The 144,179-nt window shown below is 41.9% G+C and overlaps 6 protein-coding genes and 2 long non-coding RNA genes across 11 annotated transcripts; 4 read left to right on the plus strand and 4 right to left on the minus strand.

The window, feature by feature from the left end:
• Window positions 1-4,441: 4,441 nt before the first annotated feature.
• On the plus strand, window positions 4,442-21,210 carry LOC124151165. Its single transcript, XM_046523523.2, has 9 exons — window positions 4,442-4,528; window positions 6,180-6,234; window positions 12,361-12,441; window positions 13,455-13,517; window positions 13,686-13,754; window positions 14,779-14,850; window positions 15,067-15,368; window positions 18,760-18,864; window positions 20,209-21,210. The coding sequence occupies exons 2-9, from the start codon at window positions 6,210-6,212 to the stop codon at window positions 20,731-20,733; spliced, it is 1,242 nt and encodes a 413-aa protein (XP_046379479.2). The 5' UTR covers window positions 4,442-4,528; window positions 6,180-6,209; the 3' UTR covers window positions 20,734-21,210.
• A 2,180-nt stretch (window positions 21,211-23,390) lies between these two features.
• LOC125371605 lies at window positions 23,391-54,121 on the plus strand. Its single transcript, XM_048382989.1, has 10 exons — window positions 23,391-23,513; window positions 27,093-27,145; window positions 38,679-38,753; window positions 39,884-39,940; window positions 41,280-41,357; window positions 41,863-41,934; window positions 42,491-42,792; window positions 43,449-43,553; window positions 52,691-53,061; window positions 53,815-54,121. Exons 2-10 carry the CDS (start codon window positions 27,121-27,123, stop codon window positions 54,119-54,121), a joined length of 1,392 nt encoding a protein of 463 aa, XP_048238946.1. The 5' UTR covers window positions 23,391-23,513; window positions 27,093-27,120.
• A 1,951-nt stretch (window positions 54,122-56,072) lies between these two features.
• On the plus strand, window positions 56,073-66,411 carry LOC125372566. The gene is made up of 5 exons (XR_007218195.1): window positions 56,073-56,140; window positions 57,728-57,790; window positions 64,475-64,549; window positions 65,532-65,600; window positions 66,359-66,411. It is a non-coding gene; the product is annotated as an uncharacterized LOC125372566 (long non-coding RNA).
• A 1,211-nt stretch (window positions 66,412-67,622) lies between these two features.
• LOC125372574 lies at window positions 67,623-71,836 on the plus strand. The gene is made up of 6 exons (XM_048382990.1): window positions 67,623-67,683; window positions 68,024-68,092; window positions 68,795-68,866; window positions 68,984-69,285; window positions 70,524-70,628; window positions 71,321-71,836. Exons 1-6 carry the CDS (start codon window positions 67,623-67,625, stop codon window positions 71,834-71,836), a joined length of 1,125 nt encoding a protein of 374 aa, XP_048238947.1.
• Window positions 71,837-76,996: 5,160 nt separating this feature from the next.
• On the minus strand, window positions 76,997-90,446 carry LOC124151164. 4 transcript variants are annotated; one of them, XM_048382973.1, is made up of 9 exons: window positions 90,042-90,446; window positions 86,315-86,374; window positions 84,965-85,058; window positions 83,332-83,391; window positions 82,319-82,396; window positions 81,433-81,504; window positions 78,727-79,028; window positions 78,277-78,381; window positions 76,997-77,525 (listed from the first exon to the last, which is right to left on the minus strand). In XM_048382973.1, the coding sequence occupies exons 2-9, from the start codon at window positions 86,348-86,350 to the stop codon at window positions 77,007-77,009; spliced, it is 1,266 nt and encodes a 421-aa protein (XP_048238930.1). In that variant the 5' UTR covers window positions 86,351-86,374; window positions 90,042-90,446; the 3' UTR covers window positions 76,997-77,006. The 4 variants fall into 4 exon arrangements, with proteins under 4 accessions (XP_048238930.1, XP_048238931.1, XP_048238929.1 ...); XM_048382974.1 differs by having other exon boundaries at window positions 84,965-85,051; window positions 90,042-90,444; XM_048382972.1 differs by lacking the exon at window positions 90,042-90,446 and having other exon boundaries at window positions 86,315-86,546.
• A 15,314-nt stretch (window positions 90,447-105,760) lies between these two features.
• Window positions 105,761-107,877, minus strand: LOC125372565. The gene is made up of 2 exons (XR_007218194.1): window positions 107,147-107,877; window positions 105,761-106,816 (listed from the first exon to the last, which is right to left on the minus strand). It is a non-coding gene; the product is annotated as an uncharacterized LOC125372565 (long non-coding RNA).
• A 3,886-nt stretch (window positions 107,878-111,763) lies between these two features.
• Window positions 111,764-113,353, minus strand: LOC124151142. Its single transcript, XM_046523487.2, has 3 exons — window positions 113,205-113,353; window positions 112,645-112,792; window positions 111,764-111,858 (listed from the first exon to the last, which is right to left on the minus strand). Exons 1-3 carry the CDS (start codon window positions 113,275-113,277, stop codon window positions 111,804-111,806), a joined length of 276 nt encoding a protein of 91 aa, XP_046379443.2. The 5' UTR covers window positions 113,278-113,353; the 3' UTR covers window positions 111,764-111,803.
• Window positions 113,354-122,062: 8,709 nt separating this feature from the next.
• On the minus strand, window positions 122,063-128,789 carry LOC124151186. Its single transcript, XM_048382992.1, has 4 exons — window positions 128,503-128,789; window positions 128,028-128,115; window positions 127,551-127,698; window positions 122,063-122,099 (listed from the first exon to the last, which is right to left on the minus strand). The coding sequence occupies exons 1-4, from the start codon at window positions 128,683-128,685 to the stop codon at window positions 122,063-122,065; spliced, it is 456 nt and encodes a 151-aa protein (XP_048238949.1). The 5' UTR covers window positions 128,686-128,789.
• Between the last annotated feature and the right edge of the window lie 15,390 nt (window positions 128,790-144,179).

The following is a 144,179-nucleotide window of genomic DNA, read 5'->3' on the forward strand; positions in this document are numbered from 1 at the left end:
TTTGAGTGACTTTTGAGTGAGTTTTTGAGTGTGTTTGAGTGAGTGTTTGATTTAGTGTTTGGGTGAGTATTTTAGCGATTGTTTGAGTGAGTTTTTGAGTTAGTGTTTGAGTGAGTGTTTGAGTGAGTGTTTGAGCGAATGTTTGAGTGTTTGAGTTAGTGTTTGAGTGAGTGTTTGAGTGAGTGGTTGAGTGTGAGTTTGAATAAGTGTCTGTGAGAGTTGTTGAGTGAGTGAGAGCTTGAGTGAGTGTTTGTGAGAGTGTTTGAGTGAGAGCTTGAGTTGGTGTTTGAGAGAGTGTTTGAGTGAGTGTTTGAGTGAGTGTTTGAGTGAGTGAGAGCTTGAGTGAGTGTTTGAGAGAGTGTTTGAGTGAGTGTTTTAGAGAGTGTTTGAGTGAGCTTTTGAGTTAGTGTTTGAGTGAGTGTTTGAGCGAATGTTTGAGTGGTTGAGTCAGTATTTGAGCGAGTGTTTGAGTGAGTGTTTGAGTGAGTGGTTGAGTGAGAGTTTGAATAAGTGTCTGTGAGAGTGTTTGAGTGAGTGAGTGAGAGCTTGAGTGAGTGTTTGAGTGAGTGTTTGAGTGAGTGAGAGCTTGAGTGAGTGTTCGAGAGAGTGTTTGAGTGAGTGTTTGAGAGAGTGTTTGGGTGAGTGTTTGAGTGAGTGTTTGAGTGAGTGTTTGAGTGAGTGTTTGAGAGAGAAATGCACTCTTCAAACAGTAACGAAATAGGTAGTTTCCAGTTAGTAGTGTGCTATGTTCATTTCGTAACTTGGGGTGTGATAAGCGTGACATACTTCTGATATGTACTGATATTCTTCATTCCTCCGCTTTCAAAAGGGACCTCAATTATCTAAGGCGCCACAGTTGCCTCTGCAGATCTAGAGTTGCGTTCCTTAGGCATGCCAGGAACCAATGACCGTGGGTCTCGTAATACCAGACTGGCCCTGATTATGCTTCTAGATATAGGTTTGTTAGTGGTAAACGTCTAAGACAGGAACACTCTATACTTTCCTCCAACATAAAGCTGACCCACCTTGACATGACTGACATACTGTTCAAAGCGGATTTAAACCAAACTCACTGTCTCTTTCAAAATTCTCGATCCAACTATGGTTGAACTGGTTTCACGTTATATAGAAACAAGAAGAGACCCACGGTAAAACACCAACCTGCAGGTCATACAAGCCGGCTACAATTTCGTAAAATTATATTCGGATGCCATTCACGACCCTGCAACGCCACTCATTGAAATACATGCAAGGTGCCACCTTCATATAACTGAAATATTGGAGTTCAAGAAACAACTTGTGAACTGAACAGTAAACATGAGTCCTTTAAACAATTAGTTTTTGTGACATGTTCCACATTGGCGCTGAAAATGGTGAGAGCAAATGTCCGTTTCGCTGACAACAACCTGTTTTTGGTAGATTAAGTGGAATTCGTATGCCGTAAGGAACTTGCCGACACGGCCTCAAAACACACTTGCTGACACGACCTTCAAAGCTGTTCGCCGCGATTACCCGCAAGATGTATGGTGGGGCGTTAAGCAATAATCTCACACCCTCTCTCTCGGATAGGTTTAGTGAAAGATTTCGATCTCTATACTTTCATAACTACGAAAACATTTTTTTGCCAAATCTTATTTAATTTTTTTTTATTATGTTGTGTATCTTGGAGCTAATGTGAGATACATAATCTTGACAGTGACAGCATGACAGCTACTACTAAATGTCATTGGTAACAGGTATTTTATGTTGCCCGGAGCCACCAGACTGATTTGCCAAACAGTAAATATAAACATAAAAATAATACACTGCTGTTTTTGAAATTGTAAAATTTGTAAATACCAGGAAGAGGGCAATCTAACTTCTTGTGAATAAATATGTTTAAATATAATCAGAACCTGGACCTTAGGCGTGACCAGGGAACGCTTTAACCACTAGGCTACTCTACGCTACAGTCCCGTATGGTAATCAAAATTCGTTGTCATGGGGGACGTTGAAGAACGAATACTGACCTTGATACAACGCCGAAAACGTTTTCTGAACGTCGACAGTGAATGCAATCTCATTAAAATCAGATCTTAGTTCTCGCTACCGCTAAACAAAGATCAGAGGACATCCCATTGCGGGTCATGTCAGAACGACCTTTCATCTGACCAATCAGAGCATCGCTTATCAGAGCATGAAAGTGACAGTTGGAATGTGATTTGTGATCTTGCAACCTCGAAAAAAACCACACAGTGTATTCCGTACGACCGTTATGGCCTTTATGTCTGTATTCATACAATCTAGACCATCTATTAGCCATTCCAGAATGTTCTTTTGTTCAGGTTTTAATTTTGTAATCGAGTATATGTCAAAATATGTTTCGAAGCGTAGTCGCCAGATTGAAACTCGTGTCATAAAGCTCGATTAAGCTGCCTTCTGATTGGCTATTGTCGATTTCTTGTTAGTCATTCCATTGGTCGGTCAAAGTTCGCCAAAGGTCGGTCTGACGTGACCCGTAAGGGGGTGTCCTCAGATCCATGTTAAGCGGTAGCGAGAACTAAGATCTGATTTTAATGAGATTGTAGTGAATGTTAACAGTTAACATTTAAATAGTCATTGGTAATTGATAGAAAGTAGGACTAACGCTAACCGTTACGGCCTTGCTTACTTCCTGTTTCGCTTGACGATGGTTCGGACTTCGGGTATCCACTGTGATAACACCATTGCGTCGAGGAGAATATTTAAAAAAACAAACGCCAATTTAGGAAACATTTACTGATGTGAAGACGCTAAGGGGTAACTAGTAATATGATCATTATTCCTAACTGAAATAATAGGTATTGATGGATGTATATAGTGCCAGGATAGGCTCATGTAGGCCTCTTTTAATGTTATTGCAGGGTAATGGTACACCGTGCTTTGGCGGAATTATAGCTCATATGGGATACCAACAACCACGAGACGGCAATACTAGGCTCACCTAGTGTATATTCAACAGACCCGTAAAGATCCGGGGTAGAATAGGTCTTCAGCAACCCATGATTGCCGTAAAAGGGGACTACGCTTGTCGTAAGAGGCGACTAACGGGATCGGGGGGTCAGGCTTGATGACTTGGGTTGATGAATGCCATCGTATCCCAACTGCGTGGATCGATGCTCATGATGTCAATCACTTGATTGTCTGGTCCAGACTTGATTATTTACAGACCGCCGTCATATAACTGGAATGTTGTTGAGTGCGGCGTTAAGCAACAAACAAACAAACAAACTGTATAAACATGCTCAATTGTTACACTGGGCTGAATGAATCAAACCGATTCGCGGTAGATGAAATCGATCTGGAATAACATGGAAATACATTCAAGATGTGTTGCTCTCTGCAACTCTACAAACATGCAAAGCAACTGACGTCTGGACTATGTAAAGGTTGTCTGTTTGATAACGTTATTACCCCAACACCTGTAACAAGACAAGAACGTATATCACGGTACATTGACAAGGTCTGGAGAGATCTCAATGTGGAGCATGTTATCATACATTTCGATGAATTTGATAAATACTAGATTGTGTTTGGTCAATCAGAGGTATCAAATCACAATAAAAACCCTCTGACTGAAACAGCCGATTTGACAGCCGCATCCACGTAGAAGCTAATATTTTTAGAATAGTACTTCTTTCACAATCATTGTCGATAGGCATATTTAAATAATTATATGTACAATTATATGCTACAAAATGCAATCAGAAAACATGATTGAAATCTGCAAAGAGAATGTATTTCAAGCTTTGAGGACATCAGAGAGCTTGTTATTTGTTGCTTTTCTTTGTACGACGGTGACATCATATTTTTTGCGTCGCACCCAGCGATATGACGTCATAATAGTGACGTGAAGTGTAGAATTAAAACTTTGCAAGGCTTGCTTAGTTTTCTTTAGGGGTGTCCGCCTCATGTTAACTTACGAAATTGTCGTGCTCCATGCTTTCAGTGCCTGTCATAAGTTAGTGTGAAGTATAACGGTGTAAACAAACTGCTTGAGTATATAGAGCGCTATGTTCTGTTTACAGGCTGTTGTCGGTGATTCCGTAATTCAGATCGACAACCCACTCAAAAAACTGGACTCAACCCATTCGCTTCACTCAATATATTTTCTAACACCAAAGAGTTCGCGTTTTATTAAGTCTCGATAGAATGGAGATTAGCAAATGTACATTTCACATTTCACATTAAATTCTCATGCCGCGCGTTCAGTTCAAAATTCAATATAGCGCGGTTAAATATACAGGTAACCTAGCTCTTCATTGTACACACAGTATGTTTAGCTTCAAAGTGGCACGAACCTATTTAAGTACACCCAGGTTGTGTTAGGGAGTAACCCTTTGATGAAAAGAAGACATAAAGGAATAGCGTTATCCTTTGTGTTGACCAAGTTGCCGGGTATCCGACCAAGTCACCTGGAACAAGACGGTGTCGTGAAGGCCTCGCCTCCAGTCAGGGAAAGATCGTGCTGGTGCGACGATGTCGTCCATGGAAGGATATATTAACAGAAGTAAGTAATTGTTTTATGATTCCTCCCCTCCTCTTGATGCAGAAGAGGGTAAAAGTTTTCAAGTGTCATATAGTTCATGAACATCAAGTTTCATGGTTCTTGGTACATAGCGTTTTCCCGCCACCTCACCCATTGCCAGTATCCATTCATATGATAATATCTTCAATATGTCGCCCTTTATGCCCTATGGAAGGTAGAAAACGACATTTGGAATTAGGTTACATATTAGGTTATAGTTACATGTTCTTTCATCGGCATATCACATATCAGTAAATTATTTGGAATAGATGAACTTTCTCAGCCTAAAACGTAGTTTGATACCATTAATCTGCTTCCACATATCATTTATACCAACGATCGTCGTATAGGGAGAAGCCCAGCTATGATACAAAGCTCCTTATTCACAACAGAAAGGGGAAAAAATGGAATTCTTTTCCAAAAAACAACGAATAGATAGACAGACGAGCAGAGAAACAGTTTTATTCAGTATAAAGGTCTTTGCCCGAAATATATTCATGTACTGCAAAACATTGACCCGTGCAATATACTATGATTAATATATACAATTAATCATATGTAGGTATACACAATGAGAAAAATGTTAGCAACTATTAACATGTTGCTGTACTTTAAGGAGACATACATTGGTGTTGTGCAATATTTCATAGTTTTTATAAGTAATATTTTTTCTAAACAATGCCTAGATGTAGATGTCATGAACAGGGTGGAACGGTAATCACGTGATGTCCAGTTGCCTACAGCTGATTGCGTATGGTTGGTTAGGGGATGTGGACACTGCGATGAGAAACTTGGAGGAGGAGAATCTGATAATAGTTACATCATTCTATGTATATCCGTCACTCGTTAGACACTTGGGACATAAGTTATCCCAAACAAATCATATCCAGCTGTCAGTTTCTTTGTCATGTCAACAAATATGAAAGAAGTGCCAAAATTGATATTGTGAAGGTGTCAATATAGTTAAGATAATATCCATTGATGCTCAGCGACCCATGGCTTGGTCACTCGGTTCATTGCGTGTCTGCGTACCCCGAGGTTCACAATTTCAATCACTGCATTGTCTGATCCAGATTACAAATGTATTTACAGGCCTCCGTCGTCAAGCTGGAATATTGCTGGGTGCGGCGTTAAACAACAAACAAACACACATACCTTACTTATTGTGAGATATGAAGACAAAAGTTTGCAAAGGTTTAACATTAACAATTAACATTGGCAGTCCTATTAAGCTGACTTTAAAACAATTAGCAAACATAAAAGACATAAGGTCACGTTCAGGTGCAGATACTGACATATACAATACGCAGGCTCGATTACCATTCATCATACATCTGGGATTTTGCTGAGTGTGACGTTAAACAACAAAATACACGCACACAAACAAACAAACAAACAAACAAACACACACACACACACACACATTAAGCGTTACGTCAACTGTTAAAGTCCTTAGGTTCAGGTGCAGAAAGACATACGGAACTGTTTGCACACTCAGATGACAGTAATCATGACAAACAGCAAAACATATACATTAAAACAACACTAATATATTTCTGCTTCCAGGTATTTTGTTCATACATAACTATAGTGGTAGAAATGTTTGAGATTTTCATTGCTCTCATTTTCACAGGTTTTTGAAAGGAGAAGACCCTAGATCACAATGGGACGTCTCAGGATTGCCTATGGTATGTTACACATTTGGTTATTCAAACCAGTTCCATATTCATAAGAAATCTCTGCTAAAAGCTGAGTTCATTGTACGATTCTGAAGATGTTTTGCGAAGCGCGGTTAAATAACGATTATTCCAGGAGTTGTAATCAAGGTGAGCGTATCATGCCCCACTGATGGCACCCGTCACAAACACATGCACAGGCAAGTCACTTGTTCATCTGAAAAACGCAGGAACATACAGAACGAGTCAAAATAGGGAATTGCATCGAACATTATTTGTGTCACTGATGTGTCAAGTTTTAAAATGTCAATAACATTAATAAACAATAACCTTATATCCGAAGTTAAAACACCCTCTATATAATATTGTGGGTGTGTGGTTTGTGTCTCTATGTTTGGTCTCACAACACATTATTTTAGAACATGTTTACGAAACAACTGGGTTAGGAGGGCATACCAGGAGGAAAACGTACTATTTTTTAAGCATGGTCGGAAACAGATTATTTTCTTACAAAGATAATCCTATCAAATAGTCTGTCCCATGTATTAGCAATCCCTACACTTACACTGCCTAAAGCACATGTAATATATCTGCATATACCCTACCTAAAGCACATGTCATATATCTATATATACCCTGCCTAAAGCACATGTAATATATCCACATATACCCTGCCTAAAGCACATGTCATATATCTACATATAGAACAGATTTCATATCCCTACACTTACACTGCCTAATGCACCTGTCATATATCTGCATATACCCTGCCTAAAGCACATGTCATATATCTACATATACCCTGCCTAAAGCACATGTCATATCCCTACACTTACACTGCCTAAAGCAGATGTCAGATATCTACATATACCCTGTCTAAAGCAGATGTCATATATCTACACTTACCCTGCCTAAGGCACATGTCATATATCTACACATACCCTGCCTAAAGCAGATGTCATATATCTACACGTACTTGCCTAAAGCACATTTCATATATCTTCATATACCCTGCCTAAAGCAGATGTCATATATCTACACGTACTTGCCTAAAGCACATGTCATATATCTACACATACCCTGCCTAAAGCACATGTCATATATCTACACATACTTGCCTAAAGCACATGTCATATATCTACATTCACTTTGCCTAAAGCAGATGTCATATATCTACATATACCCTGCCTAAAGCACATTTCATATCTCTACACTTACCCTGCCTAAAGCAGATGTCATATATCTACATATACCCTGCCTAAAGCACATTTCATATCTCTACACTTACCCTGCCTAAAGCAGATGTCATATATCTTCACTCACCCTGCCTAAAGCACGTCATATATCTACATATACCCTGCCTAAAGCACATGTCATATATCTACACTCACCCTGCCTAAAGCATATGTCATATATCTACATATACTAGCCTAAAGCACATGTCATATATCTACACTCACCCTGCCTAAAGCACATTTCATATCTCTACACTCACTCTGCCTAAAGCACATTTTATATCTCTACACTCACCCTGCCTAAAGCACATGCCATATATCTACACTTACATTGCCTAAAACGCAGTTAAATTGATCTTAGATATAATTTAACGTCAACGCCAGAGAATAACCACTCTCACTTATCCGCCGAAACAGATTCCATATGGCGTAAAAGGCACAATGTAGGTGAAATAATATGAATGGATTGCTGAAAATCAGAAATGACACCAGGTGTTGGCGAAAGGGTAATCATGTCATAAGCTACCGGTAGCACCTGCCACTCACACAACTCACACAACTCACACAATTTACATAAAAGGCGCTTGCTGCTAGACGCGGCACAACAGTACTCCGGCCATACGGTGGTGGCCAGTGAAGAAAACACACCATCAGGTGATGGAACAGAATATCCAGCGATATTGATAGCCTTTTTACTGATATCGTTGAAGCTAAAAACCTTACGTGAATTTTGAATTACGTTGTGTAGAAACGAGATTCTTCTGTATATAAGTAAATGGAAACGTTTATGAAATATTTCCGTTTTGCAACACATTGGAGGGCAGTGTTAATGTTTTGACCCAAATATTTAGTTGATTGAGCATCGAAGGTTTGAAGATTGCCGACTCGATAATGAATGAATGAATGAATGAATGAATTTCTATATTTCCTCCAGAGTTGAATCCGAAGATTTTACATAGGCAATTTATTATTTACAATAAATCAATGAAATTACTTGACTATAAACAATGAAATCATGTTATACAGCGCTATGAATAAACATTGTACATTTTGAGAGCAGTAAGGTATCTAGTAGATATACAAATGGTATTTCTTCAAAATTCCATATAAAGTGGCAGAAAGACAGTATGATGCTTTGCCAAGTATCGTAATCAAATTCGTTAGTCAAGTCATGGACATCTGCACCGAGAAAGAATGAAAGCATATTTTATAGTACCGTGAAAGATTTAGTCTGCGTGCTAGTCTCTCTCTCCAAATGTACTGTTCATTCTCTGATAGACGTCTGATTGCAAGAGCTCGCCAAGCCGATTTAGTTGAGAATGAACCACTATCAGTATATTCTTTGATATAGTTATCTAAATTATATGTTTTAGCAGAAGGATGTTGCATATGCTTACAGAACAGCTAATATTGACAGTGGCGTTGGTAGCATTTGGGCACAAAATAGATCTTTTGTTATTGAGCATTGAAGGTTTGAAGATTGCCGACTCGACAATGAATGAATGAATGAATGAATAAATGAATGAATGAATGAATGAATGAATGAATGAATGAATGAAGGTTTGAAGATTGCCGACTCGATATATTCTTTTCAATTCTGTAAATAAAATGTAGCCATGAGGTCCACTTCATGCTTGAATTGCTGTATCAGGAATTACACAAAGGTGGCCGTTGAGTGCACCACTGACGCCCTTTTCACGAGTGGGTGTGGAGTTCATGGTTGAATGGAGACAAGGATAAGGACAGTTCAGTGGGCAGATTGTGCCCTGTTGACGTCTCTATGTCGTGACTATGTTACCTTTGAATATACACCACCGGGAACCGTTTGAAAAACCTTTGGCAACATGTGTCACTCCTTCCGTTCGATTTCGAAACCATAGGCGACGCAGGTGAACACACGTCATACTTCGATTGGCCTCAGACCACAGATACCACAAGTTTTAACATAAACCCGAAGGAAAATAGTGCCCTGTTTAAATTAGCTGTTCAGTCCACGCCAATTATCTTAGAGTGACTTGTGATAGCTTAAATGAAAGATAAGACATAGATGTTGTTACATTTGTTTTTATCCACAATCTGTACATAGTATTGACTCCAGCTTCCCATGATTTGACCCCAAGTTCAAGGCCGTTTAATGTGTTTTGTCTCAGAAATTTCGTAACCATTGTTGACAGTGGTTACTGTGAAATCTAGACTGTGGATTCGAACCGAGAAGTGGCAGGTTGGTCAAAATGCAACAGGGGAACTGACTTCGACCGATAATATTAATTAAGGCTGTCATGTCACTGTATATATCAAAGTAGGAAGATGATTGTCATCTGAGGCCACCTAAAGAGTCCCTGGAGTGCAGTACTCTTGTAAGTTTCATTCATTGACTCTTTCATGGATAAAAACATTTTCATGAATATAATTAACTAGGTGTAGATGGTATGTATATATTCTGTATGCATCTTTCGATTGTTGATATAAATATAATACTGCCACTTTGGTGATAATTTTATATGTCGTTTGATATTATAAGCAAAACTGTTAACCTTCCTGTGGTTTTATATGCATTAAAAAGAAAAGGCACAATAACAACTTTGTCAAGCAATGAAACACTTTCATAGTTGCATGTTGTAGACCATGGCTGTTGAGTTTCTCCGTCTCCGGGTAGCTATCATAATATTATCTAAGGCTGCAGTTTAAGCGTTTTGTCTGATCCTTGCTTAACACTGCTTAACACAGGCTGAATCTCGTCACCCCTGTTTGTCAGACTGTTATATATATCAAGTAATGATTCTAGATCCGTATATGGGATTACGCGGATGAGAGATCCATTACATGGTATATACTAACGGAAAAAAGTAACTGTGCTTCGTGTTAAGTTCAATGAAAATAGATTTATTCTAAAATAAAAATATGCATCTCAATATATATTCATGACGACTCCCCTCGACTATATGGTCCTGATACACAATTGGCACTCACCCGCTCTTTCCCATGTCCTTCTTCCCCCCTGGTGTCCTACAGGGAGAACACCCTCGCCTGTTTTCTGTCGGGTGGGATGCGTGGTTCGTGGAGTGGATAACGAATCAAGCCTCTGTCAATTTGACGTATAACCTATTGGCATAGTGGTGTACAAAAACATGAAAAAGTAAATGTTTTGACATTAATAAAGTCCTTCCTTCATTGTACTAAGGATGATGGTTAATCGTTCAGACGGATTTGACGGTACATTTGCTAGACGCAGCAATAAATCTCTCTTTGAACGGATTTGTAAGGAGCTTTGGAATCCAGTTCAAAAGAGGAATGGACGTGGCTTCTGGTTTTGGAGTCATGTCAGAACCGATGCGTGGTTTTGTCAGATTCCTTCCTCAGTTAAAAGATACTGGTCTTACATCTGGCAATACTTGATGTGTCATTCATCCCAAGTTCTTTGATCAAACAATTAATTTAGATATCCTTACACTTGTTTTGAGGCCTTGTCGGTGGAAACAACTACAAACTGTTCATGTGGGGCAGCCAGACTTTGGATGGCAGCTGGCTGGATCAGAATTGGTTAATTCCAAGTATGTTTCCATGTTTTCTGTTTCTGCATTTTTCCAATGACAACATCACTCAGTGGCAAGTTCATCTTCTGTTTTGGCCCATGTTTTTTGCGTATGCTTCCACAGCATCCATTAAAGTTGTGATCCCAATTTGTAGCAGGCTGCTCACAATATGTTGGTCCATATTTGAATAAGTGATGAATGTTGTTATTGTCAATAGTAGAAAAGTCACCTGTGATTATATGGCTGGCTGTACAAAACAACCTTAGCGCTAAGACTGTCGTAAGTCTATGTTATTGCATGGGTGTTACGATCACCTTAGCCCTAAGACTGTCGTAAGTCTATGTTATTGCATGGGTGTTACGATCACCTTAGCCCTAAGACTGTCGTAAGTCTATGTTATTGCATGGGTGTTACGATCACCTTAGCCCTAAGACTGTCGTAAGTCTATGTTATTGCATAGGTGTTACGATCACCTTAGCCCTAAGACTGTCGTAAGTCTATGTTATTGCATGGGTGTTACGATCACCTTAGCCCTAAGACTGTCGTAAGTCTATGTTATTGCATGGGTGTTACGATCACCTTAGCTCTAAGACTGTCGTAAGTCTATGTTATTGCATGGGTGTTACGATCACCTTAGCTCTAAGACTGTCGTAAGTCTTTGTTAATGCATGGGTGTTACGATCACCTTAGCGCTCATATCGCTGTGTACAACGACACCATCATCTACAGGTTGAGAGCAGTATGATGAATCTTTACAGCCTCACGCAGTTGAATTAACATCAAGAGCTGCCAAGTCCACGTTCTGAAACACGTTCCTATAATTGAACAGCTTTTGTGAAATGGTGCTCGTTGTGGAAAATAAAAATGTAAGTGGTTCCTGAAATTGGAAAATTGCGGGCATTTCGGGAAATTGATTTTCGTCTGAAATGTTTGTATCAATTCCCATGTTTGCTAATGTCAAATACAGTAACATGCGTCTTTTATTTTAGTGGAGTCCGCATCCACCTCAAAGGGACAACAGACAAAAAAAAACAATGACAAATGACCGCGCCCGAATGTATTATTTTAGCGAACACCTGGTGTTAACACTTTTGTGCCTTTTACACACTGTGGAATTTACCGTCGTTGCATGGCAGCAGTGCAGCTGTGCGGCGTCAGGCAACAGACAAACTTGGTGTTAGTGGTGGTTTGGGGTGCGACCAGTAGGGCAGGACATGCTTAGCCTTTCCCCGAACACTTTGTGGCATCACAGCTTTCACCGATCCATTCATATATTTTTCCCTTTACGCCTTTGGAATCTGTTTTGATTATTCATTTGCGTTGAGGTGTTATATTTACATCCACCTCACACATAATCTGTTGAATGTCAGTTTCAGTGATATTTCTTGGCACGTTGTATTCCTTGGGCCTGCTGCTGGTGGTTGATATCACAAGAAAATCGAATGTGTTGAGTAAGTGATGTAATGACTAGTACTTTTATGAAGGTTGGAGTAGTTGCGTCCCGTAGTCGAGTCAGGATCCGCTGTTCGAATCACAGATTCGCACTGACTGTGATCCTTCAAGCCAATGGTTTGTGTAGTTCACCAAACGTCTGTGATATACTTCTAATTAAGCGGGGCGGTCGGGTAGCCTAGTGGTTAAAGCGTTAGCTCGTCACGCCGAAGACCCGGGTTCGAATCCCGACATGGGTACAATGTGTGAAGCCCATTTCTGGTGTCCCCCGCCGTGATATTGCTGGAATATTGCTAAAAGCGGCGTAAAACCATGCTCACTCACTCACTCTAATTAAGCTTTCCTCCACATCAAGGTAACACGCCATGAAGTAACTGAAATACTGTTGAAAGTGGCGTAAAATCACTCAATGTTCTTTACAAACACTTTACTATTTGTTGAAAATATGTATTTTATTGCAATACATTCGCCAATGTTCATGAAAGTATTATGACTAAGAAAATTCCAGGGTATAATTATCAGTAGTGTATCCATGTGTACTGCTGAATGTTATCAGCGTGTCATTGGTCAAACGGCGTTTATTCCCAGTAACCATGCATGGAGCTTCATCCTGTTTGACAATTACAGAAATAAACCACATTTTAAAAGTCCATTTTAAAAACACGAACAACGTGAGATCACAAATACAAGCATGTTTCTTATCATCGACAGACCCTAAATAAAATAATTGGCACTTGAAATTCCGTTCCGGTTACGCATTTTGTTTGTTATTTTCAGTGCACATTTTAATGTAAACGTATCTGATAATATAATTGTTTTCATTAAGCAAAAGGAAGTTTAGCTTTGTGTGGTTAGGAAATCGAAATTTGAAATAAAATTTAATAATATACCTATGAATGTCTTAAGACAGTGATGAGAACCAAGCCAAACAATTATGTGCGGCTTGAAGAACATAGTATGTTAGGTTCATGAACGATATACATTACTGAGTTTTTGTCAAATGCATTTTCAGATACTGAGCACTTGTGTCTTCAAACAAGAACTAAACATACAGAGGATATACAGAAATTAAATGGTAAGGGTTTATAAACATTGAAATTCACAGTCCGATCCTTCCTCGTGGTAAGAGATCACCGTCTACTGATATTTTATGCATTTATTTACATGTAGTGGTGTTCACTCATTCCTACCGCCTGAAAAAGAAAATAAATGTCAACATATGTTTATTCGTCCTTGATTTCAGACAACCAGCTTGTCCATTCCAGAGACGAGGTCACACTCTTGGTGGACATGTTTCGTCAGAAAGTAGCAAGTAAGATTTCGTGAGCTAATCGAATTCATAAAAGAAACGGTTAATTTAATAACGGAAATTCAAAATATCCACAACATGTTCATTTGTAGACAGAAAGAAGTGTATAAACATGCCCATATACATATTGTGTTCTAATCCCACACATTGTACCTTTTAATTATTTGCAATTTGGCCAAAACATTCTGAGGTATTCCTAAAGGTAAGAGGTGTGAACCAATCTGCAAACCTGACCAACCATCGATCCATGAAGTCGTCTCGTACCTCAAAAATAGTTGCTTTGGCCCATTCCAATCCAGAAGCCCCAAAGTCTGAATAATTAATTAAATAAAGCGACAAAACCCTTTCCATATTCTCTGCATAAAGCAGGGTCGATTTTCCGATTCCGACTATATCATGAGCATGTGTTTATGAATCAATATCAAATAGTAATGATACCAGGTGTTCGCGAAAAGTTGAGCGTATCCTGCCCCACAGGTGGCACCCGTCACAAACACATGCAAAGGCAAGTCAATTTTTCACCTGTAATAACACGGGAACATATAAGTCAAAATAGGGAATTGCATCGGACATTGAAACTAACTTGGAAATGATGGTCTGCCTTTCCGTTGTTTCAAACAGATTTTCAGAGGAATGTAAGCCTGTATTCTACTTACGGCAACTATTTTGCTTTAATCGGCCCCCTGCTTTAACCGTCGCCTGAACAGCATTAACTTAATCTTTTGCATATTACTCCGTGGCACTGTTTCAACTTATCTGTGATCCGATGAACTTTTCACTTAATGAAATCTGAAAATCAAGAGATATTTCAGAAACATTCTGTATCACTACCATTTTCCTCTGAGTTGTTGGGCAGTCGGGTAGCCTAGTGGTAAAAGCGTCCGCTCTTCACGCGGAAGACCCGGGTTCGATTCCCGACATGGGTACAATGTGTGAAGCCCATTTCTGGTGTCCCCCGCCGTGGTATTGCTGGAATATTACTAAAAGCGGCGTAAAATCAATCTCACTCACTCACTATGAATTGCAGCTCTGAAGCAGAAGAAGATTTGGTCAGAGTTGCCTCCCTTTCCACGGTGTACAGGCAAGGAAAAGAAAGCATGTAAGGTTCAAATTATTATGAATCCATAATTAAATACAGCCACGAAAGGCACAATACACATCACTAAACACTTGTGTATTTAAAAAAAAAATCCTTTTGTTTATGTGTTTGTTTTGTTGAACTTGTTGCACTCCACAATATTCAAGCTATATTAATGAGCCTTGACCAGGCAATCAAAACTGCAAATAATCTTTCTAATTTTTATAAACTTTTCAGTGGACATGTGCAATGATACAGCTGCCTGCAAACACCCGCTTCCGGCGGCTGACAGTCTAGAAAACATCCGCAATATTCTTACACCTGTAACCAAACTACAAGAGGGGGCACTGGGAAGGATAAAGGATGTTTTCAACATACAGGAGAGGAGGAAATATGCTTTTGTCACGGCAGCGTCAGCGGATCACTTTGATGAATCCCAGGAGATGATCATGACTCTGGACAAATACATTTTCCCTCATTTGAGCAACTACTCCTTCTATTATTACGACATGGGGCTGAACAGAAGTCAGGTCAAACTGGTAAGCAACCTTTCATTATAAGAGAATCGAAGGTAGAAAATGCAACTAAGTAAGCTAAAACGAAGCCGATTGAACCAGTAGTTATAGTTTAAGGAAGTTGTAGTATGTATAGAAGTAGACGTGTTTCAAATGTAGTAACAGTAGTGCTATAAATCGTAGTATGTAGAAGTAACTAGTGGTAATAGATTAGAAAGGTAGTGGTGGTTGCAACAGCATTTTATTCGTACAATTCACGCTTTTCTGCGGCAGCTATTTTTTTGTTTTTCGTGATAGCTTGTCTCACCTTTTTTATTTGGCATCGTGTTCGTTTCATCACGTGTCTAGGGGGCACGGGTGGCCCAGTTGTCTAAGGCGCCAAGATACGCTGTGCTGAGTTGCGTCCCTTGGGCACGCCAGAACTTTATGATTGTGGGTTCGAATGTTTCTTATGTTTCTAGGTTTGTCAGCACCATACCCGTGCTCGTGGGTTTCACCGAAGTGGTAAACGTCTAAGACCTGCATCACTTCGGGCTTTCCTCCCACATTAAGCTGACACGCCGTGATATAACTGGAATATTGTTAAAAGCGGCGTTAAACCCAACACACTCACTCACTCATCACGTATCTATCACGTGATGTCATAGAGGATATCTTCTGCCCTTCATTTGATACTGAATGTTCAAGGACTGAAGTTGGGTCGAAAATCAAGCGAATAGAGTATATTTATGAAATTACAAGAAGGTTATAGATCGAAGTCATACTTAAGTCAACAGTGAATAGGATGTTGCACAATTTCGTCGCGCAGAATCAGTGGTGATGAACTCGGGAAACGCAAGGAGGTAATCGTTGACAGACCGCGATCGGTTGTCCAGTATGGCCAAGAAAAACAGAAGGAGGTCTTTGAGATACATTACACGTGGAACAAAAAGTGAAACAAGACGTCATCTATATCCAACGTCCATTGTCCAATCCTAAAGACAATGTTATGTGCAAACAAATGTGACATTGGTTGGTCCACCTGCTTGTGGAAGAGGTTCAATACAAGAGCTGATGTATATGACTCTCCATAAACATTGTACAGATATCTGCTGTAATGATAAACACAGGTTATAACCATCTACCAGTATATGAAGGCTAAGAATAGTTTGTATCCATGAGCACTGCACAATTCACTCATTTAGATATCGTGGATTGTAGAACATTGTTATACAGGATGGTATTGTTGCAGATATACCTTTACGGGAGTTACTATGAATCTTTTCTGTTGTTGTTGCAGTGTCTGCTGGTGTGTTATTTAATGGAAATAAGAAAATAAAACATAACTTTCAAATATTAACAGACTTTAACAGTCTTAGACTGATATTGTACAAAGTGTCATGGAGACGTACACACCAGAAGTGAGGTAAAATTGTTAAGATTGCTTCTATTCAAGTCTAAATTTATTACAAAAATATAACAACAAAATAATTGGGGGAATCATAAATACCAAAGGCACATCGACATAATATTGTGAATGTGTGTACTATGTTTCATAAGGTAATCTTAATGGGAAAAAAAACCCCAAAAAACATTTCAAGTTTTGCTCCGGAAATGAAACCCACTGCTTTCATTCATATCAGTGCTATGTCCAAACTAATAAAATTCATGTAAAATAAAAGAAATATTCGGGGGAATCATAAAAAGTAAGAGGCACATATTTACAATATAGTGAATGTGTGTACCAAATTTCATAAAGTCTTTAATAGTTTCCGACTTCTTTTCCGGACATGAAATCCACTGAAAATTTTCAAAAAATAAATAAAATAAAAAACATTCAAAATGCAGGGAAAACCTAAATGGCAAAAGACACATATACACCATATGGTGAATGTGTGTACCAAGATTTGTAAAGTTATATCCTATGGTTTCCGAGTTCTGCTCCGGAATGGAACGTGTCAGACGGACGGAAGGACAGACGGAGCCCGTTTCTATATCCCCCGCGAACTGCGTTGGGACGGGGGATAATTAATTCGGGGAGGAACCAATCTGACTCTTAGAGGACTGTTCGGCGAGTATTGCATTTTGAAGGATTTTACCGGCGCATTCTTAAAGGAAAATGGTCGTCATTGAGGTGAAGAGAGAAAAGACTGTGGTGTCGATGGATGACACGAACTACAGTTGGTAAAGTCAGGTGATGATACAATAACGTGTTTCTATATTGCGGAAAGATAACGACTCATTGTGTCCTCCTCGAACACAAAAGTAAAGGTTGATGGCGTTCCGAAGCAAACGTTTCCATGGTATTGTCATCCCAATGCCTGTTGTCAGCAACATATACGCTCAAAAGTACATCCACATCATTGACAGTAATGTGTTGCCTGTAATAGCAAGACATTGCCCACAAATGACTATGTATTCCAAGACGACAATGCTCCGCTTCGTAGGGACAATATTGTGGAATCTTTTATTGCTGACAATGACTTATAAATGCCATCGACAGGGCATGTGTGGCTAAACTGTAAAGAAAAGTACAGGACTCCGCTGATGACATATCCACCAGTTATCCAATGTGACCCACACCACTTGACAAGACATCAAGTCGGACTACATTCGAGAACTGAACAATTCAAGTCCACGTAGCATAACTGAAGCCTTGCTTTTGAGGGGACATTCACCAAAGTGAGTGGGTGAGTGAGTGAGTTGGGTTTAACGCCGCCTTTAACATTATTCCAGTTATATCACGGCGTGTCAGCTTAATGTGGGAAGAAAGCCCGAAGTGATGCATGTCTTAGACGTTTACCACTTCGGTGAAACCCACGAGCACGGGTATGGTGCTGACAAACCTAGAAACATAATCTGGGCGAACTGTGATTCGAACCCACAATCATAGGTTTCTGGCGTGTCCAAGGGACGCAACTCTGCACAGCGAATCGCGGCGCCTTAGACAACTGGGCCACCCGTGCCCCCCTCACCAAAGTGAGGTGAGGTGGAATGGGGTTTAACGTCAGGTTCAAGATTATTGCACTTATATGAATTAAATAATTGAAGTAGTAGTGTTGTTGGTAGGTCTAACAGTTGTAGAAATAGTAGAAGTAGTATTAGTTGTAGCAGTTGTAGCTACAGCAAATGTGATTTTTGTTATAACAGTTATATTATCTGCAAAGAGGAAACTACCATGTTAATCAATACAGTGAAATACATATTTATCTTCTGTCCCCATATGTCTAAATGGAAAATCCAAAGCAAAAAGTAAATTGTGACCGATTTTTTTCATTTCTCTATAGTAATCAAACTTTAATCTTTGATCATTTTGTATTTGTTTTGAATAAAGCCAATTATAGAAAATATACTCACACAGAAACGAGTTGGACACCTATTTACAAATTATTAATTCAAGCAAATTGATGTTGATTTTTATATGAAATATTTTCAGCTGGAGAAATATGGAAGGGCTGAAATAAAACGATACCCGTTTAATTTGCTGCCTGATCGGTTTTCCTACTTGAAGTGTTACACGTGGAAGCCAATCGTTATGCAGGTAAAGTCATAGACATAAATCTCTCCCAGGCACACACTGGGTTATTCCTCTGATGGTATTGGTATTTACAGCTTTGATAAAAGGCAGAATACTTTCCGAGATTTCGCGGAGATTTCGCCCCTTTTCGCGAACAATGGGTGTCATCACTGATTTTCAGTGGACCGTTCATAAAATTTTCATAGCTATTTTGCTCTTTATGCCAAATGGAATCTGTACCATCGGATAATCAAGACTGCCCATTCTCTTGCATTGACGCTTTAAATATACTTTATTAAAGTCTATATGATAACATACATATGTAAATGTGACATGTCTGTCGTTGGGGCCTTCCGCCTTGACAGAGATTCACCTATTATTTACGTTATTTTATAAGAATTACAATTCAGTCTCGATCTTCTACAGTTACATTGCAGTACATTGCCACTCGTAGACGTCGTGTTGCTTTCTGACAGACGAAGTCAAATATTGTTTACCTGACAGGTCAATTAGTGATCATGTGTCCACTGAGTTTTCGAGTTCAGTGTTAAGTCACGTTATTTGAACAAACCATTTCGTATCAGTTTCTGTTGCTTCGTCAGTGTTTAGTTTATTGTTTCATCACGTGATAAAGATTAACCAATAAAACCAGAGCTTCTTCCCAGGAATTTAACAAACTGTAATGAAACATATGTCAACACCTACATTATCCTAGAAATGAATATCTGACATTTCAATGAAAATTGTGGTAGTGGCGGGTGCTACAAGTAGAGTAGGACATGCCTACCCTGTTTTGCCAACACCAATTTTGACTATTTTGCCTTTCACTCCCATTGGAATCTATTTCGTTAGCTATTCGAGAATGATTCTTCTCTGGCAATGACCTCTGATTCCTTACTCTGGTGTTTGATACCCTGCTTCGAAGCTTTGAAAGTCATATGGCATAGCAAAAGTTAACTTCATCTCAACAGAACAGCTGTTTTCTGTCGATATTAATTGTGTTTTAATTCTCTGGAAGTGTCATTCTAAAACATGTCGGTAAGATAAATTCGTTGCAGCAGGATAACTCGGGGTACACAGGGTTATCTAAACCCTAACGCGGGACCCATAGAACCCTATGTACCCCTCGTGATCCTGCTACAACTTATATTATTCTTTGCAAGCATTTACTGGGACCATTTATTATTACTACAAGCCAGTGACAACAATAGCAAGGCCTGACCAGCGCTCTAACTACAAGCATAATGAGCTGGGGACTTGTTACCCTGTGGTGGTGTTGTCGAGGGTACATTTATTAAGAAATATGAAATCTCCGCGTTATATAATAATATCAGTAGATAAGTAAGTTTTATGTAATTATATTTTCAGGCTCATTTTGACAATGCTGAGTACACAGTTTGGTTGGACGCCTCTTCACGATTCGACAAAGGAAATCCCCGAGAAATGTTCAACTTGCTGAAGGAAACAGGTGTGCTTATGTCACCATGGCCATACCCATTTGCACAACATTGTTCAAAGCACATGTTTTCCTACTTCAACACTGAACCATGCCACTTTTCAGTTTACCACGAATCTGAAAGCGGTTTTATAATGTTACACAACCAGCCATTTACAAGACGTCTAATAATGGACCCGTGGGTGGCGTGCGCCGTGGACCCAAACTGTATGTGTCATCCAGGGGCACAACAACTATATTGGTGTTCATTTCGCACCAGGAAGTATGGGAAATGTCACCGGTATGATCAGTCAGCCATAAATTTGATTCTTCTACAGATGTTCAGAAGGAATATAGATTCTGTGCAAATCCCGAAAAAGAAATATGCACATGTGTCCAGGAAGAAAGGACTTTTGTACCTTAAAGACCTCCACAGGACCACGCCCAGTAACAAGTAAACCGTCAACACAAAAGTACTACACGGCTTCAAAGCTGTAGTTAGACATTGCAAACGAGGAAAAGGTCAAATGCCCGTTGCTGGAGACAGAACAAGCACTTCTAGCACTACAATATACTGGAAGGAGCGGTGGAGTAGCCTAGTGGGTAAAGCGTTCGCTCGTCACGCCGAAGACCTGGGTTCGATTCCCCACATGGGTACATATGTGAAGCCCATTTCTGGTGTTTCTTGCTGGGATATTGCTGGATTATTTCTAAAAGCGGCGTAAAACCATACTCACTATACTGGACGACAAGGCTTTCCCTTTACATTGGGAAAGAACAGGGTACAAATACTTTTTCCATATGTGGAGTGATTGCTGATTCAAGAAATTGTAAAGGTCTCAACAGATGTGGATCTCTTTTTATTGTTTTTATCATTGTTTAACGTCACATTCAGAAATATTCAACCCATATGACGGCTGTAAATAATCGAGTCCCGGCCAGATACGATTGATGTAGCATGTTTATAAGGGGGAGAGTGGGGTGTGGGTGTGGGTGTGTGTAGGTAAGGGGAGAGAGAGAGGGGGGAGAGGGAAAGCTGTCCGGCCGAAAACCCTTTGACGACTCTGCCCCCCTCCCCCCCCCCCCCCCCCCCCCCTCCCCCCGTGTTCGACGCCCAGGCTATCGATCAGGCGATCTAGCCATCGAGCCTGACCACCCGATCCATTCAGTTGCCTTTTTGCGATTCGTGGTCGACCTCGACCTAAAGTAGTAAGTTTAATAACGATCATACATTACATTACTACCACCCTAGCCAACCACCCCCAAAATAGAAGAAGACACTGAGTTTTATTTGACGGATTCTACCCAGGTCTCAAGAGGACAATTGCGTTACGCTGCCTCAACCCCCTTCACAGGAACAGCCACGAACAATATCAGTTACACATGCATTCTACCAATCATTTACTAGTATTTATATACAAAATATTTCAATCTAAACGTAGCAATCAATTCAATGTCCTTAAAAACGATTAATTTAATGAATGCTAACATTTTTTTAAAGATCTCTTGTCAGGATGATGTCAGACCAAAGGACACATACAACTTTGATAAAGACTCTGACAAGAGCCACAGTGAACAGAAAAGATTACATTCACCAAAAACCTCATACAAAATAAATTGTTACATATCCATATACCTGGGTGGTGCACCGATCCATAACCGACTATAAGGCAACGCCTACTCCTGTGAAAGGCACGTGAACTAGGGAAACATGGTGGTCGACATGACCTATTGGATTGGTGTGAGTCACGATTCACGCAGCCAGCTGTTCACAGGTGAGACATGGGACATGGTGTAGGGTAAACCACCTAACCAGGCAGCACATCCCAGCTATATGAGACATGAGACATGGTGTAGGATAAACCACCTAGCCAGACAGGACATCCCAGCTATATGAGACATGAGACATGGTGTAGGGTAAACCACCTAGCCAGACAGGACATCCCAGCTATATGAGACATGAGACATGGTGTAGGGTAAACCACCTAACCAGGCAACACATCCCAGCTATATGAGACATGAGACATGGTGTAGGGTAAACCACCTAACCAGGCAGCACATCCCAGCTATATGAGACATGAGACATGGTGTAGGATAAACCACCTAGCCAGACAGGACATCCCAGCTATATGAGACATGAGACATGGTGTAGGGTAAACCACCTAGCCAGACAGGACATCCCAGCTATATGAGACATGAGACATGGTGTAGAGTAAACCACCTAGCCAGACAGGACATCCCAGCTATAAGAGACATGAGACATGGTGTAGGATAAACCACCTAACCAGACAGGACATCCCAGCTATATGAGACATGAGACATGGTGTTGGGTAAACCACCTAACCAGACAGGACATCCCAGCTAAATGAGACATGAGACATGGTGTAGGGTAAACCACCTAACCAGGCAGCACATCCCAGCTATATGAGACATGAGACATGGTGTAGGGTAAACCACCTAACCAGGCAACACATCCCAGCTATATGAGACATGAGACATGGTGTAGGGTAAACCACCTAACCAGGCAGCACATCCCAGCTATATGAGACATGAGACATGGTGTAGGGTAAACCACCTAACCAGGCAGCACATCCCAGCTATATGAGACATGAGACATGGTGTAGGGTAAACCACCTAACCAGGCAGCACATCCCAGCTATATGAGACATGAGACATGGTGTAGGGTAAACCACCTAACCAGGCAGCACATCCCAGCTATATGAGACATGAGACATGGTGTAGGGTAAACCACCTAACCAGGCAGCACATCCCAGCTATATGAGACATGAGACATGGTGTAGGGTAAACCACCTAACCAGGCAGCACATCCCAGCTATATGAGACATGAGACATGGTGTAGGGTCAGCACCTAACCAGGCAGCACATCCCTGCTATATGAGACATGAGACATGGTGTAGGGTAAAGCACCTAACCAGGCAGCACTATATGAGATAAGTTGCATGAGACATGCAACTATATTTCGGTACTTGAAGGCCAGGGTCCCATGGTACAATAGACATACCAATTCTTCTTGGGACGGTGAGATTACATGATTTACACACGTTATACATACATTACATACATAACGGTTGACTACCCAATCCATTTGTGCGACTCAGCAGTCCATACAGACTCCCTGCTGGGACGGTAGTCGGTTATCTTCATACGTTCACACACAGTAACTCCTCCCTCCACTCAACACGTCCACACTGCGTAGTTGGTGAGTGTTTTCAGACTGGTGAGTGTTGATACGTATTACATTTTGATTTGATTGTTGTTTAACGCCGCTCTCGGCAATATTCCAGCTATATGACGGTAGTAATCGAATCTGGTCCAATGATAAACATGATGCGCATCGATCTATGCCTCAACTTAGTCAACAATGACATGCCTCAACTTAGTCAGCAACACAGACACCCAATTCCGTTAGTCGCCTCTTACGACAAGCCTGGGTTGCTAAAGATGTATGCTTACCCGGATCTGCACGGGGCGTGGAGTCATTGAACACAGACGTTCTATGGAACGTTTCTCTAAAACATTTATCAAGGAGGTTTACATTCTTTGTTGATCCCAGTATCCATGAAATCGTCAACACATTATCCAGGTTTGTCTTGCCAAGTGATTTGTTTGGATGTCCGTTTTAGGATTGTATATCTGTAGTTGTACAAGCACGTATATACAACAAGTAACTCACCCGCGATTGCCGTGTTATGAAGTACGGCTGGCTTTGTGAACGTTACATTCGGATACATTTGAAATTCATTTTAAGTTTTTAATAACTACTAAAATATGCCTTTGCGCCCCTTCCGCCATGTTGGTTACAGTACAGAGACCACCTAAACTGAGGGGTGTTGCTACCGAGCCGGGTATAAGCCGGGTATACGCCGGGTACTCGACGTCCTCACGTCCCGACCGCCTGCAGCATAACACAGAGGCCCAGGATTGTCAATTAATTGTTCTTCCGTCACAATGTTATTGTCGAATCACATGTATATATCATTCAGTAAGTAGCCTCGACATGGCTGGAGTTAGGATGACGTCAGGAGTAACATAGACATCTTTCTTTGAATGTTAAATACACTCTTTTCACTGACAACGTTTTATAGAGCTACATAGACGGCAGCCTGTTATTGTTTGCTCTACACGCACTGCTGAACTGCAGGGGCTTGTCAGCCACGCACACAAAGACGTTACTGAACTGGAGAGACGCTCGTGGCTACGATAACGCTACATATACTCTTAAAAAAACAACAACTTGACACTGACTTTCAAAATGTAATATAAAGCGATTGTTTCAAAACAGGACACCATAATTGAAACACTGTTTGAAGATCAATGTACACAATGTTCAAAACATTAATCGTGTCACCTAGACAGACACACGTACACGATACAGTTAATGTCACAGGGGTACAGAAAATGTCAGTATCGGTTGTGCCCATAACGTGCATCAATCACCGCTTGACACCGACGACCCATAGATGCAATCAAGTTGTCAATAACACGCTGTTGGATGTGTTGCCATTCATGCTGAAGGGCATCAAGAAGCGCCGGAAGTGTTTGGGGCGGTGGATTCCTTCTGCGAACGCGTCGAACTCGTCCCACAGATAATCAATCGGGGACAAATCTGGTGACCGGTCTGGCCAAGGTAATGTCTGGATGTTGTTGTGCTGTAAGAAGTCCTGACAAACACGTGCAATATGCGGTCGAGCGTTGTCCTGCTGGAACTGTCCGCCATGAACGTTGACGTGAGGAAGAACGAAAGGCCTTAGGATCAAGTCTCTGTAACGCACACCTGTCAATGCACCTGCCATATGCACGAGAGGCGTCCTACCACCGTGATGAATACCGGCCCATACCATGACACTCCCGCCGCCAAATGGGACAACCTGCTGCACACAGTTGGGGGCGTAACGTTCACCCCGACGTTTTTAGACACGTGCGCGCCCATCAGCACGTGTGAGTTGGAAACGGGACTCGTCAGTAAACAGTACATTTCTCCACCTTGCACGTGCCCATCTAACCCTCTGTTGGCACCAAAGCAGACGGTCCGCCAGATGACGTGGGGTCAATACATGACGTCGAACAGGTCTTCGTGCAAAAAGTCCCGCCTCCCTCAGTCTGTTGCGTACCGTTTGATCTGATATTCTGCGTACCCCAGGGATCTGTGTGGTTGTAGACGTGGCTGTGGTAGTGCGGGCTCGGAGGTGTCGCAGCCGGATGTATCGATCTTGTGCTTGGGTTGTCACCCTTGGTCTTTCTGACCTTGGTCTGTTGTTGTATCGGGTCCACAGTGCGGAGATTGTCTGTCTGGATACGCCAAACTGCCTGGCCACTTCTTGCTGGGTTGCTCCAGCTTGTAATCTCCCAATGGCGTTGTTCCGTTGAGCTGCATTCAGTCTTGGCATTCTGTCACCGCCTCTACTGCCGTTATAAGGACTGTAGGAACAGCCGTTGATATGGATTTTTATACCCATTCAGCAGGGGGGCCTGCATGCCTAAATGCAGGATCCCGTGCTGCATGTTTTTTACAGGCGGTTGCGTTTGGATGAAGCTGTTAAATTGATCCCCAAACGCTACGTTTATGTTTTTTGCATGTGTTTTCGCGAATTATAGACACATCATCTTTCTGTTTGACTTATTTGGTTCTCATTTAATGTAAACAATTTAGATATTTGGCAAAAAGTGGTTTTACATCTATGTCAAGTTTTTTTTTGAAGAGTATATAATGAGACATATCACTTAAATGTATCATTGCTTTGTGTATGTGTAGGTAAGAGAGAGAGAGAGAGGGAGGGAGAAAGTAGGTCAGAGAGAGGGAGGGGGGAGAAAGAAGGTCAGAGAGAGGGAGGGGGAGGGAGAGAGAGGGGTGGGGGAGAGGTGACAAAACATGAACAAAATTAAATAATTTAGGACATTCATGTCTTGAAAATTGTACAGGCCATCGTAATTCTTTACATGTGGCAGGAGGAAGTATTACAGCACAGTTTACAGTTTATCACTGCAGAATCAGAATCGTAAATGGATTCCGGGTGAGACAACGTCCCTAAGAGCCTATGCTGGTCGCACGAGGCGACCAAATGGATAGGTGAGGTGAGGTGAAATGGGGTTTAACGTCGCGTCCAAGATTATTGCACTTATATAGCGACGGGCATGTACGTGTGTGTTTGTGTGGCTGCCTGTACTAGTCCGGACTGATGCCGATTTATAGTGCTAGCTCACTGAGATACCATGCCGCAGTTTAACATGAATACCCCACTCAGACACAGTATACTGACTCCGAGCCGACCAGTCCTTGTTTTAGCCCCTTATTACCGAGCGCCAGACAGGGTAACAACAAGTACCATCTTTTAACGTCTTTTGGTATGACGCGGCCGGGGATCGAACCCCGGACCTTCCGCTCTCCGGGCGGACGCTCTACCATTAGACCACGGAGGCGGTCCCAAACGGATAGGGTGGTCAGGCTCAGTGAATGAGCCTGTCATAGTATCATGCTCACAATATTGATCACTGGATTGTCTCGATTTTTTAAAGGCCGTCTTCATATGGCTGGAACATTTCTGAGTGTGACATTAAACAACAAAATAAACACATGCCAAAATAATGTACTGTGGAACGCGGTTGGAGAATCAAGTATGAATGCCATAATATATATTTATGATGATCGTAATGACACGAAGCATACATAATAATATAATGTTAATCTACACTTTGATGTTGAAAGACCAGTATGAAAAAAAATAAGTATGAAGTTGTCTTGAATGTCTTTAAAGAATTGTTTCCTGTTTCATGTTTACGATCAAAATGCGTTTTTCAGACTCATCTCATAAAATAGCAAACTCCGGATGAAGCTTCATAGGATTGTAATTGGTATGTAAAAATACTAGAAAAAAAGTACTAGACACCATATTGTGACGGTGAACACGAGTGACAGTGAAACCGCCCCATCTGCTTCATGCTTGTCGAGGGGTGGTCGGGTAGCCTAGTGGTTAAAGCTTTCGCTCATCACGCCGAAGACCCGGGTTCGATTCCCGACATAGGTACAATGTGTGAAGCCAATTTCTGGTGTCCCCCGCCGTGATATTGCTGGAATATTGCTAAAAGCGGCGTAAAACCATACTCACTCACTCACCCACCCACCCACCCATCACCCAAACCACCCACTCACTCACTCACTCACTCACTCATGCTTGTCGTGTAGATCTGGCTTGAAACAAGAAACAAACAAATTCGAAACATTCTAAAAATTTAGATCTATGCATAAAGAATGAGAGAGACAAAATACTATCGACAAGTATGTATGACAAGAGGGATAACTTCAACTTTCCAGTTGTCATATTTCCCTTTATATCGAGTAATATGCCAACGACTGCAATGGTGTCTACATTTCACAACTTAGAATCATGAGGTACAAACTGTTTCTACGCAGATTTCAGAGAGCGTTATACGGCTCTTGCCCAAACGATGTTTGATCAAGGTAACAACATTTTAGATTGTAGAAAATATAAGTTTTCCAAACGTGGAGGACCATATGGTTCCGTGTTTGTTGAGGTGAACACATGACTTGTCATTGCATGTGTTTGTTGAGGTGAACACATGACTTGTCCTTGCATGTGTTTGTTCAGGTGAACACTTGACTTGTCATTGCATGTGTTTGTTGAGGTGAACACATGACTTGTCATTGCATGTGTTTGTTGAGGTGAACACATGACTTGTCCTAGCATGTGTTTGTTGAGGTGAACACATGACTTGTCCTAGCATGTGTTTGTTGAGGTGAACACTTGACTTGTCATTGCATGTGTTTGTTGAGGTGAACACTTGACTTGTCATTGCATGTGTTTGTTGAGGTGAACACATGACTTGTCATTGCATGTGTTTGTTGAGGTGAACACATGACTTGTCCTAGCATGTGTTTGTTGAGGTGAACACATGACTTGTCCTAGCATGTGTTTGTTGAGGTGAACACATGACTTGTCCTTGCATGTGTTTTTTCAGGTGAACACTTGACTTGTCATTGCATGTGTTTTTTCAGGTGAACACATGACTTGACATAGCATGTGTTTGTTGAGGTGAACACATGATGTGTCATTGCAAGTGTTTGTTGAGGTGAACACATGACTTGTCATTGCATGTGTTTGTTGAGGTGAACACATGACTTGTCCTAGCATGTGTTTGTTGAGGTGAACACATGACTTGTCCTAGCATGTGTTTGTTGAGGTGAACACATGACTTGTCATTGCATGTGTTTTTTCAGGTGAACACTTGACTTGTCATTGCATGTGTTTTTTTCACGTGAACACATGACTTGTCATAGCATGTGTTTGTTGAGGTGAACACATGATGTGTCATTGCAAGTGTTTGTTGAGGTGAACACATGACTTGTCATTGCATGTGTTTGTTCAGGTGAACACTTGACTTGTCATTGTATGTGTTTGTTGAGGTGAACACATGACTTGTCATTGCAAGTGTTTGTTGGGGTGAACATTGGACTTGTCATTACATGTGTTTGTTGAGGTGAACACTTAACTTGTCATTGCATGTGTTTGTTGAGGTGAACACTTCACTTGTCATTGTATGTGTTTGTTGAGGTGAACACTTGACTTGTCATTGCATGTGTTTGTTGAGGTGAACACTTGACTTGTCATTGTATGTGTTTGTTGAGGTGAACACTTGACTTGTCATTGCATGTGTTTGTTGAGCTGAACACTTGACTTGTCATTGCATGTGTTTGTTGAGGTGAACACTTGACTTGTCATTGCATGTGTTTGTTGAGGTGAACACATGACTTGTCATAGCATGTGTTTGTTGAGGTGAACACTTGACTTGTCATTGCAAGTGTTTGTTGAGTTGAACACTTGACTTGTCATAGCATGTGTTTGTTCGGGTGAACACTTGACTTGTCATTGCATGTGTTTGTTGAGGTGAACACTTGACTTGTCATTGCATGTGTTTTTTCAGGTGAACACTTGACTTGTCATTGCATGTGTTTTTTCAGGTGAACACATGACTTGTCATTGTATGTGTTTGTTGAGGTGAACACTTGACTTGTCATTGCATGTGTTTGTTGGGGTGAACACTTCACTTGTCATTGTATGTGTTTGTTGAGGTGAACACATGACTTGTCATTGCATGTGTTTGTTGAGGTGAACACATGACTTGTCCTAGCATGTGTTTGTTGAGGTGAACACATGACTTGTCCTAGCATCTGTTTGTTGAGGTGAACACATGACTTGTCATTGCATGTGTTTTTTCAGGTGAACACTTGACTTGTCATTGCATGTGTTTTTTTCACGTGAACACATGACTTGTCATAGCATGTGTTTGTTGAGGTGAACACATGATGTGTCATTGCAAGTGTTTGTTGGGGTGAACACATGACTTGTCATTGCATGTGTTTGTTCAGGTGAACACTTGACTTGTCATTGTATTGGTTTGTTGAGGTGAACACTTGACTTGTCATTGCAAGTGTTTGTTGGGGTGAACACTTGACTTGTCATTACATGTGTTTGTTGAGGTGAACACTTAACTTGTCATTGCATGTGTTTGTTGAGGTGAACACTTGACTTGTCCTAGCATGTGTTTGTTGAGGTGAACACTTGACTTGTCATTGCATGTGTTTGTTCAGGTGAACACTTGACTTGTCATTGCAAGTGTTTGTTGAGGTTAACACATGACTTGTCATTGCATGTGTTTGTTGAGGTGAACACTTGACTTGTCATTGCACTTGTCTGTTGAGGTGAACACTTGACTTGTCATTGTATGTGTTTGCTGAGGTGAACACTTGACTTGTCATTGCAAGTGTTTGTTGAGGTCAACACTTGACTTGTCATTGCAAGTGTTTGTTCAGGTGAACACTTGACTTGTCATTGCAAGTGTTTGTTGAGGTGAACACTTGACTTGTCATTGCATGTGTTTGTTGAGGTGAACACTTGACTTGTCCTAGCATGTGTTTGTTGAGGTGAACACATGACTTGTCATTGCATGTGTTTGTTGAGGTGAACACTTGACTTGTCATTGCAAGTGTTTGTTGAGTTGAACACTTGACTGGTCATAGCATGTGTTTGTTCAGGTGAACACTTGACTTGTCATTGCATGTGTTTGTTGAGGTGAACACTTGACTTGTCATTGCATGTGTTTGTTCAGGTGAACACTTGACTTGTCATTGCATGTGTTTGTTGAGGTGAACACTTCACTTGTCATTGTATGTGTTTGTTGAGGTGAACACTTGACTTGTCATTGCATGTGTTTGTTGGGGTGAACACTTCACTTGTCATTGTATGTGTTTGTTGAGGTGAACACTTGACTTGTCATTGCATGTGTTTGTTGAGGTGAACACTTGACTTGTCATTGTATGTGTTTCTTCAGGTGAACACTTTACTTGTCATTGCAAGTGTTTGTTGAGGTGAACACTTGACTTGTCATTGCATGTGTTTGTTGAGGTGAACACATGACTTGTCATTGCATGTGTTTGTTGAGGTGAACACTTGACTTGTCATTGCAAGTGTTTGTTGAGTTGAACACTTGACTGGTCATAGCATGTGTTTGTTCGGGTGAACACTTGACCTTTCATTGCAAGTGTTTGTTGAGGTGAACACTTGACTTGTCATTGCATGTGTTTGTTGAGGTAAACACATGACTTGTCATTGCATGTGTTTTTTCAGGTGAACACATGACTTCTCATAGCATGTGTTTGTTGAGGTGAACACATGATGTGTCATTGCATGTGTTTGTTGAGGTGAACACATGACTTGTCCTAGCATGTGTTTGTTGAGACGAACACATGACTCGTCCTAGCATGTGTTTGTTGAGGTGAACACATGACTTGTCCTAGCATGTGTTTGTTGAGGTGAACACATGACTTGTCCTAGCATGTGTTTGTTGAGGTGAACACATGACTTGTCCTAGCATGTGTTTGTTCAGGTGAACACATGACTTGTCATTGCATGTGTTTGTTCAGGTGAACACTTGACTTGTCATTGTATGTGTTTGTTGAGGTGAACACATGACTTGTCATTGCAAGTGTTTGTTGGGGTGAACACTTGACTTGTCATTACATGTGTTTGTTGAGGTGAACACTTAACTTGTCATTGCATGTGTTTGTTCAGGTGAACACTTGACTTGTCATTGTATGTGTTTGTTGAGGTGAACACTTGACTTGTCATTGCATGTGTTTGTTGAGGTGAACACTTGACTTGTCATTGTATGTGTTTGTTGAGGTGAACACTTGACTTGTCATTGCATGTGTTTGTTGAGGTGAACACTTGACTTGTCATTGGATGTGTTTGTTGAGGTGAACACTTGACTTGTCATTGCATGTGTTTGTTGAGGTGAACACATGACTTGTCATTGGAAGTGTTTGTTCAGGTGAACACTTGACTTGTCATTGCAAGTGTTTGTTGAGTTGAACACTTGACTGGTCATAGCATGTGTTTGTTGAGGTGAACACATGACTTGTCATTGCATGTGTTTGTTGAGGTGAACACATGACTTGTCCTAGCATGTGTTTGTTGAGGTGAACACATGACTTGTCATTGCATGTGTTTTTTCAGGTGAACACTTGACTTGTCATTGCATGTGTTTTTTTCACGTGAACACATGACTTGTCATAGCATGTGTTTGTTGAGGTGAACACATGATGTGTCATTGCAAGTGTTTGTTGAGGTGAACACATGACTTGTCATTGTAAGTGTTTGTTGGGGTGAACACTTGACTTGTCATTGCATGTGTTTGTTGAGGTGAACACATGACTTGTCCTAGCATGTGTTTGTTGAGGTGAACACATGACTTGTCATTGCATGTGTTTGTTGAGGTGAACACTTGACTTGTCATTGTATGTGTTTGTTGAGGTGAACACATGACTTGTCATTGCAAGTGTTTGTTGGGGTTAACACTTGACTTGGCATTACATGTGTTTGTTGAGGTGAACACTTAACTTGTCATTGCATGTGTTTGTTCAGGTGAACACTTGGCTTGTCATTGTATGTGTTTGTTGAGGTGAACACTTGACTTGTCATTGCATGTGTTTGTTGAGGTGAACACTTGACTTGTCATTGCAAGTGTTTGTTGAGGTGAACACTTGACTTGTCATTGCAAGTGTTTGTTGAGTTGAACACTTGACTGGTCATAGCATGTGTTTGTTCGGGTGAACACTTGACTTGTCATTGCATGTGTTTGTTGAGGTGAACACTTGACTTGTCATTGCATGTGTTTGTTCAGGTGAACACTTGACTTGTCATTGCATGTGTTTGTTGAGGTGAACACTTGACTTGTCATTGCAAGTGTTTGTTGAGTTGAACACTTGACTGGTCATAGCATGTGTTTGTTGAGGTGAACACATGACTTGTCATTGCATGTGTTTGTTGAGGTGAACACTTGACTTGTCATTGCATGTGTTTGTTCAGGTGAACACTTGACTTGTCATTGCATGTGTTTTTTCAGGTGAACACATGACTTGTCATTGTATGTGTTTGTTGAGGTGAACACTTGACTTGTCATTGCATGTGTTTGTTGGGTTGAAACACTTCACTTGTCATTGTATGTGTTTGTTGAGGTGAACACATGACTTGTCATTGCATGTGTTTGTTGAGGTGAACACATGACTTGTCCTAGCATGTGTTTGTTGAGGTGAACACATGACTTGTCATTGCATGTGTTTGTTCAGGTGAACACTTGACTTGTCATTGTATGTGTTTGTTGAGGTGAACACATGACTTGTCATTGCAAGTGTTTGTTGGGGTGAACACTTGACTTGTCATTACATGTGTTTGTTGAGGTGAACACTTAACTTGTCATTGCATGTGTTTGTTCAGGTGAACACTTGGCTTGTCATTGTATGTGTTTGTTGAGGTGAACACTTGACTTGTCATTGCATGTGTTTGTTGAGGTGAACACTTGACTTGTCATTGCAAGTGTTTGTTGAGGTGAACACTTGACTTGTCATTGCAAGTGTTTGTTGACTTGAACACTTGACTGGTCATAGCATGTGTTTGTTCGGGTGAACACTTGACTTGTCATTGCATGTGTTTGTTGAGGTGAACACTTGACTTGTCATTGCATGTGTTTGTTCAGGTGAACACTTGACTTGTCATTGCATGTGTTTGTTGAGGTGAACACTTGACTTGTCATTGCAAGTGTTTGTTGAGTTGAACACTTGACTGGTCATAGCATGTGTTTGTTGAGGGGAACACATGACTTGTCATTGCATGTGTTTGTTGAGGTGAACACTTGACTTGTCATTGCATGTGTTTGTTCAGGTGAACACTTGACTTGTCATTGCATGCGTTTTTTCAGGTGAACACATGACTTGTCATTGTATGTGTTTGTTGAGGTGAACACTTGACTTGTCATTGCATGTGTTTGTTGGGTTGAAACACTTCACTTGTCATTGTATGTGTTTGTTGAGGTGAACACATGACTTGTCATTGCATGTGTTTGTTGGGGTGAACACATGACTTGTCCTAGCATGTGTTTGTTGAGGTGAACACATGACTTGTCATTGCATGTGTTTGTTGAGGTGAACACTTGACTTGTCATTGCATGTGTTTTTTTCACGTGAACACATGACTTGTCATAGCATGTGTTTGTTGAGGTGAACACATGATGTGTCATTGCAAGTGTTTGTTGAGGTGAACACATGACTTGTCATTGTAAGTGTTTGTTGGGGTGAACACTTGACTTGTCATTGCATGTGTTTGTTGAGGTGAACACATGACTTGTCCTAGTATGTGTTTGTTGAGGTGAACACATGACTTGTCATTGCATGTGTTTGTTGAGGTGAACACTTGACTTGTCATTGTATGTGTTTGTTGAGGTGAACACATGACTTGTCATTGCAAGTGTTTGTTGGGGTGAACACTTGACTTGTCATTACATGTGTTTGTTGAGGTGAACACTTAACTTGTCATTGCATGTGTTTGTTCAGGTGAACACTTGGCTTGTCATTGTATGTGTTTGTTGAGGTGAACACTCGACTTGTCATTGCATGTGTTTGTTGGGGTGAACACTTGACTTGTCATTGTATGTGTTTGTTGAGGTGAACACTTGACTTGGCATTGGATGTGTTTGTTGAGGTGAACACTTGACTTGTCATTGTATGTGTTTGTTGAGGTGAACACTTGACTTGTCATTGCATGTGTTTGTTCAGGTGAACACTTTACTTGTCATTGCAAGTGTTTGTTGAGGTGAACACTTGACTTGTCATTGCAAGTGTTTGTTGAGGTGAACACTTGACTTGTCATTGCATGTGTTTGTTGAGGTGAACACTTGACTTGTCATTGCATGTGTTTGTTGAGGTGAACACATGACTTGTCATTGCATGTGTTTGTTGAGGTGAACACTTGACTTGTCATTGCAAGTGTTTGTTGAGTTGAACACTTGACTGGTCATAGCATGTGTTTGTTCAGGTGAACACTTGACTTGTCATTGCATGTGTTTGTTCAGGTGAACACTTGACTTGTCATTGCATGTGTTTGTTCAGGTGAACACTTGACTTGTCATAGCATGTGTTTGTTGAGGTGAACACTTGACTTGTCATTGCATGTGTTTGTTGAGGTGAACACTTGACTTGTCATTGCATGTGTTTGTTGAGGTGAATACATGCCTTGTCCTAGCATGTGTTTGTTCAGGTGAACACATGACTTGTCATTGCATATGTTTGTTTAGGTGAACACTTGACTTGTCATTGCATGTGTTTGTTGAGGTGAACACTTGACTTGTCATTGTATGTGTTTGTTGAGGTGAACACTTGACTTGTCATTGCATGTGTTTGTTGAGGTGAACACTTGACTTGTCATTGCATGTGTTTGTTGAGGTGAACACTTGACTTGTCATTGCATGTGTTTGTTGAGGTGAACACATGACTTGTCATTGCAAGTGTTTGTTCAGGTGAACACTTGACTTGTCATTGCAAGTGTTTGTTGAGTTGAACACTTGACTGGTCATAGCATGTGTTTGTTGAGGTGAACACATGACTTGTCATTGCATGTGTTTGTTGAGGTGAACACTTGACTTGTCATTGCATGTGTTTGTTCAGGTGAACACTTGACTTGTCATTGCATGTGTTTTTTCAGGTGAACACATGACTTGTCATTGTATGTGTTTGTTGAGGTGAACACTTGACTTGTCATAGCATGTGTTTGTTGGGTTGAAACACTTCACTTGTCATTGTATGTGTTTGTTGAGGTGAACACATGACTTGTCATTGCATGTGTTTGTTGAGGTGAACACATGACTTGTCCTAGCATGTGTTTGTTGAGGTGAACACATGACTTGTCATTGCATGTGTTTTTTCAGGTGAACACTTGACTTGTCATTGCATGTGTTTTTTTCACGTGAACACATGACTTGTCATAGCATGTGTTTGTTGAGGTGAACACATGATGTGTCATTGCAAGTGTTTGTTGAGGTGAACACATGACTTGTCATTGTAAGTGTTTGTTGGGGTGAACACTTGACTTGTCATTGTATGTGTTTGTTGAGGTGAACACATGACTTGTCCTAGCATGTGTTTGTTGAGGTGAACACATGACTTGTCATTGCATGTGTTTGTTGAGGTGAACACATGACTTGTCCTAGCATGTGTTTGTTGAGGTGAACACTTAACTTGTCATTGCATGTGTTTGTTGAGGTGAACACATGACTTGTCATTGCATGTGTTTGTTCAGGTGAACACTTGACTTGTCATTGCATGTGTTTGTTGAGTTGAACACTTGACTTGTCATTGCAAGTGTTTGTTGAGTTGAACACTTGACTTGTCATAGCATGTGTTTGTTGAGGTGAACACATGACTTGTCATTGCATGTGTTTGTTGAGGTGAACACTTGACTTGTCATTGCATGTGTTTGTTCAGGTGAACACTTGACTTGTCATTGCATGTGTTTTTTCAGGTGAACACATGACTTGTCATTGTATGTGTTTGTTGAGGTGAACACTTGACTTGTCATTGCATGTGTTTGTTGGGTTGAAACACTTCACTTGTCATTGTATGTGTTTGTTGAGGTGAACACATGACTTGTCATTGCATGTGTTTGTTGAGGTGAACACATGACTTGTCCTAGCATGTGTTTGTTGAGGTGAACACATGACTTGTCATTGCATGTGTTTTTTCAGGTGAACACTTGACTTGTCATTGCATGTGTTTTTTTCACGTGAACACATGACTTGTCATAGCATGTGTTTGTTGAGGTGAACACATGATGTGTCACTGCAAGTGTTTGTTGAGGTGAACACATGACTTGTCATTGTAAGTGTTTGTTGGGGTGAACACTTGACTTGTCATTGCATGTGTTTGTTGAGGTGAACACATGACTTGTCCTAGTATGTGTTTGTTGAGGTGAACACATGACTTGTCATTGCATGTGTTTGTTGAGGTGAACACTTGACTTGTCATTGTATGTGTTTGTTGAGGTGAACACATGACTTGTCATTGCAAGTGTTTGTTGGGGTGAACACTTGACTTGTCATTACATGTGTTTGTTGAGGTGAACACTTAACTTGTCATTGCATGTGTTTGTTCAGGTGAATACTTGGCTTGTCATTGTATGTGTTTGTTGAGGTGAACACTTGACTTGTCATTGCAAGTGTTTGTTGGGGTGAACACTTGACTTGTCATTGTATGTGTTTGTTGAGGTGAACACTTGACTTGGCATTGGATGTGTTTGTTGAGGTGAACACTTGACTTGTCATTGTATGTGTTTGTTGAGGTGAACACTTGACTTGTCATTGCATGTGTTTGTTCAGGTGAACACTTTACTTGTCATTGCAAGTGTTTGTTGAGGTGAACACTTGACTTGTCATTCCAAGTGTTTGTTGAGGTGAACACTTGACTTGTCATTGCATGTGTTTGTTGAGGTGAACACTTGACTTGTCATTGCATGTGTTTGTTGAGGTGAACACATGACTTGTCATTGCATGTGTTTGTTGAGGTGAACACTTGACTTGTCATTGCATGTGTTTGTTGGGTTGAAACACTTCACTTGTCATTGTATGTGTTTGTTGAGGTGAACACATGACTTGTCATTGCATGTGTTTGTTGAGGTGAACACATGACTTGTCCTAGCATGTGTTTGTTGAGGTGAACACATGACTTGTCATTGCATGTGTTTTTTCAGGTGAACACTTGACTTGTCATTGCATGTGTTTTTTTCACGTGAACACATGACTTGTCATAGCATGTGTTTGTTGAGGTGAACACATGATGTGTCACTGCAAGTGTTTGTTGAGGTGAACACATGACTTGTCATTGTAAGTGTTTGTTGGGGTGAACACTTGACTTGTCATTGCATGTGTTTGTTGAGGTGAACACATGACTTGTCCTAGTATGTGTTTGTTGAGGTGAACACATGACTTGTCATTGCATGTGTTTGTTGAGGTGAACACTTGACTTGTCATTGTATGTGTTTGTTGAGGTGAACACATGACTTGTCATTGCAAGTGTTTGTTGGGGTGAACACTTGACTTGTCATTACATGTGTTTGTTGAGGTGAACACTTAACTTGTCATTGCATGTGTTTGTTCAGGTGAATACTTGGCTTGTCATTGTATGTGTTTGTTGAGGTGAACACTTGACTTGTCATTGCAAGTGTTTGTTGGGGTGAACACTTGACTTGTCATTGTATGTGTTTGTTGAGGTGAACACTTGACTTGGCATTGGATGTGTTTGTTGAGGTGAACACTTGACTTGTCATTGTATGTGTTTGTTGAGGTGAACACTTGACTTGTCATTGCATGTGTTTGTTCAGGTGAACACTTTACTTGTCATTGCAAGTGTTTGTTGAGGTGAACACTTGACTTGTCATTCCAAGTGTTTGTTGAGGTGAACACTTGACTTGTCATTGCATGTGTTTGTTGAGGTGAACACTTGACTTGTCATTGCATGTGTTTGTTGAGGTGAACACATGACTTGTCATTGCATGTGTTTGTTGAGGTGAACACTTGACTTGTCATTGCAAGTGTTTGTTGAGTTGAACACTTGACTGGTCATAGCATGTGTTTGTTCAGGTGAACACTTGACTTGTCATTGCATGTGTTTGTTCAGGTGAACACTTGACTTGTCATTGCATGTGTTTGTTCAGGTGAACACTTGACTTGTCATAGCAAGTGTTTGTTGAGGTGAACACTTGACTTGTCATTGCATGTGTTTGTTGAGGTGAACACTTGACTTGTCATTGCATGTGTTTGTTGAGGTGAATACATGCCTTGTCCTAGCATGTGTTTGTTCAGGTGAACACATGACTTGTCATTGCATATGTTTGTTGAGGTGAACACTTGACTTGTCATTGCATGTGTTTGTTCAGGTGAGCACTTGACTTGTCATTGCATGTGTTTGTTGGGGTGAACACTTGACTTGTTGTTTTCATCTGTATAAATAAATCGCCTCACTCGACAGTATTTTGTTGTGCTTCAGTTCCCGGGGCACTACTTGGCCTGGTGTATGTTGTCGGCTATTTGGAGCTTTTACGAAGACACACGAATGTGCAGGGTAAGTGATAATGACAATCGATAGAACATGTTGGTATTGTATGGTAATGGTGCAGACAACCAAGAAAGACGACAGGGGTTTGTTTGAACGTTTGATATGACTTGATCAATCATGAACGATGCCCCTATGATTGGTCAAACATTCGTTGATACGGCGTGGCATGGTCCGAATCAATCCCTATGACAATTTTCGGGGTTCCCGTCCACTCCTCATGCAGCGCCTGATCCAGTTCGACTAACAAGAGGCTAAGGGTGGCCTTTGACGTCGTCGTACACAATCATGCCGCAGACATGCTGTATGGGGAAAAGGTCAGAACTCATGGCTGGCCTTTGCATTCTTGTCATGTTTTTTTTTCTGCTGGTGGTAATCAGTTGCGACACGTGCACTGTTGGCAGGGGCATTATCGTCTTGAAAGACCAGGATGGCGCGCACACGACACAACTATTGGCGCCAGTATGATGTCTTGGTAGTACAGTCAAGTGGACCCTTTGCAGTGGCGTCCCGGCAGTGATTCCATCCCCATATCATTGCAGACATTTGCCTTAGATTGATGCTCGCATGACGTTCGAAAGGACGCCTCCAGACACGACCACGCCTATTCAGAAAGTTCCGAGTAAATCGTATAGGAGACTATCTTCGATTTCCTCACTTTTACGCTCTAAAAACTTATGATGTCTGGCTAGAGTGTGTCGATCTGGTAACGGTGGTACAAACCTTGGTAGATGCAGATCAGCTGCTTGTAAAGATTTCTAATCGTCTGGTTAGGAACTTGAAATCCGGCCACCTGTGGCCCATGATCAGCGCTTTGATTGGCTGTTTGGGCTTAATTTGGTTAAGTCTGGTTTCTGATCAACCAATCCTGGTTGAACTAGGGCCCCTGTGCGGGGCCGATCATTTTATCTCTGTGGGAACTTGTTCTTCTAATCACACACTGAGACATATTGAACGTATTAACTACCTTTCAATAAAGCATGCCCCGGAGTGCAATGTGCAATGTTTTGGGTGTTTGGGGCGTTAGATTTTGGTTCCGAAACCTTCTGTTTTTGGCTGTCATTTGACAATGGGAATGTATGAGTGATCTTTAAAATATGTGTAAGTGTACTTAAATTGTCTTCTCATTTTGTTTTCAGAATGTGAGCACAGGGACACTGAACATACAGCAGTAATGCAGAGAAAGAAACTAAATGGTAAAAGTTTTCTTATGAGAATTGTTACTCGTGACTAAGGTCTTGCCGAATGCCATCTACTATGTCAATATGTAACATGTCTAATCAAACAGTACAAAATATTTTGCTTTGCTTTTCATATAGACCGCCTCCGTGGTCTAGTGGTAGAGCGTCCGCCCGGAGAGCGGATTCCGGGGTTCGATCCCCGGCCGCGTCATACCAAAAGACGTTAAAAGATAGTACTTGTTGTTACGACGCTCGACATTAAGGGGCTAAAACAAGGACTGTTCGGCTCGGAGTCAGTATACTGTGTCTTAGTGGGGTATTCATGTTAAACTGCGGCATGGTATCTCAGTGTGCTAGCACTATAAATCGGCATCAGTCCGGACTAGTACAAGCAGCCACACAAACACACACACGTGCATGCAGTCGCTATATAAGTGCAATAATCTTTGACGCGACGTTAAACCCCATTTCACCTCACCTCACCTCGCCTTTTCATATAATCTTTTAAAAAGAAATTAAGATCAATTAATATTAAATAATTTATCGAAACAAATATTTGTTTTAATTTTGGTCTGGGTAGTTGTATACCTTGTCTGTGATACTTGTCGATAGGTGTTTAATCATAATTAACTTGTCCTCATCGCGATATTGCTGCAATATTGCCGATGAAATGTAAACCGTTAACTCTCTCACTCACATTGATCGGGAATCTATTGTTGGCAGGCCACCGTCGTATAACAAGAATGCTGCTGTGCGGCGTCGAGACAGAATCTGACTTTTTTATGCACATTATATGAGTGGTGGGTGCTACCGGTAGGGCAGGACATGCTTACCCTATTCGCGAACACCTGGTGTCTTCACTGATAAAATGTTTGCTTTTTGGGTCCAATGGAATCTGTTTCGGCCCATGGTTGGGACTGATTGTTCTCTGGCGCTGACGTATCGTGTTTACCGATAGAGCAGGACAGACTTACTATCCTTGCAATGTGACGGTGCCAGCAATGAATCAGTGATCCATTTATACATAATTTTCACCAGCAGTTTGCTTGTTATGTCATAGGCTTCTTTTTTCGCAGATAATCGAGACTGGTTATTCTCTGGTGTTGATGTTTTGTATTTAATAAGAAAGTACTGCCATGGTCACACGTTAACGAGGTGATAGTACCATCAAACTCTTTATTAGGGCCATGACACAATATATTAGCTTTCGCAGAAATCCATAGATATCCGCGGGTATTTTCCCGCGGAGTGTCCGCAACTTCTTTCTTTATTATTTCAATTTTGCAGCAGAACGTTTGCATTGTAGTGTATATACATAAAATGCTTTAATAATTTTTTTTCAATACGATTCCAGACGAGCAGCTTGTGTCGAGTACCAATTACGAAACCGAGGTCAACCAGCTAGTTGACATTTTTCGGGAGAAAGTAGCAAGTAAGATTCCATAATTTCATAACTAAGAAATAAATAGACAATGATTTGATTAATTCCCATAAATGGATGTCAAAACAAAAGAAATATTATATTTTCACAAAACGTTACTATTAAATATTTCAAATCTTATAATTGATACCATAAGTTCAAAGTACAGAGTTGCATCCCTTGGGCGTGCCATGACCCCACTGTCTTGGGTTTGAATATCTAATTCGCCCTGATCATGATCATAAGGTTCACAGCACCGTTCCCGTTGTCGTGTTAAAATAAAGTGGTAAACGTCTAATACCTACATCACGTTGGGCTTTCCTCACCCATCAAGCTGATATGCCATGATATAACTGGAATACTGTTCATAGTCGTGTTAAGAAACATCTCAATCATGTGTAAATTCATCTCAACAGTTGTAAGCTTGCAAGTGGTCGCTTTCTAAACACTGTTGCGTTTAGTTGCAGACCTGTTCGTTACATTTTCTATGTTAGAATGTTTTCTCTCTGTGAGTCAGCCCTGAAGAAGAAACATATTTGGTCCGAGCTACACCCCTTTCCACGATGCACAGGCAAAGAGAAAAAAGCATGTAAGAATAACACGTGTTGTGCTCTAATACTTCCTCCTGCCAAATGCAAAGAATTACGATTGTCTGTACACTTTTCAAGATACGAACGTCCTAAATCTTTTATTTGTGTTCAAGTTTAAGACACCGCTCAGCTCTATCTGTGTGTATGTCCGTCCGTCAGTCTGTCCGTCTGTCTGTCTCTCTGACCTACACATAGACAAATTAAAGTAAACTACGGTTATAACGAACTCAAAGGGACCACTTATTTTAGTTTGTAATATTCGTAGGTCGTTATAAGCATATATACAGCATACATGCAACAAATGACCGGGACTAAAAATAGGTTCGCTGTATCGGTAAGTTCGTTATAAGCGTGTTCGTTATAAACGTAGTTAAATGAGTAACTAACACACACACACACACACACACACACACACACACACACACACACACACACACACACACACACACTCACACACTCTCACACACACACACACACACACACACACACACACACACACACACTCGTTCTCCCTTTCTATTATTCAAATGCGATAATACGTTCTTTTCTTGTCAGTGGACATGTGCAATGACACAGCCGCCTGCAAAAACCCACTTCCGGCGGCTGACAGTCTAGAAAACATCCGCAATATTCTTACACCTGTAACCAAACTACAAGAGGGGGCACTGGGAAGGATAAAGGATGTTTTCAACATACAGGAGAGGAGGAAATATGCTTTTGTCACGGCAGCGTCAGCAGATCACTTTGATGAATCCCAGGAGATGATCATGACTCTGGACAAATACATTTTCCCTCATTTGAGCAACTACTCCTTCTATTATTACGACATGGGGCTGAACAGAAGTCAGGTCAAACTGGTAAGCTATGACTTTGTTTAAGAAATAAAAGAATGGTCGTTGTTTATCGTACAATAAAACACTGCAGGGAGAATCGGGTGTTTCTCTGATATTCTCACAGTTGTCAAAACAATAATATGTACAGTACCTTTTCTCGTAATACCGACTTGTCATATCTCGCACACGTTTGGCTGAGATCAGGGAGTCATCATTATTTAAACAAGTGTAAATATTTTCAAAGCCAGCATGGTTCCCTGGGTATGCTGCGCTAAACCAAGGAATGGCTGCACAATGGCGGCGTCCACTAGACGAACAAACATGGCGGACACGAAATGTATTTACAATAGAAAAACGTAACGACAGATGGTTAAAATATTATCTTATCATTTTCATAAATACTCTTGCGATGTATATGTAACGAGAATAACGTCTATCGTTACTTTTAGTGAAGGATGGAATTGAGGAATACATGTACCGTGAAAACCAAAGCGACATAACCTTCATTGATAAAAAAACCAATTTGAAACGTTACGGCGTTTGAATTAAAATATATCATCTAATAATTTCATTGTGATAATGGGATTAACAGATTATACAGCTGTAAAAGATGAAAGATAAAGGTAGGTATATTGATATATATTGATATTATATATATATTGATTCCGAATGTGTTGCAGCTACAGCAATATGGCAGAGCCGAGATAAAACGGTACCCGTTTGATTTGCTGCCTGATCGGTTTTCCTACTTGAAGTGTTACACGTGGAAACCCGTCGTGATACAGGTATTAGGCGCACCTAGATATCTGCACATGCACACGCACATGCACGCAGAGATATCTGTAACGCACACGCACACGCACACGCACACGCACAAATACCTCAACATGTCGAACTATATTTCATGTACTGAACCTACCACAAATAAGTGTTTTTTTAATTACTTGAACAAGCCACAAGTCTTGTGCGAGAAACACGAAACGTACCTATTCTATCCAATATAATCATTCCCAAAAAAAGTAATCAAACTCGTAGGATCATTTCCATGGGACCTATCGGGACTCCGGTTTGGAACTGATTCCCAGCAACCTATGCTGGTTGTAAGTGTTGGTTTAGTGGATCGGGTGGTCAGGCACGGTGACGTGGCTCCTATATGCGTGGAGCGATGCTCATGACGTCTATCTATGAACTGTCTGGTCCTAACTCGATTATTTACATACCGCCTATAAAGCTGGAATATTGCTTTTCGGGGTTAAAAAACAAATAAACACTCACAAACACTTACAAACAATCACTATCTCCTTTCCATCACTTATCGGTATATCGTATTTTCATATACATTCATTAATAGTTGTCACATAATGTTATTTTCAGGCTCATTTTGACAATGCGGAGTACACATTTTGGTTGGACGCCTCTGGACGGTTCGACAAGGGCAATCTGCGTGAAATGTTCGACATGCTGAAAAAAACAGGTGTGCTTTTGTCGCCATGGCCAAAATATCCTTTTGCACAACATTGTTCAAAGCAAATGTTTTCCTACTTCAACACTGAACCATGCCACTTTTCAGTTTATCACGAATCTGAAGCCAATGTGATAATGCTACACAACCAGCCATTCACAAGACGTCTTATAATGGACCCGTGGGTGTCATGCGCAGTGGACCCAAACTGTTTGTGTCATCCAGGCGCAACCAAATTGTACTTTTGTTCATTCGGCACCAGGAAGTATGGGAAATGTCACCGGTATGACCAATCAGCCCTCAATTTGATTCTTCTACAGCTGTTCAGAAGGAATATAGACTCTATACAATATAAGAAAAAGAAATACGCACATGTCTCCCGAAAAATAGGACAATTGTACCTCAGTGAAATGTTCAATGAAACAGTATGATGTGCCAGTACATGCATAAGGCTCTGTCTCGGACCAAAGATCAAATGCGGGAGAATATATTGCTTGAAATGATCCACAGTTGAATTGTTGAGAGATGACAAGGTAGCCCCAATTTTATGGACAACAACTTCTTTAATACTGTAAAGGCGACGTTTCGGTATAGATACATATACCGTTGTCGAGCAAGACTGAGTGAGGGACAATGTACAGAATATATATAGCAGTGGAGGATTAACACTAGAGGATTTAACAGTAACAACAATAGCATACATGAGTGGGATAACACGAGTAAGAAATGACAACAGAAGAATAATACTGTCACACAATGGAGCATGAAGCCAATTAAACAGGATAAGTGATTATTGCTTGATGAGTTCATAGTAGGCGGATGGGATGAAACATTGTGTGGTGTGGTGTGTGGTGTGTGGTGGTGGTGGTGGTGGTGTGGTGGTGGTGGTGGTGAGGATGGTGGTGGTGGTGGTGGTGATGGTGTGTGGTGGTGGTTGTGATGGTGTGTGGTGATGGTGGTGATGGTGTGTGGTGGTGTGTGGTGATGGTGTGTGGTGATGGTGTGTGGTGATGGTGGTGATGGTGGTGATGGTGGTGATGGTGGTGATGGTGGTGATGGTGGTGATGGTGGTGATGGTGGTGATGGTGGTGATGGTGGTGATGGTGGTGATGGTGGTGATGTGTGGTGTGTGGTGAGGATGGTGGTGGTGGTGATGGTGGTGATGGTGGTGATGGTGGTGATGGTGGTGATGGTGGTGATGGTGGTGATGGTGGTGATGGTGGTGATGTGTGGTGTGTGGTGAGGATGGTGGTGGTGGTGATGGTGGTGATGGTGGTGATGGTGGTGATGTGTGGTGTGTGGTGAGGATGGTGGTGGTGGTGATGGTGGTGATGGTGGTGATGGTGGTGATGGTGGTGATGGTGGTGATGGTGGTGATGGTGGTGATGGTGGTGATGGTGGTGATGGTGGTGATGGTGGTGATGGTGGTGAGGATGGTGATGGTGGTGATGGTGGTGATGGTGGTGATGGTGGTGATGTGTGGTGTGTGGTGAGGATGGTGGTGGTGGTGATGGTGGTGATGGTGGTGATGGTGGTGATGGTGGTGATGGTGGTGATGGTGGTGATGGTGGTGATGTGTGGTGTGTGGTGAGGATGGTGGTGGTGGTGATGGTGGTGATGGTGGTGATGGTGGTGATGTGTGGTGTGTGGTGAGGATGGTGGTGTGGTGTGTGGTGATGGTTGTGATGGTGGTGGTGTGTGGTGATGGTAGTGATGGTGGTGATGGTGGTGATGGTGGTGATGGTGGTGATGTGTGGTGTGTGGTGAGGATGGTGGTGGTGGTGATGGTGGTGATGGTGGTGATGGTGGTGATGTGTGGTGTGTGGTGAGGATGGTGGTGGTGGTGATGGTGGTGATGGTGGTGATGGTGGTGATGGTGGTGATGGTGGTGATGGTGGTGATGGTGGTGATGGTGGTGATGGTGGTGATGGTGGTGATGGTGGTGAGGATGGTGATGGTGGTGATGGTGGTGATGGTGGTGATGGTGGTGATGTGTGGTGTGTGGTGAGGATGGTGGTGGTGGTGATGGTGGTGATGGTGGTGATGGTGGTGATGGTGGTGATGGTGGTGATGGTGGTGATGGTGGTGATGTGTGGTGTGTGGTGATGGTTGTGATGGTGGTGGTGTGTGGTGATGGTGGTGATGGTGGTGATGGTGGTGATGGTGGTGATGGTGGTGATGTGTGGTGTGTGGTGAGGATGGTGGTGGTGGTGATGGTGGTGATGGTGGTGATGGTGGTGATGTGTGGTGTGTGGTGAGGATGGTGGTGGTGGTGATGGTGGTGATGGTGGTGATGGTGGTGATGGTGGTGATGGTGGTGATGGTGGTGATGGTGGTGATGGTGGTGATGGTGGTGATGGTGGTGATGGTGGTGAGGATGGTGATGGTGGTGATGGTGGTGATGGTGGTGATGGTGGTGATGTGTGGTGTGTGGTGAGGATGGTGGTGGTGGTGATGGTGGTGATGGTGGTGATGGTGGTGATGGTGGTGATGGTGGTGATGGTGGTGATGTGTGGTGTGTGGTGAGGATGGTGGTGGTGGTGATGGTGGTGATGGTGGTGATGGTGGTGATGTGTGGTGTGTGGTGAGGATGGTGGTGTGGTGTGTGGTGATGGTTGTGATGGTGGTGGTGTGTGGTGATGGTAGTGATGGTGGTGATGGTGGTGATGTGTGGTGTGTGGTGAGGATGGTGGTGTGGTGTGTGGTGATGGTTGTGATGGTGGTGGTGTGTGGTGATGGTAGTGATGGTGGTGATGGTGGTGGTGGTTGTGGTGGTGGTGGTGGTGGTGGTGGTGGTGTGTGGTGGTGATGGTGGTGATGATGGTGGTGAGGATGGTGGTGGTGGTGGTGTGTGGTGGTGGTGGTGGTGGTGGTGGTGGTGATGGTGATGGTGGTGATGGTGGTGATGGTGTGTGGTGATGGTGGTGATGGTGGTGGTGGTGTGTGGTGGTGATGGTGGTGATGATGGTGGTGAGGATGGTGGTGGTGGTGGTGTGTGGTGGTGGTGGTGGTGGTGGTTGTGGTGAGGATGGTGGTGGTGGTGGTGTGGTGGTGGTGGTGAGGATGGTGGTGGTGGTGGTGAGGATGGTGGTGGTGGTGGTGTGGTGGTTGTAGGTGGTGGTGAGGATGGTGGTGGTGGTGGTGAGGATGGTGGTGGTGGTGGTGTGGTGGTGGTGGTTGTGGTGAGGATGGTGGTGGTGGTGGTGTGGTGGTGGTGGTGGTGGTGAGGATGGTGGTGGTGGTGGTGAGGATGGTGGTGTGGTGTGTGGTGGTGGTGGATGGTGGTGGTGGTGGTGGTGGTGGGTGGTGGTGGTGGTGGTGAGGATGGTGGTGTGGTGTGTGGTGGTGGTGGTGTGTGGTGGTGGTTGTGGTGAGGATGGTGGTGTGGTGGTGGTGGTGGCGGTGTGTGGTGGTGGTGGTGGTGAGGATGGTGGTGTGGTGTGTGGTGGTGGTGAGGATGGTGGTGTGGTGTGTGGTGGTGGTGGTGGTGGTGGTGGTGTGTGGTGGTGGTGGTGGTGGTGGTGGTGGTGGTGAGGATGGAGGTATGGTTGGAGAGGGGAGGGAAAGGGGCTTTTCCGTGGTGGTGGTGGTGGTGATGATGGTGGTGGTGGTGGTGGTGGTGGTGGTGAGGATGGTGGTGTGGTGGTGGTGGTGGATGGTGGTGGTGGTGGTGGTGGTGGGTGGTGGTGGTGGTGGTGAGGGTGGTGGTGGTGGTGAGGATGGTGGTGTGGTGGTGGTGGTGGTGGTGAGGATGGTGGTGTGGTGGTGGTGGTGGTGGTGTGTGGTGGTGGTTGTGGTGAGGATGGTGGTGTGGTGTGTGGTGGTGGTGAGGATGGTGGTGTGGTGTGTGGTGGTGGTGGTGGTGGTGGTGGTGGTGGTGTGTGGTGGTGGTGGTGGTTGTGGTGGTGGTGGTGAGGATGGAGGTATGGTTGGAGAGGGGAGGGAAAGGGGCTTTTCCGTGGTGGTGGTGGTGGTGATGATGGTGGTGGTGGTGGTGGTGGTGGTGGTGTGTGGTGGTGGTGGTGGTGGTGAGGATGGAGGTATGGTTGGCGAGGGGAGGGAAAGGGGCTTTTCCGTGGTGGCGCACCCCATGTAACTTAGGACACCTTAAATCTTTCACCTTTTTTGTTTTGTTGCTTGTGGTTCAACCATTCGTGTGTTTCGCTAACATGATCGTGGGTTTCACAGTTTCAACGGTGGACTCTTACGACATATACCTGCTGGTCACTCGACATTCTATCATAACACATAATTACATACTACGCTAGGAAATGCGTTTGGTCGTTCTGGAGTTCGCAATAGTTTATGGTAACACCAAACCATATACATGTAGTTCATTAATAGTATTTTTCCTATTTAAGACGTTTAATGCACATGGAATTTTTGTATAATAAAATACCTTAATTTTCAAATGGCTGTGCGGGTACATTTTCGCAAATATAATACAGTTTGCACCTCGGTTTCACTGGTGTCTTTAATTTCTAGCTCATTTGATTAAATCATTGGAACGGAATTTACTATGTGACCATCATTGATATAGATGTTATCAATGAAGAAGTCGAGCATTTCACATATTGTTTTCTCAGTAAACTTGATATTTGCTTTTATTTATTATGACAAATGGTCTTGAACCTTTCACAAAGGGAAGTAGCTACATATCTAAGGTCACGATACACTGAATGATTGACGAACGTTGTTATTGTATTGTTGTTTAACGCTGCACTCAGCAATATTCCAGCTATATGACGGCGGTCTGTATATAATCGAGTCTGGACCAGACAATCCAGTGATTGACATCATGACCATCGATCCACGAAAGCGGGACACGATGACATGCATCAACCAAGTCAGCGAGTCTGACCACCCGATCCCGTTGGTCACCTTTAACGGCAAGCATAGTCGCCTTTTCCTGCAAGCATGGGTTGCTGAAGACCTATTCTACCCCGGATCTACAGGGCCCGTATCGGCAAGTAAACAGTATGGGAATCCTTGGAGACGAACCCGGGCCTTTGGTGTGACAGGCGAACGCTGTACCCAGCAAACTACCCCCGCCACTCCTGTAGGTGTATTGGCCGATACATCTCGTTCACAGTATGGGTACCAATCAAACAACTACGTGAACATGGCTTGGATAGAGCATGCCACACGTCTGGCGCATCATGTTTACTGGAGATTTATATACAGCGCGATACAGCATGCACCTTATTTATCACGATGTGCCTGGAGTTTATTTAACTACAACGGTACATCAACAATATGTTTCCAATGAAGTGACAAGAATAATTGAAATATTTAAACTTGTCAACAAGATATCAGTTGCTCTGCAGTGAAGCTTCCTTGATCCGGTCCTTAGGGACCGTCAATGGGCTGGGATTTTGTATTGAGACCAGATATTTTTTCAGTTACAGATGCAAAACCAGATCTATTCTTTAAATAAAAACTATGAGGAAAATTATTTTTTTTACTAAAAAACACATTGCAACAATGTAATGTTTGTGGCAGATAAATTCTTTTTGTCAAACAATATGAAGCATTCAATTTGTTATTTTTTTCAAGAATTTTCGGGTTGAATTTGTTGTTTTTTGGGGGGGAGGGTGTGTGTGTGTGGAGAATAATAGATCGGAAAAAGTTTTGGTAACAGATGCGTCAAACTTTGAATTCAACTCCCTATGTCTGCCATAAAACTTCTTGAAAGCTTTACTATAGCTTTCTAAGGCCTTAAATGTTGTAACACTGATCAAAATAACGCCAAAGGCTGGAGCTGCTGGAATATTGCCCGACATTAAGGAAAAGTAAACTACTGGAAAGCTGAAGTCACCCCTCTCGTCATGCAGTCTCTTGGAAAGTTTTAGATCTAAAAATGAAACAGGCGGCAGTGGTCTCTTTTATCTCTAGTTCAAGTTCATAATTACACGAATGTCGAAAGTGACGTTTTTTATCCCAAATCAGAGGGTAAGCAGGAGTATACGGCACATTTGACGCAAACCAACACTGTGTTGAAAGCCACGAAAGCCAATAGTCAGAGCGAGCAGCGGATCCTGGCTAAGTACTAATTGCGGCGCCTTTAGCGACAAAAGATGTTGATAATTTGTAACTATATCAATGGGAAAGGTCTCTACTACTTCATCCACCACTACCTTTTTCACTACCACTACAGGCGACTAACGGGATCGGCTGGTCAGGCTCAGTGACTTGGTTGATGCATGTCATCGGATCCCAATTGCGTAGATTGGTGCTCATTGTCAATCACTGGGTTGTCTGGTCCAGACTCGATTATTTACAGACCGCCGTTAAAAAGCTGGAATATTGCTGAGATCCGTGTTAAAGAAACAAACAAACGAAAAAGACACACATTAGCTATCGTGTTGATGACTTCTACTAACTTTGACATCAAGTGAACGCAGTCTTGCAATTGTCCACAAGTTAGATTTAGTAAAGCAACATTACAACGAGAACGCCATGGTTAGCTACACTACAATAACTGTCCAATGAATGTCGACAAAAGTTTAATTCAATATATGTAACAGCAGATTCCTATTGATACCCTTGCGGCGCTGAAGCAGAAGAAGATTTGGTCAGAGTTACCTCCCTTTCCACGGTGCACAGGCAAGGAAAAGAAAGCGTGAAAGTTTAAGATTGTCATGAATCTAGCATTACCGGCATCAAATGCAACTACAAAAGTCTTGATCAGTTCATGCTGTTATTGAAAGTCTTTGTCCATTTCATGTCAATAACAACCGCCGCTGTGGTGTAGTGGGTGGAACGGAAGGTGGGGGCTCGCCGTTACCATGCCTGGCGCTGCGACAACGGGGATAAAACAAGGACTTACACCACACAGTCGGCAATAGACTATCACAATCAGCCACACACACACGTGCATTCAGACAGCTCTATAAGTGGAATAGTCTTGAACGTGACATTAAACCCCATTTCACCTCACCTCCTATTAATGTGTTTTAGTTCTGAGAAGTCTGTTATAGAAATGATAACCCTTATCGGGATATTACACGTTTGTTGTCATGGGTACCAGAGTTGGTGTAGCTCTCTATTTATGACGACTAAATTATAACGGGTGGTCAGAATTGGTTCACACGTTGCTCATAATATTAACAACTGGTTTGCCTGGCGCTTCCAGACATGTTTTATAGGCCGCCGTGGCCTAAAACAAACAAACAAACAGATCACTAGACTAAGAAGCCATGAAGCGAATGACGTAACCTGCAGGTGCCTAACTACTCCCCCTCTGATGCTGCAGCACTATGTGGATATTTATGAACGTTTCAGTGGACATGTGCAATGACACAGCTGCCTGCAAACACCCACTTCCGGCGGCTGACAGTCTAGAAGACATCCGCAATATTCTTACACCTGTAACCAAACTACAAGAGGGGGCACTGGGAAGGATAAAGGATGTTTTCAACATACAGGAGAGGAGGAAATATGCTTTTGTCATGGCAGCGTCAGCGCATCACTTTGATGAATCCCAAGAGATGATCATGACTCTGGACAAATACATTTTCCCTCATTTGAGCAACTACTCCTTCTATTATTACGACATGGGGCTGAACAGAAGTCAGGTCAAACTGGTAAGCTATGACTTTGTTTGAGAATCAATGATAGAGATATACGAAGTAGCAGCTAATTTCATCAGTAGTAATATCATTAGTAGTATGAGGTAGCAGAAGTAGACGTAGTAATAGGGAACATCAGTGGTAGTAGTAGCTGTTGTAGCAGTAGTAGTAGTTGATTTAGCAGTAGTAGTTGTTGTAATAGTAGTAGTAGTGGTAGTGGTGATAGGGTAGTAGTGGTGGGAGTGGTAGTAGAAAGAGGAATAAGAGTGGGAATTACAATAATTCAGGCTATTCGCTGTTCACTTAAAGCAGCTACATATAAAGAGATAAGCAGATACCACAGCTTCCGTGATATAAGTATGTCTATTGTTATTTCAAATATGTTGCAGCTTCAGAAATATGGAAGGGCTGAAATAAAACGCTACCCGTTTGATTTGCTGCCTGATCAGTTTTCCTACTTGAAGTGTTACTCGTGGAAGCCCATCGTGCTGCAGGTACATTTACAGTTGGACAGTGATACCCAGTTGGACACGTTGAACAGCTTTGTGCCCCTGTACAACTTTAAACCCCTTCTACTCGCTTATCCATTCAGACCCGTGACGATCCGGGGTAGAAAATGTCTTCAGCAACCCATGCTCGACTATGCTTGTCGGAAGAAGCGACCAACGGGATCGGATGGTCAGGCTCGCTGACTTGGTTCACGCATGTCATCGCATCCCAATTGCGTAGATCGATACTCAATATGAATCACTTGTCTGGTCCAGATTCGATTATTTACAGACCGCCGTCATATAGCTGGCTGGAATACAGCAGAGTGTGGCATTAAACAACAAACAAGACAACAAAGGTTATCCATTCGAAAATAATTAGTAAGCAATGTTATTTTCAGGCTCATTTTGACCATGCGGAGTACACATTTTGGCTGGACGCCTCTGGACGGTTCGACAAGGGCAACCTGCGTGAGATGTTCGACTTGCTGAAAGAAACCGGTGTGCTTTTGTCACCATGGCCAAAATATCCTTTTGCACAACATTGTTCAAAGCACATGTTTTCCTACTTCAACACTGAAGCATGCCACTTTTCAGTTTATCACGAATCTGAAGCCAATGTGATAATGCTACACAACCAGCCATTCACAAGACGTCTCATAATGGACCCGTGGGTGTCCCGCGCAGTGGACCCAAACTGTTTGTGTCACCCAGGCGCAACAGATTTGTTTTCGTGTAACTTCAGTATCAGGAAGTATGGGAAATGTCACCGGTATGACCAATCAGCCCTCAATTTGATTCTTCTACAGATGTTCAGAAGGAATATAGCTTCTATACAATATAGGAAAAGATATACGCACATGTCTCGCGGAGAAAAGGACGACTGTACCTCAGTGAAATGTACAATAAAACATTATGATGTCACTGTGTCTGTACAATAACACATTATGATGTCACTGTGTCTGTACAATAACACATTATGATGTCACTGTGTCTGTACAATAACACATGGGGAAGAATATTGATATACGTACGTGCGTATGAACGTGCATGAGTGAGTGCAATCCAGTGATTGACATCATGAACATCCCCACAATGGGGATACGATGTCATGCATTATTCAAGCCAGCGAACCTTACCACCCGATCCCGTTAGCCGCCTCTTATGACAAGCATAGTCGCCTTTTACGGCAAACATGGCTTCCTGAAGGCCTATTTTACCTCGGATCATCATGGGTCTCAATCTTAACGTCAAGACATTAATGAACGCCACGGAATTCATTCGAACGGGACACTGGTTTGAAATCAACTGGCTCAAGAACCCAAAGATCAACATTTGTGTGCGCGAGGAACTTACTTGTCATGTAGATGGGGTAATCATCCGTGGTAGCAGCAATTCAGAGAAAAAGCAGTCTCTCTTGCACTTGATGGACATTCGGGCATAAACAGGACAAAGGCTTTCCCCAGAACAAAGGTGAGGATTAAGTCGAAGTGAGGGTCAAGATCTGTCAGAGTTCATGCCTAAGTTCGCCATGGCTAGAGCTGCTACAAATGTCTGACATGGCCAAAGCCACATGGCTGGTGCTGCCACAAATGACTGACATGCCCAAAGCCACATGGCTGGTGCTGCTACAAATGTCTGACATGCCCAAAGCCACATGGCTGGTGCTGCTACAAATGTCTGACATGCCCAAAGCCACATGGCTGGTGCTGCTACAAATGACTGACATGCCCAAAGCCACATGGCTGGTGCTGCTACAAATGTCTGACATGCCCAAAGCCACATGGCTGGTGCTGCTACAAATGTCTGGCATGCCCAAAGCACCATTGTAGAACCTCAGTGAAGATTTCTGTGATCCCATTCCATCAGGTTATTGTGATAACAGATGAATATTCCAAACACCCAGACATCAAGTCAACTTTCTCTCTCACTTCGGATATACCCAAACCATACAAATGACAACGGAAGCCCTTTCAACTCCTCTGCATTTACTCAGTTTGCCGATTACAGTTGTTTGAAGCATCGGTGTATCACTGCCAGATGGCCTGGAGCTAATGCACAAGCTGAAGCTTTCAACATGCCACTAATGAAGGCAATTCGTATCGCACATGTCGAAGGTAAGGCTTGGAAAGTTCCGTCGCCAATACCGCTGAGCCATGCACCCACCCAGAGGCTTCACACCATGCCGACTTCTCTTTGAACGAAAAGCAAGGACCAGACTGCTAGATCTGTCAATCTCACCAAACCAAGACATTGTCATCGCCAACAAAGCCAGACACAACGACATGGTCTATGAAGAAATACGCTGACAAGTATAACCATGTTGAACATTGTAAACTGAGAATAGGTGACAAGGTTCTTGTCAAACATGACAATAAAACCAACTAATTGACATCGACATTCAAACCAACGCCACATACAGTCATCACTCGCAACGGAAATATGATAACTGCCTCCTCAGGAGATCTTGTTACAACCAGAAACTCCTCATACTTTTAAAAAGTCTCCGCTGAGGTCATCTGTCCACAAAACGTAGGGAGTAAAGAACAGGAAAACCTACTATGAAACTCTCGAAGTACAAGTACACTACAAACATCGACAAAACAACCCGCGACCACCCAAAACAGGTAAAACCGTAAATCCAGAAAGTCCAAGAATACCCACGAAAACTCCTCAGATGCAGAATGAGGAAACCCCACCGATCAAATCCACATTGTGTACGAAACCTATACGAGTTAATAAAAATGAACGTTCAAATTGTTTGAATTAGTTGAGAAATGTAACATTCCAGTTTGACTTTCAGGTCACGAGTAGCAACTAGTGGTACTCTAATCAGTGTTCAGTGTCCAGAAATAGAGTTATCTCCCCGGACGGGGGGCAGTGTGGTAGAAATCCGCCAAATTGATGGAGTATTGTATGTTACAATATATAATAACTGGAACACCACGGACTAATGTTGGTTGTTTGTTTTTTTGTTTAACGCCGCACTCAGCAATATTCCAGCTATATGACGGCGGTCTGTAAATAATCGAGTCTGGACCCGACAATCCAGTGATTGATATCATGAGCATCGATCCACGAAATTGGGATCGATGACATGCATCAACCAAGTCAGCGAGCCTGACCACCCGATCGCCTTTTAAGACAAGCATAGTCGCCTTTTACAGCAAGCATGGGTTGCTGAAGACCTATTCTACCCCGGAATCTTCACGGGTCACAGACTTATGTAACACCACCATGACATGATCATGCTGTGCCTGTACCGCGGATCAAAATGGAAATTATAAATATAGAAAAAATCTACGTAATGATCACAGAAGCTTTGTAGCTGGAGGATAAAGTTATTTAATTTACAAGTATTTTTCGAAAGGTTTCACATTAGTTTTACAAAACAAAACAAATCCAAACACTGACTTTATTATGCAAATTGTGTGAGTGGTGAGTTCGTAAATGATGATGTTAAAATCGGCGTTTAACCCAACTCACTTACTCAATGTTTAATATATTCATACGGGAGAAGAAAGTGAGGGAATCGCCATACTAAACCCGATAGTGCAACACCTGTGAGTGTTACCGGCACCGTCTCAAACGTACACAAATATCAAATCATTCTGTGCAGCTTAAAGCGTTGAGACTTTGAGTGTTATGCGAATGCGCCTTTAGATATATAACAAAGAGGTAAAGCTTTTCAAAGACACCCGCTGAAAACATGAATACATGCCAAGCGCTACGCTGCAAGGGTTGACTGACAAGCATAACGCGTCTTACCCGGTACATTGGAGGCCGATAACCAATCTCCCGCTGGCTGGTCTAGATTCGTCATCTTGTAAGATTGTATGTTTGTGAATGAGGTAAGATTTACTTCAGCTATTGTGGTTACTTTCTCATTATCTTCTTAATGTTTCGTTGTCGTCATCGGTTGCTGATATTTAATTGACGCTGAACACTTGGTTCCAACATGTAGATCGCTAGATTTCGAGTACACCTACCACTTCTTATGATGTGTTTGTTTGTTTGTTGTTTATCGCCACACTCAGCAATATTCTAGCTATATGACGGCAGTCTGTTAATAATTGAGTCTGGACCAGACAACCCAGTGACTAATATCATGAGCATCGATCCACGCAATTGGGATCGATTACATGCATGAAACCAAGTCAGCGAGCCTGACCACTCGATCCCATTCGTCGCCTCTTACGACAAGCATAGTCGCCTGTTACAGCAAGCATGGGTTGCTGAAGACCTATTACTACCCGGATTTTTACGGGTCCACTTCTTATGATCATTAAAAGATAAACTGTATTCTTATTGAGATAAATATATGTTAATATGGAGCGCAAACAGCTAGGATGTTATATTCTATGTTATATGTGATCTCTTTGTAGTATATGAATAAATCTTCAATACGCTATTGATATGAAAAACATCGAAATTGTGATGGGGCCATTATAAACGTCTTGACAGATAAATAATTGACGTACACCTCTGTTCCAAAAGCAACTTTACACATTAAATATGACAATTTTTTTGTACCGTTTTGAAACATGCTATGCCAATCCTGTTTATAGATATACTTTAGTCCTGAAATGAATTCAGATTAATACATTGAATGGAGAAAATACTGCTGTTCCCAGATATATCCGAAGCCGAAGAACAGGATATATTTGCATTTTGGAACCTATTTTTTGCCATTATCAGACGCTTGTAACTGCATGTCATAACACCTTTACGGCGGTCTGTAAATAATCGAGTGTGGACCAGACAATCGAGTGATTATATCATGAGCATCCATCCACGCAGTTGGGATACGATGACATGCATCAATCAAGTCAGCGAGCCTCACCACGAGAGATTTCCGGAAAACACAACGCCTCAATAATTTCTGTTGCAGGATTTCTAAACTCGGAGACGTGGTTCTCTCTCACGTTTGTAGTAAATACATTTATAGTTGAAGTGTGGTTTTAAATCATGGTCTGACGATTGATTCCTTCTTTTCATACCCCATGGCATAAAAAAACCCCAAAACAATTGCATTATCGGTATTATTCAAAAGCTGAATAGGGAAATGTATGGTTCCAAATTTGGAATTTGTATTGACATTTAGTGCAGACTTGGTCGGGACATCGGACTCTGAGCATGACTAGATAAATCCCTGTAGTGACAGTTTACAGGGAAGCAGGTAAATCATCTGTTGATCCGGGATCATGAGCGTGTACTCTTATTATAACTTGTTAAGCTGACATTGAAACATTTGACAAGCATTACGCCTATTGTCAAAGTCCAAGGGCTCAGATACAAAAAGCCATGCTCAGACGACACCAGTCATGACCACCAGCAGATTACAAACATCACAATATGACTAAATAGGCACTAATATAGTTTGTTCACACTTTACTATAGTGCCTGCAGTGTTTGAGACTTTCATCACCTTTCTCCAGGTTCGCCGTTTGAAAGGAGAAGACCCAAGATGGCGAAGCGACGTCTCCCGATGATTGTCTTTGGTATGTAACACATTAGGTCAAATAAAGGCGACAAAACTATTTCCATAAACATGTGTGTGTGTGTGTTGTGTGTGTGCATGTGTTGTGTGTGTGCATGTGTGTTTCTGTGCGTGGTCTGTGTGTGTGTGCAGTTCTGTTTGGTGTGTTTGTGTACGGCGCGTATGTGTGTGTGGTTGGTGTGATTTGTGGGTGCGTGGTATATATATAAACAAGTGATTTCTTCAGGTGTATAAGTATTAAATATAGAAAAAAACAGAGTCCAGATATTCGTGCTTGTCAAAACTCCTTTATCCACACAAGATCTTTCGGCGTTCAACGGCTCTTATGGTGTAATGAACCTACATTGTAGTCCTGAGGGCATGGGTGGCCCAGTCGTCTAAGGCGCCGCGATTCGCTGTGCAGAGTTGCGTCCCTTGGGCACGCCAGAAACCTATGATTGTGGGTTCGAATCCAGGTTCGCCCCGATTATGTTTCTAGGTTTGTCAGCACCATACCCGTGCTCGTGGGTTTCACCGAAGTGGTAAACGTCTGAGACCTGCATCACTTCGGGCTTTCCTCCCACATTAAGCTGACACGCCGCGATATAACTGGAATAGTGTTAAAAGCGGCGTTAAAACCAACTCACTCACTCACTACTTTGTAGTCCTAGGCGACGCATAACAGTAGTATTTGTGGCGTCATAATGCCTATGATGTAAAAGTGACAATAGAGGGAGAAGTAAAACGTAGTCCTAGGCAACAGCCAACCTTATGCTTTTAACGTCATAAAGCATATGACGTCATAGCTAGTGATAATAGTGGGAGGCATGAATACATTATGGTGTGAGTGCACAAATACACATTGACCTACATGGGGAGGTTTTGAAAATTATACTTTTGAATTAAGTTTAGGTTTCAAAAGCCTAATGAACATCTGTTCTTTTTCCATTCATAAATGTTTGTCATTATTAAACAATTTATAAAACGGAAAGACAGTAAAATGACCACTCCCGCATTCATCAATGTGTTTGCTTACATTTATACAACGTACATTTGGATCTCGAATTTGTTGTCTGTGTACAGTGATTCGGTCTTTCAGTTGCATACCAGTTTCTCCAATATAATGCTCACCACATCCAGCACATGTTAAAACATATATAACATCTTTACTGCGACAGTTCATGTTGTTTTTAACAGTAAATAGTTTATCTTGGCAAAATTGAAATTTGCAGTCTATATATATGCAGTATATATATACTGAACCGCAAAAGAAACGTCACCATAGAGAGATCGATGAGAAACCTTATTTGTCCAAACACCGTAAACAAACTTTGAGACAAATTAAAACGATGAAACTTGGCAAAACTGATCATCAAGGTTGAAATTAAAGTCTCTGAGAAACTGGCATCACAAGTCACTATCTCGTGTGTCCGCCATGTGCATTGATGACTGCCGTGCAATGTCGATAGATGGAATAGATGAGGGAGTTGGATGAGGGCCATAGACACTTGATCCCGCACTCTGAGGAACGCCTGACGCAGTTCAGCTGCAGTTGTCGGCCTTGGTCGGACGTCGTTCAGCCGTCTTTAAATTTCGTCCCACAGGTGCTCAATGGGATTTAAATCGGGACTGAGGGCAGGCCAATGCATGGTTCTGATGCCATTCTGCTGGAGGAAGTCTCTTGTTGGTCTCGCAGTGTGGGCATGGGCGTTATCATGCTGAAACTCGTGGTTGCGGTGACGTGCCAAATGAGGTATGGCGTGTGGTCTCAAGGCTTGATGTACCGAGCTGCTGTGACACTATGGCCTCTCCCTGGACCGATGTTCTGGAAGACCACAGGGCCGACCCTCTGTGCAAGACCAATTCCACCCTACACCATGATGCTCGGACCACCCCACGAGTCTCTCTCAACAACATAAGCATCCGAATAACGTTCCCCACGGCGTCGCCAGACTCTCTCGGCCATCTGCTGTTGAGATACAGTAACGGCTCTCGTCTGAGAAAAGGACTCTTCTCCACTGCTGGTGGCGCCAATGCTGGTACTGTATTGCCCACTGAAGACAACCCCGGCGATGACGTGGTGTCAGAATGGGTCCTCGGTTTGGCCTGTGACAGTGGAGGTGTCTGCTCGCCAATCGTCGACGCAAAAAGCGATCTTGAAGATGCTGTCGCACAATCTGACGATCGTGACGGTGTGTGTGTGTGGTGCGTGTGTGGTGTGTGTGTGTGTGTGTGTGTGTGTTGTGTGGGGGGGGGGGGGGGGGGGGCTTGTCCAGTTTGCAATCGTCCAAGGACTTGGTGTCGCTGATTTCTTGTCAATCCCGGCACGTGGTAGCAATTCAATGACGAATGAATATTATCCGATCTGGATGGATTTTTGTTGAGCAAGAAATGGGGGAACGCATGTGCATTTCAGTTTGCACGGAACTCACGTGCATCGGGTTTCCATGGCCGTTGCCGTGATGCGTTTGGGCGATCGGTTTTATTGTCATCTGTTTTGTGTTTTTATCATCAAATTTCATTTTTCCGAACAAGGTAATGTTAAGTTTTAGTAACGTTGACAAAAAATACCCAAAAATTTAAATGACAACTTTTTAGGCAATGTTACTTGGGGTTGACGTTTCTTTTGCGGTTCAGTATATATATATATATCTCCCTGCCTAAAGCACATGCCATATATCTACACTCACCCTGCCTGAAGCACATCACCTATCTACACTCACCCTGTTTAAAGTATGCCTTAAGTATGTCATAATATCTACACTCACCCTGCCTTAAAGCACATCACCTATCTACACTCACCCTGTCTAAAGTACGCCTTAAGTACGTCATATATCTACACTTACCTACATTTAGCATATGTCAATATTTTCTGCCGCCGGTTTTACCCTCTAATTCGATCGCTGTTAACATCTAACGTCACCACCAGGTAATAACAACTCTCGTTTATTCGCCGAAATGGGCGTAAAAGGCAAAATGCGGTGAAAATTATATGAATTGATTACTAAAAAACAGAGATGACACAAGGTGTTCGGCAAAGGAGTAAACATGACCTGTCCTACAGGTATATCCTGCCACTCACACCATGTGTACGACAACGTCAGTGTCTGTTGCCTGCCGCCGCACTGCAGTACTCCTGGCATGCGACGGCGGCCTGTAAACAAACAAATCAAATAATGGACCAGAATATCCAGTTGACTCTAAAAAAATGAGATGTTTGTTATGAATTAAGATTATTGTTTAAAAAACTAAGAAATGTTTTCGTCTTGTTACACAATGAAGAGCAGTTTTGACGTCTCGGATCAAATATTTCTTTGGTTGAGTCTTTGAGCATTGAGGGTGTGAAGATTGACAGCTCAATATATTCTTATTAAATTTTATATGAATGGCTTTGGATTGTTGAAATGTCAAACAATTGTATTAGCCGTCGTTGAGAGACCACACTGACGCCATTTTCACTGGTAAATTCATAATTGAGTGGTTATAGCTCGCCCCATCCGTAAAACCCAGTGGCCCCATTATGCCTTTGTAGGCGTCTCTAAATCTTTTGTTTTTTTTCACTTTGAATAAACTTAATCGAGAACAGTTTGAAAGACATTTGCAACATGAATCAGACTATCAACTGTTATACAGTAAACTACAATTATAACGAAAACGCTTTTAACGAACTGACGGATATAACGTATTTTTTGTCCAGGGCATTTGCTGTTTACATCCTGTATGTATGCTTATAATGAACTACGGTTATAACGAACTGAAATTAGAGGTCCCTTTGAGTTCGTTATAACTGTAGTTTGTGCTTCATGTAGAGCGATATCTTGTCATGGTTATCATGAAAAATTAATTGACAAAACCCATGCCTGGTAACAGGAGACAGAGGGGTGCCCTAAAAGAGGGGTGCCCTAAAAGAGGGGTGACCTAAAAGAGGGGTGCCCTAACAGAGGGTGGTGTAACAACTCAACTAACAATGTCAATGTCGGGTTGGGCCACCATTTGACTCACACAGGGTTTTGGCAGCGCACAGAGATACCAGATGATTGAAAACGGCCTGGGAAATGTTGTTTCAAATGTCAGCAGGGGGCACGGGTGGCCCAGTCGTCCACTCGTCTAAGGCGCCGCGGTTCGCTGGGCACGCCAGAAACCTATGGTTATGGGTTCGAATCCCGGTTCGCCCCGATTATGTTTCTAGGTTTGTCAGCACCATACCCGTACTCGTGGGTTTCACCGAAGTGGTAAACGTCTGAGACCTGCATCACTTCGGGCTTTCCTCCTACATTAAGCTGACACACCGCGATATAACTGGAATACTGTTAAAAGCGGCGTTAAACCCAATTCACTCGCTCTCTTTGTACGGTTGTTTTAGAGCTTGGGAATCCAGTACAAAAGAGAGATGCCTTAAGGTTTTAGCGTCAAGTGCTGAGGCGTGGTTTGGGCAGATTGGGCTCTATATGTGGCAACATTGAAACGTCATTAATACCAAGTTCTTTGATCAAACAATTAATGTAGTGATGCTTACATATCATGGTTATGTTATTTGAGGCCTTGTCAGTGGAAACAAGTACAAACTGTTCATGTAGGGCAGCCAGACTTTGGATGGCAGCTGGCTGGAACAGAATGGGTTTATTCCAAAGATGTTTCCATGTTTTCTGTTTCTGCATTCCCCCAATGCCAACATTGCGCACTGACCTAACCCACTCTGAAAGACCATTTTATTGGTATATTACAATGACAAAATTTCAAAACTTCCTTCGAAACTCAGATTTTCTCATCATGAATCATCATATTACATGTATGATATGGTACATATAATCAGTCATGGATAATTCATAAGCAATGTAATATATACACATATCCCACTTTCAAGACAGATTGTTAATAGGCTATATATATATATCATGAGTATTATCAAATCATATAATTCTCGTCTTGTAGGATGGGTACAGTATATGAGTCCCGTGGAAGTTTGTGATGAAAGCAAGAGACATCCTTGTTAAATTCAAAGTTTGGTTCCAGTTTGAAATATAGTGCAGAAGGTGTTTTGAACACTTACCAAAATAGTTGTAAAAGATCCTGCTGAAACGGTCACTAGGTCGTTGTAGGGGAAGTAAGTTTTTTTAATATTTGGGGGTTGTAGACTTAATCCAAATGTTTGTTTTACGTTATGTAAATAAGTAACAAAAAAAACACAAAAAATTGAACACTCCCTCTCTCCCAAAATGGCGGCTAGACGACGAATGTGAGAAGATGGAGTGTTTGCGCATTTGTTGAGTATACGCTTACTTGAATGCATACAATCAATGAACTTCAAGTTATTAAATGATTGAACGAATGACCTGATGCATGTTTGAATATTTACCCCAAAAGATTATGTATTAAAAACAAAAGTGAGAGTGAGTTTGGTTTTACGCCGCTTTTAGCAATATTCCAGCAACATCACGGCGGGGGACACCAGAAATGGGCTTCACGCATTGTACCCATGTCGGGAATCAAACCTGGGTCTTCGGCGTGACGAAAGAACGCTTTAACCACTAGGCTACCCGACCGCCCCTTAAAAACAAAAGACAAAAGAGATGTTTGTTCTGTTTGGTTTGTTTGTTTACTCAGCAACATTAAATAATAATAATAATGACATCAGAGGAGAAATAATTATTTCCTGCATATCACTGCCTCAATTAAACCCCTATAATTAATTTCAAAGTGTTTTATTTCTCTATACCCAAATCGGTTGTAAATTATTAAATAAATTTAACCTTTGAAATAAATAATAATTGTAATATGTAATTAATAGGGAGAAATACTTTTTCTGTCCAAGATACGTCCTGTCAATTCCATCATGAGCTGCCAAACTCACGTTCTGTAACAAGTCCCAACAAGTGAACAACTAAGGTGAAATGGTGTTCGTTTGGAAAATGAAATATTAGCGGTCTGCAGAAATTTGAAATATTGTGAGACATTTAGGGAAACAGAATAATAAGCATCAATTCCCTTGTTTGCAAATGTCAAATACAGGAACATGCGACCTTTTGGTTTTGTGGATTCTGTTAGTGGGAATCCACTCCCAAACAAATGACAGTGTCCAAATTTATAGTTTTTGCCTAAATCTGGTGTCAACACTGATTTCCAGTGATCCATTCATATCATTTTCATCACTATTTTGCCTTTTACGCACATTGCACGGCAGAAATACTACTGTCCGGCGTTAGGCAGTAAACATAAACTTCCGATTTGATACAAATTGTTTGAGTGGTGAGTGCTACCAGTTGGGCAGGACATGCTTACCATCACCGACTTTCAGTGATCCATTCATTCAAGTTTCACCGCTATTTTGCCTTTTACACCTAACGGAATCTGTATCGGCGGATAATCGATACTTGTTATTCACTTGCGTTGACGTTTAATATTTACACCCCCTCACACACAATCTATTAGACCCGCGAAGATTCCGGGGCAGAATAGGTCTTCAGCAACCTACATTTGCCGTAAAAGGCGACTCTGCTTGTCGTGAAAGGCGACTAACGGGATCGGGTGGTCAGGCTCGCTGACTTGTCATCGATCACAATAGCGTGCATCGATGCTCATGATGTCAATCATGGGTTTGTCTGGCCGAGACTCGATTATTTTACAGACCCCAGTCAAATAGCTGGAATATTGCTGAGTGCGGCGTTAAACAACAAATAAACAAAATACATAATCTTTTGAATGTCAGTTTCAGTGATATTTCTTGGCACTTTGTATCCCTTTGGTCTGCTAGTGATGGTCACAAGGACCCCGAATGTGTTGAGTAAGTCATGTAATTATTCATATACAATTTTGCATAGTTGCGTACCATAGTCGAGCCAGGATCCGCTGTTCATCGGTTCGAATCCCAGATTCGCACTGTTTATGATCCTTCCTGTTGTCCACCAAACGTCTGTGATCAACTTCTAATTCAACCTTCCTCCATGTCCGCGATATGGCTGCAATATTGCTGAAGCGATAAAAAATTAAAAAATAAAAAAATAAAAAAATAACTTAACTCCTCCATGTGAAGCTGACACACTGTGAGGTGACCGAAATACTGTTGAAAGTGGAGTCGTCATGACAAGAGCCGTATGTACTTACAGTTTGTTGTGAATGTTGTTTATCGCAATGCATTTGACATATGTGGATGACATATTTTCATAGCTGTTCATATAAATATTATGACCGAGATAACCAAGAGTCTATACGATATGCATGTATCCATCTTGACTCCCTCATGTTATGATCGTGTCATCAGTCATGTCTAACATTACCAATAGCCATGTGAAGTTAACCAACTGCTAGTGGACACTTGCTTCATTCTGTTTGCAAATTTCAGAAATAAACAAACCACTCCTTTATCACATAAAGAGTGCGAGATCACAAACCTGTTTACCATCATCATCTAACAAATATACAGGCACTTTAAATTTTGTTCTGCATTTTGTTTGTTTATTTCCGTGCACCTTTGGATGTAAAACTATCTGACGAACTAGCTGTTCAAAATTTTGCAAATCAGCATTTTTATATTTCTAGTTTACATTAAGCAATGAGGAAATACGGGTTGTATGGTTAGGAAATCGAGATTTTACATATCGATCCATTTCTTAAAGATAGTGATAAGAAACAAGCAATAGATATTGTGTGGTTTGAGGAGTATTATGCAGTGTCCACGGGTATCGAGTGGGACATGGGTTGATGTACCCTCTAAGCTAATTTATGTTCATGAGCCCGAAGTAAGTTTTGGTCCAATGTATTTTCAGATACTAAGCACTTGTGTCTTCAAACAAAGTATGACCATACAGTCATCAAGGAAACACAGAGACTAAATGGTAAGGGTTTTCAAACATTGAAATTCACAGCCACATATATTCACCATAGTCACAGCCTCCTGATTCTTATATGTTTAATTAACTTTTGGGTTTATTGGTATTTCTTACCCATACGGGAAAATGGATGATGTCGTAATATGTTCAGTAATGCCCTTGGGAATTACCCATTTTTCTATAAATAACTCGGCTTTTCATTGGTCGCCGGTGCGAATTTTCATTCGGTCGTTCTTTCAGTCTATTATCCTCGAGCTGATATAGAATGAGACGTCAGATAATTCTTTATTCTGATTCCGAACATATAGATTCAACTTAATAAATATTCAATAACGATCCATCCATCCATCATCCAGTAGATGTCGGAGTATCAGGTATCAACTTGTTCATGCTCGCAAACTTTAAAATTGTCTTTCTCGCAAAACTGACATTCTCGCACTAGCCGATGTAGCTTTTGCATGTTATTTATGTATAAGTGTAAGTGACAAAAATATGCTAAATTAGAATGGTGTTTACCAGCTATATTCACAATCCGAAGAGTCGAGAAAAGTCAGCTTGTTTACTTTTGCGTAGGGATGCATTTGTTTCGAAGATGGTTAGGGGGTGAGTGAGTGAGTGAGTTTGGACACGCTTTGAACACGCTGCGTTGAACAGTATGTCAGTTATATCACAGCTTGATGTGGGACGAAACCTCGTGATGCAGGTCTTAGACGATAACCAATATGGTTAGGCCATTGCTGTATGCTCGTTCATTGCATTTTCAGATACTGAGCACGTGTATCTTCAAACAACGACTGAACGTGCAGTCACCAGGGAGATACAGAGACTTAATGGTAAAGGGTTGTTGAATAGTGAAATTTACAAATTCATCCACCATTGTTAGAGGTGACGGTCCCCTGATATAAAGAGGTGAATTCAGTTGTGTACAGCACCAAATATATTACTAAAGCGACAAACCCCTTTCCATATTTATGAGAAAGCTCTTCATAAAGCAGAGTCGATTGTGCGATTCCGACTATATCAGTGAGCATGTGTTTATGAATCACTATCAAATAGTGATCATACCAGGTGTTCTCGAAAAGGTGAGCGTATCCTGCCCTCCCGGTGGCACCCGTCAAAAACACATGCAAAGGCAAGTCAACTGTTTACCTGAAAAAAAACAAGGGAACATATGGTTCAAGTCAAAATAGGGAATTGCATAAGACATCATTTTAGTCACTGATGCGTCAAAATTAGAAATGTCCTCCACATGTCTACATAAAACGTTTGAAAGCTTTACTGATGCCTTGAATGTTGTACCCTTGATCAAACAACTTCTGAGCAATGACGCTTTTCGAAATCTTGGTAGAAAGAGCAGTCTCGATTTTATCTCAAACGTTGCGAAATTTAAACACCAAAGGCTGGTGTTGTTGAAATATTGCTAGACAAGAAAGGAAAGTTGTCTATTGGAAAGTTGAAGTCATCCCTCTTGTCACCCGGTCTTGTGGAGAGTTTTGTCACTCTGAATCTTTATACATAGATCTAAATATGAAACAGTTGAGGCGGTCTCACTGGTCTCCTATATTTCAGGTTCAGGTTGGTAAATCAGAGGAAGGGAATTGGCTATTTGATTGTTATTGAACAATATCAAATCATCGATAAACCTGAAGCTTAAGTTAACCTTCTTGGCCACATTACCTTGTTGTGACTTTGCCAATCCGAGCAGATATTCCGATTCATATGCATTAAGAAACAGATCCACAAAAAGGGGAGCACAATTGGTGCCAGTGACATTCAGAAATTAATCACGCGACACGAACTGCTCTCCTATATTTCCAGTTTTATCTACAGTTCATTATACATATGCACTTAATACACACACGCGCGCACGCAAGCACAGACAGACACACAGACACATATATATTTATGTACATATAATTTTGAATGTAAAGTGTACACGACATACAGCTTTTCCATTGAACGTGTGGTCGGCCATATGTCCAAGAAACTCACGTTCATAAGTGTATGGGGGGGATCTAAAGGATCTTAATGGTCACGCACAACGCTTCTGTATGTAGTCATTCCCAAGAGTTTCCCAAGAAATGTGGAAGTAGTTTACGTCATTTCAATAATACTTCATACACTTATGAGTGAGTGAGTGAGTTGGGTTTAACGCCGCTTTTAACAGTATTCCAGTCATATCACAGCGTGTCAGCTTAATTTGGGAGGAAAGCCCTGACAAACCTAGACGCATATTCGGGGCGAACCGGGATTCGAACCCACAATCATAGGTTTCTGGCCTGCCCAAGGGACGCAACTCTGCACAGCGAATCGCGGCGCCTTGGACGACAGGGCCACCCGTGCCTCCTAGTGACTTTGTGTTTTTTTTCATTATGTACGCACATGTATAACGTATGAGTACACACATGTGTATGTGCTCTTGATTTCAGACAACCAGCTTGTCCATTCCAGAGACGAGGTCACACTCTTGGTGGACCTGTTTCGTCAGAAAGTAGCAAGTAAGATTTCATGAGCTCATCGATTTTAATTAAGAAACGGTTAATTAATAACGAGAAAATATCATAACCACCAAAAGCACATTTTCAGACAGAGTAAAAGTGTATTATTATACTCATGTACATCATGTTCTAATCCAACACTTCTATTTGTTTTTAATTATTATTATTCCTAACATTTTGGCTAACGCATACCCAATATCTTGGACCAAAGGTCATGTTCAGGGAACATCTGTTGCTTCAAGTGATGCATTGCTGCAGATAGAGGGAATTGCATCACCTGACACCACTTGGGCAACCAAATCTTCCCGTGTGTCCTCTTGGTATCATTAAGACATGCATAACATACATTGCATAAAAACAATATTTTCACTTTAACGATACCTCTATTTTCCTTTAAGGGGTGTGTGGTGGTGCTGATGATGGATTTCACTTACATGACACTTCTACAACCGACGGTTTCCTAGGTGCAGAGTTACCGCTTATATAGTTTACTGTGCTACCTTTCACAGACATATCCCTCATTTTCACTCACTTTTCTATATAGTCACAGCACCCTTCTACTCTCATAATTGTTCTGGATAAATCGCTGGCTTCACATAGTTGTAGGTTTCGTTGATACCTACCTGGGTTCCACTGCTAAATGTTAGATCTAGAATGTTTCAAAAAGATCAACTATTTCACCAATTTCGTTCTATGTTGTAGCTCTGAAACAGAAGAAGGTATGGTCAGAGTTACCCCCTTCTCCTCGGTGTACAGGCAAGGAAAAGAAAGCATGTAAGGTTAAAATAATTTCTTCTTTATCTCTCCATAAGTAATATTATAGCTAAAGTATGACGGCCCTTACATAATCAAGTTTGGACCATGAAAACAACCCTCCCTGCCTCTTTTCAGTGGACATGTGCAATGATACAGCTGCCTGCAAACACCCACTTCCGGCGGCTGACAGCCAAGAAAACATCCGCAATATTCTTACACCTGTAACCAAACTCAAAGAGGGGGCACTGGGAAGGATAAAGGATGTTTTCAACATACAGGAGAGGAGGAAATATGCTTTTGTCACGGCAGCGTCAGCGGATCACTTTGATGAATCCCAGGAGATGATCATGACTCTGGACAAATACATTTTCCCTCATTTGAGCAACTACTCCTTCTATTATTACGACATGGGACTGAACAGAAGTCAGGTCAAACTGGTAAGCTATTTCCATGAAAACTGCAACGGCAACGTTCAGATCACTGATATATAGCCGAGAATCGTTAAAATCAACACGCTAACTTTCGCGTAGGAATTCCGTGTACCCAAGCAATCTTTTACTCATTCTAAGAGGCGGCTTACTGTGTCAGTTACTCAGACTCGGTGATTTCGTTGATTGCGTGTTATCGCAGATAGCACCTTATAATTCATATGTCCTATTATGAAGTCATTGATTTTTTTGGTGACGGGTGGCCCCAATCGTCTCAGGCGCCGCAATTCGCTGTGCAGAAAGGCACGTCAGAAACCTATGATTGTTGGTTCGAGTCCCGGTTCGCCCGATTATGTTTCTAGATTGGCAGCACCATATCCCTACTCGTCGGTTTCACCAGAGTGGTAAACGTCTGAGACCTGCATCACTTCGGGCTTTCCTCCCACATCAAGCTGACACGCCGTGAATACGTTTCAAACTGGCGTTAAACCCAACCCACTCACTCCTTGTTTTATTCACAATTTATGATTCAGTGATATGGGACAAGCAGATACCCCAGCTTCTAAGTATAAGTAATACAAGTATTTACACATGGATAAACAGATACCCCAGCTTCTAAACCTACAGCCACTTTTGACTGTTGTATTGTTGGTATATTCCTATCTCGTAATAACTCCTTGCGTGGTTTTTCTTTTTCCTGGTACGACCTTATCCCGGGTCTGAGGTTTTACTTTTTCCTTGTTAGACCTGATGATTTGAGTAGTAGATGAAATTTGGACTTTGTGTTTCAAACGTCCAATGTTCTAAGACATGAAATATTTTCGTTATGGATGACGGGAATCGAACCTGCAGTCTCACATATTATGTTAAGTTTTGTAACCTACTGTTTTCCCACTGAGCAGGTGATAACTATTGTTCAATGTTACATGTCATGACTTCAAATGTGTGCTTGCTGCGTGTGGTCTTTCTCTCGCACGCTTCGATCGAATTAGCTTTTACCCTGACATATCGTTCCACTGTAAGGTATCACGATGTTTTGTCTGGAATTTCTTGCATTTAGAACGTTTAAAAGCCAGAGAAAATACAACCCCTCGGTTTAGGTTGAAAATGTTAACAACTCGGGAGTCCCGAAAATCCTTCTCCCTCGTGTTTACATTTTCAACCAAAACCTCGGAGGCCTGTTATCTCCTATACTTCTTAAATTAAAGTATTTATATATAACCCGTTTTTTATCGTATATGTTGCAGCTTCAGAAATATGGAAGGGCCGAGATAAAACGGTACCCGTTTGATTTGCTGCCTGATCGGTTTTCCTACTTGAAGTGTTACACGTGGAAACCCGTCGTGATACAGGTATTATGCGCACCTAGATATCTGCACATGCGCGCAGAGATATCTGTAACGCACACGCACACGCACACGCACACGCACACGCACAAATGCATCTACACGAAACTTACCTATTCTAGCTCACAGAGTCATTTAAAAAATATACTGCACTTGTAGGATCATTTCCATGGGTCCTGTTTGGACTTAGAATTGGTCCCCAGCAGTTTATGCTGGTTGTAATTGACGGTTTACTGGATCGGGTGATCAGGTACGGTGACTAACCCGTGAAGATCCTGGGTAGAATAGGTCTTCAACAACCCATGCTCGTTGTAAAAAGTGACTATGCTTGTCGTAAGGGGCGACTAACGGGATTGGGTGATCCCATTTGCGATCGGATGCTTATAATGTCAATCACTGGATTGATGGTCCAGACTCGATTATTTCAGACCGCCGTCACATAGCTGGAATATTGCTGAGTGCGGCGTTAAACCACAAACAAAGAGGCAAAAGGTATGGTAACGTCGTTGCTTGTATGTCATCGTATCCCAACTGCGTCAAGTGATGCTCCTGATGTCAACACCTGGTTTGTCTGGCACAGACTGGATTATTTTCAGACCACCTTCATACAGCTGGAATATTGCTGTGCGGTGCTAAACAACAAACAATCACTCACTTACTCCTTTCTGTCAGTTATCAGTCAATCGTTGTTCTTTCAGGCTCATTTTGACAATGCGGAGTACACATTTTGGATGGACGCCTCTGCACGATTCGATAAAGGCAACCTGCGTGAAATGTTCGACTTGCTGAAAGTAACCGGTGTGCTTTTGTCACCATGGCCATACCCATTTGCACAACATTGTTCAAAGCACATGTTTTCCTACTTCAACACTGAACCATGCCACTTTTCAGTTTATCACGAATCTGAAGCCAATGTGATAATGCTACACAACCAGCCATTCACAAGACGTCTTATAATGGACCCGTGGGTGTCCTGCGCAGTGGACCCAAACTGTTTGTGTCACCCAGGCGCAACCAAAATGTTCTGGTGTTCATTTCGCAACAGGAAGTATGGGAAATGTCACCGGTATGACCAATCAGCCCTCAATTTGATTCTTCTACAGATGTTCAGAAGGAATATAGATTCCATACAATATAAGAAAAAGAAATACGCACATGTCTCGCGGAAAAAAGGACGACTGTACCTCAATGAATTGAACAATAAATCACTATGATGTGTATGTGTTCCGGTATGTGCGTCAATGTGCCAGTACATGCATACCCTATATCTCGGACCAAAGGTCATGTCAGGGAGGATCTATTTCTTCAAGCGGTGTACTAGTGCAGATACAGCGAGTTGCGTCACCGACACCACTTGGTCAACCAACCCGTGTGTCCTTGTGTTACCATTAAGTCGAACATGACAGCACACATGTTTTGAAACACATACACTGCATAATGATAATGTTGATTTTGGAGTGTTTTTCACTTTAACGATACTTCTATTTTTTAACGTGTGTGTGGTGGTTGTGATAATGGGAATTGATTTGTTAGGGGGATGGATGGGTGGGGTGTGGGGGGTGGGGTGTGTGTGTGTGTGTGTAGGATTTGTTGAGCTTGCGCACCCCTTGTACCTTATGAAATCTTACTTTTACCTAATTTCTTATGGCTGCGTCAATCAAGCGTGGCTTTTACAGTTGAGAGGTGCATAGTTACCTATTATAGCGTATATTTTGCCAACTTACTCGGACATAAACCTCATTTCGCTCAGTTTTTTTATGTCATCACAGCACCTTTTTCATGTAGTTGTAGATATCCCTCGGAAATGCGTTTGTTGTTCTGGATAAATGTCTGGCTTGGATGGTGGTTGGCTGATACACGCCCGGGGTCCATTGCTTACATATGTCAACTCACTGGTCATCACAATCAGTTAGCATTAGCAAACACGGTATATACGTATAGGGGTTCGACCATATATTTTGGGGGGGATTGTATTTTCACAACATAATTTTCTTTCCGGGTATCATTCATATCCATTTTGTTGTAGCAAACCCTGAGGGAATAAATATTGAGGTTCCTAGATATTGATTTTTTCATAGTCAGTTTTGCCAATGGCAACATTTTCTATCATATTTCCCATTTTGGTCGTTAATATATTACTAGAGGCGCATACATACTTCCTCACTACATAGTGCAGTATTTCCAAATGCCCAAAGTGGATTCTGAATTAGAATAGGTCCGAGTGACTTGTCTGTATGTTTGGATTGGGTCAAGCTTTGTGGCATGGTTGAATCGTTGATCGCAGTATCAACCACTGGCCTGTTCAGGGATTCTGGGTTAGATTTATAAACCAAGCCTCCTATGCTAGTTGTATGAAGGCACCAAATGTATTGGGTGATCAGACTCGATGACTTGGTTAATTGCGTGTCTTCGTCCCTCGACGCCGTGCATCATTGTTCACAATCGATCACCGAATTGTCTGGCATAACTGCGAGTTTTTACACGTCATAAACCTGGAATAGTGCTGATTGTGTCGATTATTTTACTGGCTGCCGTCAAATAGCTCGAATATTACTGAAAATAATCTCATTAATGCTGACTGTACAAATGCAAAGCATGGAAGGAGCTTTTTTTCCAAGTTCTCTATAAGCTTTGTAACAGATTTCTTTATTATTCGATTGATGATATTGATGTATCTTCTAACGATACCTTTTCACAACACTTATTTTTCAGATGGGATGTTTTTACTTTGATATCATTATGTATATTTTCAATTTAAGTTGGTTGAGGTATTCATAAAATCGCTTATAAGATATACTCTCACTGAATGAATGTATTCAATGTTAAAGCCCCTTCTTGATATTTAGTAATAAAACAATTAAAAGTCTAATTCTTCTTCATTAAGAAATTTGTGACAACATGAGTTCCAGTTTGGACCAATCTGTTTTTGTTTACTGTTTTGTTGTTTAACGTCGTACTCAGCAATATTCCAACTGTATGGCGGCGGTCTGTAAATAATTGAATCTGGACCAGACAATCCAGTTCTTGACATCAGAAGCATCACTTGACGCAATTGGGATACGATGACATGCATCAACGAACCTGACCACCCAATCCCGTCAGTCGCCTTTTACAAGCATAGTCACCTTTTACGGCAAGCATGGGTTGCTGAAGACCTATTCTACCCTGGATCTTCACGGGTCGATTGGACAAATCAGTTAGTTGAATTGAACATGCTGAAATCAGTGAATTCAATAGGAACCTTATTTCAGTTACATCACGGCGTGTCAGCTTAATGTGGGAAGGAAATGGCTTCCTATGTTTTCCTCAATTCAATAACGGAATTATTTAAATTAGAACAGTATTACGCTGATGATCACATTGCTTGCTGTTGGAGTTTCACTGCATGAGTCACATGTATATAATTACAATCTCAATACGAACTCCATAAACCATATTTCTTATAAACAGTCTAGTGTATCATTTCTACGATTCATGTGTGTATGTCCATGGATTTGGAAACAACAAAGTATATTTAGTTATTCGGACATCATTAGAAATAATTTCAGTCAGCTCCATGTTTTACCTCTACAATAATTGATAAATAAGCACTGTGCAATTATTTAAATAGGCTTAGAAGCTAAAAGATGTCTCTTCTCAATATTTAACTTTCGTTATGTGATGATTTCCAAATTGAAACGAGTGGTTAATCCAGAAATCGACATGTACAGAACTAAATTGAGAAATCAGTAAATAACCCCACAATATCAATGAAGAATCCACAAATAGGAATGAAACAAATGATTAGTTTTTCGATAATAAACGGCAATACAATGTGCCAAATATGTGACGGCAGCAATAAATATCAGACCCTATCTTAAGCAGTTGTCACCATCGAATGTCTTGAATGGGTGAAGCAGGTGCTGTTTTTAGACCCGTGAAGATTCCGTTGTAGAATAGGTCTTCAGCAACCCATGCTTGCCGCAAAAGGCGACTATGCTTGTCGTAAAGGGCGACGAACGGGATCGGGTGACTCGCTGACTTGGTTGATGCATGTCACCGATCCCAATTGCGTGGATCGATGCTTATATTAATCACTGGATTGTCTGGTCCAGACTCGATTATTTACAGACCGCCGTCATATAGCTAGAATATTGCTGAGTGCGGCGTTAAACAACAAACCAACAAACCAAAAATCGATCTAGGAATCAGTGTTGAGAAGCAGGCCAAAAGGTCTACACTTTCAAGAAGGTGATAGAAAATGTAAGTTGCATATCAAGTTGTAGAAGGAGGCCCCAAATCGACATCGTCTCCCTCATGTATAGTTACAGACATCCTTCTAGAAAGTGCAACCTCGAAGCGTTACGAATCATGCAGTGAATCGACATCTCTACACAGGTTCTCACAGCGTTGCTCTCCACACCAGGGGGAACACTGTCACTTACAATCAAAATCACTGCCACATCAGACTTTACAATAATGATTATATCTAACTTCAAATGAAATAAGAAGGAATAAACCATGCATTGTCTTTAGTTTGCTGCACTTTGCAACCACTCCAAAATCCTACTTCACTGAACAGGAAAAGGGAAGAAAATCACCCTGTCAATATATTTGCAAGAAACTTTCATTAATAGTATTTATTGTTTTTGATTCGTTTAACCTAAATGGAAAGGGCCCCGTTACATTAGCAAAAATTATATATAATGTTTGCACATTGGGTATTTCTCAATTTTTGAGTTGTGTTTACGTTTACCTAGACGTTCTATAGATGACGCCATAATACATATATATTTATGACAGCACGCAACAAGGTTAAAGGTGCGTTTCAACCCTACGCACATTCGATTTTGCTCTAAGCATTAAATTTGAAAATTTGAACATTAGTACAAGTCAAATTAGGAAATTGCATCAGACATTATATTGGTCACCGATGCGAAATGTTCAACCCATGCTCACTATAGAACTTTTTAAAACCATTACTAAGGCCTTGAATGTCGTAGTCCTCATCAAACATCTCTTGATTGTATGCTTGATTGGACCTCAAAGGTTGGCAAATATGTACCCCAAAGGCTGGAGCTGCTGGAATGGTGCTCGACATAAAGGAAAAGTTGACCAATTTGAAAGTTGAAGGAATCTTCCTTGTCATACAGTGCTCTTGGGCTATGCATAGCAAAATGTGTTGCCTCCAAATTTTGCACAGATGTTATCAATGAGGACGTATTATTTTCTCAGTAAACTTCAGATGACATGTGCTTTCATTTTTGAAACTCTGAAGATAGAGATGGAACTATAATATCCTCTGTGGTCACAACGTTTAGCAGCAAGGCCCCATGGATCAAAGAATGAAGTTTTCCTTGGACTTTTTGTGTGGGATGGTAATGTACAAATTAAATGTTTTGACAAAATTGAACATGGTTCATTTCTGAGATTGCAAGACTTCAAGAAAATCCTTTGAGTTTTTGAGATTACACATAGTACTAATTAGCATGTAGGATGATAGACTGAAGTGAGGGGAAATGGGGTGTTACGTCGCGTTCAAAATAACTGCACTTATATAGAGAGGTCCGTACACGTGTGTGTGTGTGTGTGTGTGTGTGTGTGTGTGTGTGTGTGTGTGCCTGTACTTGTCCGGACTAATGCCGATTTTAGAGTGCCAGCCCACTGAGATAAAATGTCGCAGTTTAACATGAACACCCCACTCAGACACAGTATACGGACTCCAAGCCGACCAGTCAAAGTTTAATGCCGAGCGCCAGGCAGGGTAACAACAAGTACCATCTTTTAACGTCTTTTGGTATGACTCACGAAGTTAACCCGACATGCACGTCTCTGTGTATGGTCTGAACCGTGCCTCTGTTCCAATCTTGATATAAACCATCAATATTAGTTTTATTTGATTGTGTGTGATCGTACACCGATGCGTGAGTGCGTGAGTGAGTGAGTGAGTGAGTTGGGTTTTAACGCCTCTGTTAACAGTTTTCCAGTTATATCACGGCATGTCATCTTAATGTGGGAGGAAAGCCCGAAGTGATGCAGGTCTCAGACGTTTACCACATCGGTGAAACCCACGAGCACGGGTATGGTGCCAACAAACCTAGAAACATAATCGGGGCGAACCGGGATTCGAACCCACAATCATAAGTTTCTGGCGTGCCCAAGGGACGCAACTCTGCACAGCGAATCGCGGCGCCTTAGACGACTGGGCCACCCGTGCCCCCTGCACCGATGACATTGATACTTGTTTACAACCATCACCCTTTCGTCTGGTCCATAAAGAAATATTTTTGAGTGTCTCGTTCAACAACAAACACACACAATTATGCACTCTCTCTTGCGCGTACACAAGCATGCTGAGGTATCCACATTCAAATAACCACGTGTTAGCGTACAGACACAGTGATATCATAACACTTTATTGTACGTTTCACTGAGGTACAATTGTCCTATTTTTCGGGAGACATGTGCGTATTTCTTTTTCTTATATTGTATAGAATCTATATTCCTTCTGAACATCTGTAGAAGAATCAAATTGAGGGCTGATTGGTCATACCGGTGACATTTCCCATACTTCCTGGTGCCGAATGAACAAAAGTACAATTTGGTTGCGCCTGGATGACACAAACAGTTTGGGTCCACTGCGCAGGACACCCACGGGTCCATTATAAGACGTCTTGTGAATGGCTGGTTGTGTAGCATTATCACATTGGCTTCAGATTCGTGATAAACTGAAAAGTGGCATGGTTCAGTGTTGAAGTAGGAAAACATGTGCTTTGAACAATGTTGTGCAAAAGGATATTTTGGCCATGGTGACAAAAGCACACCTGTTTCTTTCAGCATGTCGAACATTTCACGCAGGTTGCCCTTGTCGAACCGTCCAGAGGCGTCCAACCAAAATGTGTACTCCGCATTGTCAAAATGAGCCTGAAAATAATAATACGTAATAATTATTTATGAATGGATAAGTGAGTAGGAGGGGTTTAAAGGCGTACAGATGCACAAAGCTGTTCAACCTGTCCAACTGGGTATCACACTAGGAACAAGTTTTTGACAATGTAGGAATAATTGACTGAGATGGATATTCATTCCCAAATACACTTTTCCCGATTTTGAAGCATGCTAATCGTGTAGTTTGTTGGTTGCTTAACGCCGCATTCAGCAATAGTCCAGCTACACCAGACAATCCAGTGATTGAACTCATGAGCACTGATCCAAGCAATTTGGATACGATGACATGCATCACCCAAATCAGCTAGCCTGACCATGCGATCCCCTTAGTCGCCTTGTGACAAGCTAGGATCGCTGAAGGTCAAGTAACCCGGATCTTCAGGTTAATCATAGTGAATAAGACAATATACTTTCTAACATCGGCCCCCGCCCTCGGGAAGACATTACCAATGATAACTGATCTGAAGTAAATCATTTCCGAGTTGAACACTACTTAGGCTATAAACTTGAGAATATGACCTTGACTTTTGATATGTGCGAAAACCACGTGGTTACAAATGAAAGTCGGGCAGCGGGCAAACTCAGACAAAACCTTTGTGGGACTGCGTAACACACGTGTTTTACAAGCATCATTGATGCACTTGTTTGCGTTTGCCTGTGTGTATGCATGTGCGTGAGCGAGTGCAGATGGTGGGTGCCTAAAACTGATTAATTTCCTTTACTGTACCTGTATCACCAAGGGCTTCCACGAGTAACACTTCAAGTAGGAAAACCGATCAGGCAGCAAATCAAACGGGTAGCGTTTTATTTCAGCCCTTCCATATTTCTGAAGCTGCAACATAGTTGAAATAACAATAGACATAGTTATATAACAGAAGCTGTCGTATCTGCTTATGTCTTTATATATAGTTGTCTTAAGTGCTTATGGGATATTGAGAATATCAACCACCACCCCTACTACTAAATATTTTGGATAAAATGAGGGATAAAGGAATACTACTCTTATATCCACTACTACTACTACTACTACTACTACTACTACTACTACTACTACTATGTCCGCCAATGCTGTTTATTATTATGTTTACCTTATACTACTAATGATATTACTACTGATGAACTTAGCTGCTACTGCGTGTATTTATATCATTGATACTATCATAAAGTCATAGCTTACCAGTTTGACCTGACTTCTGTTCAGCCCCATGTCGTAATAATAGAAGGAGTAGTTGCTCAAATGAGGGAAAATGTATTTGTCCAGAGTCATGATCATCTCCTGGGATTCATCAAAGTGATCCGCTGACGCTGCCGTGACAAAAGCATATTTCCTCCTCTCCTGTATGTTGAAAACATCCTTTATCCTTCCCAGTGCCCCCTCTTTGAGTTTGGTTACAGGTGTAAGAATATTGCGGATGTTTTCTTGGCTGTCAGCCGCCGGAAGTGGGTGTTTGCAGGCAGCTGTGTCATTGCACATGTCCACTGAAACGTTCATAAAAATCCACTTAGTGCTGCAGCAAACAGCGGAGAAGTAGTAAGGCACGTGCAGGTTGTGTATTTTGCTTCATGTCTGCTATTGTTATGTATTTTATGACTTTAAAAAATCGATCGAGGGCCTCAGCAACGTATGAACCAGGTCTGACTACCCGTTCTATTTTAATCGTCAGTGCGACAGTAATAGAGTGCTAAGGACTATGTCAAGCCTGGCACCCTTTACTGCCAAACATGTTATATCAAGTTAAAGAGGTGATCATTTTTGGAACACACCTCCCAGCGCAAAAATCATAAACAAATAAGGGGAGGAGTGGGTGCATGTGTGTGTGCCTGAGCGCCAGGCAGGGTAACAATAAGTACCATCTCGTAACGTCGGTTGGTACGACGCTGCAAAGGTACCACCTATAGTCGGCTCTCCGGGCAAACGCTCTGTAAAATAAACTATTGAGTCGGTGTCGGGCAGACGTTCTATCAAATATACCACGGAGATGCTCTCCGGGCAGACGTTGTATCAAATACACCACGGAGGTGGTCTCCGGGCAGACGTTGTATCAAATACACCACGGAGGTGGTCTCCGGGCAGACGTTCTATCAAATACACCACGGAGGTGGTCTCCGGGCAGACGTTCTATCAAATACACCACGGAGGTGGTCTCCGGGCAGACGTTCTATCAAATACACCACGGAGGTGGTCTCTGGGCAGACGTTCTAACAAATATACCACGGAGGTGGTCTCCGGGCAGACGTTCTATCAAATACACCACGGAGGTGGTCTCCGGGCAGACGTATTATCAAATACACCACGGAGGTGGTCTCCAGGCAGACGTTCTATCAAATACACCACGGAGATGGTCTCCGGGCAGACGTATTATCAAATATACCACGGAGGTGGTCTCCGGGCAGACGTATTATCAAATACACCACGGAGGTGGTCTCCGGGCAGACGTTCTATCAAATACACCACGGAGGTGGTCTCTGGGCAGACGTTCTATCAAATATACCACGGAGGTGGTCTCCGGGCAGACGTTCTATCAAATACACCACGGAGATGGTCTCCAGGCAGACGTTCTATCAAATACACTACGGAGGTGGTCTCCAGGCAGACGTATTATCAAATATACCACGGAGGTGGTCTCCGGGCAGACGTTCTATCAAATACACCACGGAGATGGTCTCCAGGCAGACGTTCTATCAAATACACCACGGAGGTGGTCTCCAGGCAGACGTATTATCAAATACACCACGGAGGTGGTCTCCGGGCAGACGTTCTATCAAATACACCACGGAGGTGGTCTCCGGGCAGACGTTCTATCAAATACACCACGGAGGTGGTCTCCGGGCAGACGTTCTATCAAATACACCACGGAGGTGGTCTCCGGGCAGACGTTTTATCAAATACACCACGGAGATGATCTCCGGGTAGACGTTCCATCAAATACACCACGGAGGTGGTCTCCAGGCAGACGTTCTATCAAATACACCACGGAGGTGGTCTCCGGGTAGACGTTCTATCAAATACACCACGGAGGTGGTCTCCGGGCAGACGTTCTATCAAATACACTACGGAGGAGCTCTCCGGGGAGACGTTCTATCAAATACACTACGGAGGAGCTCTCCGGGCAGACGTTCTATCAAATACACCACGGGGATGCTCTCCGGGCAGACGTTCTATTAAATACACCACGGAGGTGGTCTCCGGGCAGACGTTCTATCAAATACACCACGGAGATGGTCTCCGGGCAGACGTTCTATCATATACACTACGGAGATGCTCTCCGGGCAGACGTTCTATCAAATACACCACGGAGGTGGTCTCCGGGCAGACGTTCTATCAAATACACCACGGAGATGGTCTCCGGGCAGACGTTCTATCAAATACACTACGGAGGAGCTCTCCGGGCAGACGTTCTATCAAATACACCACGGAGATGCTCTCCGGGCAGACGTTCTATCACATACATGTACACCACGACGATGGTTACGTTGTTATTTACATAAACTTGACATTGACGTTCAATAACAGCAGGCACTTGGATATCTTCATTGTATACTGGGGGCACGGGTGATTCGCTGTGCAGAGCTGCGTCCCTTGGCGAGCCAGAAACCTATGATTGTGGGTTCGAATCCCGGTTCGCCCCGATTATGTTTCTAGGTTTGTCAGCACCATACCCGTACTCGTGGGTTTCAACGAAGTGGTTAACGTCTAAGACCTGCATCACTTCGGGCTTTCCTCCCACATTAAGCTGACACGCCGTGATAAACTGGAATACTGTTAAAAGCGGCGTTAAATCCAACTCATTCACTCACTCACTCAGTGTGTACTGATCAAGACGTTCGTAATTGTCTGTATTTTATGCCGATAATCCTGGATTCGAAATTACATTAAGCTTACATGCTTTCTTTTCCTTGCCTGTGCACCGTGAAAAGGGCGGCAACTCTGACCAAATATTCTGCTGCTTCAGCGCTGAAAGGGTATGAATAGTGAATCTCAATGTTTTATTTATTGATTTAAAATTGTGTTAAACATTTATTGATCAGTGATAGCAGTGTAGGTAAACATAAATTTCTCGTTATTATGTTTGTTTACTAAATCTGACATACGGACATTTGCAAGACTGCGTTCACTTGACTTAGTGTTTTCTATCAGTCAACCACAATAGCTTGAATATAACAGCGAAAGCTGTGCCATCGTGTGTTTTGTATCTGTGTTTGTTTAACGCCCATTTCAGCATATTCCAGCTATATAACGGCGTCCGTGTATAATAGTCTCTGGACAAGACAATCCAGTGATTGACATCATGAACATCCATCCATGGAATGGGATTCCCTATTTTTGCACCACATGTTCCCGTGTTCTTCAAGTAAACAACTGACTTGCCTTTGCGTGTGTTTGTGACGGGTGCTACCGGTGGGGCATGATACGCTCATATCTTCGCGAACATCTGGTGTCATCACAATTTGTAGTGATTCTTAAACACAAGCCCATGATATAGACGGAATCGGACAGTCGACTACGCTTTTAGCAGAGATTTTTTGTGTGAATATGGAAATGGTTGTGTCGCCTTTTTGAAACAGGTACCACCGATGGGGCGGACGACGCTCACCTTTTCGAGATCACCTGGTATAATCACCATTTCATAATGCTTTTAACATATGCCTATGAGACAGTTCCATGGCTTGTTTATCGCTATTATTACTTAACGCGTCTGTTTATAGAATAAAATATAGTAATGGCTCCTATCTGTTCACAGTGAATTAACAAAATAATGGAATCTTACTTGCTACTTTTTGCCGGAATATGTCAACTAACTGATTGACGTCGTCCTCCACATCGATTTCGGCCACAAGCTGCCTGTCTATAATAACATTGAAAATCAGTGAAAACGCAAGCATTTCATGAAGAAAATTTAATCTGTTCCTCAGGTCTTCTTAAATTTGTGTTGGAATACGGCATTATTATCTTTCGGTCATTGCTCTGAGATACACAATTTTGTTCGAAATTATTTTGTTCACATTATTCAGTATGTCTGGCGAGCTATGTTTGGATAAAACTTGTGATAAATACTTTTTCAGAATTTTCTTGTACAAATGTTTTTTTCAAACAGCGCAACACAGAATATTCAATGGTTTGCCCCTACGTAGACACATGCTCATTAGAATCAGATCTAAGCAAAGATCTGAGGACATCCCATTACACGTCACGTCAGAATGACCCTTCGCGAACGTTTACCGACTAATTAAACAACCAACAAAAATTCGACATTAACCATTATCAGAAAGCGGTTTTCTCGAGATACACGGTACTTGTTTAAAAATGACGACTTCCCTTCCAGGCTTGGAAAAATACGGATAAAAAAATTGAACAAAAGAACATCCTGGAATGTCTGATAGATGATCGAGATTGTATTGCAGTACTTCCCACGAACTGTGGAAGATACGGATTCAGGCCTGTAACTGTCGTTCACAATACTTATCAATTTCGAGGTTGCATTATCAGAAAACACATCTGGTAAGCGACGTTCTGATTGGTCGGATGAAAGGTCGTTCTGACGTGACGCGTAATGGGATGTCCTCAGATCTTTATTTAGAGGTAGCGAGAACTAAGATCTGATTTTAGTGATAAAACAAGGGTCATAATCAGGATGAATCTGTGATATATATATACATGATCACTGGATCCTGGCACACTCTGTACAGCGAAGTGCGGCATCTTCGGCAAAAAGGGGCACCCGTATACCCAGTATATAATAAATTGGTATAAAATGTCAAGGAAATATTTGAATATATTTACCATCTAACTTCTCCATGTCATGCCTGAAGGTCGGACCAGGCCCATGTCGATACTTGGGTTCTAAAAATACAAAGTAATATCTGGCGAGACTTTAATACAAATTGGTTTGCGCATTTCACCTTAAGTAAACATACCTAGAATAATATGTACATTATTCAATGTACAGTACAACTCAAATGTAATTCACCTAATGCATTTAACTAAGCGGTATTCGTATCTGCCATAAGAACCAGTTCCCCTTCACTTCAAATTCAAGAATCTACACCTACCGACTAGAATGACAGCGACAACACTCGGTGTTCGCATGTTCTTCACGCATGAGTCAGTGAGTATAGTTTTATGCTGCTTTTAATAATATTCCAGCAATATCACGGCGAGGGACAACCACATATCCTGTTCACGAAACAACGGGTCGTCACGTGAAGGTCATGCAACCCATCACGCACCACCCGGATGGAGAGGTCGTTCGTCTCGAAACAGGAGGTAATCTACTTTTGAGATGTAGTGTATATCGTACATGAAGTGGTTGACACAGAGAAGTTGAACATTTCTAATTTCACTAAGGTATGGTTTTGTGAACACTGTACAACTCAAACTTTTGGGTGTTCTAAAGATGAAAGGAAAGTCAAGTATCGCCGATATGGATATCAAACAACTTGGGAATTAATTTATGACATGAATGAGAGAAGTGCCGCAACGTTCTGTATACTATGACGTCATTGCATTGTATCTTCGTGATGTCATAGCACTATCTGACGTCATGAATGAAATATCGCTGCAGATTAGACATTGAGTCAAATACGTAAATGAGCAAGTTTTTACCGATATGTGAAAAAAGAACACACTAAATCAGGGTGTTTTTAAAGATAAACGTTGCACCCATATCTGTTTGACTTATTTGAAACAGACCCGTGAAGATCCGGGGTAGAATAGGTCTTCAGGAACCGATGCTTGTCGTAAGAGGCGACAATCGGGATCGGGTGGTCAGGCTCGCTGACTTGATTGATGCATGTCATCGTATCCCAATTGCTCTGATCGATGCTCATGATGTCAATCACTGGATTGTCTGGTCCATATACGAATATATACAGTCCGCCGTCAAAAAGCTGGAATATTGTGCAGCGTACAACAAACAAATAATATTTGAAACACTATATACTATTAATCATACTTTTATGAGAAACTATGAACAGTGAAGGAGTTCCCTATGTGCCTGCACGTATATGCTCAAGTAAAATCAAAATTTGGCCCTGTATACGTAGTTACCAAGTGCGCCAATACAATGCAAACTAGACTTCTTTGATTTCAATTGGACTGTTAGATGAAATATTATGTGTTTGTAGAAATAAATTACTTCGAATTCTTTTTATTCATAACAAAGACCAGCAAACATCTTCAATATACACTCCAGGGCAAAAGAAAGTAAACACCCATGGTTGATGGCTGCTAATTATGAAACAAACAAGAAATACTTAGTAGTTATTCGATGGGGATCTTTTTGATACGGGGATCATAATTGTGTTAAATTAGCATTTACATGCGACTGTTTCAGCCTCGTAATATTTTAGTAAAAGGTATTTTTTAAGGGTATACTTTCTTTTGCCCGGCAGTTTATTTTACTAATTCTACATACTCAGCTTCTTAACGTGTCTGCTTGTGGTTCTTCTTGCCTCCCCGATAAAGAGTAAGCCAACAGCACACGCGAAACCAAGTAATACCACTGAAAACTGTATAAGTGATAGTCCTTGACGAACCTTTCAAACAAACATTGAAGGTAATTGCAATTAGGAAATCTGTATTCGCTGCATTAACCGTTTGTGGAATCAAAATGTTGAAATCCGTTTTAAAAACACGAAATGACTTCTTAAAGGTAGTAAAAATGTATAACTAAACTCTTGTATAGTCAACCTTTTTAAACAATATTTTTTTGTTAAATGCAGGAGCAGATCCAGATTTTAAAAATTGTGTTAGTGTGTGTGTGTGTGTGAGAGAGAGAGAGAGAGAGAAGAGAGAGAGAGAGAGAGAGAGAGAGAGCGAGAGAGAGAGAGTGTGTGTGTGTTTACACTTGGGCCCTTTGTAACTTCAGTGTGTGTATGTGTGTTTCCTCTTTGGTCCTTTGTAACTTCAGTGTATGTACACTATATGTAAGCCATTATTAATACTTTTAATTTAACAACCATTATGTTATCATGGCAGGAAATGCGCATACAAAACCTCATCAGATGTAAAGAAAGGGGAGTGGCCACCCTCAGAAAATGACCTGCTACAACCCATTCGAGTCTTTGGGGTGGATTCAATGTCCTAATGGAAAAGGATGTGTGATATTGAAGGATTAAAGTATGTTCATGCATACTATAGAATTAGAAATCCATCAAATGCTCGTTTATTTAACCTGTTATCGTTTTCTGCAGCAGGTGAACATTTCATGCTATAGTTTGCCACATTATTGTACATTTACATTTACTCGTTTGTGAGTAAATCATGTTGAAGTCACGTAGGCATAATTTCCGCCATGTTGCGTACGCTTACTCGTGTAATCAAACAGGTCAATGTAAGTGTACAGGTACAAGTCAATGAGCGCGTTCCCATATGTGTTCGTGCACCGGTATGGGCGGTCGGGTAGCCTAGTGGTTAAAGCGTTCGCTCGTCACGCCGAAGACCCGGGTTCGATTCCCGACAATGTGTGAAGCCCATTTCTGGTGTCCCCCGCCGTGATGTTGCTGGAATATTGCTAAATGAGGCGTAAAACCATACTCACTCACTCACTCGTGCACCGGTAAATAGGTGAGGTGAAAAGAACTTAACGTCGCGTTTAAGATTATTTCACTCATATAGCGACGTACATTCACGTGTGTGACCGGAGTCCGGAGTCAAGAGTCCGGAGATACCATGCTGCAGTTTAACACGGATGCCCCAAAGTAGGTGTTAATGTGCATGCACGTGTAAGTGTAAGAAACAATGGTCATTGCGACTTTTCTCTCACCAAATGCAACTTTAAGACGCGACATGATGGCTTCATCCGGGCTCTGCTGCTTGCACGTGCCTGAAATGATGACGTCATGCATGAAACTAAGGTATAAAAGTATCAAGTTCCAGCTTCAGTGCTACAAAACTATTCAGTGTCAAAAGAAGAAGAGGGAAAAGTCATCAAACGGAGCAGGTCGTAGTTCATAATCCTGGCACCACCAACGTCTCACCCGTGAACATCCGGGGTAGAATAGGTCTTCAGCATCCAGGCTTGCCGTAAAAGGCGACTATGCTTGTCGTATGAGGCGACTAACGGCATAGGGTGGTCAGGTCAGTGGAAGGGAATTGGCTATTTGATGGTCATTGAACGATATCCGATCATCGATATAGCATCGATCCACGCAATTGGGATACAATGACATGCATCAACCAAGTCAGCGAGCCTGACCACTTGATCCCGTTAGTCACCTCATACGACTACGCTTGTCGTAAGAGGCGACTAACAGGATCAGGTGGTCAAGCTCGCTGACTTGGTTGATGGATGTCATTGTATCCCAATTGCTTACATGTAGATCGATGCTCATGATGTCAATCACTGGATTGTCTGGGCCAGTCTATAGCAGGAATATTGCAGAGTGCGGCGTTAAACAACAAATAAACAAAACAAAACCACCCACGCCTCACCAATTCCCCCAGAGTACTTGCAAGGTACCCACCCACAGACATCGCGACATAGCAGTGACCCCCAGGTGTGTGACGCGCCCTGTAGTGATGTCATTTCGCCGCCACTTAAAAATCTAAACGACGAAATAAATTTCATAATCATAAGTATACTGTGCTAAAAGCAATCTCCATTGTGCTTACCATATGCTTCGGCTCCACCTAAAGGGTGGGACATAGTGTACATAATAACAGGTCCATTCATCCAGCAACTTATTATAGACAGTATGCGATCATCGACACACATCACCTCTGTCTAGGCTCGACCTCAACCATGTCAAGTAAATGTCGACTAGCACCGCCTGAACCCCTGCCTCGTGTTGACTCTATTGAATTATTCCGAAATGTACACCATGCTTCGAGTTTTAAAGTTCTCGCTACCTCTAAATAAAGATCTGATTAATAAATAAACGAATAGGCACAATGTTGTTTTCGAGATATTATGTTTCACTTTAATATTTCCAAAATTAAAGGAAGGGCGTTGGTATGCAGGCAATATTTCGGTAAATTATTATTTCGAGTAATAAAAATGTGGTTTTTTTTGTTTTGATAAAGAAGACAGAACTAATATGTACAATTACATCTGAGTTAATAAAGATTTAATTTTATGCCTGCAGCTGGTTTCAACAAGAAGCTTGTGCGTTACATGTGCGACATGAGTCGAATCTAATCTGCCGGGGAAAAGAAAGCAAAGACTCGAAAATTGGATTTGACCAAAATATTATAAACGTTATCCAAACGTTACTAGGCTGAAAACAGTCGCCGAAACACTGTAAGGTCCAAGACATAACTAGACACCCGTATAAAATACATCACCATCGAAAAAACATTTTCTGTTTGTTTCATTTTAATCCACCATCAAACATGGGTGTATACTTTTTTTAAACGGAATTTACTTCTGTATAAAGACAAAAAACTCCATTATTGATTCTGGTGTTTACTGAAATATTTCATTGACACTTATTTTTTTGTACGCTGCATAAAACACACGGCATTGGGATTGTAAAGCCAAACGTGGGAAGTAAGGTCGAGAAGCCCCCCACAGGATAAAGGGTAAATAGTTATTACGTGTCAGTCATGTACTCAAAAAGGGGACGCGGTGGGGTAGCCTAGTGGTTAAAGCGTTCGGTTGTCACGCCGAAGACCCGGGTTCGATTCCCCATATGGGTACAATGTGTGAAGCCCATTTCTGGTGTCTCCACTTGTGATATTGCCTGAAAACTGCTAAAAGCGTAAAACCATACCCACGTACTGATGCATCGAAAGGTTAGATTGCCAGGACATATTCTGGATAACATTTCAAGAAGTAGTTCCTGGTTTGAGGTTTGCTCTGTCGGGGTACGCGACGAGGTATTTGACGTGTTGTCTGATAAAGAACGGGCTGTGATATTCGACACAATAATGAGTTATCGCAAGGCGGCTTAAAAAAAAGAAGTACAGGGTACTGCTGTAAACTGTTGAACAACATCACCAATTACAAACATCGTTACAAGTAAAATCAACACGGGCATATTTTCTCAAAGCCTGTACTTTGCTTTCAACGATTTTCATGGATCTCATTACGGTAATTTTTAAGAGCCTGAAGTGATGAAGCATGCAGAGTGGAAAACTGAGATAACGACTATATGAAGCTGAAGTTGAAGGACATGGCACTTCAAGATAATACTGGACGTTGGACTCTGTGATTTCGGTGCGTAGGTTAATGTTTATACAACGTAGTGATTTTTTATTACATGCTACTCAAAAGAAGTCATGGCAGATTAACTACAGTAATATGAAAGAATCGGGTGATCTTTTTTTTAGTAGTATATATATATAAGCATCTATACAGTTATTTATGATTTATGAACAGTAATATCTAGCATTCCATGGCAATACACATGGTTTCATCACGAAAGCATACCGACTGATATCATAAAGATTTCATACAATTATGACCGGGTCCGTTGTCATACTAAATGTCGGATTGTTCTCACATTTTTCAATATTCTGTTTGTTGTTTAACGCCATACTCAGCGATATACCAGCTACATGACGGCGGTCTGTAAATAATCTGTAAATAGTCTTGACAAGACAATCCAGTGATTGACATCAGGAGCATCGATCCACGCAATTGAGATACGAATAACATGGATATATTATATTGTTATGTTAGTGTATAATACTTCCTGATCATGAATATATGTTTAGTAGAAAGAGCGTCTGCCCGGCGAGTGGAAGGTCCGGGGTTCAATCCACGGCAGCGTCACACCAAAAGACGTAAATAGACGCTTCTTGTTGTTTCCCTTCCTGGCGTCCGGCATCAGGGAGATGAAACAAGGACCGGCGGTGCGGAGACAGTATACGGTATCAGTGTTGGGTATTCATATTAAACTTCGAAATAGTATATCTAGGAGCGAGTACTATAAAGTGGCATAAGTCCCCCCTCGTACAATTAGCCACAAACACACGCACGCACGCACGCACGCACGCACGCACGCGCGCGTATATATACATGTCGCAATATGAGTGAACTAATCTACAATGCGCCGTTAAGCCCCATTCACACCACCTATATATTCCGTTTGTTTGTTTGTTTGTTGTTAAACACCGCATTCAGCATTATTCCAGCTATATGATGGCGGTCTGTACATAATCGAGTCTGGACCTGAAAATCCAGTGATTGATATCATGAGCATTGATCCATGCAGTTGGGATACGAAGACATGCATCAACCAAGTCAGCGAGCCTGACCAACCGATCCCGTTGGTCGCCTCTTACGACAAGCATAGTCGCCTCTTACGACAAGCATAGTCACGTTTTACGGCAAGCATGGGTTGCTGAAGACCTATTCTGACCAGGATCTTCACGGGTTCGATTTAATGGGCGTCAGTTCACTTTCGCAGGAATAAATATGTGTCAAAAGATTGTTTTGTTTTTAAATACCAGCAAAAGTGAATCTAACAAGTTTACATTGGAACTATCATGAAATACGAAGGACGATATGTGAATAAATGATGACTGCATAAAGAAGGCTTGCTTACCTTCAAGTGACTCTCACACCAAGCCAGGCTCCGTCTACAGTAAACTAGGCACCTAAACTTTCGGACTGACGACGACCTGGCGATCCTATTCCCCTTGTTAACTATTGAACGGTCCCTTCTCCCACGCTATAAACTCTCGTCAACTGATAGCCTAGCCCCCCGGTCTTCGCTCTACGGCATATTTTCTGATCACGTGACGCTGTGTAACTGTTATTTTTTGTCAGATGAAATTTCCAGTTGTGTTGTTAGGGCGACGCCCAACACGCCATCGCGGCTGGAGACCCTGCCCGTCATACCGTATTCAGTGGAGTAATCGCCCAGGCGCTTTTTTGTTGTTGACGTGCGATGATTAAAATTCCCTTTTCCATTTTAGATTAACGAGACTTAAGCTTCAGTAGAGCATGGTTATAACCGACACGGATATAACGTACTGACGGTTATAACGATCTGTTTCAAATGTCTGCATGCAAAATAGACGCAGGTAGGGAATTCTGTTAACGAAATAATTAAGGGCTATTGCGACTTAATTCCACCTCATTTATATATATATTAATATTTTCTGACGTGAGTAAACTGGTAATCTCAATCAGATAAAAAATGTATTTAATTACAAAAATAATTATTACGATATTAACGGACATGATAGATCTACGTGGTATCTTGATCAAGGATTTTAGAAATTAATTTTATACATTAATACCCATGGTTACAAGCCCATTCGAATCGTAAAACCCCGTACACCCGGACGTTATAAGACATCAAATACGGTACTTCCGTCTGAGTTGCGAAGACGAATTCAGCAGATACGCAGTGAGTCTAAAACCGCGGGGCGAAATCAATGCAATGGGTTTAAAGTAGATTTTCAAAATATTTTAAGGCAATGATTATTATTTTAAATAATAATCTCTAGATACTATAAATGATAAGAACACGTTGTCCCTATAAAAGACTGGCGTCCTTGTATGGTCGGCGTATCTAGACTTGCCAATTATAAGGAAAAGATTACTAAACATACATAGATTTATCCTTCAGTAGAGACTCGGAGCAAGGCGATGTTGAACGTTTTAACCTTAGATAAACATATAAAGTTTGCACATGACTGAGATATAACAAACTCGCCTGAACATCTAGGCCATGTTCAGTCGAGGTAATTATTAACATAAAGTGTTTAGACAGACATATTTATTTGTAGAAGGCCACAGACCCATGATACGTGCATGTACAAACGTTCACAGAGCATGATTATTTGTTTTGGGCAATGTTCCATATGACGTCGGCCTGTAAATAATCGAGTGTGGACTAGACAATCCAGTTATTCATATTATGAGCAAATATCATTACCTACGCCGTCGGAGTTCGATCAATGCAATAAACTAATACCTAACCTGACCATTTCATCGCCTCATTAAGAGAGCACACATTGCTGGTAATAATTTTAACAGGGTTCATAGCGCATGGAAATGAGTGAGTGAGTTAGTTTAGTTCAGAGCCTCTTTAAACAGTATTTCTGTCATATCACGGCGTGTTAGCTTGATGTGGGTATAAAGCCCAAAGCGAATCATGTCATATTAGTTTACCGCTTTGGGGAAACCCTCGAGCATGGGGACAGAGCGTCAAAAGTTACACAGACAGGATGAAGCGGGATTCGAACACGCCTGACACGCCTAGTATGAAGGCCGCAACACTGCAAGGAGAAGTGCGGCTCCTTTGTCAGGTGGGTCACCCGTGTACCCAGGTGCATGGTATATATGTATATAATATTTATATTTATATTCTATTTCACACGAGTTGATTGTAAGATTCGAATCACTAACAAATAATGATGATACCAGGTGTTCGCGACTAGATGAGCATGTCTCGGCCCACTGCTGACACCCGTCACAAACACATGCAAAGGCAAGTCCATTGTTCACCCCCAAAACACGGGAACATATGGTACAAGTCAAAATAGGGAATTGCATCTGACATCATTCTTGTCACTGACGCGTTAAATTTGGAAATGTCCTCCACATGTCTACCTTACAACGTTTTAAATGGTTTACTGAGGCCGTGAATGTTGTTACCTTGTTTAAACAACGTTTGTGCTCTTGAGTCTCAAGACGCCCTTTGAAATATTCGTAGAAAGAGCATGCTCTATTGTACCTCAAAAGTTGTGCCAAGGAATATTGCTCGACAGAAAGGGAAATATTACACCATTCTGTGAAGGGGTCACCGGTAATTGTAAATGTAACAAATATTACTAAAGTGCAACATTAAAATTCTCATTGTTCAAAATAACGATTCAAATCAATTAAGTTTTTCATAAGTATTTGTCTGATAATACTCCGAAGATATATGTTTTAATTTCGGATATATTGACTAAACTTAGGCGTTCAGGAAACACCCCCACCCCAGTAAATTAAACAAACTAAAAATTATACCACCCCACCCTGAATTGAGAACTGTCCTAACTTGTCGCGGTTGTGACTGCGCTGCACTCTCAGTTATGGCTGCCAAAGAAATTGATAACAGTAACAGAGCTGTTCAAGAATTGCAGGAAACCAGAAGACAACCCAGTACTGTGAGTGTGATGCTGTTCAACATCAACTTGTTGACTAACTATCCCTGCTGGCATGACGTTGCTATCACCCTGGAGCTTGGCTGAGCCTTTTATGAGCCGAAGACATGAGTGACAGTTTCAGTGCCCTGTCAATTTCATGATGTCGCGGCATCCCACGCCAGCATACGAAAGAAGTGTGACTGTTGTGGCCCTGACAAAGTGCTATGTGTATACTTTGCTTAAATTTGCCTCTTCAGAAATTGATTTCATCATTTTTAACAAACTGTTTCGGCCAAGTGCTTGTGCGGTGTACCATGCCAGTGGGAGTCGGGATCTGTTCTTGTGAGTTTTCTTGAAAATATCAATGATATTTTTGCATTTCATACGGTAGGTTACGCGAGGCAAAGTCAACTCATTCAATGCCGACACGTTTTCTTTGTTATATACATAAGTCATCAGTATGATTATTAAATATATTTCTTCTCCACGTTTGAATATCTTAATCAAGTTTTGTGCGTTCCGTGTTTATCACTATTGACCTGGGCCCCGTTCCTCAAAGCGATCCTAGTGCTACGTTGATCGTAAGCCTATGTTAAAGTATGGGACTTACAATCACCTTAGTGCTAAGATCACTTTTAGGAACGGGGCCCTGATCTCATCAGTGCCGAGGGTGATGAAGAGGGTGAGAGTCACCAGAAGCAGCAGACGTCATTCCTTCGCTAGCCAGTGTAAGCCCTGCCGCTTGTATCGGGCCTTAATGTGCTGTAATTACACCGTAGGTCAAGTTTACATATACCGAAAACAAGTAACAATATATTGTCATGTTTGAAGCTTTTCATACATTTTTCTAATATGTTTGCTTGTTTTGTACGTAGTTTATTGTGATTTTTTCCAATGTGAGAATTACCAAACATGTCCCCATAAACGTTACAATTTGTATCCAATTAATGTTTGTACCAATCTCATCCATTATCATCTCATCATGAAACTAGTCAGGGTTAACAACCCCTGTCAAAATCGTCGCCAAAAACATTCGTAAGCGATCCGATATCGAACGATGGGTTTTCGGCAGCCATCTTCAATGGATCGATATGGATCGATGTATTCTTACTGTTACGTGTCGATTAACCAATTGAGACAATGTGTAAATCCTAAAATCTGTACGTAAAAGAGCCCGGTGTGAAACCAACAAACAACCAACAAGTGGTATACAATCAACAAATGTATTACAAAATTAACAAAGTTTACAAATCAGCACATATATATATATATTGACCCAGCGGCGACACTGGTCAAGCTTCCGTGACGTGCTAGGCAGGGAATTAGGGATGATGAGCGATCCTCACATGAAGGCTGCTCTTGACGTGATGAAATTGCGTTTGTGTCCCACAAACACGTCACTGCCCCCTTATATACAACCTGCCAAGCCACTGGAAGGTTCTCATGCAGTGCTCACAACATAGAACATTACAGAAATTTCCATATGTTTCTATAACATACTCTCACTCACGGACCGGAAGTATACACACTGCACTAGCATCGAAAAATAGTAACTTTCTGACGACTGCTTACATTACCGAAATACCATGCAACGAGCGTCTACCGAGTCTCAACAGAAACAATGTAACCCCGTTACAATCATTGTTATACATTATAATACACTGCTATATACGCACTTTTTTTGTGAAAAGTCTTTATATAAGTAAAATAGGTTTCTGTTGTCCCGGACAGACCGAAGGGAGGCAATGTTTGTCACGGGGAAGGGCGGGAAACACTGACAAAGTGTCTGTGTAGGACAGCGTGAATAATTGACGTGTAAGACTATGGGACTAAACATACAGTATGCTTTGCATTTCGGCGGTAACTCTTATAAGGGAGTATAGTTCATGGTTATCTAAAAATACACACTCACAAAGTTGCGGATGTAATTTTAACAATATCTGAATGTCTCCACTGATCTCATAGTGGCACCAAAAGCTGGAAACTGTGGTTGAAGTAAGATATTTTACGATTGTGCCGACAATTATAGTGAGTGCGTGAAAGTGGCTAAATGCCACTTTAAACAATTATATATTAGCGGCCAACCCTGAAAGAGGCTTATTTAAGGAGTAACCCCTCCCCACAGAAGAACAAAGCACAACCACATTTTTCTCCACAAGATGTCATTTATGCATTCGAAAACGATGGTTGTGGTGATTTCTTTTGGTGGCAGACATATGTTTTGGTGGTAAAATGCACACTTGTGTGTCAGAATTAAGTAAATCAAATAAATGGCTCTAAACAAGTCAGTTTGCATATTTCAATGCTCATTTTATAAATAAATCAGTGTGCTGACTTAGGAAACATACAATGGAACAAATAAACAATTAGCAAAATTGTTTAAGTCGAGTAATGGGCAAAAATGTGTCAAAAACAGGACAAAATCACTCAATTTTCATTTTCAAAGTATTACAAAACTAAAGATAATGTAATCTCCATAGTTTCAATCATGTCGCGTGATATCTCAAAATCTGCCTGAATTCTTTAGGAACTTACGAAAAGATCCACAATTAATGTAGATATAATGCATGAAAATTTAGTAAATGTGATCCCACCCACCCCATCCTGTCAAGGAAACAACAAATATATATTAATAACATATTTAAAAAATACAATGACAACACTAACATTCTTGTACACCAGTGTGTTTTATTTGAACACATGAATCGTTTAAGTATCTTACAAATGTGAGCTCGAGAAATTTGATTAATCCAATATGGCGGACAAAATGGCCTGTAAGATGGCCGCAAATACAGTAAAATGACAATATTTCGTCTTAACTTCGGAATGTATGAGAAATTTAATTGTCAAAATTTAGGTTTCGACTAGGATCTCCATCTATCGTCTTTTTGTCATATTTAAGATAATTATCGCCTCTGTTATGTACTATAATTGCTAATCATATTGACTTACTTTGAAGTGTCAATGTGAAGCACTTATATGCTACTGCTTCAATATTTTCAGTAACTCAAAACCAAATCCACTATTTTTCTCCAATACGGTAAGATAATTCACTCTCTGCCAACACTGCCGCTGTGACTCAAGCCTTCAGGTTCATATGATATATGATCTGTCAGTGCAGATGAGATATTGTCGTCTGAAACATTGCTCTCAACATGTGTTGCTTGAAAGCATCTTCTATAGGTGGAACATTGTAGCGTGGAACATCTTCTAGACTCGTGATATTATGATTGTTACGACAGTAGATATATGTACACGTACACCGTGGTGACTCGTGAGCAGGAGGGGGTAACTAATGAATGGCACCAATACCTATATTCAATATTCCACAATTTTTCATGGACATGTTACGTTACGTTCAAAGCAGGATATTAAGTCCCTGACATGTATTACATGTCATTAACGTGTAGAGTTGAAACACAAAAAGACTTTGTTCCTTTTAGCGACATAAATCCAAAGCCTGTTTACAGCCAAGTAAGTTTAAAACCTGTTTTGTACCATTACCCATATTACAATGTGGTAACATGTTATAGACACGACCCTTAAGATTCAGTATTGCAACAGATAACAGAACAAACTATTTGTTTAAAAGTTATAATATGTCAACACCAGAGAACAACCAGCCTCGATTGTCCGTCAATACAGTTTCCATATGGCGTAACAGCAAAGTAGACGTGAAAAGTATATGAATAGATCACTGAAAAATACCGGCAACATATGCCACTCACACAATTTGCATGAACAATAAGCGCTGTGTGTTGCCTTCCATGCCACGGTTGTCTTTAAAGAGACCAGAGAATAAAGTAATGGACCAGGCAGGAAGTCCAGTGACACCATTGTGCATTTACTTCTTTTTGCGGAAACTAAAAATCGATAAATTTGAATTACGTCTGCCGTGTACCAGTGCAGAAGTGTGTTTGGAACGCAGCATAGCCACAATATTGTGTTTATGCCATAAGTAAAGATATTTAGTTCTCTGTTATATCTCGATCATATTTATTTGTTGTTACTTTTGACTACTTTTGACAGTCTAGTCATACCGAACTGTACGCGTTTTGTGGTTTAAGTGACTTTCTCTTATGAAGAATCATGTATGTAATTACACATGTAATCACCATAGTACACTCCTTGGGTATTGAGAGCAATAGTGTATTCATAAATATCTTATTTATATGTCAGATTATGAGGTTAAGGTACCTTTATGTAGTCTTTGAATGGCATTTAGAAGTGATATACATAAAGAAGAGAGTTTATTGAAATCAACTTCTTTATTATGAGGACCACAACATTTCGAAGTATATAGTTATTTCTTCAGCAGGTGAAATAATGCTTTGAAGCAGAAAACATGGACCTGTAGGAACAATAAAAGTAATAACTTCACAAGGGAAGCCAACAGTTAATTGGCGCTGAAGCGTTGTATTCCTCATAATAAAGATGTTGACCTTATTTCCTTATACCTTTCTGTGTGTTGCGATTGAGTCCACAGTATCATCTGCTTGTCTAGGTGAGGGGAAGCAGTTATTTTGATCTTGCTGTGCACATTGTTTGTTTCTTCGTATATTCTATATGGTTTAACCAAGCATACCCAGAAACATTAATGATAATTGTATGTCCATTTGTAGCATTTATTAAATACTGTTTATATATTAATTTAGAACTTGGTGATCAAAGTGACATTGACCTACAAATGTACCTCCTCGTGGTTTAAATAATCATTGATGTTAGGCAAACCTTTAATAATATCCTATATAGAAAAGGTACTTGCAAACAGTGATAGTTATGTGTTGTATAATCTATTATTAATGAAATTGACAATGTGAATAAAAAGATGCACATTTGGGGTGGGAGGGGGGTGGGGCAGATAACATGTTATAACATGTTATCAATTTTTTTTAAATCACAAAAGTTATGTGAATCTCATCATAAGATGCGTCGGCTCATTTTGAGATATCAAATGGCTTGGTTGATGATACTAATAATTCATTACGGTTTTTTTCCCCATTTATGCATCGGGTGAGTTTTGCTTTATGTACAGTAACCATGAGGAGAATCGTAAACGCCCTTACGCCTTTACCACTAGCCTACACATCGCTGCGTACTAACTGTCCTTTGCAAGAATTGAAACGTTTTATGGACTGTATATGTATAGCGTATATGCGTAGACAGTGCTTCAATATTACATTATGAACAACAAAACTTTAATGGTGGTCAAGTTACGTTTTATTCATGATCAGTTTCCAATGCTTTATTTTGTGGCAGCGGCTGTCGGTTAGTGGGGCAACTTTTGAATAAGGCTCTGGATTCTGTAATAAAACACAGTTTGAGAAGTTGAAATTTAATGTACATCACTTTTTTTAAATGTACATCACTGGTAGTAGCAGCTGTCTATCGATCATCACAAGAAGGAATCAACAATGTGCTATAAGAGACTATCGATCATCACAAGAAGGAATCAACAATGTGCTATATGAGACTATCGATCATCATAAGAAGGAATCAGCAATGTGATATAAGAAACTATCGATCATCACAAGAAGGAATCAACAGTGTGCTATATGAAACTATCGATCATCATAAGAAGGAATCAGCAATGTGATATAAGAAACTATCGATCATCACAAGAAGGAATCAACAGTGTGCTATAAGAAACTATCGATCATCACAAGAAGGAATCAACAATGTGCTATAAGAAACTATCGATCATCACAAGAAGGAATCAACAATGTGCTATAAGAAACTATCGATCATCACAAGAAGGAATCAGCAATGTGCTATATGAGACTATCGATCATCATAAGACGGAATCAGCAATGTGATATAAGAGACTATCGATCATCACAAGAAGGAATCAACAGTGTGCTATAAGAAACTATCGATCATCACAAGAAGGAATCAACAAAGTGCTATAAGAGACTATCGATCATCACAAGAAGGAATCAACAATGTGCTATATGAGACTATCGATCATCATAAGAAGGAATCAGCAATGTGATATAAGAGACTATCGATCATCACAAGAAGGAATCAACAGTGTGCTATAACAAACTATCGATCATCATGAAAGGAATCAACAAAGTGCTATAAGAGACTATCGATCATCACGAGAAGGAATCAGCAATGTGCTATAAGATACTATCGATCATCATAAGAAGGAATCGTCATTGTGCTATAAGAGACTATCTATCATCACGAGAAGGAATCAGCAATGTGCTATAAGAAACTATCGATCATCACAAGAAGGAATCAACAATGTGCTATAAGAGACTATCGATCATCATAAGAAGGAATCGTCATTGTGCTAAAAGAGGCTATCGATCATCACAAGAAGGAATCAACAGTGTGCTATAAGAGACTATCGGCACAATGATTCAAGGTTATACGATGCTGAGAATCATCCTACATATTAATAACAATTGTGCAGTATCCTAAGTATATACATGTAACCTGCTTGAACCATTTATTTCCTGTCTTTACAATCACTGACTTACCCCCTGCAGGCGAAGTCGCAGCCCAGGTCGAGGATGTCGTTGGTGAAGAGGATCAAACACTCCTGTTCACAATCCTTCTCTGTTGCGTCACTGCCAAACTTCTCAACCACTGATTTGACGAGATTGAGGATTTCGCTGGTGTCCAAGACTTTAAAAACACAATCGTGTCTTGAAATTGAATACTTATACTCTAAAGGTGTGTCTGGCTTTGAAGGTGATTGTGGTGTCGTCTGATCAGGGAAATATTACCCATTTAAAAAAAAGAAGGTGTCAACGTATGTTCGTGTGTGTGCGTACGTGCGTGCGTGCGTACGTGCGTGTTCGTAAGTGTGTGTATGTGTGTGTGTGCATGCGTGTTTGCATATGTGTGTATGTGTGTGTGTGCGTGTGTTTGTATGTGTGTGTGAGTGTGTGTGTGTGTGTATTTGTGTGTATGTGTGTGAGTGTGTGGGGGTGGGTGCTTGTGTGGGGCCGATGTCTGTGTGTATATGTGGTGTGTGTGTCTGTGTGTGTGATGACTCTGTGTGTGTGTGACTGTGTTTGTGTGTTTATGTGTGTATTCAATTACATTATGAAACTTTACATGGCAGCGAATGTGCCGAATTGTTTCTGTGTCATGACACTTACTGTTTCCGAGCAGGGCTTTCTTCTCGGCAAAGGCCAGAGGCAGGAGACAGAGGAGGAAGATGGCGACCTTCATGTTGATGTTCTTTCTGCCTCAGAGACAAACACATGTGTCACGACCGACCAGGGAGATTAACACACTACAACGAGTGTCCTGTGCAACCTCAGACAAACACTGCGTTTAACTTATATGTGTATCCATGTACCACTAGATAAAACACACCACGTTCCACTACTACGTGGCTTGTACTACCTGGGAGACAGACACACAACGTTCCACTACTACGTGGCTTGTACTACCTGGGAGACAGACACACCACGTTCCACTACTACGTGGCTTGTACTAGCTGGGAGACAAACACACCACGTTCCACTACTACGTGGCTTGTACTACCTGGGAGACAGACACACAACGTTCAACTGCTGCGTGGCTTGTACTACCTGGGAGACAGACACACAACGTTCAACTACTGCGTGGCTTGTACTACCTGGGAAACAGACACACCACGTTCCACTACTACGTGGCTTGTACTACCTGGGAAACAGACACACCACGTTCCACTACTACGTGGCTTGTACTAGCTGGGAGACAGACACACAACGTTCCACTACTACGTGGCTTGTACTAGCTGGGAGACAGACACACAACGTTCCACTACAGCGTGGCTTGTACTAGCTGGGAGACAGACACACAACGTTCAACTACTACGTGGCTTGTACTAGCTGGGAGACAGACACACAACGTTCAACTACTGCGTGGCTTGTACTACCTGGGAGACAGACACACCACGTTCCACTACTACGTGGCTTGTACTACCTGGGAGACAGACACACAACGTTCAACTACTACGTGGCTTGTACTACCTGGGAGACAGACACACAACGTTCAACTACTGCGTGGCTTGTACTACCTGGGAGACAGACACACCACGTTCCACTACTACGTGGCTTGTACTACCTGGGAGACAGACACACAACGTTCAACTACTACGTGGCTTGTACTAGCTGGGAGACAGACACACAACGTTCAACTACTGCGTGGGTTGTACTAGCTGGGAAACGTTCTACTACATAGTGGCTTGTACTAACTGGAAGACAAACACACCACGTTCCACTACAGCGTGACTTGTACTAACTGGAAGACAAACACACCACGTTCCACTACTGCGTGGCTTGTACTAACTGGAAGACAAATACACCACGTTCCACTACAGCGTGGCTTGTACTAGCTGGGAGACAAACACACCACGTTCCACTACTGCGTGGCTTGTACTAACTGGGAGACAAACAGACTACGTTCCACTACTGCGTGGCTTGTACTAGCTGGGAGACACACACACACACCAGGTTCCACTACTGAGTGGCTTGTACTAGCTGGGAGACAAACAGACCACGTTCCACTACTGCGTGGCTTGTACTAGCTGGGAAACAAACACACCACGTTCCACTACTGCGTGGCTTGTACTAGCTGGGAGACAAACACACCACGTTCCACTACTGCATGGCTTGTACTAACTGGGACACACACACACACACACACACACACACACACACACACACACACACACACACACACACACACACACACACACACACACACACACACACACACACACACACACACACACACACACACACACACACACACACACACACACACACACACACACACCACGTTCCACTACTGCATGGCTTGTACTAGCTTGGAGACAAACACACCACGTTCCACTACAGCGTTGCTTGTACCAGCTGGGAGACAAACACACCACGTTCCACTACAGCATGGCTTGTACTAGCTGGGAGACAACACACCACGTTCCACTACAGCGTTGCTTGTACCAGCTGGGAGACAAACACACCACGTTCCACTACAGCATGGCTTGTACAAGCTGGGAGACACACAAACACACACACCACGTTCCACTACTGCGTGGCTTGTACTAGCTTGGAGACAAACACACCACGTTCCACTACAGCGTGGCTTGTACTAACTGGGAGACAAACACACCACGTTCCACTATAGCATGGCTTGTACTAGCTGAGAAACAAACACACCACGTTCCACTACAGCATGGCTTGTACTATATATATATAGCTAGCTGGGAGACAAACACACCACGTTCCACTACAGCATGGCTTGTACCAGCTGGGAGACAAACACACCACGTTCCACTACAGCATGGCTTGTACCAGCTGGGAGACAAACACACCACGTTCCACTACAGCATGGCTTGTACCAGCTGGGAGACACACACACACACACACACACACACCACGTTCCACTACAGCATGGCTTGTACTAGCTGGGAGACACACACACACACACACCACGTTCCACTACTGCGTGGCTTGTACTAGCTTGGAGACAAACACACCACGTTCCACTACAGCGTGGCTTGTACTAACTGGGAGACAAACACACCACGTTCCACTACAGCATGGCTTGTACCAGCTGGGAGACACACACACCACGTTCCACTACTGCGTGGCTTGTACTAGCTGGGAGACAAACACACCACGTTCCACTACAGCGTGGCTTGTACTAGCTGGGACACACACACACACACCACGTTCCACTACTGCGTGGCTTGTACTAGCTGGGAGACACACACACACACACACCACGTTCCACTACTGCATGGCTTGTACTAGCTGGGACACACACACACACACATCACGTTCCACTACTGCATGGCTTGTACTAGCTTGGAGACAAACACACAACGTTCCACTATAGCATGGCTTGTACTAGCTGAGAAACAAACACACCACGTTGCACTACAGCATGGCTTGTACTAGCTGGGAGACAAACACACCACGTTCCACTACAGCATGGCTTGTACCAGCTGGGAGACAAACACACCACGTTCCACTACAGCATGGCTTGTACTAGCTGGGAGACACACACACACACACACACACACACACACACACCACGTTCCACTACAGCATGGCTTGTACTAGCTGGGAGACACACACACACACACACACACACACACACACACCACGTTCCACTACAGCATGGCTTGTACTAGCTGGGAGACAAACACACCACGTTCCACTACAGCATGTCTTGTACTAGCTGGGAGACAACACACACAACGTTCCACTACAGCATGGCTTGTACTAGCTGAGAAACAAACACACCACGTTCCATTACTGCGTGGCTTGTACTAGCTGGGAGACACACACACACACACACACACCACGTTCCACTACAGCATGGCTTGTACTAGCTGGGAGACACACACACACACACACACACACACACACACACACACACACACACACACACACACACACACACACACACACACACACACACACACACACACACACACACACACACACCACGTTCCACTACAGCATGGCTTGTACTAGCTGGGAGACAAACACACCACGTTCCACTACAGCATGGCTTGTACTAGCTGGGAGACAAACACACAACGTTCCACTACAGCATGGCTTGTACTAGCTGGGAGACACACAAACACACACACCACGTTCCACTACTGCGTGGCTTGTACTAGCTGGGAGACAAACACACCACGTTCCACTACAGCATGGCTTGTACTAGCTGGGAGACACACACACACACACACGCACCACGTTCCACTACAGCATGGCTTGTACTAGCTGGGAGACACACACACACACACACACACACACACACACACACACACACACACACACACACACACACACACACACACACACACACACACACACACACACACACACACACACACACACACACACACACACACACACCACGTTCCACTACAGCATGGCTTGTACTAGCTGGGAGACAAACACACCACGTTCCACTACAGCATGGCTTGTACTAGCTGGGAGACAACACACACAACGTTCCACTACAGCATGGCTTGTACTAGCTGAGAAACAAACACACCACGTTCCATTACTGCGTGGCTTGTACTAGCTGGGAGACACACACACACACACACACACCACGTTCCACTACAGCATGGCTTGTACTAGCTGGGAGACACACACACACACACACACACACACACACACACACACACACACACACACACACACACACACACACACACACACACACACACACACACACACACACCACGTTCCACTACAGCATGGCTTGTACTAGCTGGGAGACAAACACACCACGTTCCACTACAGCATGGCTTGTACTACCTTGGGAGACAAACGCACAACGTTCCACTACAGCATGGCTTGTACTAGGTAAGAAACAAACACAACGTTCCATTACTGCGTGGCTTGTACTAGCTGGGAGACACACACACACACACACCACGTTCCACTACAGCATGGCTTGTACTAGCTGGGAGACACACACAACACACACACACACACACACACACACACACACACACACACACACACACACACACACACACACACACACACACACACACACACACACACACACACACACACACACACACACACACACACACACACACCACGTTCCACTACAGCATGGCTTGTACTAGCTGGGAGACAAACACACCACGTTCCACTACAGCATGGCTTGTACTAGCTGGGAGACAAACACACAACGTTCCACTACAGCATGGCTTGTAATAGCTGGGAGACACACACACACACACACACACACACACACACACACACACACACACACACACACACACACACACACACACACACACACACACACACACACACACACACACACACACACACACACACACACACACCACGTTCCACTACAGCATGGCTTGTACTAGCTGGGAGACACACACACACACACACACACACACACACACACACACACACACACACACACACACACACACACACACACACACACACACACACACACACACACACACACACACCACGTTCCACTACAGCATGGCTTGTACTAGCTGGGAGACAAACACACCACGTTCCACTACAGCATGGCTTGTACTAGCTGGGAGACAAACACACAACGTTCCACTACAGCATGGCTTGTACTAGCTGGGAGACACACAAACACACACACCATGTTCCACTACTGCGTGGCTTGTACTAGCTGGGAGACAAACACACCACGTTCCACTACAGCATGGCTTGTACTAGCTGGGAGACACACACACACACACACCACGTTCCACTACAGCATGGCTTGTACTAGCTGGGACACACACACACACACACACACAGACACACACACACACACACACACACACACACACACACACACACACACACACACACACACACACACACACACACACACACACACACACACAGACACAGACACACACACACACACACACACACACACCACGTTCCACTACAGCGTGGCTTGTACTAGCTGGGACACACACACACACACACACACCACGTTCCACTACTGCGTGGCTTGTACTAGCTGGGAGACACACACACACACACACCACGTTCCACTACTGCATGGCTTGTACTAGCTGGGACACACACACACACACACCACGTTCCACTACTGCGTGGCTTGTACTAGCTGGGAGACAAACACACAACGTTCCACTATAGCATGGCTTGTACTAGCTGAGAGACAAACACACCACGTTCCACTACAGCATGGCTTGTACCAGCTGGGAGACACACACACCACGTTCCACTACAGCATGGCTTGTACTAGCTGGGAGACACACACACACACACACACACACACACACACACACACACACCACGTTCCACTACAGCATGGCTTGTACTAGCTGGGAGACACACACACACACACACACACACACACACACACACACACACACACACACACACACACACACACACACACACACACACACACACACACACACACACACACACACACACACACACACACACACACACACACCACGTTCCACTACAGCATGGCTTGTACTAGCTGGGAGACAAACACACCACGTTACACTACAGCATGGCTTGTACTAGCTGGGAGACAAACACACAACGTTCCACTACAGCATGGCTTGTACTAGCTGGGAGACAAACACACAACGTCCCACTACAGCATGGCTTGTACTAGCTGGGAGACAAACACACCACGTTCCACTACAACATGGCTTGTACTAGCTGGGAGACACACACACACACACAAACCACGTTCCACTACAGCATGGCTTGTACTAGCTGGGAGACAAACACACCACGTTCCACTACAGCATGGCTTGTACTAGCTGGGAGACACACACACACACACACACACACACACACCACGTTCCACTACAGCATGGCTTGTACTAGCTGAGAAACAAACACACCACGTTCCACTACAGCATGGCTTGTACTAGCTTGGAGACACACAAACACACACACCACGTTCCACTACTGCGTGGCTTGTACTAGCTTGGAGACAAACACACCACGTTCCACTACTGCGTGGCTTGTACTAGCTGGGAGACAAACACACCACGTTCCACTACAGCATGGCTTGTACTAGCTGGGAGACACACACACACACACACACACACACACACACCACGTTCCACTACAGCATGGCTTGTACTAGCTGAGAAAGAAACACACCACGTTCCACTACAGCATGGCTTGTACTAGCTGGGAGACACACAAACACACACACCACGTTCCACTACTGCGTGGCTTGTACTAGCTTGGAGACAAACACACCACGTTCCACTACTGCGTGGCTTGTACTAGCTGGGAGACAAACACACCACGTTCCACTACAGCGTGGCTTGTACTAGCTGGGAGACAAACACACCACGTTCCACTACAGCATGGCTTGTACTAGCTGAGAAACAAACCCACCACGTTCCACTACTGCGTGGCTTGTACTAGCTGGGAGACACACACACACACACACAAACCACGTTCCACTACAGCATGGCTTGTACTAGCTGGGAAACAAACACACCACGTGCCACTACAGCATGGCTTGTACTAGCTGGGACACACACACACACACACACACACACACACACACACACACACACACACACACACACACACACACACACACACACACACACACACACACACACACACACACACACACACACACACACACACACACACACACACACACACACACACACACACACACACACACACACACACCACGTTCCACTACAGCATGGCTTGTACCAGCTGGGAGACAAACACACCTCGTTCCACTACAGCATGGCTTGTACTAGCTGGGAGACAAACACACAACGTTCCACTACAGCATGGCTTGTACTAACTGGGAGACAAACACACCACGTTCCACTACAGCATGGCTTGTACTAGCAGGGAGACACACACACACACACACAAACCACGTTCCACTACAGCATGGCTTGTACTAGCTTGGAGACACACACACACACACACACACACACACACACACACACACACACACCACGTTCCACTACAGCTTGGCTTGTACTAGCTGGGAGACAAACACACCATGTTTCACTACAGCATGGCTTGTACAAGCTGGGAGACAAACACACCACGTTCCACTACAGCGTTGTCTCCCAGCTAGTAGAAGCCACGCTGTAGTGGAACGTGGTGACTTTTTTCTCAACTGGTACAAGCCAAGCTGCAGTGGAACGTGGTGTGTTCCACTACGGCGTGGCTTGTACTAAATGGGAGACAAACACACTACAGAAACAGTGAGACATATACATGAGCGAGGAATCTTAAAGGCGACGTTCAAGCACAGTTCACCATATTGCTGGAGTATTGCTGACTGCGGCGCAAACAACAACCCAACCAAACCACGTTCAACGCCTCGGATGACAGGGCCACCCTTCGCTATCTTCACCGGTAATGATAATATACAGACCGTGGCACATTGTCAGTGCACGTACCCGTATGTACCGAAACACAAATGGATCCGCGACCCCATATAAGTGTGAAGATGCTCGATACTCGAGATACTTGGGTACCTTAGGAAGCTGATTTCAGTTTAACTGTAGAATTTCAATGAAATCTAAGTCTCCCCCATATGTCATAACCACCACGGTATAACACTCACACCTCTTACACGATTAAACGTCTATCAGTTCCACTTACCGTCTTAGATAAGAAGAATGACTTAACACAGTGTGAAGCTATATACACCTATCCTCTGAACTTTTTCACAGCATCACATGGTCGCTGCAACCAATGGACACTTAGTTTATAAATTCCATGCGTTATCTGGAGAAAAGCACGATCTTGTGGGAAACGAACAAGTAAACACATGTGCAACGCAACGAGATCGTGAAACATACAAAATAATGCTCGGTTAAATATCTCTGAAGCAGATTTTTTAATACAAGCAACAATCCCTTTCATAATCACAGTCCATAGTGCGATTCCAATTAAAACCACGTTTATAGCTTGAAGTAAAGTTTCCTTCTTTAAACTCATCCTCCATTACTGATCTGACTTTGATGGGTATGGGAAGAGGGTGATGTGGTGAGAGCAAATTAATACTAGTATTTATGAATAATAAATACAAGAGATGCAGACAACCATGCAGACGGTGTCCACTAATATCTCTATATATGTGAATCCAAGAGGAAGGAGTTGTATAGTGCATCCGCTACAGGTTGCATGTACTTAGTGCCTTACCTTACGGTTGCATATATATGCAGGCATCAAAGTGACAAGGTCGACTCTGTTGATGAGACTGGCTTCTGCGCCGTCATCAAATATCTCCAACTGAAATACGAGGGGTGTTCATTGAAGATTTCCCCTGACCCACTTCCGATGGACCTAGTGGAATGACAATTGGCATAGGTATTAGTCTTTCTCCACATAGGAACCACCAAAAGTTACACACTTCTCCCATCGTTTTGTGCAACTATGGACACGCTTGTAAAAGCCCTCATTTTGCGTCTCAAACCTGGACTTGACTTTGTGAAACGTTTTCCCTTAAAATATGACTTCATGATTAGAAAGAGGTGGAAGTCAGATGGTGCAAGGTCAGGAGAGTAAGGAGGATGTGGAAGGATTTCATAGCCACAGGACCGCGCTTCTGTCTGGGCAACATGAGAGTTGTGTACTGGAGCATTGTCTTGCAGGAGACAGACACCCTTGGTCAGCATGCCACGCATCTTAAGCTTGAAAGCGTCCCGCAATTTCCGCAGCAGTGAAGCATATTAAGCTCCTGTAATTGTGATACCCTTTGCCAAGAAATCCATCATCACTACTCCGTGCTGGTCTCAAAACACCGTGAGCATGACCTTGCCTGCAGAGGGTTGGACACGTGCCTTCTTTGGGGGTGGTTACTCCACATACTTCCATTGCATCGACTGAACTTTAGTCTCAGGATCATAGTGATGGACCCATGTTTCACCCTGTGTGATAAGTCTGTCAAAAAAGTTTGCCTGGGTTTTTTTGGCACATGTCCAAAAGATCCTTTGAGCAATTGACTCATTCCTGCTTTTGGAAAAGTGTGAGCAACCTGGGAATCCATCGTGCAGACACCTTATGCATTTTCAAATTGTCATGGATGATTTTTTCCACAGACCCTACACTGATCTTGACATCTTTTTTCTAACTGGCGAACAGTTATACGTCGATCTGCCAAAATGCGGTCTCCACTTGATGGATAGTGTCCTCATCAATGGCTGAATGGGGGCGACCAGGAATGGCAGCTGTTTCCACAGATGTCCGACCACACTTGAACTGGCGATGCCAGAGTTAAACAGTGTTATATGATGGGGCATCTTCCCCATTAGTTGCTTTCATTTCATCGAAAGTTTCTTTTGGTGTGCGACCTTTCAAATATAAAAACCTAATCACTGCTCGGTATTCTACTGGCTCCATTGTCACACCCTACTCGATCATAACACCTGTTAAAGTGATAAGATTAATAGTTCGGTGCTGCAAATTCAGACATAACCCATAGATACATGTATCATTACACATGTGAAATTTCAACCAAATATGATAACCCTAAGTGGTTTAGGGGAAATCTTTAATGAACACCCCTCGTACAAGTCCAACAGCCATTCATGGGAACATGATGTCAACTTTAGGGGATGATGTTCCATCCTTTGCAAGATAGGCATTGGTGTTCAAGGGAGTGTATAAGTGAGTGAGTGAGAATGGTTTTACGCCGATTTTAGCAATATTCCAGCAAAATCACGGCGGGGGACACCAGAAATGGACTTTCCGCATTGTACCTCTGTCGCGAATCGAACCCGGATCTTCGGAGTGACGAGCGAACGCTTTAACCACTAGGCTAACCGACCGCGCCAGAGAGTCTATAAGATGATCCAAGATCAGGAAGACCTTCAAATGCCACCATTAAGAAAGTGTTGATAACTTACAGGATATCAGTATGGATGATCGACGTCTTGCAACACACCACATGCAAATACAGAGGCGTCTCTCATGAGAGAGAGAGAGAGAGAGAGAGACAGAGAGAGACAGAGAGAGAGAGAGAGAGAGGGAGAGAGAGCATGTCAGACACTATCAGACAGAAACCATGGAAACCAACGAAACAGTGGAATAATCAAACGCCTCCTCTTCCTAAGATACCGGTTTTCTGGGGTTCCAAGTAAGTCCTACTGCGGACTATCTCCCGGATGTCCTGACATCTTTGTTTAGCGGTAGTGAGAACTGAGATCTGATTGTAATGGGATTGCCAACTCCATGAACACAGTCCAACACAGTCTTTTCAGCCAACCCTCGTATATGGATACTAGACCCGTGAAGATCCGGGGTAGAATAGGTCTTCAGCAACCCATGCTTGCCATAAAAGGTGTGCTTGTCGTACGAGGCGACGAACGGGATCGGGGGGTTAGGCACGATGACTTGGTTGATGCATGTTATCGTATCCGAATTGCGTGGCTCAATGCTCATGATGTCAATCACTAGATTGCCAGGTCCAGGCTCGATTATTTACAGACCGCCGTCATAAAGCTGTAATATTGCTGAGTGGGGCGTTAAACAGCAAACAAACAATCAAATATGGATACTATCGTCATGAACTATCTGTACAAGGTACTGTGATGGATATCTACTAACCCAACGTACAAAATCCAGTTCTTTGTCCGAAGAAGGAAATATGTGACTATCATGAATTGTTTCAAGGTAATCGTTGAATTTCTATAACACGTGAGGAGTATTCCATTCCACCCGAATACACTATCGTGGCACTACAGTGTTTGGCCCCCACTCACTATTACCTGAAACTCTGGTCCAGACTTCAATGTTTACAGGACGCCGATGTACATCAGGATTATTGCTTGGAACGACGTAAGGCAACAGACGCTTACTGTTTATGCAAATTGTGGCGAGAGTTACCAGTAGAGCTGGACGTACCTGTCATTTTCGCGAACACCTGGTGTCATCAATAGTTTTCGGTGATCCAAACATATATTGCTCTCATCACTGTTTTGCCTTTTGCGAACAACGGAGTCCGGTTCGGCAGATAATGAAATTTATCCTCTGGTGTTTTTATAACTGCATTCTTATTAAGAATCCATATATTCCTAAGATACATTAATTTGTAAGGTCCAGGAAATGTACCATCAAATCCTTATCAACACTACCAACAATAATTCTGACAACAATAAAGCTAAATTAAATACTTTCCGAGAATATATGAGACAAGTGGAGTTGATCACACGTGGATCTTGTAAAGACAAGGACCAGGATCTCGGTCCAGGAAAAATATTTAAATAAAGATATATATTTTTTTTAATTTCCATCGTGAGTGAGTGAGTGAGTGAGTGAGTGAGTGAGTGAGTGAGTGAGTGAGTGAGTGAGTGAGTGAGTGAGTGAGGTGGGCGATACTATCTTGCACCGACTCATGCATGCATATCTAGTTGTTCTAAACGGATACCAGTAACTAGTGACAGGGTGAAATATTTTATGTCGCCTTGTTTCAGTATTCCAGACGCGAAGGTCACACGTATGTAACCTTTCCGTGCTGTACAGTCTGAACACGGGCTTCTCACATAGTATCTGGAATCGCTCAAAGTCAGTCCATGTCATAAGCGAACACTTTAACCTCTAGGCTATCCCACCACCCCGTTATAGTAGCCCTGTGCAAGTTGATAACACGTTTTATGGACTGTGACTGTCTTATGCTTCAGTATGCCATAGCAATGTAAAAAGAGACTTGCTATGGGAGTTACACTTTATTCATGACTGGTTTCAGATGCTCTAGTTGGTGGCAGGGGCAGAGTTGTGATGAAACTTCTGAATAAGGCCTTGGATTCTGTAACAAAATAGTCACTTTTTCAAAAGCGGTTTGTTAAGTTATAAACCTAAATGTACAGCAATAATTATTAAGTTCAAGGCAACATAAAGTTGTATAAGAAGGTTATCGATCATTGCAACATGAAGTTCCATCTTAGGTCATTGCAACAAAAGAGCAACAATATGTAGCACTACAGGAGGCTAATGAAATTTATGACACACAACACGCAACAACCTATATCATCGTAGGTGTAACTGAGTGAGTGAGTTGGGTTTAACGCCGCTTTGAACATTATTCCAGTTATATCACGGCATGTCAGCCTAATGTGGGAGGAAAGCCCGAAGTGATGCAGGTCTCAGACGTTTGCCACTTCGGTGAAACCCACGAGCACGGGTATGATGCTGACAAACCTAGAACCATAATCGGGGCGAACCGGGATTCGAACCCACAATCCTAGGTTTCTTGCGTGTTCAAGGGACGCAACTCAGCGAATTGCGTCGCCTTAGACGACTGGGCCACCCGTGCCCCCCTCGTTAGGTGTTACTGAGCAGTGTTAACAACTGCGGCAGATGACACATGGTCATTGAAACAACAGATAGCATCGTGAATGTTATCAAACTCTATCAACCATTGCAACATGTGATTCTGAGGGCTATTGTAACACCGTGCAGCCTCATATGTTTTTATAGCACAAGGTTACACCACGTTGAGAATCATCCTAGGTTTGAATCCCAAACCTAGGCATGCCCCCTTTGGTTCACCCATTCATTCATTCTGTAAAATAAATGCAAAACTATGACTTACCCCTTGCAGGCGAAGTCGCAGCCGAGGTCGATGATATCGTTGGTGAAGAGGGTGGTGCACTCCTTTTCACACTGTGCCTCGGTAGCATCACTGCCGAACTTCTCAATTACGGAACTGACGAGTTTGTGAATTTCGCCTCCGTCCAGAACTTAAAAGACAAAATAATTTAAATTTGACATTGAACATGCTCGTGTATTCCTGTGATCTTGGGGGCTGTTGTTGTAATGAGTTCCTTGTATGAAAAAGAGAAAACTGTGAGAATAAGACATTATTTTGCATTTTATGTATGTATGTATGTATGTATGTATGTATGTATGTATGTATGTATGTATGTATGTATGTATGTATGTATGTATGTATGTATGTATGTCTGTGTGTGTGTGTGTGTGTGTGTGTGTGTATGTATGTATGTATGTGTGTGTGTGTGTGTGTGTGCGTGCGTGTGCGTGTGTGTGTGCCAGCTCGTGTGTGTGCGTGTGAGTGTGTGTGTAATTCCAATATAATATGAAACTGTAAATAACAGTGCACATGGCCAATAGTATCAGAGTCACGACACTCACTGTTTCCGAGCAGGGCTTTCTTCTCGGCAAAGGCCAGAGGCAGGAGACAGAGGAGGAAGATGGCGACCTTCATTGTGATGTGTGGTTTATGTTCTACCTGAAAAACAACAACACAAGACACGTCACTACAATTTACATCTCCATAAGAAGTCTCCGCCAAAAGCAGAGTCCATTAAGCGATTTCAACCCCATCAGCAGCATGTTTATGAATCACTGTCAAATAGTTATGATACAAGGTAGTCGCGAAAAGGTGAGCTTATCCTGCCCTCCGGTCACAAACACACGCAAAGGCAAGTCCATTCATTCACATGCCGAAACACCACAAGATATGGTACAAATCATAAAAGGGACTTGTATCGGACATCTTTTTTTGTCACTGATGCGTTAAGTTTGGAAATGTCCTCCATATGCCTACCATAAAAAGTTTTGAAAGCTTTACTGGGGCCTTGAATGTTGTAACCTTGATCAAACAACTTCTAAGCAAGAGTCGTATGACGCTCTTTGAAATCTTACAGAAAGAGCATGCTCTTTTTCACCTCAAAGTTGTTAATTGAAAAGACCAAAGGCTGGAGCTGCAGGAATATAGCTCGACCTTACTGGGAAAGTTGACTGTGATCACATCAATTGTTGTCTTAATTTTCCTTCTGAGCTTACGACGAACCACTGCCCAGGTGCTCCAGATTAGCGTGATGTAATAACTGCGTATTAGGCTCAGTCAGAGAGTGCAACGTTTGCTGTATCCTTTCTACGTCTATTTTGGAAAACTAAACGTGTTTCGAAACCCGAAAATCTTTCGGGCTTTTTACTACATATGAGTTCTTTTTGGCAATCTCAATGGAGTGTTACTTTCCTATCAGTATCGATCGGGACGACGACGCATTGATTTGTCTCGGAAGCAAGTGACGTCATTCATTGTATCCTGAAGTCATCGCATTTTAAGGTGACATCATTGGATTCGAGAGTATGACAAACTGCTGTGTAAACATGAACACAGTTACATGATTCAACTTTCAATCCCCACACGAAAAGCGGTCAATCTTTCGCAATGTGCCTCTAAAACATAATATGATGAATGTCATAATGACCATAAGCACATTGGTCTTAACAAAACGGTAGGTAAGTGAAATGTTTAACTGGAGACTGGGCTGTTTTATACCAGACATGTAAAGGACATTTCCAAATCTTGTCCGATGCAATTCACTATTGTGTGCGGGTGAACATTTGACTTGCCTTTGCATGTGTTGGTTACAGATGCCACCGGTGTGACAGAAGACATTTAGCGAACACCTGATAACCTCACTAACTGACAGTGAGTCATTAACATATGCTTATGGTGTAGTCCGAATCGTACAACGAGCCTAATGCTATATCACGAAATTGTAAATCTTTCCACCAAATAAGCCTATAGCCTGTTGCAGGTATAGGATTCAGAAACATCCACATGAACGTGGAGCGTTAATTCGAACATGAATGCGAAGTAGCTAGCCGTGATTCAATCAAACGACCTCTGCAACATGAAGCATGCTACTCGTGAAATTAATGCGTCACCAAATTAATGCGAGTGTAGTTTTATTTACAGTACATCATTTAAACATGCAACAAACTTAAAACAACTATTCCATATGTTAATTGACATGTATAATAGGACACGTATGCACAGGCGTTATGATTACGTTGTGTGTGAAAGATGTTTCCAAATTAAAGCATATTTTCCTGGCAACGTCACACAAGACCTTAGACGATGGTATTCGTTGTTACCTTGTCTAGCGGTGGGCCTTAAGAAGGTAAAACAAGGACTGGCCAGCTACAAGTTAACACAGTGTGTCTTAGTGGGTTTCAATGTTAAACTGCGGCATGGTATCTCTGGTTCTGGCACTATCAAACAGGCATACGTCCGGGCTAGTACAAGCAGCCACGCGCACACATGTCTGCATGTCTCAATGGAAGTGAAAGTATCGTGAACGCGACCTTAAAACCTATTTCACATCCCCTCTTAAGCGTGTCATACAAGATGGACATATGACTAATTAAAACATTTCACTGTCACCTTACTGTACAATTTGTCGTAACCACAATGGCGTTATGCTAACATTTATGACGCCCATACGCGACAGTCACTATCCAGCAGTTCCACTTACCGTTTGAGACAAGGAGAATGAGTTTACAAACTATTACGCTTTTTATATAGTTTTTTCTTTGCATAACGTGACCACTGCAACCAATGGACGTCAAGATAAAAAATTCCATGCGTTATCGGGTGAATAGGCCGATATTGTGGGAAACGAACAAGAAAAAACATGTGTCACGCTACTAGATTATGAAACATACGAAAAAGTAAGAACTCGGTTAAATATCTCTGGAGTAGACTTTTTAATAAAAAGCAACAATCCCTTTACATAATCATGAGAAATTTGGCTAAACGTAAAGAGTCCAAAGTGCGATTCCAACACTAAAACTACGTCGCTGTTACATGGGACCATAAGAAATTTCCTTTAAACGATTCTGAATATACAAATAACATATATTTATGAATCACTATTAAATAGTGACGATACGAGGTGTTCGGAAACAGGTAAGCCTATCCTGCCCCACCGTCGGCACACGCAGAAAGACATACAACGGCAAGTCAAATATTTACCTAAAATAAACCCACACCATATGGTACACGTAAAACATGGATTTGTTTTTGTGGTAAGTGATACGTCACATTTTGAAGCGTCCTCCACAAGCTACTTTAAAACGTTATTGAGGCCTTGAGTGTTGTATCCCTGATCAAACAACTATTCAGCAAGAGCCGAATGGCGCTCTTCAAAACGTTCGTAGAAAGAGCATGCTCGATTGTATCTCAAAGGTTCTGAAATGTAGGCTGGAGCTGATGGAATATTGCTCGACAGAAAGGGAAAGTTGAAGTCATCTCTTTTTTCATACAGTCTCTTGGAGAGTTTTTTGTCACTCTGAATCTTGTTCCACCTGTCTCGTTCATTTCTTGTTCATACGAAGGGAATTGAAAGTGAGGCTTCAAGGATATGTTTCAAGTTTTATTTGCTCTGTCTAAGTTTTACCCACTTTGGACAGTAACTAACTTCGAAGGATGGATAAGACACTCTTTACAACACGTTCCAGGCTTACGGGCTGCATTTGAACCAAATTCACAACCAGGCAGCATATTTCTGCACACTTTAAAATGACTGGGTATTCTTTTGATGAAACGGGACAAAATTATCTACTGCTCTGTCACCAAGTTTTTCCCGTGAAACGACTAAATCTGCTTGAATGAACGATGCTTCTTCCTGTGCGACTGTGAGGAAGTGGGCAGCGGAGTTTCAGAGGGTAAGAGAAAGCCCCGGAAATGATCTAAGATGAGGAAGACCTTCAACCGTCATCAGAATGGAAAATGTTTATAAAATACATGATTTGATTATCAATGATCGACGACACACCATACGTCACATAGCCGATACAATAGGTTTCTCCCATGAGAGGGTTGAAAATATTCTGATGAATGAACTTGGCATGACATAGGGTTTCAGCACGCTGATCTATACTGAACAACAAAAGTTCCTGTGACATTGAATACGATTCAATGCAAAGTTATGTTTTTTACCAAATCTGAAACAATTTCGGTTTGCAACAGATAACAGACTCCTGAAAGTGTTCAAATGGTTTAATTTGCCATACTGACTTCAGAAAATGCGTGATTTCATAAAAAAAACCATGAACATACCAAAATGTCAATTTACAAATCTATAGCATGTGTATCCACCTCTGGTTCCAATGCAAGCAACACATCTTCGTCTCATGGAATGGACCAGGCGTCGCACAAAGTCCTGTGGGATATCTGTCCATATCTGCTGGAGCATGTTTCGAAGTTCCTGGATTGTCTGTGGAACACGTGGTTGACGTCAAAGGGGCCGATCCATCTCATCCCACATGTGCTCGATTTGTTGAAGAGATCCTGAACAAGTCGAGCAATATGAGGCCGGGCGTTGTCTGATGGGTAATGCCTGGGCCATGACGACGCAAAAACCGTAGAACAACAGGGCCGATGATCTCGTCGCGGTAGCGCTGTCCATTGAGATTTCCCTCTACTACTATCAAACGGGTCCTCTGTCTTGCTGTAATCCCATCCCATACCATAACGCTGCCGCCCCCCAACCGATCTTCTACCATGACACAATGATTGACGTAACGTTCACCTCGACGTCGGTACACTCGAATCCGTCCATCGCTGTGGCTGAGGTGAAAACGATACTCGTCAGTGAATAGAACTTGTCCCCACTGCATGGCCATCCAGCGTAGACGCTGTCTGCACCACTGTAGACGTGCTTGACGGTGATTTCCTGTCAAAATGGGACGTCTTGCGGCTCTTCTGGCGACAATCGCTGCACATCTGAGGCGGCGACGTACTGTTTGTGAAGATATTCGTCGAAGGCAAGGGATGCTTCTTGCAGTCACTGTTGCTGGCTAGAATCTATTTCGTAGGTGTGTTGTTCGAATCCAGTTGTCTTGTCGATTATTGGTTACACGTGGCCTGCCACTCCGAGGATGGTCTCTGACTGCATGTGGACGTTAAATTTTCTTGCAACATCATCCTGGTTCAAGCATACCAATGGCCCACAGACGCTCATTTTCGGACAGGCGTGGCATTTCGTAATGTTCAATAATTGCGTAATTTTGTTGTTTTGCTGAGTGGTTGTTGTCAGCAAGATGCTAAAAAATAAATCCCGTTAAAGCACATGTTTTTATACCCATTCTTGGGTAGTGAAATGCATCGGGCTTGCCTAAAAGTCAACTTTTGCATGGAATGCATGCTTTTCTGTAGCAGTTACGTTTTTGTGACTTGATTCCATACATGTACTACAATATTGAAAACCAAACTTGACTTGTTTGAAATATACACTAAAATATTGGTGTCACAGGAACTTTTGTTGTTGAGTATATTTGCTCCAGAAGAACCTAGCAAGGTTATGGCTTCGGTCTTTTTGTTTGTTTTCTTTATTCCTTTCTGCGTTGAATTTGGGGAGGAGAGGGGAGGGGTACAAAGGTATCTTACTGGCGGACTACCTCCTGAAACATACCATCGATGGCCAACATGATGCAACTTTGCCTTGGGATTATCGTGAGATTATCAAGGTTGAACGTCGTGGAAAACTCACCAAATGTGTGTTGTTCAGCCGGACCATGTAACTGTGCGCCAATCTGTAACCCGCAATGCATTCCTGTGGATTTGACCTAATTGAACAGCCTACTTATTCACCAGATTTGGCACTGCCATAACCTCTTCCTAAATTGAAGAAAAACGTTGAGAAGCACTATGCAAATGATGATGACGTTATTTTCGCTGTTCACGCACTCCAGCATCGTTGACAGACATGCGTACCTTCGAGGGGAGGATGTTGACAAACAATTAACAATCAACTCATCTACGCAGTCCATCATAGTCAGACGCAGAACGGTTCCTACACTCCTCGTATATACATGCAATCGTGATGAACTTGGGTTTTCTAGAACACCTGGTATCTACACATGCTCAGCATAAAGTCGGAATCGTACAATCGATATTTCTTATGGATATGGAAAGGGTTTTTGTGGCTTCTATTTAAAAGCATTGGTGGAGCATCTACAAATATACAAAGTCAACGCCAGGGAATAATCAGTCTCGATTATCCGCCCAAACAGACTCCATTTTGCAAAAATGCAAAATAGTTGTGAAAATTATATTATTTTATATTATTAAATTATTTTAATGTCTCAACCCAAAGATGTTTTTGAAGTTTACTCAGCATAAGTTACAGATGCTGCTGAGATTGTGATGAAACTCGGAGACGCCATCCCCCAAAACTTCGACTCAGTTCAGAAAATATCAGTGATGGCAAGGTTAGCAAGACCTGCTCTACCGGTAGAACCCGCTACATAAAGTAATCGTTTGTTTGTTCTTAACGTCGCACAGCAGTACGGAGATATCTGACTCTTGAAATTGTTTCTTTGTACTCTTTGAATTTCTAAACATCCCTTCCAAGTTTATACAGCATTCCCTAGCTGCAATGACTCAGCCAGTTGATCAGTTATCCGACATTACACCCTTCCGTGTAGCATTGCAGCAAATCTGCGTCTGTGTAACATTGCACCTAATCTGAGTTTGTGTAACATTGCAGCAAATCTGAATCTATGTAACATTGCAGCAAATCTGAGTCTGTGTAACATTGCAGCAAATCTGAGTTTGTGTAACATTGCAGCAAATCCGAGTCTGTGTAACATTGCAGCAAATCTGAGTCAGTGTGGCATTGCAGCAAATCTGAGTCAATGTAACATTGCAGCAAATCTGAGTCTGTGTAACATTGGACGAATCTGAGTCTGTGTAACATTGCAGCAAATCTGAGTCAGTGTAACATTGCAGCAAATCTGAGTCTGTGTAACATTGCAGCAAATCTGAGTCTGTGTAGCATTGCACTAAATCTGAGTCTGTGTAACATTGCAGCAAATCTGAGTCTGTGTAACATTGCAGCAAATCTGAGTCTGTGTAACATTGCAGCAAATCTGAGTCTGTGTAACATTGCAGCAAATCTGAGTCTGTGTAACATTGCAGCAAATCTGAGTCTGTGTAACATTGCAGCAAATCTGAGTCATTGTACCATTGCACCAAATCTGCGTCTGTGTAATACTGTGTCTGTCTTTGTAGCATTGTACCTGTCTGTGTTACTGAAACGTAACGTGAATTCCGACGTGAAGCTTTACCACAAGGTTAAGGCACCTTGCATCTTAGGTTAAGGCACCTTGCATCTTAGATTAAGGCACCTTGCATCTTAGATTAAGGCACCTTGCGTGTTAGGTTGAGGCACCTTGCATCTTAGGTTTACGTACCTTGCTTCTTAGGTTAAGATACCTTGTATCTTGGGTTAAGACACCTTGCATCTTAGATTAACATACCTTGCACCTTAGATTCGTCTATTTCTAACTTGGGAATGTGGTCAATGAATGGCTGCATTGATAAATGTAGACTACAATTATTAGGACTGCTCTGCAATAACGATTGTAACTCAATAACAAAAGACCTATTTTGTGCTCACATTGCTACCAACGCTATTGTCAATATTAGCCGTCCAGTAAGCATATGCAACATCCTTCTATATACTGCTAAAACATATCATTTAGATAACTATATAAAGGAATATACTGATAGCGGTTCATTCCCAACTAAATCGGCTTGGCGAGCTCTTGTAATCAGACGTCTATCAGAGAATGAACAGTACATTTGGAGAGAGAGAGACTAGCACAGAGACCAGATCTTTCACGATACCATAAAATTCATAAACGGTTACAAATGCATGTTGTTTATAATGTAATGTATCTCTATCCACATTTAAGACAACCCCCGCAACTTTGTATTAAAATCGGATCAAGAGCAAAAGTGTCGAAAGAATGTAACCATTGTAATAGACATTGCTATGACTATGATTGCCATATTATTTTGCACTGTGAAATGTTTATGCCTGACAGAAATAATTTCTTCTCATGCCTGATTGATAAACTTGATGTAGATGTATACGTGAAAATAGATATGCTTGACGATGATGATATGCTTTCATTCTTTCTCGGTGCAGATGTCCATGACTTGACTAACGAACTTGATTACGATACTTGGCAAAGCATCATAATGTCTTTCTGCCACTTCATATGGAATTTAAAGAAACACCTTATGTATATCTACTAGATACCTTACTACTCTCAAAATGTACATTGTAAATTATTTATTCATAGCGGTGTATAACATGATTTCATTGTATATAGTCAAGTAATTTCATTGATGTATTGTAAATAATGTATTTGCCCATGTAAAATCTTCGGATTCAACTCGGGAGGAAATAAAGAAATTCATTCATTCATTCATTCTTAGGTTAAGGCACCTTGAATCTTAGGTTAAGGCACCTTGCATCTTAGGTTAAGACACCTTGCATCTAAGGTTAAGGCACTTTGCATCTTAGATTAAGGCACCTTGTATCTTAGATTAAGGCACCTTGTATCTTAAGTTAAGGCACCGTGCATGTTAAGTTAATGTACATGCATGTCACCCGTGAAGATCTAGGTTAGAATAGGTCTTCAGCACCCACGCTTGTCGTAAGAGGCGACTAACGGGATCGGGTGGTCAGGCTCGCTTACGTGAGTGATGCATGTCATCGTATCCCATTTACGTGGATCGATGCTCATGATGTCAATCACTGTATTGTCTGATGTAGACTCGATTATTTAGCTGGAATATTGCTGAGTTCGGCGTTAACCACAAAACAAAAACAACAACAAAACAAAACAACGTTGCATCTTGTAGATCTAAGGGACTGAATTATTATTTCGCTCGCCGCCTTTAGCAATATTCCAGTTTTATCTTGAGAAACCAGAAATTTGCGTCACATACAGTACCCTAAAAGGAATCGAACCCGGGTCTTCGGCGTGACAAGCGAACGCGTTAACCACTAGGCTACCCTACCGCTCTATTCGTACAGTCGATGTAAGACTTGGCATAAATAGTGTTTCAATGTTATATTATTATCAACAGTGAGTGAGTGAGTGAGCATGGTTTAACGCCGCTTTTAGCAATATTCCAGCAATATCACAACGGGGGACACCAGAAATGGGCTTCACACATTGTACCCATGTCGGGAATCGAACCCGGGTCTTCGGCGTGACAAGCGAACGCGTTAACCACTGCCCTATTCGTATAGTCAATGTTTTAAACGATGTAAGGCCTGGCATAAATCGTGTTTCACTGTTACATTATTATCAACAACAAAGTTCATGGTGGCAAAGCTACATTTTATTAATGACCGGTGACAGACAGTTTATTGAGTGGTAGCGGACGTCGGTTAGTTCTTGTGAAACTTCTGAATAAGGCTCTGGATTCTGAAAAAAAACCATTCACTATTAATATCATGGGCCATACAGGGAAATAACAAGTATATTTTTAACGGGGATCGAACAACCGACTTTCTACTCTCCGGGCAGACGCTCTGTCCACTAGACTAGACCATACAGGTGGTACTTAGTTCAGGGCGCCATTATAGTAACTGAAGGCTATCAAACATTGCAACAAGATATTTTACAGATCAACCAATGCAACAGATGACGTTACGGGTCTTGCAACAATGTTTTCAAGGTTAAACGAAGCTGCATTTTAACTGACCCCTTTCTTTATTTTCTTTAAAAAGTATTTGGCAAGAAAAACTTACTCCTTGTAGGCGAAGTCGCAGCCGAGGTCGAGGATGTCGTTGGTGAAGAGGGTGGTGCACTCCTTTTCACAATCTTGTTCGGTAGCATCACTGCCAAATTTCTCAACCACGGAATTGACGAGATTGTGGAGTTCGACGCCGTCAAAAACTTAAAACACAAATGTGAGCTTTGAATACATTGAAATTATGTTTCTAGGTTTGTCAGCACCATACCCGTGCTCGTGGGTTTCACCGAAGTTGTAAATGTCTGAGACCTGCATCAGTTCGGGCTTCCCTCCCACATTAAGCTGACACGCCGCGATATAACTGGAATACTGTTAAAAGCGGTGTTAAACCCAACTCATTCACTCATTCACTTTAAATTTGAATACCACTACATTGAAGTTGTGTTACATTGACCTTGCTCTGTCATCATGACGGTTATTTTAGCAGTCAAAGAACGTGTGCAAGGGTGGGATGGGGTCTGGTGGTGGTGCGTATGCATTATGTGTATATTCTGATACAATATGTATATACAACAAGTGTATATGTCGAGTAGTATCTGTGTCGTGACACTCACTGTTTCCGAGCAGGGCTTTCTTCTCGGCAAAGGCCAGAGGCAGGAGACAGAGGAGGAAGATGGCGACTTTCATTGTGATGTTGTTTCTACCTGAGAGACAAGCACAACATACGTCACTACAATAGCCATCTACGATCTGGGAGTCAATCACACGGTGACACTACAATGTGTGTCTTGTACGAGCTTAGAGACAAACACACTATTTGTCACACCAACGTTTCATGTACGATCAAGGAGATCACTACAAGATGTGTAACAACATTGTGTGTCTTGTTCTTGCTGAGATACAAACACACGTGTCACTGCAATATTCACCAACGATTATATCTGAATGGATATTGTTCAACGTTTGTACTGGACAGTGTGATTAACGCTCAACATCATGTAATAAAAAATCTCTGTGGGTGCGAGTGTTGGAAGTTTGTGTTTCTTGCATCTACAGCGGTGAAAATTATTATGAATGGATCACTGAAAATCAGAGATGACACCAGGAAAAGCTTGCCCTGTCCTACAGGTAGCATCCGCCGCTCATACAATCTGCCGGACACCACAAACCTGAAACCTCAACATCGTGTATTGTTTTTCAATGATGAGCGGGCTTGAGCGTGGTCTTACTTACAGCGTTGATCGTGTTGTTACAATATGTGGACGGGTTTGAGCGGGGTCTTACTTACAGCGTGGATCGTGTTGTTACAATGTGTGGACGGGCTTGAGCGTGGTCTTACTTACAGCGTGGATCGTGTTGTTACAATGTGTGAACGGGCTTGAGCGTGGTCTTACAGCGTGGATCGCGTTGTTACAATGTGTGAACGGGCTTGAGCGTGGTCTTACAGCGTGGATCGCGTTGTTACAATGTGTGAACGGGCTTGAGCGTGGTCTTACAGCGTGGATCGTGTTGTTACAATGTGTGAGCGGGCTTGAGCGTGGTCTTACTTACAGCGTGGATCGTGTTGTTACAATATGTGGACGGGCTTGAGCGTGGTCTTACTTACATCGTGGATCGCGTTGTTTCAATGTGTGAACGGGCTTGAGCGTGGTCTTACTTACAGCGTGGATCGTGTTGTTACAATATGTGGACGGGCTTGAGCGTGGTCTTACTTACAGCGTGGATCGTGTTGTTACAATATGTGGACGGGCTTGAGCGTGGTCTTACTTACATCGTGGATCGCGTTGTTTCAATGTGTGAACGGGCTTGAGCGTGGTCTTACTTACAGCGTGGATCGTGTTGTTACAATGTGTGAACGGGCTTGAGCGGGGTCTTACTTACAGCGTGGATCGTGTTGTTACAATATGTGGACGGGTTTGAGCGGGGTCTTACTTACAGCGTGGATCGCGTTGTTTCAATGTGTGAACGGGCTTGAGCGTGGTCTTACTTACAGCGTGGATCGTGTTGTTACAATGTGTGAACGGGCTTGAGCGTGGTCTTACTTACAGCGTGGATCGTGTTGTTACAATATGTGGACGGGCTTGAGCGTGGTCTTACTTACAGCGTGGATCGTGTTGTTACAATGTGTGAACGGGAATGTGTGTTAACCTGGCGCTACTGCATGGATCGTTACGATGCGTGAACATACTTGTGTTAGAAATATCCCAGTACCAGTGGTGCCAGACACAGCATAATACTAGTGATGTGGTGATGTGGATATATTACAGTGCTAATGAAGTGGGTTAGATATACTACAGTAATAGCAGAGTTGGTCAGATATATTACACTACCAGCAATGCCGGTCAGATATATCACAGTACAACTGATGTCAGGCAGATGTATTACAGTACCAGTGATGTAGGTCAGATATATCCATTACTTTTGATGTAGGTCTGATATATCACAGAACTTTTGATGTAGGTGAGATACACCACACTACTTTTGATGCAGGTCAGATATATCACATTACTAGTGATATATTACAGTCCCCAATTCATCTCAAAATGATCAAGATCACTTTGATGTGACCAGAAATGTGAGATTAGTCCACCTATCTTGCACTTTTAGAGGGTTGTAACGCATATGGTTTTGTTGGAAGGTTTCAAGCTGTTTGTGCATGCTGAGATTAAGTCCCTGTTTCCGGGCACTGACCCTGTACTGAACACCTGTTTGATTCAGGTACAAGAGTAGAAGCTATTACAAATTCAAAGTTTTGCCAAACAAAAAAGAACTAATAAAGTTTCCGGGTACGGTTGGTAACTATAGAAACTGGAGCATTTTTCTGATGTAGTGACTAACTTATCGGTCAAAACCAGGCAGTTTTGGAAATAGTAAAATCCATTATCATGCATTCTCCAGTCTTGAAAGCACCCGCACTTCGGGAAAATATTTCGGCTGGTAATTGTTGCGAGTGACATCGGTGCTGATGGTCTTTTATTACAAGAAAATGGAAGTTACATCCATCACCCTATTTGTTACTTTTCAAAGGAAGTTTACAAGCAGCTGAAAGATTACTTTGCCACTGAGAAAAAATACATGTTTTCGTGTATTTGGAAACTATATAGTGTATCCCTTTGAAGTTTACTTTCATCACAATCCACTGACTTTTCGTGATAAGATGAAGAACAAAAATCAGAGATTGATGAATTGGCGTTTGACTTTGCAAGATTTAATCTTGAAATCAAACGTACCATGCGAAAAGACATCGTGATGGCGGATGTTCTGTCTAGAGTCAGTTCATTTACTCCGAACACAGATGTTCATGCAGTGTTCATGATCCTGCTGGTAGAATGTATTTTGTGTTCTTTTGGAGTAATACAGTAATAAGTAAACTTTTTCCATGAACGTGTCCATTTTACATAAAGTTTTCACTGGATTAAAACTTTCTTCTCTTGACGGAGGAGAGTATAGTATGGATGAGTGAGTGAGTTGTGTATAACGCCGCTTTTAACAGTATTACAGCTATATCACGGCGTGTCAGCTTAATGTGGGAGGAAAGCCCGAAGTGATGCAGGTCTCAGACGTTTACCACTTCGGTGAAACACACGAACACGGGTATGGTGCTGACAAACCTAGAAACATAATCGGGGCGAACCGGGATTCGAACCTACACACATAGGTTTCTGGCTCGCTCAAGGGACGCAACTCTGCACAGCGAATCGCGGAGCTTAGACGACTTGGCCACCCGTGCCCCCAGTGTAGTATGAAGCAGCGACTGTCATACATGAACACATAGTAATTGTCAGTGGTAGCAGTTTCTAGACGCCTGGCTGTGCCTATATGAGCGACATCAGGGCGTTTCTAGGCCTTTTGCGACAAGATTTGCATCAAGTAGGGATTAGATGCTCACAAATGGTCCTGTTTTCCAAATACTGTGTTAAGGGGCCACTTTAGGCAGTATTTCATTACATTGGTGCGTGTCAACGAAACGTGGAGGAAACTGATGAGAAAGACGTTTACGGCTTTGGTGAAACTAACAAGCCCGAATGTTAGTACTGCCAAATCAATTATCACAATCAGGGCGAACCTCTGATTCGAACTTATGATCGGTTGATCCATACCATAAGGGATTGGCCTTGGAAGTCTGGGCCTCCATGTTGAAGTCAAGTTATTTCCTTATTACGTCTTGTAGATCTCGTTCTTAAAATCGAGCTACAACTGAGGCGTGACGCTTCACCTACAAGGTTGACGTACCCTGCATGTGGTGACCGTCTGGTGGACAGCGGAAGGTCAGCTGTTCGAACCCCGGCCTTGTCAAAGATACAGACGTTAAAGGGGTGGTCGGCTCGGAGTCAGTATACTGTCTGAGTGAGGTGTCCATGTTAAATTGAGGCACGGTTGCTCAATGGCTAGCACAAAGAGCGGCATGTGGTGATTCGGGGAAATCAGGATTTCGCTTCACGTGCAGTAACTATGAGGAGAATCGAAAACGCCTTAACAACGTAACCAGTGAGTACCCCCCACCTCCCTGTCCTTTGTAATTTTCGAAACGTTTTGCGGACAGCGTATGAAGCGCATATGCGTAGATAGTGCTTCAGTATTTCATTTTAAACAACATAAATTACATGGTTGCAAAGTTACATTTATTCATGAACGATTACAGATACTTTATTTGGCAGCAGCATGAGTGGTTGGGTGGTGGTTAGCGCCAAGGGTAGTTATTTTTTGGTGTACGCCATGGGTCGTGGGAAATTGGTGCGGAATAAGGCTCTGGATTCTGTAAAAAAACAGTTTGTTAATGAAAATAACGATTTAGTCCTGGGCAATCATCGCATCAAGAAATCAACAATGTGCTATAAGAAGCTATTGACCAATGCAACAAAAATGCCGCAAGTGCGCTATGAGAGACTATCGATCACTGCAACAAGGATGCATATAGTTTGCTGTATAAGGCTAAAGATCACTGCAACAAGAAATTAATGTTACATTAACGTCACAGGGCGCTATCAGCCATTTTGACTTGTGACATCACTGGTCTGTGTAACTGTATAAGAATCCCGGATGTTACAGAGCATTGTGGTCCAATGATTCATAATACACGATGATGAGAATCACCCTACATTCTAATCACAAACTCTGCAGTTTCGGAAGCATAACACCAGTGATTGAACCATTCTCTGTCTTTTAAACGATTGACTTACCCCTTGCAGGTGAAGTCGCAGCCGAGGTCGAGGATGTGGTTGGTGAAGAGTTCCAGACACTCCTTCTCACACTGCCACACGTTTGCATGTATGCCATACCTCTTAATCACAGAGGTGATGAGATTTTGAATTTGGCCGCCGTTAAGAACTTCAAAAACAAAATTATGCCTTTAAATATGAATACGTCCACATTGAAGTTGTGTGACATTGACGTTGATCGTGTATTCTTGTGATTAGTTTAATGCTGTCCATTTCAAACAAAGGCGTTCCTTGTATGAAACTGTGACGTCTTTTTGTTATTTTGGCAGTCAAAGAACGTGTGTGACGGTGGGGTTGGGTGGGGAAGGGTGGGGTTGGCGTTAGTGTATATGCATTGTGTGATGACTGTGTGTGTGTATTCAAATACAATATGAAACTCTAGTTTTATGTGTACATGTATATGCCCAATAGTACATGTACATGTGTCGTGACACTTACTGTTTCCTAGCAGTTCCCTTTTCTCAGCAAAGGCCAGAGGCAGGAGACAGAGGAGGAAGATGGCTACCTTCATGTTGTTGTTTTTCACCTTAGAGACAAACACAACGCATGTCACAATAGTGTCATGTTCGATCTGGAGATACACATACTCTGTGTCACAATGTCTGTCTTGTACTATCTGGGAGACGAGCACCCAAGAGCCACAACATTGTGTGTCCCTATGTTACCTGATAGTGATCGATTTTACACATGTATTAAACTAAACAATCGCGACGAAGACGACGATGGAAATACTACTACTACTACTACTACTAATAATAATAATAATACTAATACTAATAATAATAATACTAATAAATTCTACCACCCACGCTCTTCCCTCAATCGCTTATATTTACCAATCATAATGGGAGGGCGTGGTTTGATAAATTTTGGGGCTCTTCATGATAGAATTGTTTTGTGTACTTTTGCGCACATTTATTTGTCTCATGATCCTCTTGTGAAGCATGTCTAGACTCATGATGGAAACAAGGCATTTCCCAGTTTTCGTAAACGAGCCAAGGATGTGGGACATAATCTCAATGTCAGTGTTGATTTTGTTGATGGTTCTGTACTGCTGGACGGTACAGAAATGAATCTCGACCAAGCGAAGTGCCATATCAAATCGGCCCAAAGTTTTTCAAGGAGAGGCTATCTGAACGACCACTGCATCGAGTTTATGTGCATTGTGTTGAGAAGTTCAACAACCCTGCAGACTCTTCCGCTTGAATGAAGTCGTCTGGCCTGAAAAGTGAAACAGAAGGCTTTCTGTATGCTGCTCAGGACCAGTCACTTTCCACCCGAAACCATCAATGTGTGATTTTGCATCAAAATGTCAATACGAAATGTAGATTATGTAATGAATTTAATGAGATTGTCCAACACACTGTCAGTGGATGCCCAGCTTTGGCACAAACACAGTATCTTAAGTGACATGATGGAGTGGCTCGATCATTATGACCGTCTTCACAATGCTTGTGGTTTTGACGCAGAGGTCCATTCATGGTACGACCCGGAATATGTAGAGGGCGTCATGGAATGTGATAAATACAAGATTCTTTGGAACAGGCCGTATACAGCCTCAGACGTATCCAGGCCAACAAACCTAATGTTGTCCGTTTTGATAAATCCAATGAAATCATTTATATTATTGATTTTTTTTGTCCCTTTTGACACTAATGTGATTGACAAGATTCAGGAAAAACATGGCAAATATGCAGACATCGCTTTCGAATTGACGTCACGCTTGCATCCCAAGTACCAAGTGGTCTGACTACCCATTGTTCTCGGTGCCTTAGGTTTGGTACCTCCCAATCTGTTGACTGACATTGGGAGAGTACCCGGGTTTGCTACTAGGAATACAGCCCTTCTGACAATCTGGGTAATGAAGAAGGCTGCAGTGTTGGGGATCACATTCTCCGAAAAGTTCTGGGCGGGTTAGACTTGGTAGGGCTTCGTAGGAGTCTCATTTGCTGATGATATGAGCAACGACAATGCACAATGAAACTCAATCAAACAAGGTCGTTGTGTCTGACCACTTGATCCAAGTCGCCTGTTTTGATCAGCATAGGTTTTTAGAGATCAATTGTATCTCCACAGCATAACGTATATGTTGCCACATTTTATTATTAATTCAATAGATGCAGCTCGTAGTATGTAGTATACCACTTGCAACATACAAGCAAACTTAAACATTCACTTCATGTGTTAATTGACACATTATACATGATCTCACCCGATTATGCAAAGGAATAATGATCACTTGTATCTGAAAGATGTATCCATCTGAAGCATATTTCCCTGCCGCGTCACACAAAAAGACGTAAACAGAAAGTACTGACTACCCTGCCTGGCGCTCGGCATTGAGGGGCTAAAACAAGGACTGTTCGGCTCGGAGTCAGAATAGTGTGTCTGAGTGGGGTATCCACACACGCACGCGCGCGCGCATGCCCATCGTGATATGATTGAAGCACATTTCACCATATTGCTGGAGTATTGCTGACTGCGGCGCAAACAACAGCCAAACCAAACCAAACCACGTTCAACGCCTCGGATGACAGGGCCACCCTTCGCTATCTTCACCGGTAATGATAATATACAGACCGTGACACATTGTCTGTGCACGTACCCGTATGTACTGAAACACAAATGGATCCGCGCCCATATATAAGTGCAATAAGCCTGAACACACCGTTAAATATAAAACGATAGCAGCTAGAAATAAGAGCTAAAATCATCTGAACGGATCACAAAATAGAGCTACAAAATCCTTTCCACATCCAATAGAAATCTCTGCATAAAGCAGAGTCGATTGTACGATTTCCGACTATATCATGAGCATGTGTTTATGAATCACTATCAAATAGAAATCAGGTTTTCGTGAAAAGGGGAAACCCATATCACCTCACCTCAAATTATAAAAAGGTAACTAATTAAACAGTTGAATTTGACTGAAATCTAACTGTCCCCATGTATCATAACGAACACGGTGTTACACAAACCTATCTCACGATTACACGTCTGTCAGTTCCACTTACCGTCTTAGATAAGAAGAATGACGTAACCAATTGCGACGCTATTTAAACCTATCCTCTGAACTTTTTCTCAGCACTACATGGTCGCTGGAACCAACGGTGCCGAGGCTAAAATACTCAACAACAAAGGATGCAGATAAACTGACATTTTTATGATACGAGAGTTTGATTATTTATGTTTGTGATCTGTCATTTTTTAAGATTTCACAGCAATTTCTCCTGTCAAATTCTAATTGGTGGTTGACAGAGATGGCAACGAATATAAAAAAAGTTCTAAGATGCCATATATCCCTAACATGCCATATACCTCTAACATACCATACAACCTTGCCATGCCATATATCCCTAACATGCCATATATCTCTAACATGCCATATATCCCAAAGAGGCCATCTATCTCTAATATGCCATATATCCCTAACATGCAATATATACCTAACATGCCATATGTCGGTAACATGTCATATATCTCCAACATACCATACACCCCCAACATGCCATATACCTCTCACATGCCATATATCCCTAACAGGCCATTTATCTCTAACATGCCACATATACCTAACAGGCCATAAATCCCTAACAGGCCATATACCTATAACATGCTATATACCTCAAACATCCCATATACCTCTAACATACCATATACCTCTAACATGCCATATATCCCTAACAGGCCATATATCTCTAAAATGCCACATTTCCCTAACATGCCATATACCTCTAACATGCCATACGCCCCTAACATGCCATATATCCCTAAGAGGCCATATATCTCTAGCATGCGATATATCCCTAAATGGCCATTTATCTCTAACACACCATATATCCCTAACATGCCACATATCTCTAACATGCAATATATCTCTAGCGTGCCATATATCTCTAACATGCCATATTTCGCTAACATGCCATATGGTTTAAACATATTTTTATTTCAAAAGAAATCTGGATCGGTAAACAAGCAAAACTTGCTTATGTAAATACCTCTCCAGGTAATAACTTTACAACAACTGGTTATATATCAGATTATATGTAAGATAGTGCTAAACATACACATACTAAATGCACAAATGAAATATATGAAGCCTATACAAGTGGTGTCTGTGAAATAAGATATAGCAGTTTTCCATTACTACATGCATAAAATTAAGCTACTCGAATCTTTTGCTTTTGACAATGAAATCGTGAACTGATTTAAGAATAGTCATGTTTGTAGAACTGCTAACTGAACTATTGCCATGTAATATTCTTTTTTTATCATATCCATGTGTGTAGAAGTACGTAGCGTTTCTGATATTATGGTATTTTTGACAGGTATAGAAAAAGTGAATTGCGTCTTCAAAGTGATAGCCACAAGAACAGTCTGATATGTCTGATACATGTCGTCTAAACTTATCAGCGTTTAGGTCACTGCAGCCGAGCCTAAGGCGACAGTGGACAATTCGGCATGATCTATGACCGTATTTTAGGTCAAAATTATTAATAATTGTATCAGAACGACTAATTAAGGATTTGAATTCTTTTAACGAGCAAGAATTAGTAACTTCATTGGGTAGAGCGTTCCACAGATTAATCGTATCCTGAAGAAATGATTAAGCATAGGTCTGGGTTCTACATCTGATTGTTTGTATGTTAGATCTATTTATAAGGTTATAATTGCTATTATCAGAGACTGGACTTGGAATGAGATCGTTGAGATGTACAGGTGAAATACTGTTTTTCATTTTGTAAAATGTAATCAATTTGAAGCGGTGTCGTCGTTCTTTTAAGGACTGAAAGTTTGTTTCGTTATAAATTTTAACATGACTGGTACCCCGAACCGCCCCACAAATAGTTCTCAATGCGTCCAAATGTAAATTCTCGAGTAACAATGATTGATCGTGTGTACAGTTGTCCCAAATATGACAGCAGTAGTCGAAGTTTGGTAGGAACAAAAGATGTGTACATAGTTTTAAGCGTATTTCTTGTTAGTCTGTATTCAAAGCTCCTTAGGCAGTTGATCATTGGACTGATTTTTCTAATAATTTCGTTCGTGTGTTTTTTCCATGAACAATCAGATTGAAGTGTAATTCCTAAATGTTTATGACTTTGTACTTCTTCAATAACAGTACTCTCCATGTATAAGTTTGGTCTAAAACCAGAATTGTCTTTGCGACTGAATGTTATAGTTTTGGTCTTATCGGGAGTGAAACCTACTTGTTTGGGCCCAGTTTGAGATTTTTGCCAAATCATTGTTGATACAATTTGCTGCAGAGATTTGATCATCAATGATGACATATATAGATGTATCGTCTGCGAACAGGCGTATATTACTCTCGATACCTTCGACAATGTCATTTATATAAACAATAAAAAGCAGTGGTCCAAGGACTGACCCTTGGGGGACCCCAGCTTGTACAAATTTTGATTCTGAGGTATAACCATTAATGACTACTTTTTGGACTCTATGTTCTAAGTAACTTTCAAACCATTTCAAAAGATCACCTTGGATACCGTAAGTATTGAGTTTATGAATAATTCCTTTGTGCCATACTATATCAAAGGCTTTGCTGACATCACAAAAACAGCTCTGATTTCTTTACCTTCGTCTAATGCCCTAGCAATAAAATTATATAGGTAAGTGAGTTGATAAGATGTGGAATCGCCAGGCACGAATCCCGACTGTAAATTTGTCAACAATTCGTTTTCTCTGAAAAAGTTAAACACATATTTGAATATACACTTTTCAAAATTTTTGGCTAAGCAACATGTAAGCGCTACAGGTCTATAGTTTGAGCATTCATGTACATCGCCTTTTTTGTGAATTGGTGTTACTGATACTTGTTTCCAAACTAACGGGAAGGTTTTGTTTTTGAGCGACAAGTTAAATAATTTTGTCAGGATTGGAGCTAGACGAGTCGCTGTTAAGTTAAGTAACTTGTTACCTATACCATCTGGCCCTGTTGCCTTAGTTGTATCTACAGAAAGAAGAATATCTTGAACTTCTTCTTGATTTAAATTCACAGATAGTAATGGATCGTCGATTGTATATGGTCCAATGGATGGAAGGTCAGAATCGGGGTTTCTTACTCTTGCTTGATCAGTGAAAAATTCATTTAGGACATTTGTAATATCTTCAATATCATCATATAAAACATTATTTGATACTATTGACGGAAACGACGAATAACATGCCATATGTCTCTAATGTCCCTCAATTGTGTTGGTTCTAAATTACGTTTCGATTATGAACTTATTGCGATGAATTTTGTCTGACTTTCTCTTTAAGAGAAAACCATTGTATACCCAGATGTGCTGACTGAAACATATATCCCATCTCTTCGGTTCCCTACCCCCTCCCCAAGAATGTAGTTGGACGTTCCTAACTAATTTTGTAGGTGAACTATTAATTCTGTATGTAATAAGCTGTGTGCCTACATGTGAAGGAGTGACAGTGATTTTCACAAAGCGTCACTATCCCCATGTTAACCTTCGGTGCTGGGATAGACTGGTCCATGGTGTCACGTTCCTCACTTATTACGGTCGGGTAGCCTAGTGGTTAAAGCGTTCGCTCGTCACGCCAAAGAAGGGGGTTCGATTTCCAACATGGGAACAATGTGTGAAGCTCATTTCTTGTGTATTGCTGGAATATTGCTAAACGCGGCGTAAAACCATACTCACTCACTCACTCAACTATTGTGACCTCATCAAGATCTTAGGACACATGTTTTCTCCAGTCTATCCTAGGCCGACAAAAGGTTGGGTGACAGGATTTTACTACACTGTGACGACCAGCGACGACCGTTGTGAACCGACTGGTGACATGTACACAATTCTAACAGGGCACATGCAGATTTCTTACATTTTCATACCGACCTTTGGCAGGCGCGGATGCTGAAAGCTGGTGCGGGCATATTAGACGTTAAAGATGGTACTCGTTGTTACCCTGCCGCCGCTCGGCATTGAGGTGTATTACAAGAACTGTCGGCTCACAGTCAGTATGCTGTGTCTGAGTGAGGTATCCATGTTAAAGTGCGCCATGGTATCGCTCTGGGCTAGCACAAAAATGCGGTATTACTACAAGCTATAAACTACTACAAGCAGCCAAACACACACACACACACACACACACACACACACACACACACACACACACACACACACACACACACACACACGTGCATACATGTCGTTACGTAAATGGAATAATTTTGAATGCGAGTTTAAACCCAATTTCACTTCACCTAACCCCACTTTGCAACTTGAGTTGGGAAATCAGAAAATGGCCTCACATGCTGTAACCGTGAGGAGAATCGAAAACGCCTTAACGCCTTAACCACTAGGCTACCCACCGACCCGTACTAATAGTCCATGGTAAGTTTAGGAAAGATGTGTGGACTGTGGATTTCTGGATATCCGTAGATAATGCTTCAATATTACATTTTTTAACAACAAAAATTGCATTGTGGCGAAGTTAGATTTTATTCATGACCAGTTACAAATACTTTATTTGGTGGCAGCGGTAGTCGATGAGTCGTGGTGAAATCTTTGAATAAGGCTCTGGATTCTGAAATAAAACAGAGTGCGTGAAATACTGACTAAGGGTACATCCATCTTATGACTTAGTTCAAGGCAACATGATGGTAACAGGAGGCTATCGATCATTTCAACAGGGAATAATGTTACATGTTATACGTTATATGAAACAGGGCCTTATCAACCATTGCAACATGTGTCATCGCGGGTCTTTTATACAGTATATTTCTCTGGGATGTTATACGATGTTATGGCACAATGATTCAATGTTTCAACGACGCTGAGAATCATCCTTCATTTTAATCAACAAACCCTGTGAAATCTTAAGCATAAAACCTGTGGTTGAACCATTTATTTCCTGTCTTAACAATCACGGACTTACCCCCTGCAGGCGAAGTCGCAGCCAAGGTCGAGGATGTCGTTGGTGAAGAGGACCAAACACTCCTGTTCACAATCCTTCTCGGTAGCGTCACTGCCAAACTTCTCAACTACTGATTGGACGAGGTTGTGGATTTCGCCATGGTCCAGAACTATAAAACAAAATTTGGCCTTTCAGTTTGAATACTGCTACTCTGACGTTGTGGTTGAGAACTACAGTACAGAGTGGGTCAGTGAATATTGTGTAACACCAGCCAACAATAGTCAAGTTTATATGCAGGCAAACTGTCACACCAGAAGGGTCATCGTCCATATGCACAGTTCTCTTCACAAACAAAACCGTTCGTCGGGGTAATTCCCCCAAGCATGTATCGGAAATCGTGGTAGATGTGTTTGTTTCACTGAAGTCCATATCTGATTCAGTCAAATATATTTTTGAGGATTTCGTGTTACATACTGTTTCCGAGCAGGGCTTTCTTCTCGGCAAAGGCCAGAGGCAGGAGACAGAGGAGGAAGATAGCGACTTTCATGTTGAAGTTGTTTCTGCCTGAGATAATAAATCATAGACACGTTGTTTCCAAGCATCTTAGCTTTGTAGGAAGACATATATAATTTACAAAAACAAATTGATATTATGAAATTTTAGAATATCAAATGATGAATAAAGTATTTTTGTTTGTGGCTTATTATTTCTTATTTCACAGAATAAGTCACAGATCTGTGATTCCATTGCTTGAATCAATACAATAAAACTTATAAAATTAAAAAAATACATTCCGAAAACTTGAATGAGTGAGTGTTTTTTTCCCGCTTTCAGCAATACTCATGCAATATCGCGATCTAAAAACCAGAAAATGGGTTTCACACAATGTACCGGTAAATTGTGTCAAACCAAACCTCGGCCTTTCGCTTAATAAAAACCCACTCAATGACTGAAATCGTCCATTGCTGGCTACAGGATATCATCCACGGTCCCCCATCCATTACCTGACAACCAAAATAACCTGTCTCCGAACATCAATAATTAAGTTAAAGCACGTGACGATATTGAGTTAAATAAACTTTTCTAATCGTTACACCCATTCATACACACATCGAATAAATCGGGCGGATTGGTAGCCAAGTTGTTAAAGTGTTGGCTCGCCAAGCAAAGGTCCGCGTTCTATTCCAAAATGGGAATAATGGTGGAAGCCTTTCCTGGCAGAAACTGTTAAGAGCGGCGAAAGTCCCATGTGCAATAACTGCACAAGTAGCATAAGATTTGTTCATTCACACTGTGGCCTGTATATTGCACTTACCGTTCAAATCAGGAAGACTGACACTTAGCAAATGTTTGATATTTAAAGCCCTTCAACCCGTCTCGCGCGCTCCTTCCAACCAATCAACGCATATCTAAAGTTTAGTTCTGAATGCGTCTTATCTTGAAATAAATGCAGAATACATGTAAAGTGAACATGTGCATTGCGATTGAGGCTTTTTATGCAACTGATGTCAGTACCCATGAGCGACACATCATAGAAATTGCACTACAGTTCCAAATGTAGTCTGTATAAGCACATATACTGTCATGAAATCTTTGTGGACATCTACCAAGGCACGGTGAACAGAGTTCTGTCAAAACTGATCTGAAATGCACGAGTTGTAAAACTCACGGAATGTCATGGTGACTTATCGATGTAACCAAGGAGAAAATTGGAAATGTCTGAAAAAAAGTACAGAAGTAGACTCTCCAATATTTGGTCAGGGACACCGCCGCCGCCAACACCCCCATCTCTAGCATCACCCCCCCCCCCCCCCCCCCCACACACACACACACACACATACATACACAGAGTCCCCCTCACACACAGACACCATCTCACCAACCCATCCAACCACCAACCCACCCATTCGAATGAGCAGCTGGCTGATGATCTAAAGTAGTCCCGTCCGCATGTGACTTTCTAATAGACACTGTTAACTGAAGGTGTAGTGTTATTATACGGATAAATGTGGTAATAGCTGTGTACATATCATTTTGTGCATCAGGCTCTTGCCCAGTCGTCTTAGGCACAAAATGTACTTTCGCCCACTTGCATTCGTCAGGTGTGTCAAAATCACAGATTCCGAGTTTTGTCAGCATCACATCCGCGCTTGTTGGTTTCACCAAAGTGGTAAATGTCTGAGACCTGCATCACTTCGGTCTTTCCTCCAACATTGAACTCACAAACCAAAACTGGAATGCCACGTCATATGGAATGTAATGACAAAAAAGACGTTGGCAGTCTTTCTAACCAACGAACAGCCAACGTCAGTGTAGTGAGTCTCCTCACGGCATGCCAAGACACATTAACTACAGTAATTTGAGGAAGAGTATTTATGGATATCAACTTCTTTATTATGAGAAATACCATGTTCGTGGTCCTCATACTAAAGAAGTTGACATCCATAACTTCTCTTCCTTATGTGTATCACTTCTAAACGCCTTTCAAAGACTTATAGTAATGGGAACAAATCGGGTGTTCTTTAATTTCTTTGAGAAGTATATTCTAGTCTAAATAAATAAAGATGCTAAATAATTTATTTTCTGAATATTGTTGATTATCATTTTGTTTTTCAGTTTTCATTTGTAAGGGGATTTATTTGTAAGGAGGTACTTATTTAAACTGCCATGGTTTAACTTGGAAGTCCTGTTCATGCTGTCCGATTGTAATACAGATACGTCTATTGGCATCTTCCGCGGAACAATAATGACGGGTAATTTATTCCAAATGCCATAAGTCCCTGAAATGAAAAATATTCCAAATATGGCACAATGCCCCTAACGTCTCCGACATGTCATATTGCTCTAATGTCTAAAATATGTTGGTTCAATTCACGTTTGGTTATGAACAAGTTCCGTTCAGCTCACTCTTTCACGTAAACCATTGTATATCTAGAGGAGCTTGATGACGAAATATATGTTGTCTCTTTGTCCCCCTGTCCCTCCTCAAGAATGGTAGATAGACGGTCCTCAAGGACTTTGTAGGTGAACCATTATTTCTGTATGTAATAAGCTGTGTGCCGTGATGTGAAGGAGTGACTGAGCTTCTCTTAACAGATAACGTCACAATCCCCATGTTAACCTTCGGTGCTGGGATAGACTGGGAGCCGCCACATGTCCCGCGTTCACCTTCCGTGACGTCACGTTCCTTACCTATTGCAACCTCATCAAGATCTTGGGACACATGTTTTCTTCAGTGTATCCTAGGCCGACGAAAGGTTGGGTGACAGGATTTTACTACACTGTGACGACCAGCGACGACCGTTGTGAACTGGACTGGTGACATGTACACAATTCTAACAGGGCACATGCAGATTTCTTACATTTTCATACCGACCTTTGGCAGACGCGGATGCTGAAAGCTGGTGCGGGCATATTAGACGTTAAAGATGGTACTCGTTGTTACCCTGCCGCCGCTCGGCATTGAGGTGTATTACAAGAACTGTCGGCTCGCAGTCAGTATGCTGTGTCTGAGTGAGGTATCCTTGTTAAAGTGCGCCATGGTATCGCTCTGGGCTAGCACAAAAATGCGGTATTACTACTAGCTATAAACTACTACAAGCAGCCACACACACACACACACACACACACACACACACACACACACACACACACACACACACACACACACACACACACACACACACACACACACACACACACACGTGCATACACGTCGTTACGTAAATGGAATAATTTTGAATGCGAGTTTAAACCCAATTTCACTTCACCTAACCCCACTTTGCAACTTGTGAGTTGGGAAATCAGAAAATGGCCTCACATGCTGTAACCGTGAGGAGAATCGAAAACGCCTTAACGCCTTAACCACTAGGCTACCCACCGACCCGTACTAATAGTCCATGGTAAGTTTAGAAAAGATGTGTGGACTGTGGATTTCTGGATATCCGTAGATAATGCTTCAATATTACATTTTTAACAACAAAAATTGCATTGTGGCGAAGTTTGATTTTATTCATGACCAGTTACAAATACTTTATTTGGTGGCAGCGGTAGTCGATGAGCCGTGTCGAAATCTTTGAATAAGGCTCTGGATTCTGAAATAAAACAGAGTGCGTGAAATACTGACTAAGGGTACATCCATCTTATGACTTAGTTCAAGGCACCATGATAGTAACAGGAGGCTATCGATCATTTCAACAGGGAATAATGTTATATGTTATATGAAACAGGGCCTTACCAACCATTGCAACATGTGTCATCGCGGGTCTTTTATACAGTATATTTCTCTGGGGTGTTATACGATGTTATGGCACAATGATTCAATGTTTCAACGACGCTGAGAATCATCCTTCATTTTAATCAACATACCCTGCGAAATCTTAAACATAAAACCTGTGGTTGAACCATTTATTTCCTGTCTTAACAATCACGGACTTACCCCCTGCAGGCGAAGTCGCAGCCCAGGTCGAGGATGTCGTTGGTGAAGAGGACCAAACACTCCTGTTCACACTCTTGTTCGGTAGCGTCGCTGCCAAACTTTGTCACTACTGATTGGACCAGGTTGTGGATTTCGCCACGGTCCAGAACTATAAAACAAAATTTGGCCTTTCAATTTGAATACTGCTACTCTGAAGTTGTGGTTAAGAACTACAGTACAGAGTGGGTTAGTGAATATTATTTAACACCAGCCAACAATATTCAAGTTTATATGCAGGCAAACTGTCACACCAGAAGGATCATCATCCATATGCACAGTTTCTCTTCACAAACAAAACCGTCGGGGTAATTCTCCCAAGCATGTATCGGAAATTGTGGAAGATGTGTTTGTTTCACTGAAGTCAATATCTGATTCAGTCAAATATATTTTCTAGGATTTCGTGTTACATACTGTTTCCGAGCAGGGCTTTCTTCTCGGCAAAGGCCAGAGGCAGGAGACAGAGGAGGAAGATAGCGACGTTCATGTTGAAGTTGTTTCTGCCTGAGATAATAAATCATAGAACAAAAACAAATTGATATTATGAAATTTTAGAATATCAAATGATGAATAAAGTATTTTTGTTTGTGGCTTATTATTTCTTATTTCAAAGAATAAGTCACAGATCTGTGATTCTATTGCTTGAATCAATACAATAAAACTTATAAAATTAAAAAAATACATTCCGAAAACTTGAATGAGTGAGTGGTTTTGTATTCGCTTTCAGCAATACTCATGCAATATCGCGATCTAAAAACCAGAAAATGGGTTTCACACAATGTACCGGTAAATTGTGTCAAATCATACCTCGGCCTTTGGCTTAATAAGAACCCACTGAATGACTGAAATCGTCCATTGCTGGCTACAGGATATTATCCACGGTCCCCCATCCATTACCTGACACCCAAAATAACCTGTCTCCGAACATCCATAATTAAATTAAAGCACGTGACGATATTGAGTTAAATAAACTTTTCTAATCGTTACACCCATTTATACACACATCGAAAAAATCTGGCAGATTGGTGGCCAAGTTGTTAAAGTGTTGGCTCGCCAAGCAAAGGTCCGCGTTCTATTTCCAAATGTGAATAATGGTGGAAGCGTTTTCCGCAGGAACTGGTAAAAGCGGCGAAAGTCCCATGTGCAGTAACTGCACAAGTAGCATAAGATTTGTTCATTCACACTGTGGCCTATATGTTGCACTTACCGTTCAAATCAGGAAGACTGACACTTAGCAAATGTTTGATATTTAAAGCCCTTCAACCCGTCTCGCGCGCTCCTTCCAACCAATCAACGCATATCTAGAGTTTAGTTCTAAATGCGTCTTATCTTGAAATAAATGCAGAATACATGTAAAGAGAACATGTGCATGACGATTGTAGGCTTTTTATGCAACTGAAGTCAGTACCCATGAGCGACACATCACAGAAATTGCACTACAGTTCCAAATGTAGTCTGTATAAGCACATATACTGTCACAAAATCTTTGTGGACATCTACCAATGGCACGGTGAACAGAGTTCCGTAAATTATGTTCTGAAATGCACGAGTCGCAAAACTCACGGAATGTCGTGGTGACTTATCGATGTAACCCAGGAGAAAATTGGAAATGTCTGGAAAAAAAGTACAGAAGTAGACTCTTCAATATTTGGTCAGGGACACCGCCGCCACCAACACACACACCCCCCTCCCACCCCCCACCACCCCCACACACATACACATACACACACAGAGTCCCTCTCACACACAGACACCATCTCACCAACCCATCCAACCACCAACCCACCCATTCGAATGAGCAGCTGGCTGACGATCTAAAGTAGTCCCGTCAGCATGTGACTTTCTAATAGACACTGTTAACTGAAGGTGTAGTGTTATTATACGGATAAATGTGGTAATAGCTGTGTACATATCATTTTGTGCATCAGGCTCTTGCCCAGTCGTCTGAGGCACAAGATGTACTTTCGCCCACTTGCATTCGTCAGGTGTGTCAAAATCACAGATTCCGAGTTTTGTCAGCATCACATCCGCGCTTGTTGGTTTCACCAAAGTGGTAAACGTCTGAGACCTGCATCACTTCGGTCTTTCCTCCAACATGGCACTCACAAACCAAAACTGGAATGCCACGTCATATGGAATGTAATGACAAAAAAAGACGTTGGCAGTCTTTCTAACCAACGAACAGCCAACGTCAGTGTAGTGAGTCTCCTCACGGCATGCCAAGACACATTAACAACAGTAATATGAGGAAGAGTATTTATGGATATCAACTTCTTTATTATGAGAAATATCATGTTCGTGGTCCTCATACTAAAGAAGTTGACATCCATAACTTCTCTTCCTTATGTGTATCACTTCTAAACGCCTTTCAAAGACTTATAGTAATGGGAACAAATCGGGTGTTCTTTAATTTCTTTGAGAAGTATATTCTTGTCTGAATAAATTTAGATGCTAAATAATTTATTTTCTGAATATTGTTGATTATCATTTTGTTTTTCAGTTTTCATTTGTAAGGGGATTTATTTGTAAGGAGGTACTTATTTAAACTGCCATGGTTTAACTTGGAAGTCCTGTTCATGCTGTCCGATTGTAATACAGATACGTCTATTGGCATCTTCCGCGGAACAATAATGACGGGTAATTTATTCCAAATGCCATAAGTCCCTGACATGAAAAATATTCCAAATATGGCACAATGCCCCTAACGTCTCCGACATGTCATATTGCTCTAATGTCTAAAATATGTTGGTTCAATTCACGTTTGGTTATGAACAAGTTCCGTTCAGCTCACTTTTTCACGTAAACCATTGTATATCTAGAGGAGCTTGATGACGAAATATATGTTGTCTCTTTGTCCCCCTGCCCCTCCTCAAGAATGGTAGATAGACGGTCCTCAAGGACTTTGTAGGTGAACCATTATTTCTGTATGTAATAAGCTGTGTGCCGTGATGTGAAGGAGTGACTGAGCTTCTCTTAACAGATAACGTCACAATCCCCATGTTAACCTTCGGTGCTGGGATAGACTGGGAGCCGCCACATGTCCCGCGTTCACCTTCCGTGACGTCACGTTCCTTACCTATTGCAACCTCATCAAGATCTTGGGACACATGTTTTCTTCAGTGTATCCTAGGCCGACGAAAGGTTGGGTGACAGGATTTTACTACACTGTGACGACCAGCGACGACCGTTGTGAACTGGACGGGTGACATGTACACAATTCTAACAGGGCACATGCAGATTTCTTACATTTTCATACCGACCTTTGGCAGACGCGGATGCTGAAAGCTGGTGCGGGCATATTAGACGTTAAAGATGGTACTCGTTGTTACCCTGCCGCCGCTCGGCATTGAGGTGTATTACAAGAACTGTCGGCTCACAGTCAGTATGCTGTGTCTGAGTGAGGTATCCATGTTAAAGTGCGCCATGGTATCGCTCTGGGCTAGCACAAAAATGCGGTATTACTACTAGCTATAAACTACTACAAGCAGCCAAACACACACACACACACACACACACACACACACACACACACACACACACACACACACACACACACACGTGCATACACGTCGTTACGTAAATGGAATAATTTTGAATGCGAGTTTAAACCCAATTTCACTTCACCTAACCCCACTTTGCAACTTGTGAGTTGGGAAATCAGAAAATGGCCTCACATGCTGTAACCGTGAGGAGAATCGAAAACGCCTTAACGCCTTAACCACTAGGCTACCCACCGACCCGTACTAATAGTCCATGGTAAGTTAAGGAAAGATGTGTGGACTGTGGATTTCTGGATATCCGTAGATAATGCTTCAATATTACATTTTTAACAACAAAAATTGCATTGTGGCGAAGTTAGATTTTATTCATGACCAGTTACAAATACTTTATTTGGTGGCAGCGGTAGTCGATGAGCCGTGTCGAAATCTTTGAATAAGGCTCTGGATTCTGAAATAAAACAGAGTGCGTGAAATACTGACTAAGGGTACATCCATCTTATGACTTAGTTCAAGGCACCATGATAGTAACAGGAGGCTATCGATCATTTCAACAGGGAATAATGTTATATGTTATATGAAACAGGGCCTTATCAACCATTGCAACATGTGTCATCACGGGTCTTTAATACAGTATATTTCTCTGGGGTGTTATACGATGTTATGGCACAATGATTCAATGTTTCAACGACGCTGAGAATCATCCTTCATTTTAATCAACAAACCCTG

The sequence above is a fragment of the Haliotis rufescens genome, unplaced genomic scaffold (assembly GCF_023055435.1).
Source record: "Haliotis rufescens isolate VD_foot unplaced genomic scaffold, xgHalRufe1.0.p SCAF_43, whole genome shotgun sequence".
Taxonomy (NCBI): domain Eukaryota; kingdom Metazoa; phylum Mollusca; class Gastropoda; order Lepetellida; family Haliotidae; genus Haliotis; species Haliotis rufescens.

What these genes read in the sequence shown, in the direction of transcription:
- LOC124151165 (XM_046523523.2), top strand. Translation starts at nt 6,210, where the DNA reads ATGGGACGTCTCAGGATTGCCTATG. An exon ending in GTTTCGTCAGAAAGTAGCAA is followed by an intron (nt 13,755 to 14,778) that starts GTAAGATTTCGT and finishes TATGAATTGCAG; the next exon opens with CTCTGAAGCAGAAGAAGATT. An exon ending in AGGCAAGGAAAAGAAAGCAT is followed by an intron (nt 14,851 to 15,066) that starts GTAAGGTTCAAA and finishes TAAACTTTTCAG; the next exon opens with TGGACATGTGCAATGATACA.
- LOC125371605 (XM_048382989.1), top strand. Translation starts at nt 27,121, where the DNA reads ATGAAGCTTCATAGGATTGTAATTG. An exon ending in GCAGAGAAAGAAACTAAATG is followed by an intron (nt 39,941 to 41,279) that starts GTAAAAGTTTTC and finishes ATACGATTCCAG; the next exon opens with ACGAGCAGCTTGTGTCGAGT. An exon ending in AGGCAAAGAGAAAAAAGCAT is followed by an intron (nt 41,935 to 42,490) that starts GTAAGAATAACA and finishes TTTTCTTGTCAG; the next exon opens with TGGACATGTGCAATGACACA.
- LOC125372574 (XM_048382990.1), top strand. Translation starts at nt 67,623, where the DNA reads ATGGTCACGCACAACGCTTCTGTATGTAGTCATTCCCAAGAGTTTCCC. An exon ending in GTTTCCCAAGAAATGTGGAA is followed by an intron (nt 67,684 to 68,023) that starts GTAGTTTACGTC and finishes TCTTGATTTCAG; the next exon opens with ACAACCAGCTTGTCCATTCC. An exon ending in ACAGAAGTCAGGTCAAACTG is followed by an intron (nt 69,286 to 70,523) that starts GTAAGCTATTTC and finishes TATATGTTGCAG; the next exon opens with CTTCAGAAATATGGAAGGGC.
- LOC124151164 (XM_048382972.1), bottom strand. Translation starts at nt 86,392, where the DNA reads ATGACGTCATCATTTCAGGCACGTGCAAGCAGCAGAGCCCGGATGAAG. An exon ending in GCGTCTTAAAGTTGCATTTG is followed by an intron (nt 85,059 to 86,314) that starts GTGAGAGAAAAG and finishes TCACTTATACAG; the next exon opens with TTTTCAGTGGTATTACTTGG. An exon ending in ACAGAAGTCAGGTCAAACTG is followed by an intron (nt 78,382 to 78,726) that starts GTAAGCTATGAC and finishes ACTATGTTGCAG; the next exon opens with CTTCAGAAATATGGAAGGGC.
- LOC124151142 (XM_046523487.2), bottom strand. Translation starts at nt 113,277, where the DNA reads ATGAAGGTCGCCATCTTCCTCCTCTGTCTCCTGCCTCTGGCCTTTGCC. An exon ending in GAAAGCCCTGCTCGGAAACA is followed by an intron (nt 112,793 to 113,204) that starts GTGAGTGTCGTG and finishes TTGTCTTTTAAG; the next exon opens with TTCTGGACGGAGGCGAAATT. An exon ending in TGCGACTTCGCCTGCAAGGG is followed by an intron (nt 111,859 to 112,644) that starts GTAAGTCATAGT and finishes ATTTTGTTACAG; the next exon opens with AATCCAAGGCCTTATTCAGA.
- LOC124151186 (XM_048382992.1), bottom strand. Translation starts at nt 128,685, where the DNA reads ATGGCACTTCGCTTGGTCGAGATTCATTTCTGTACCGTCCAGCAGTAC. An exon ending in AAGGGAACTGCTAGGAAACA is followed by an intron (nt 127,699 to 128,027) that starts GTAAGTGTCACG and finishes TTGTTTTTGAAG; the next exon opens with TTCTTAACGGCGGCCAAATT. An exon ending in TGCGACTTCACCTGCAAGGG is followed by an intron (nt 122,100 to 127,550) that starts GTAAGTCAATCG and finishes GTTTTTTTTCAG; the next exon opens with AATCCAGAGCCTTATTCAGA.